The sequence below is a fragment of the Cyprinodon tularosa genome, unplaced genomic scaffold (assembly GCF_016077235.1).
Source record: "Cyprinodon tularosa strain WSP-4 unplaced genomic scaffold, ASM1607723v1 ctg434, whole genome shotgun sequence".
Lineage (NCBI taxonomy): Eukaryota > Metazoa > Chordata > Actinopteri > Cyprinodontiformes > Cyprinodontidae > Cyprinodon > Cyprinodon tularosa.
The window spans coordinates 167793-311971 of record NW_024039157.1 but is presented as its reverse complement, the minus strand read 5'-3'; the positions used below and the strand labels follow the sequence as shown (position 1 = coordinate 311971).

At 38.2% G+C, this 144179-nt stretch overlaps 4 protein-coding genes and 1 pseudogene across 7 annotated transcripts; all 5 read left to right on the top strand.

The window, feature by feature from the left end:
* Positions 1-30446: 30446 nt before the first annotated feature.
* Positions 30447-63253, top strand: slc38a4 (solute carrier family 38 member 4). Of its 4 annotated transcripts, none has more exons than XM_038299751.1 (16): positions 30447-30609; positions 45273-45531; positions 46039-46129; positions 46305-46420; positions 47081-47154; positions 47234-47326; positions 47736-47817; positions 47917-47999; positions 48536-48594; positions 49991-50251; positions 51554-51633; positions 51783-51883; positions 52367-52491; positions 58088-58232; positions 58783-58880; positions 59007-63253. In XM_038299751.1, the coding sequence occupies exons 2-16, from the start codon at positions 45410-45412 to the stop codon at positions 59109-59111; spliced, it is 1635 nt and encodes a 544-aa protein (XP_038155679.1). In that variant the 5' UTR covers positions 30447-30609; positions 45273-45409; the 3' UTR covers positions 59112-63253. The 4 variants fall into 4 exon arrangements, with proteins under 4 accessions (XP_038155679.1, XP_038155675.1, XP_038155677.1 ...); XM_038299747.1 differs by having other exon boundaries at positions 46036-46129; XM_038299749.1 differs by lacking the exon at positions 30447-30609 and adding an exon at positions 37165-37312 and having other exon boundaries at positions 46036-46129.
* Positions 63254-92700: 29447 nt separating this feature from the next.
* LOC119792905 (sodium-coupled neutral amino acid transporter 2-like) lies at positions 92701-103713 on the top strand. The gene is made up of 16 exons (XM_038299752.1): positions 92701-93024; positions 94410-94538; positions 94633-94714; positions 94795-94910; positions 96341-96414; positions 96505-96597; positions 96726-96801; positions 99299-99381; positions 99466-99524; positions 99666-99812; positions 99895-99974; positions 100080-100180; positions 101332-101456; positions 101540-101684; positions 101779-101876; positions 102019-103713. The coding sequence occupies exons 2-16, from the start codon at positions 94417-94419 to the stop codon at positions 102121-102123; spliced, it is 1506 nt and encodes a 501-aa protein (XP_038155680.1). The 5' UTR covers positions 92701-93024; positions 94410-94416; the 3' UTR covers positions 102124-103713.
* A 2467-nt stretch (positions 103714-106180) lies between these two features.
* Positions 106181-113552, top strand: LOC119792917 (sodium-coupled neutral amino acid transporter 2-like). Its single transcript, XM_038299764.1, has 6 exons — positions 106181-106317; positions 112314-112442; positions 112538-112619; positions 112704-112819; positions 113370-113443; positions 113521-113552. The coding sequence occupies exons 1-6, from the start codon at positions 106181-106183 to the stop codon at positions 113550-113552; spliced, it is 570 nt and encodes a 189-aa protein (XP_038155692.1).
* A 46-nt stretch (positions 113553-113598) lies between these two features.
* Positions 113599-117393, top strand: LOC119792908 (sodium-coupled neutral amino acid transporter 2-like). The gene is made up of 11 exons (XM_038299754.1): positions 113599-113629; positions 113926-114001; positions 114880-114962; positions 115064-115122; positions 115264-115410; positions 115493-115572; positions 115678-115778; positions 116536-116660; positions 116747-116891; positions 116986-117083; positions 117184-117393. Exons 1-11 carry the CDS (start codon positions 113614-113616, stop codon positions 117286-117288), a joined length of 1035 nt encoding a protein of 344 aa, XP_038155682.1. The 5' UTR covers positions 113599-113613; the 3' UTR covers positions 117289-117393.
* A 6208-nt stretch (positions 117394-123601) lies between these two features.
* LOC119792907 lies at positions 123602-139216 on the top strand (annotated as a pseudogene).
* The last annotated feature ends 4963 nt before the right edge of the window (positions 139217-144179 follow it).

Below are 144179 nucleotides of genomic sequence, written 5' to 3'. Positions count from 1 at the left end.
TCCAGTGTGTATCACCTTACTGCCAAACCAAATTCCTCATATGTAAAAAAAGAAAAAAGCACTTAGTAAAAAAGCAGATTTCTATGCTTAGTTGGTGCTATGCTAACCCATTCGTACTGTTCTTAAACAGTAACAATAAAAGGGAGCGCCCATTCCTAATTGACAAGAGGAAAGAAAGCGATTTTAGAAAAACCTATTTGGATGCAACTGCCTTAACTTTCTAAGCATTTGTGGCGCCCTCTACATTAATCCCATCCTAGTTAGTGAGTCATATTACAATGAACAGACCATGCCATTTATTGTTTTTCAATTCATTCTGGAATTTCTTTCTGATTTTAATGCTGACAGAGGTAGTTTTGATGCTCACCAAGCAAAATGTGAATTCTGTTTTATCATTTTCACTTTTCTCTACACACACTGGAATATAAGGATGAATTTATGCCACAGACACCATGAGTTGACTTAAACCCTAATGACCTCAGCCGAGTAACACCTTGTTCTACCTCAGTAATCAGCCTTTGGTAGAGTTAATATGCACTGGTATTAGGATAAAGGCTGGATCCTCATTTTAAGAATATTCAGCAACACACCCATCGAAATAAAGGATTTCTAACAAAAATCTTCTTCGTGATGGGGAAATTCAGGTGTTAGGCTTGAGATAAAAAAAATAAAAAAAACTCAGAGTAATAACTGATCTTTGTTGAGGTTTAGATTATTTTCATTCAAAACTAGATACATCAATGTCACATAATTGGTTGATCATAGAAACCATCCACGTTCGAGTAGAATTGGGTCGTATCTAGTTGACTATGATAAGAACCATAATGTAATTTAAAAAGTTTTTTTCTTTTCTTTACATACTTCAGTTATATTCTGGTGAACTTTCAAGTTCGGGTTTGAGAAGTTTTAATCTTCAAGTCACTTTAACTGTTTGGAGTTTGCATAAGCATAATGTAAAGTGTAAATATTGTAACTTGGTGTTCTTTACCCTGCTCTAGCATTAGCTATTGTAAAGCCTGGTTTAATAAAGCTTATGCTGAAAAAATATGATTTGGAATTGTTTCTTCTGTTTGAATTTATTATTTTGCAACAATGTCATTCATTTGTCTACTTAAGGCTTAAAACTTTATGTTTTAATAAAGCTTATTGTTAAAAGCAGAGCGATGTGTGCTTAGTTTCTGGGTAAGTAGAGAAGTAGGAGTACCGGCAGGTAGAGGGAAAAGCCCTATCTGGTGTTGGAGAATTCTGTCCAGACAGATGTCCGGTCATCCAAAGTAGTTAGTTAGTTAGTTAGCTGGTTAGGTTATCCTGGGTATTTTCTATATGTGCGCTGCTATAAATGTAAGCTGCTGGAGGACATAAGGACCACTTTTCCTCATTCTGTCTCAATTAAATTTTCCCATTCTGTAGAATTAGCTATTTCCACCAATATCTTTATGTTCTCTCTGCTTTTTCTTGCCATAGTAGCTTCATCTGTTTTATTGACTCCTAAATATCAGCTGTGAAGCCATTAAAATCTTTTTTTTATATAAATTTTGGAGTTGGGCCTATTTTTTTCAGTGAATTTTTTTTTTTTTTTTTTACTGTGACTAACTGTATGTGCTGTCTTTTACCCTTTGACATTTGAACTTGTCAGGCTTGTCTGCATGACTGTTCCTGTCCTGGACCCATGGAGCTAGGTAATAGTTAACTTTTGTATATTTGCTTCTTTTTGTATGTCTGCTTCTGTCTCCTTGAACCCCAGTGGGCACTCACACTGAGCTCACACTGAGCCTGGTTTCCTCCTCTTAAAAGTTAGTTTTTCCTCTCCACTGTCACTACGTGCATGCTTGGTGAGAGGGATTTGCTGTTGGGGAACTGAGTTGATGAAATCAGCTGGTTTCTCTTAGTTAGAAAACTGTTAATCATCTGAAAGTATTCTCTCTGTAAAGTTCCTTGAGATGACGTGTTGTGAATTGACATGAAATAAATAAACTGAATTGAAATGAAATTGAATTTGTCTTTTATTATATATTTTTTCATAATTCTGTCTATTGCACAAGATTTAAATGTCAAATCGAATATTACAATCCGACAACCCCCAGTTACTTGACTAGCCTTTTTTTTTTTTTTTTTTACCAAATACATTTTTATTCTTATTATAGTAAATGTATGCATAGCTACTTTTTACCTTTCTTTTAGCAAAGGAAAGTTGAAGTAGCACTCCTCTTTAAGTGGGATCTCTGGGTGCATTGGTCACAGCTGCTTACAAGTGCAGCTGGACTTTCTGAAGGTACTCAGACCTTTTAATTGGTGGAACTTGTGTAGGATAGATTTCAGTGAGGACCAGAACAGTTCCAGCTTGGTCTTATTAAATTCACCAGCATGATTCCACTTTCATTTCAATGCTCTCAGCTGCTATCCCTGCAGACTATCACAGCTATGCATGAGCTCACACACCAAACACTCTTGTGTTCAACTGGAAACACTGGTGCTGACCAAACACCCCACCCCTACGGCTCAGCATCAACCACTGTTCCTTCATGATTATATTTAGTATGTCAGGTGATGTTCTGGCTTTAAATAATTCATGAAGAGCCTTTCTGGATCCCTCTGACTGACATGCTTCACAATATTACGTTAAAAAAAAAAAAAAAAAATTCCTGGAATTTTATTCATGCTCCTTGAACTTTTTCTGATGAAGCTCACTTAGACTAGGAAACCTGAAAGTGTTTTATGTGACAGAACAACACAAAGTGCACAACTGTGAGAAAGAACACACCTTTCCTTTATGAACAGAAATGTGAAACATCCAGTATGCAGAGCCCCACAAGCAAAAAAGAAGTAACTTTCACTAACATAGGTTGGTATTTCTGCAGATGATATACTGATATTGTTGAAAGAAATACACACACATATGTTTTGAGCCATATGTAAGTAATATGGCATTATCCTAAGGTACAAATCACAGGCCATTACCTTCAGCACTAACACTCCTTTGAAGTGTGAAATGATTATGGTCTGAAAATAATTACATATTTGGAAGATAAATGATTCGTAGTTCCCCTGTTGCAAATATTGAGTCATATCTATTTCAGTGGATCTCATTTCTCAACCAATGGCTTACCTTTAAAATGGCATCTGTTGAAAATGACAATTCCATACACTCTTATAATTCTGCTCATGAATGAATGCATGAATAGGAATTTATTTCAGACATTTTGACAAACAAGAATAAATAAATCAACCAAATACACACAAAAGAGACTAGGTAACATCAACCAAACCAAACAACACTTTTCAAACTAACTAAATTCACCAGAACATAAATAGAAACAAAACCCTTCACCAAATAAACCTGTTGGTATAAACAGCCAGAGAAATGACATTGATTAATGTAAACTGTCTAAAGAATGGTATAAAGAAGCAAAACTTTTTTTTCCATACCCCCTCTCCCTCTAATTGCACTTAAATTAACTGCTGTTAAACTTCTGTTTGTTATTCAATATTCACACATACCCCAAAAAATATACAAAAAATATATACATATATACACAATTATATACACACATACACACACACACATATATTAATATATACAGATAGACAGATAGATTTCTGGTACTGTTAAAACTGAAAAAAAGAAAAAAAAAACTCGATTTTAGAAGAAAACACAGTAATTCAGGGAAGGGAAACCAGGTGAGCCCCGCATGCCTTAGAGATTGGTACAATAAACTTTATATGCTGGATTTATCAATAGTAATTTATGCATCATCAGTCCAAAATTACATTGAATAAAATGTTCATTTGCAACTTGAGGCATTTAATGAGACTTAGTTTTTTTCTTTAATTTTGTTAGTTATTTTACTTAAATGATAATCAGTAAACCCATAAACACATAAAATGCTTAATAATAGTTTTGCTCAGCAGTTCAAAATTAGATTTTATGAAACTTAAGCAGATGTAGCTTAACTGTGGTTTTAATTTTTAAAATAATGTGATCTGAAAAATCATATTGATAAATTCCTCCTTCGTCTTCTACAAAAGGGGGGGAGTAATATCACAAAGGCATTCCTGTATATTGCTTAATAATAATTATAATAATTTGCTGTTCAATTTAAAATCAAACAACCATAAAGATGAGGTAAAAATGATGGACTTTTGTTTTGTTTGTGAACTTCTGAGGCAAACCAAAATAATGATTTCACCACTAGGTTACAACTCTTCACAGATTTCATAGTTTCTTTTTGGTCTTTTCTAATTCAAACCAGCACTTTTTGTTTGGCTGCAAAAATCCAGCATAAATAGTTGATTTAAACCTGCTAGAAAAAAAAAAACGAAATAGTAGAGTTTATAAACTTTTACCACTAAAATAACTATTCATGTTAGGCTCAAGTTTTAAAAAAAAATAATTTGTAAATCATTCACAGCACAGATTCCAAAGCTGCAAGCTTCTTTCTAGATATTATTTAGGAAATAGTGCCCTCGTGTGGACGAATTTAGGATATTTGGGTTTTATTATGTCACCAAAAAGAGCCACAATGTACAACTGTAAGGATATATACCCCACTAAGATATTAATACTTCATACAGGCCTTTTAATTAAATATGACAATAATGAGTCACTGCAAGTTCCTCATCTGGACCTCTGACCTTATAGGATGACATATCTGATACTTCAAAAATATTTCATCATGTCAGGACAAATGAGAGATTATTGTTTTACAATAACAAATCCGGAGCATAACATCAAACCACATTAGGAAAAGGTTTGTAAAGTGATTTCCATGAAGTTTAGAAATATCGTCTTCCTCTTAAGTCTCCATACAGGAGGGTTTATACAACAGTGCTGTGAGGGTGTGTAACCATGTGATACAACTTTAAACTTTTAACTGATCTTTATGAGGTGACTAACTGAACAGATCACAGCTAGCCATCTTGTCCTTTTCTAACTTATGGGGAAAAATGTGACATGGTGGTTGAGAAGGAAGAATTTCCTGAGCCCCACCCACTGGCGTATGAGCCAGAAGGACTGAGATCCCTTGTTCTGTTATTGCACGGGAATGTGTTGTTTCTTGACAACTCTACAGCGCCTTGCAAAAGCATTTGTGCTATTCGACAGCTTAATCCTTTTTTGTCATTTTATGAAGACAAACTTGCATCTGAGTGCAGAAATCCAGAAAAACGAGACTCGCCTACATGCATAGTGTAGAAGGGGTAGTGCTGTGGGGGCTGTTCTTTAAACATTCTGCTTTATTCAGCAGCATATACCAAAACGTTTGGGACAATTCAATATCCACCATGTTTGTAAATTAAGTTTGGGACCTAATCATGTTTTTTTTTTTTTTTTACAGAAAGACATGATTGAGCTTATTGGTCTAGAAACCTCTAGAAAATGTCTTGACATGTTCAACATCAATGTCTGACCTCACAAATGCGCAACTCAGAAATTCTCACCTTTAAATCTTCCCAAATAAGTTAAAGCTGTCATATCTGAAAAGATTTGTACAGCATCAGATTGAACTTTATGGATTATTCAGTTCCACTTAAGTTCATTTATGTATAAAGCCGCCAAATTAGCAATTTCCAAGTCTCATATAGCCAGAGTCCCACAGCAAAATAAGACAAATGATTTTAGCTTCAAAACAGATCATTTAACTCAATATTCTAAAATGTTTCCACAAATAATGAAATAAATGTGAAAAGCAGCACAATCTTTATTAACCAATCATAATTGTTTACACAGTTAACTCACATTGGTTTGTTTATGCTCTTATGAAATCCAGCAACTCTTCCTCTATAGGCGGTGTCAAAATGAAAGCAAATGCACACGTCATAGACTGCACTCTCATTATTGTGTGTACAGGCAACCCTACTTAATGTACAAACGCTCTACAGACTGCAGCAACTGGGTGAAAGGGCATGACGTTCACATATATAGAGGTCACATTAGAATAAGGAGGAGTCCCTGAATGCTTTAGTTCTTATGCAGCATCCACATCACTTAAAAAGATGCAAGAGTTTATCATTTTGACTTTCATTTAAAGTGACGGCATTAGAAGATCATCCTGGCTTTGGTTCTCCTGGAAAGGTGCATCAGTCATTCCCCCTGGAATGACAGGACAAAGATCCAAGGAGACTGGTGTGTTTGTGTGTGGGCGGCGTTGGCACTGATGGCCAGAGATAAGCCCCGACAGTTGAGAAAATTCCAGAAGCTCCTGCCATTTATTCAGCTGCCTGGTGGAAAAGTACAGGACTTTGGGGCTGCCACCTCACAGTTGGCCTGTATGACAGCACAGTATCTAATTCTCATGAGCCGCAGCCTCTGTTTGTACAATTAGTGCAACTCAATTTGTGACAACAAGTGGCGCATGACGTTCCGTGAGACAAATCTTTGTTTATGCAAACACTCTTCACGAGGGAGAGCTTCTTCCCCTGACACAGCAGAAACAAGACGCCGAACGGGAGGATAAAATGCTGTAGGACGCCGGGTCTCCTGAGCAGCCTTAGAACATCAATGGCTCTTTGTTTGTGACCTAAATAGTACCTTCCTGATAAGAATGGCACATCACAGCTATTCATAGCTAATTTAATTTAATGAGTCATGTTGTGTCCTAATGAAAAATGAAGCGGCTAGATTGGAGGTTCTGGTCGGACATTAACAGCTACGTCTGCTTTACTTCAACATCAAATGAAGGACAGGATTTAGTGGCTAAATCGCCTGTTGATCCCTCAGATATCCACCTTTAAAGCTTTCCTCTTAAAAGACGTCACCATTTAAAAGACCTGAGAGACCTCTGGTTTAATATGATATCCTAAAGGCTTGTCATTCCTCACTGCGTCCATGAACACTAGCCACTTGGAAATAGCGCACCAGCACGCACAACTATTCATCCTATTTTTAGCTCAGCTGAACAACTGTGTGCTGTACAGCTCTTGTTCACATGTCAATGGGGCAATCATGCCCTAGTTATACTATTAAATATCCTTTTTGTGAAATTGTCTTCAGTCAGAGGCTTCTTTAGTTCCGCTGTTGCACAGACCACTACACAGAGCAGTGGTAAATGAGACCAGATATAAGACCATATTTGGAGAATCTTAGTCTTGTTTTGACTTTGGCCTGGTCCCATTTGAAGCAATCATATCAACAAAAAGGAGATGTTTGTTAATATTAGCCATCATCTTCTACAGAGATTAAAACAAATATTAGAGTTAATAGAGTATTAAATTTCCTTTTCACAAAAACTGAATTTAACTGTTTTTATATGGTGTATACTCGGTACTTGAGTTGAAGATTTCTTTAAAAAATCGTAAAGATCATCCACCTTCTTAAATGACCATCCCCCATACCCTGCCCTGTGACATTTTATTACTGAATGTATAAAATTTCTGCTATTTATTAACAGTAATGGCAATGATATTGCCCTTTTAACATTTGGTGGGCTGTGGGCTTATGAGTAGCCTGAGCAAAATAAATAAAATCAAAGAAGTGGCCTTCCATGACTATGAAGCTGATCCCAATGGAAATTTGTCCTCTGTATTTGTCCCTAACTATGTAGGGGCAGTGATAGCCATGCCAATCTAGGGACTGACTGCAGTTCTACTGTAAGGTTCCTTGGTTAAAGTCAATGACCGGCGTATCTGACATGTAACAACCATACCATGTATATTGCTTTAGGTTAATAGACTATATTAATTAGGCTATGTATGCTTTCAAAAATAATTCCACCATCTCTCTTTTTATAAATATACTGCTGTGCATACTTATAGGTATAGATTTCTATGTGGATCATCTAAATAAGTGGTCCTCCTAATTGTCAATCATTCTCGTAATATTTTTATTTAAGGCCATCCTAGGTGCTTGTTCCGTTAGCCATCTTTTCTGCGCATGCACACTTACAGCCGCATATGTGTAGTGAGCTACGGTTTCAGACAGTCATTGAAGCTCACCTCTCTAACTGCTGTTCTTTCAAAATTGCAGAGTTTCGTAAGAGAAAAAGTGTCCACGAAGTGTATGAGAAGAAAGGGCAGATATATCGCGGAAGTCTTTGCGTGGAGAGCTCTCCTCGCAAAGCATTATGGGATTTGCTGTCACAGAAAGTCCCGTATCTTTATAGGCTGTCGCTACCTGACAGTGGTGGCAAATAACAAAGATGGCGAAAGCAGTGTGCAGAGAAGGAGGAGTTACGTCATGATCGTCTGTCTGAGCAGTCAGTTAACTGAGTTTGCTATAAAGTCCACTATACACTCACCGGCCACTTTATTAGGTACACCTGTCCAACTGCTCGTTAACACTTAATTTCTAAGCAGCCAATCACATGGCGGCAACTCAGTGCATTTAGGCATGTAGACATGGTCAAGACAATCTCCTGCAGTTCAAACCGAGCATCAGTATGGGGAAGAAAGGTAATTTGAGTGACTTTGAACGTGGCATGATTGTTGGTGCCAGAAGGGCTGGTCTGAGTATTTCAGAAACTGCTGATCTACTGGGATTTTCACGCACAACCATCTCTAGGGTTTACAGAGAATGGTCCGAAAAAGAAAAAACATCCAGTGAGCGGCAGTTCTGTGAGCGGAAATGCCTTGTTGATGCCAGAGGTCAGAGGAGAATGGCCAGACTAGTTCGAGCTGATAGAAGGGCAACAGTGACTCAAATAACCACCTGTTACAACCAAGGTGGGCAGAAGAGCATCTCTGAACGCACAGTACGTGGAACTTTGAGGCAGATGGGCTACAGCAGCAGAAGACCACACCGGGTGCCACTCCTTTCAGCTAAGAACAGGAAACTGAGGCTACAATTTGAAAAAGCTCATCGAAATTGGACAATAGAAGATTGGAAAAACATTGCCTGGTCTGATGAGTCTAGATTTCTGCAGTGACATTCGGATGGTAGGGTCAGAATTTGGCGTCTACAACATGAAAGCATGGATCCATCCTGCCTTGTATCAACGGTTCAGGCTGGTGGTGGTGGTGTCATGGTGTGGGGAATATTTTCTTGGCACTCTTTTGGCCCCTTGGTACCAATTGAGCATCGTTGCCTACCTGAGTATTGTTGCTGACCATGTCCATCCCTTTATGACCACAATGTACCCAACTTCTGATGGCTACTTTCAGCAGGATAATGCGCCATGTCATAAAGCTGGAATCATCTCAGACTGGTTTCTTGAACATGACAATGAGTTCACTGTACTCAAATGGCCTCCACAGTCACCAGATCTCAATCCAATAGAGCATCTTTGGGATGTGGTGGAACGGGAGATTCGCATCATGGACGTGCAGCCGACAAATCTGCGGCAACTGTGTGATGCCATCATGTCAATATGGACCAAACTCCCTGAGGAATGCTTCCAGCACCTTGTTGAATCTATGCCACGAAGAATTGAGGCAGTTCTGAAGGCAAAAGGGGGTCCAACCCGTTACTAGCATGGGGTACCTAATAAAGTGGCCGGTGAGTGTATAGTCCCCACTGTATGTGGACACAGTAAATGTCCACATACAGCTTGTATGAGTTATGAGAACAGCACATTTTAAACAGGGCGGGCACGAGGAGTAATGGGCTGGTGCGTGCTCTTGAACGCGTATTTCCTTTTTAAAATTATTTTTTACCAAAAAATTTATGTAGCTGCTGCATCCTTATCAGCCCTGAGAGATAAAGTCTCCACTCTTGAGAAGGGCAAACTTTGCATCCCTTAAACAAGCCTCAGTGTTGTTGTTTTTATATTTTTTTACTTTCTGCTAGACATGATCCAACTTCCATTTATCTATGGTGTGGTTCCCACCATACTGTTTTGCATAATCATTTTCCTAACAACTAATGAAGTCAAATAAGCTGAGCTGTTCTTCCACAGAGAACCCTAGTGGGTAGGAAAAATTACTCAATTTATCTAATTCTCTCCACTGAGAGGTGTCAGTTATTACTAAATCCTTTAAAAAGAAAAGAAAAAAAAAGTTAATTTTTTCTTGATTTTAGCAGATACGTAGATATGATTTATTTTTAAATTGGAAAAAAAACACATTACAACTTCCTTATATTAAATTTTTCAAAGCTGATTAATGTATTTTAAGCAGATCATCTTATTTACCTTCTCAAATAAAGAGCAAATACAATTTTTTAACAAAACCTTTGCTTACTTTTAGATCATTAGCTTCCATCGCTCCAAGGATTTATTACTTTTTCCAACAAGGGGCCTATATCCCTCTACTACATAGAAAACTATACAGCTTAAAATAAATAAATTTAAAAAAAGATTAAAAAAAATTAAATAAACTAAGAATATGACCAACTTTTATTGTTATCCTAGTTTGCAAAGCAAGGTTTATGTTAAGGGGCATCTATTGCTGTATTTGTTATTTTTTAACAAGAGGGCTTCACAATGTTAATGCCAAAAGGAAACATCTCTGCATATATTAAGGCCAGTGGGTCATATGACATCAGTGAGCAATCAGAGCTCTTTAATAATAAAATTTGAAATATAAGAAAATAAAATATCAGAATTCCAAAGTAAGAGCATGGAAACTTTATATTAAGATTCAAACCATTATTGTCTGTATTTTCAGAACCTTTAGGACGATTTTACCCTATATATTGTATGTATTTTTTGAGGTTCCCAGTCAGTAAGAGACATATTTGTCTTTTTCTCCTAGAAAGAGAGAAATGTGGTTCCCCAGCTGTTTTCAGCCAGCTGACCAGCAGTGTGCTTCCTCAAAGTTGTCTGTTATTTGCTGAAACTAGTCAGATCAGCTCTTTCACATCTAAAAATTGTTTTTCTGATTGTGAAAAAAACTTAAGCATGTATAATAATTCATAGGTGCATTCATGAACACATGGATCTTTATTTGCATGAAATATTGACCCAATTTAGCGTTTTACTAGCAGCTCCAGGGGGTAAGGGAAACTGCAGGGCCAGTTAGCTCATGTGATAAGTGACGGTAACAAGAGTTTGTCTTTGTCAGTCACATGGTGACGAATATAGCTGATATCTATTCCTGGGTTTAAGAGAAGCCTGTTAGCTTTTGAGTCAGAGGCTTATGCTGCAACATGCAAGTTCTGCCATTTAGCTGTTATATTTATATAGGATTAGTGAAATTTATATGTCAGATTAAGCATACATGAATACATAAACCCTAAACACCACGGGCTATAGCTGTAGGTTTAATGTTGCCAAGAATTTCCAAAGGAAGGGTGTTTAAGATTGAAATTATACGTCAATATTAAAATCAGAAATAGAAAGTATTGAATTACAGGTGTGGTAAGAGGACTGCGACCTCACAACTGTTGCTAGGTTTGCTTGTTAGCTAAATAAACAAGTTAATTCTCTGAGGTTTTAAATGCATGACTGATCACTATGAAGGTAACACGCACCTCTTAAGGAGATGGGGGGAATTAAAGCACCACATCATTCATTTCCATCTGAGAAAGGAGGGTGGAGGTTATTTCTGAGGATTAAATTCACCAGAAATCCAAACATAAATAGATATTAACTGGGTGAGGTAATTTAATTGAGATTTTATCACGATATGCCACCATAAAGCAATGGTTGATGGGTATTTCGAAAGGTTTAAAAGGGAATTTTAGGGAAGGTTCAAACGTAGTTAATGTAAAGCTCCTAATACTTGTTATGTTAATGTTATTGGTTGAGAGATGAAAGTCCAGTTGGCTTCTGCTAAAGAATTTAGGATTAAAAAAGAAAACTCAGAGGGAGGCCAAAATCAGATGAAGTGTTTTCATTTAGGTCTCTACACCCAAACCCCAGCCAAGTCAAATATAGGAGCAATATTTAGAGTTACTCCTCAGCTTCTTAGTTTTCTTAAGGCCTTAGCGATTGAGTTGCATCGCCACCAAGAAGCCTGGGGTAGTTCATGAAAACATTTCAGGTCAGTTTTTTTTAACTACAGTATGACATTGCAAAAATGTTTGCCATTCAACATTTTGAGCTACATCTTATCTAAAACATCCTGAAGCAATAACTGGCAGCAGCTAAACGGCCCACAGCTTTCGAAACCCACTTTGTATATAATAGTGAAATCCCGTCACTGATTTCCAAACATGGATTAACCAATTAGAAAACAGACTAAAGATATATCCCACCAGATGGACTTCAAGTCCTCCATCTGCTCCAAAACACCAAAATATTTCTGCATTGATGATGGCCCATGCAGAGCGGTCACTGACTAACTGCACGTGTTCCCTTGTTTTCCCCAAACCTTTTGGGACACGTGTGCGTCAGACCGTTGGTCCTCCCTGACCCATCTGGGTTGATTCAACGGGGCCAGACTCAGAAAGAAACGAAGGAGCGGGAGGGAGCATGAGAATGTCAACAGCAGCCTTAACCACTGAAAAAGCTGCACCCGGAACCATTAGGGGAGCAGGGGACCTGAAACAACACAGTAAAATTCTGTTGCATAATTAATCGTTATTATGTAACAAGGCTTAGAAATTAATTGCAGAAGCGGAGAAGCCGAAGAATTGAGAAATTATGTGGGGCCTTGCTGCATTGTGTTTCTGAGTTGGTATGAGGGGCACGTGGGAGGGTAGAGATGGAGCACTTGCTGGTGGAGAAAACCAAACAAGAAAACATTTAATGTTAAAAAGAATACAGTCATAAAATTAGAAAAACTCCTTCCTGTCCATTCAGTGCAGTGAAAACATTGAAGTCCTTGTGGTAAGGAAAAAGAAAGGATATTAAAATAAGTTTGATGCCTATTTCTACCAGAAAAAAGAAATCTGTCACGGTCATCAGCTTGGCCAAAAGCAGATAAACATTTTTCCATCTATACATTTTCTAACACGCTTATTCCCAAGCAGGGTCAGGAGGGGTGCTGGTGCCTATTGCCAGCTGTCTACAGGCGAGAGGCGGGGTACACCCTGAACAGGTCACCAGTCCATCTCAGGGCAACACAGAGACAAACAGGACAAACAACCATTCAAGCACACACTCACACCTAAGGAGAATTTAGAGAAGCCAATTAACCTAACAGTCATGTTTTTGGATGGTGGGAGGAAGCTGGAGTACCCAGAGAGATCCCACGCATGCTCAGGGAGAACATGCAAACTCCATGCAGAAAGGCCCCGCCCAGGAGTCGAACCCGAGACCTTCTTGCATTAACCCACTGCGCCGCTGAGATACACATTTTTAACGAGCATTTTTAAGGAGGTTTGCTGTGTTTAAAACTCATTTAGGCATGTAGAGATTAAGCACAATGGTGAGATCTAAGATTGGAAGCGTCAAAAGGGAAGACTGCAGCAGGTTATGAGTTGAGGAGATTTTTAAAGAGGTTAAATAAAGAATTATTGTAGGTGGCAAGATGCTAGGAAAAGTCTCCCCAAACCCTCAATATGTTATTAAGGGACGCCCAGCAGGTTGTTGCTAATGGTAATATGAAAGTGTTTACAGCTTCAGTCATCAAAAGTTGAAACTTCCATAGGTGGTATGCAAGTTATTTTCTATTTTTGCTTTTGTTCCAGTCATAACTCCAAGGGTCAACTGGTTGATTGTATACCAGATGGTCTTTATTGCTAACAGCACCAGAGATTCTTAATGTTTCTATTTCTAGGCCCTGTAAACACCTGGTACTACCATACGTTGTAGGTAGAGGAGTGAAGATGGTTTGAGGAAGATTTTCCTCTGAACACTTCCAGAGATGGACTAAGACATCTGACAGTCTGAAACACAGTGTCTGGGTACAATAATCTGGGGACTGGGACTTACCTGGATGGCTTGTCATACAAAACAATCTATTTGTTTATTTGTCACACAGAAATCTTGAATTTTGTAAAGTCAGGATTTTTGTAAATATTAAAGCCTGAAGTTGTTGAAGATTCTCAGTCATCCAGGTCATAGTCATTCTAAAACAAATTGTTAAAAACAATCCACTTGACTTTTTTTTCCAAGTTGGAAGATGTTTCACTGCATTTCAGTGCAGTGAGGAATGCTCTAATCTTTATTTTGGAGAAACCAAACAACCTCTCCACAGACAAGTGGCCCAACATAGAAGAGCGGCATCCTCTGGACAAGACTCTATGGTACATCTACACCTTATGGACAGAGGACATTCTTTTGAGGACCAGAATGTTCACATTTTGGACACCAAAAAAACAGGTGGTTTGAGAGGGACGTGACGGAAGACATCTATGTTAAGAAAGAAAAAACAACCTTAAACAGAGGGGGCGGACTCAGATTTCAGCTTTCAAAAACCTACAATGCAGCAGTTGATTTAATCCCTTCCCGCCATCATCGCAGCCCCAGCCGCTTTACAGGAGAGTGGAGGACCTTGTCTATTCAGCCAGGCCAACAATCCCCTTTATTTACCCCTCTTTAACACTTAGATGGGTATTGGGCATTCAAGGTTGACGAAAGAAGCCAAACGACCCCTATTTCAAATGGGTGGACCCATTCGTCCACGAGCTACTGTATAAAACCTTGAACTTAGCACTATTCCTGACATTTTGAATTAAAAAAGCTTCCTGGATGGGAAGGGAAACATCTTCCAACTTGGAAACAGTTCAGTATATTGTTTTTACATTTTTCTTTTGGAATTAAAGCCTGAATATTCAGATTCCTCTTTAGAAATAACAAATAAAACACATTACCAGCCATCTTGTCTCTGCTGGCCTTTTTTGTTTGTTCGTGTAGTTCAAGTCCATTTTCGTTCATATTCTTGATCCATTAAAATCATTCCAGTAGGCAAAGAGTCTTCAACCAAAATACTGTCACAACAATTTTACAGAAAGGATTCAAGTATCAAGTGACTGGATTTATAAGACATGGTAGAGAAAAATTTAACCAACTTCATTCAGAGCCTTATGCACGGTAGTGACTAGGGTTGGGTAAAAAAATCGATTTAATCGATTTTAAATCAGTTCCTTTACATTTTTGCAAAATCGATTTCTATGGAATGAGGTTGATTAGTTTTATAGTGACGCGCGTGACATTCACGTTCTAATGAGCAGGAAAGATGCATTCAAGATGACTGAAGACATTTACAAATGGGGGCTGACCAGCAAATACCCTGCAGTTGTTACAGACAACGCTGCCAATATGGTTTGTGCATTGAAGATAATGCTGCTCATGCATGTCTGCTGTGTCCCCGCTGTGTCACATCTGCTTGCCCATGTGAGGCTTTTTTCCTTTTCACAAACAAGTTGGCACTTTTGAGACAGTTTTGTTCAAATGTCAAGTTTAAACTGTCTGATTTACAAGTTTGCACTTTGCTTTTAATGTGACAAGAAAAGATAAAATACATGAGTATTTTTCATTTCTGTCATTATTGTAAAAACAGATCGAATCGAAATTTATCGATTTAGAACTGAATGAATCAAAATCTACACAATTCAGGAATATGAGAAAAATACCCAGCTCTAGTAGTGACCCAGAGGGCCAACTGGATTCTAAGAGGTCATTTGGCCATTTGGCTTGACAACTGGTCAGCATTTGTGGTTCCGGTCTTATTGCTTCTGTAGCCAGAGGGGACAACATTGAGCAAAGGAACAGAAGTATTTTTTGTTGTTTTAAATAGAGCACACCTTTAATAATCTAACTGACTTGTGAAGACATGCTGGAAAGATCTCAGAACATGCTCCTCTCCTCTCCTCTCTCATCTCCTCTTGTTTCAATTAGTTTTTATGTTGGAATATTCAGTTGACACTGAATTTGTGTCAGTCAAAATTAGTTATTAAAAATCTTCATGCTCAATAAAGTAATTTCATTTTACACCTATGCAGCCATAAATGTAAAGGGGAGGTTTGTTGACCATGAATTCAATCATCTTGTTATTGGCTCTATTTGATCCTTTAACTAAAAAAAATGTATTGCTTTAATTGAATTTTTAACCCAATTGCAGCTGAATTTGCTCCGTCGATGGTATGCGCTGTGAAACAGAAGGATATTTTCCCTCTTGTTCAAAATAACACCCATCTGAATAAACATGCATTAGGTGAGGGGTCTCCGTCTGGGTCTGTGTTCTCTCCCTCGGACACGAGAACACATTTTCTGGGCTAAATTCAGCGGACAGATGTTGGAATTAACAAAAACACAAACTACCCTCCTGTGCTGTTTTTCAGGTCCAGATTGAAGCCCAGAAAAACACAGATGTGGCCAAAGCAGGAAAATTACACAATGTACAGCAAATGTCCTCTGAGCTGCTGGGATTAAGGGTGTAGTTCGTGCGCTGAATTTACAGCTCAGTCCTTCTGTGCAAAGAAGTGAACTTTTTCCACTCATCATTCAAAGACAGAGAGAAGAAAGTCTCTTTGTGTGTTTATTTCATCACTGCACCAGTTACATAACCAGAGCTTTTCTTTTTCTTTCTCAATTGTTTGCATATTGGGAGTTATCCCCCAGAAACAGGTACGATCCAGTTGAAGTTTATTTAAGGTAACATTTGTACGCTTAAGGCTCAGATTTCCACTCATTGCGTTGGTGAAAGATCGATTGATGACTGCCACTGGCTTATTTGCATGTTCTCATGTGAGTCTAGCTCTAAGGAATCATTCTTTTAAAAACCCGCAATTAATAAGGATTGCAAAAAATAATATATTATTTTTATCTGGATCATAATTGAACTTTTATTCATTTGATGCATTTTGAAAAAGCAAAATGAATCTCAGGGGATTCAAGGCAAAATAAAGCTCTTGGTATAAAAAAAATAAAAATAAAAAGATTAATACAGTGTAAATCTTATGTTTATTTTCAAACAGAAAATGTATAATCCCTCGCAATTTTAGTCCTCCATTTTGCAGCAATCAAGGCAATGAGTTCAAATGTGGGCTGCAGGGTCTGCAAGGTTCACCTCTACCACACAGGGATTTATTACCTACTGTAAATTAAGTTAAAAAAAGTGATTAAGTTAAGTAAAAAACTTAATAAGCAAAGTTCAAAAGCTGATCTAAGAAGTGAATTAGCTAAGTTGAAAGTAAAAACTTACGTTTCTCTATCAGCATTAATGTTCTCGGGGTTATTTTCTAACAAATATGTGTTTATTTTTTCCTGTCTGTTTCATTACTCTTTTTTTTTTTTATCAAATTGTAATTTTGTGGGGGAATGTTCTTTAACAAATGTAATTAGTAAATGTACATTTTGATTCTTCACACGATAATGCTTCTTTTAAAATGTTACAAATTTACAGAGTCGTGTGATCCATAAAGATGAGACCCAAATGTGAAGGCGTATCTTCCTGAACCCGTCATTCATGCAGTGAAACTTGGCTATGGCAGCATCATGCTGTGGGGAGAATTTCCTCAATAAAAAGAGGCATCTAGTCAGTATTGATGTGAATATAGACTAAGAAGTTCATTTTGTAGTAGGATAACAATCCTACACATAGTATCAGAATTATAACAGAATGGTTTAGCAAACAGTGACAATGTGTCAGAAAGGTCTAATCAAAGACCTGAATTCAATACAAAACTAAAGGTAAGATTTTAAAAATGCTGCAAAAACGTAACTACAAAGATTTCACTCTATATGTGAAGAGCTGGTCAGGAAGTAACACAGTCATATACAACTTCCACTTTAAAACCAACATTAACTTCTCTGTTATGCTTTATCATGTTTAGTGATCATCGTATCTGGATGCCTAAAACTAATGCACTGAACATTGCAGCTGATTGACAGAGATTTGCAGTTAATCATCTTTACTATAAGGAAAATATATAGATACATGTAAATAATTAAACAGGAAACACCATAGTGCCCTGTCTTACAACTACAGTCTATTTTATTGCTTCTGTAATCATATGGGTAAATGTGATTGAAGTGAGGAGCTAATCTGAGTTTAAGTATTCAGTTATCTTTATTGAGGTTGATAGAGCCAAGGTTCAGCTACTGACTTAAGGTTAGGATCCTTTAGTCTTCTGAGTTATGCACTCAGGCTGCTTTGACTCTGAACTCATGCAACTTCATTATTCCTGTTGTAGCTTTGCACAACATGGATTACCCCTCTATAACTGAGCATTAGTGGATAACAGTATCTAACTACCATGGGCGGATCCACAGGGGGACCTAGGGAGGCAACTACCCCCTGCTGTAGAGCTTTGCCCCCAAGCTATCCCCCTACTTTTGTGCAATTGCGATCACTAATCCCTTGAAAGTCACTTATAGCTTTCAAACGACAGATTATTTCCCATAAACATATCACATAAATGTTTATATTATATAGATATATAATATACAATAATAAGCTCAGAGCCATCAAGATTTTTAAACCAAACTGCTTGTGTGGGCTGAATTTTCCAGTTCTTGATGTTTGTACATTATAGATCTTAATGAGGATGTTTCTATCTACTTTGGGGAAAAAAAGAGGGATGAGAAGTAATAAAATACTGTGAGATAGAAGAAGGAAGAAAGATAGAGACCAGGAGGGTCAGAGGTAAAGGGAGCCACTGAAAGTGCAACAGCTGAAGAAATGATTGAGGATTAGGTAAAGAATGTTAGCAAAAGTGATAAAGTTTAGCAGGATTCAAAGTCAGAGAGATAGCAGAAGAGAATACAGAGGAAAACTGATGAAGGAGAAAAAGAAGCCAGAGAGTCAGGGAATCTAGTCTATCTGACTGGAGCACCAGAAAAGAAATGTTACATTTAATTCTCTTTGTGAGACATTTTACTGCCCAACAGAAAAATGGTTACCATTAAGATGGCTGAAGTCAGTTTGCTCTAAGTCAAGCTTTTTTCCTGAATTAGCATTTTATGTGTAATTATTTCTTAATTTATTTAGTGGTGCATTTTTTTTCCTCAGTTAGCCCATACCTTAAAGTTGTCTTTGTTTTTCTTCATTTATCCCAAGGAAATAATTAGTTTAGATCAAATATTGCACATGGGGCTATTTGTCTTTTGAACAAATGAGCATGTTGCAAGCTGATAACAATCTGCTATATGAACACACAACACATCACTTTTTAAATCTGCCAAAGACAGACGTCTCTATTTTGCTCTACCTTGGCCCTACTGTGGCTCTATCTCATCCAAAATTATCCTGACCCATTTTCTATAATTATGCTGCTATGTGTTTTGACTTCTGCATTACATACCAGACCACTTTTTCCTCATTCTGCTTCATTCTATTTCTGTTCTCCCATTCAACAGTATTTGTTAAGTTCCGCTTATAACTTTAGGTTCTCTCTGCTTTTTCTCTGGTCTGTTTCTTGTTGACTGTGACACCATCCTGGATTGAAATATCAGCTGTGCTGCTGCCATCAACATCTCTGTTTATAGATGTTGGAGCTTGGCCTGTTTTTCAGTGTAGTCCTGTTCCCTTTACTGTGATTAACTGTAAGTGCTCTTATTCATCCAATGACATGAGAATTGTCTTGGATCTCATCTTCCTGGCTGCACCTTTCCAGGACGGGGCCACCTTTGGAGCTAGTTAGCTGTCTCATTGAACCATTTCCTCAAGTTAAAAATTGAGTTTTCCTCTTCGCTGTTGCCATATGCATGCTCAGTGCAAGAGATTGCTGAAGAGACAGCCACAAAAGGCAAGTGAAAATCGTCGCCGTAGGCTCATCCAGGAGGAGCATGTTTTTGCAAGTCACTGACTGTATTTAATCAACTTACAGAAACTTTTCACCAATCTGATTTTATTGTCTCCATAAAGTGCCTTGAAATTACATGTGTTATAGATATATACTCTACCGTTCAAAAGTTTGGGGTCACATTGAAATGTCCTTATTTTTGAAGGGAAAGCACTGTACTTTTCAATGAAGATAACTTTAAACTAGTCTTAACTTTAAAGAAATACACTCTATACATTGCTAATGTGGTAAATGACTATTAGAAATGATTAGAAAATCCTTGTGTAATCATGTTCACGCATCTGAAAACAGTTTAGCTCGTTACAGAAGCTACAAAACTGACCTTCCTTTGAGCAGATTGAGTTTCTGGAGCATCATATTTGTGGGGTCAATTAAACGTTAAAAATGGCCAGAAAAAGATAACTTTAATCTGAAACTCGACAGTCTATTCTTGTTCTTAGAAAAGAAGGATATTCCATGCGAGAAATTGCTAAGAAATTGAAGATTTCCTAAAACGGTGTGTACTACTCCCTACAGAGGACAGCACAAACAGGCTCTAACCAGAGTAGAAAAAGAAGTGGGAGGCCGCGTTGCACAACTGAACAAGAAGATAAGTACATTAGAGTCTCTAGTTTGAGAAACAGACGCCTCACAGGTCCCCAATTGCCATCTTCATTAAATAGTACCCGCAAAACACCAGTGTCAACATCTACAGTGAAGAGGCTGCTGCGGGATTCTGGGCTTCAGGGCAGAGTGGCAAAGAAAAGCCATATCTGAGACTGGTCAATAAAAGAAAAAGATTCAGATGGGCAAAAGAACACAGACATTGGACAGAGGAAGACTGGAAAAAAGTGCTGTGTGTTTGAGGTGTTTGGATCACAAAGAAGTTTGTGAGACGCAGAACAAATGAAAAGATGCTGGAAGAATGCCTGATCTGTTAAAGGGATAGTTCGGTATTTTTGACATGAATCTGTATGGCATCCCCATCACCAGTGTCATGCAATCACACTGACTTACCCCTGGCAGCGTCCTGTGAGTAGAGTTCTCGTCCAGTTTTGGTCAAGCCGAAAGTAGTCCGGCAGGTTTGCTAGAGTCAGCGAAATAAAGCGTTTCTCTTCCCAAAACATTATGTGTTCAAAAGAGTGATATTTTTGCATCCCAAAAACGTTGTAGTGGAAAAAGTCACACGTCGTTATCACTTGGTCCTATTTTCTCTCTGTTCGTATCAGTGCGCGCCGTCATTCAGACAGCTAGGGCCTACTAACCTGACAACAGCCAGATGCATGTCTCCCTCCGCCCAGCTAGGAGCTAGGCGGAGGGAGACATGCATCTGGCTGTTGTTGAGCTCGCTGTCTGAATGACGGCGCGCACTGATACGAACAGAGAGAAAATAGGACCAAGTGATAACGACGTGTGACTTTTTCCACTACAACGGTTTTGGGATGCAAAAATATCACTCTTTTGAACACATAATGTTTTGGGAAGAGAAACATTATGTGTTCAAACCTGCCGGTTTGCTAGAGCAAACCTGCCGGACTACTTTCGGCTTGACCAAAACTGGACGAGAACTCTGCTCACAGGACGCTGCCAGGGGTAAGTCAGTGTGATTGCATGACACTGGTGATGGGGATGCCATACAGATTCATGTCAAAAATACCGAACTATCCCTTTAAGCATGGTGGAGGTAATGTGATGGTCTGGGGTTGCTTTGGTGCTGGTAAGGTGGGAGATTTGTACAGGGTAAAAGGGATTCTGAATAAGGAAGGCTATCACTCCATTTTGCAACGCCATGCCATACCCAATGGACAGCGCTTGATTGGAGCCAGTTTCATCCTACAACAGGACAATGACCATAAACACACCTCCAAATTGTGCAAGAACTATTTAGAGCAGAAGCAGGCAGCTGGTATTCAGTCACCAGATCTGAACCCCATTGAGCTGTTGTGGGAGCAGCTTGACCGTATGGTACACAAGAAGTGCCCATCCAACCAATGCAACTTGTGGGAGCTGCTTCTAAAAGCGTGGGGTGCAATTTCTCCGGATTACCTCAAAAAATTAACAGCTAGAATGCCAAAGGTCTGCAATGCTGTAATTGCTGCAAATGGAGGATTCTTTGACGAGAGCAAAGTTTGATGTAGAAAAAAAATCTTATTTCAAATACAAATCATTATTTCTAACCTTGTAAATGTCTTGACTCTTTTTTCTATTCATTTCACAAACGTATGGTGGTGAATAAGTGTGACTTTGCAGGAAAACACAAAGTTCAGTCTTTTGAACGGTAGTGTATATATACATTTTGTTGTGAATATATATAAACTGAATAGAACTGAATTGAAAGGATGAAAGGAAAGAAGTGCTTCCTTTGAGCAAAGTACGCACCTATTGCCTAGTTTGCATATTTACCAAATTCCATCCAAATCCAGTGGCTCCATTTTGAGTTTATTTAGTGGGTGAAAAACCTTTGGACTTTAATACAGGAGCCTGAAACAAACAAATAGATAGAATAGTTTTACTTAAAAAATGAAGAACTAAATGGACTCCAAGTAGTAGAAGTCCAGAAACATGGACTTACAGCATCAGAGTTTAAGGATATAAATGCAGATTGGATGTGAACCTGCATGTGAATAAGATAAAGGAGGACTAAATGTAACATGTGGGATGTAGAAAACCAAGAGAAATCCCACACCAACGTATTGAGACAAAGAAAAGCCAGAGGAAATGTCCAAAAAAAGGTTTCTACAAATCAGAGAAACAGGAATCCTCAACTATTTAGAAGAATACTGGAGATAAAATGGCCACTTCATTAAATCTTTTTGCACATTTATTTAATATCCAAATAACACAGTCTTATATGGTATTAAATTGAAACTATTCAGTTTTACTCAAACCCATTGTCTGATCGTTATATCTGTGTGATTTGCATCATTATGAGCTGCCTTCATGGAATCTCTTTCCTCAGAACCACGTTAAAATGCAGCATTGGCCTCAAAGAGTAACTTTCAGTCAAGGTCAGTCTTATCAGAAGCTGTTGAACAACAGGTCTCTGCAATGTCAGCCATATTCTGGTGTGAATAAAAATCAAACAGTGTCTTTTCCTATTCTTTGCTAAGACATTACTGTAAGAGCTAAATAGCTGCTAATGGGGCTTGTTAACTATAAAAAAAAGACTTTACTGCCAAATTTAGAAACCTTGGTCAACAAAAAGAAGATGAATGGATTATAGGGCAATTGTTTGAATTTCGTTTTAATTAAAACGCGATAAAAAAAGACCAAATCTTGCTAAAAAAAAATCATATTATATTGCGCAATTCCCTCTAAAGATCAGCAAAAATGTCTTGCAACAGGTGTTTTTTTTTCCTTTATTAAAATTGGACTCCCTTTAAAGGGAGTAGTTGAAATACAATATCAGAGATGTGTCTTACTTATTATAAGTGCAAAAATCCAATATAGTCGTTTCACTTACTTAGATGAAAAAAAGTGCTACAACTAACAATTATTTTGCAAATTCATAAATCTGTTGATTCTTTTTTTGGATTAATTGATTAATAATCAGATAGCCAAAGGTTCCTCAAAGAAAATGTTTAATAAAATTAAACCAGGTGAGACTAAAATGTTCCACTTGAGAAGATCACCATTAATGAAATTGTTTCATCCCTGAAATACACTTACTTAAGAAAATTATATTTTTATTGATTGAGCCAGTGCTATAAAAAAGCATTAGTATGTAGGTGCCGGTAGATATTACCAATAGCAGATCACACTCAGCAACTCCTTTATCACTAATATATGGCTGGATACCTTTACTTCATAACTGAACTTACTCTTTTCAGCATTAATAAAAAAAAAAATGTTTATTCACTTTTCTCAGAGATCTTGGTCCATATTGTTAAAGTAAGACACTTCTGAGCCTTCTCGCAATGCTCATACCTCAAATTGTTTAACATGTCCAACAAACCTGTGCCGACCTGAATCGGCAGGTTTAGCAGCATGTTATTTGTTTAAAACTGTGTGTCCTTTCAATTGACTTGGACGGGAGGTGTGCGAAAACATAATAAAGCTAGAAATTTGTTGGTTTGGGTTTTAAACATTGGATGCAAAATCTACCCAACCCTTAAATAAGTTAATTATTATCCATTTCAATATTGAAACCTTGCAGTTGGGACCATTTCACCTCCTGGACCCCAATAAAACCTGCTGATTGAAACACTGCCAGAGAGTTTCTGTTGGTACCTTATTATCATCCTGTATTTTTATTAGGTAATGGAATCATCATGTAATGTTTAAATTGATAAAATGGTTTGTTGTCCTGTAATCAAAAAAGCTGAATTTACAATTAAAGTCTCTAAAGGATTTTTTTTATTATTTTCTTACAGTGTATGAGTCAGAATCCTGAGTATCAGTTTAGCTCAGGCTGTATTTAGTTACTGTAGCTTGAACTCCCTGAAGATCCTGACATGTAAAATCAGTAGCTACCTGCTTCATATGAGGCGTAAAAAAAAACACTTAACAAGGAATGTGGATCTTCTAGATGGTTTCGTTTTCCTGGAAAGGTAACAGTTTAGCAGGTGTCTGTGTTGTTCTTCTCTATTCCTCATAGTGTTCCTCATTCCTTTGAGAAAGATTATAGAAATACAACAAACTAATTTTGGGGAGTGATACATTTTTTTAATTATTTTGCTCACATGTTTACCTATTACTCATTTTCTTAATTTATTCAATTTAGAAATCTCCAAAGCGTTCAGCCCAGGCTGATCTTATAAAAATATGGTTTGTTCTTAGCTCAGAATCGTATTGAGACTTCATTCATTTCATTTTTAACTTATAAATCCTCAAGCTATTTAACTTTGAAAGGTGAGGCACACCTTTAGAGTGTCTCCTTGATTGACCATAATCAACCATAATAACCAGGAGGAAAGTTCGTCAATTAATATTCTCTTCCCACTAATTTCTTGCAAATGTTGCAGATGCTGTTTAGCTCCAGGGGCTGATGAGCATAACCATGGTCCCCGGGTCAGAAAACACCGATCCAAAACACAACATGCACACCTTTTATCCGATCTGGCATAGGGTTTCCAACAAATAATCCATCAATTTTCCATTACGCTTATCCCAAGCGGGGTTGCGTGGGGTGCTGGTGCTTATTTCTAGCTGTCTATGGGACAAAGGCAGGGTATACCCTGGACAGCTCGCCAGTCCAGGGCGATGCAAAGACAAACAACCATTCACACCTAAGGAGAATTTAGAGAAGCCAATAAACCTAACAGTCATGTTTTTGGACTGTGGGAGGAAGCTGAAGTACCCGGAGAGAACCCACGCATGCACAAGGAGAACATGCAAACTCCATGCAGAAAGACCCCAGCCGGGGAATTAAACCTGGAACCTTCTTGCTGCAAGGCAGCAGTGCTACCCATTGTGCCACTGAGCAGCCACGACTAAAAACCCTACAATTTAAATTAAACAAAACCTTTGTATAAAATTCCCCACTGGATGCAATCTGCAACTGTTTTCATCTTTCTCTTCGAAATATTTCCTCATTTATTTAGTTTGAAAGGTCAGATTTGAAGTAACATTACCAATAATTGTGCAGAAAAGGTCACAGCCTGCAAACTGTCATATATATCCAAGCTTGCAAACAGAAAAAAAAATTTGAAAAAGGGCATTGCAACATGAGAAGAGGTCAAATGCATTTGTCTGTTAACCCTTTGTCTTCTGTCTTTGCCTTACTGCAGCTTGCTACATGCAAGGTTACTTCCTGAAGCTAAACAGCCAAATTATCCAAAAAAGAAAAGATGCAACTCCAATGTTCCCCATCACCACACCTTTTATTTAATCGGAGGTTGAGCAGCAAACAAATTAGAATAACAAGCTGAACTTGACTGCACTGGTTGATAACTAAGATAAACTGGAATGTGTGTAAATAACGTGGAATAAGTCTGTATGATTTGAGTTGATTTTGCATTGTGTTTTGAGATGATATGGATTGTTAATCAATAAACTGAACAGAATTTTATGCTGCTGAAACTGCATTGAACAAACTCATTTTCTCTCCGCTAGCTAACTTTCTCTGACAACATTCCAGGTTGATTGGCAGGACCTGGGAAGCAACAGGAAGTCCCAGACATCACATCCTGTGACCGGAAGTTAATGGCCGTCATATTGGACAAAGTCAAGAATAGATGAGAAAGAAAGACCTTGCAGAAACCTAATATTTCTAGGCTTTGAACAGCATTATACAGGAGAGGAAAATAACAGAAAAATGAATGTCTACCAAAGTTAATCCAAGAGCAAATAGTTAACTCATCCAGGAGGTCACAGAAAAACGTAGGATATCTAAAACATACGGCTCTCATCTCTCTCAGTTAAAATAAGCGTTTATGATCCAAGAGTAGAAAAGCTGCTGAGAATGCATCAATGAGAGAGCTTCAAGGTGTAAAAATTAAAAAAAGTTTGGTTTCATATTTGCCAAGAAACGTATGGATCATTGGCAAGAGTTTTATTAAAATATTCCAAAAGCTAATGAGGAAAGAGCGTAGTGTATTGGAAGATGAGTGTCCAGTTACATCTGGTGTAAAAAAAAGAAATACCCAAAATGAATAGAGGACACAGGATGATGGTTAATGTTACTGTGCTGCTTCATGACCTGGACAACTTGGTGAAGTGAGAACGGAACAGCAATCATTCTTTGTTGGTAAAAAATACTAATGAGAAATGTCTTGACCATCTGTTTGTGACCTCAAGCTGTAGTTCACTATAGTTACAGCATGGGAAAATGATGGAAAGCACAAAAGAAACACATAATGAAGGTGTTGTGGTGGCGTAGTCAAAGTCTAGAATTCAGTCCAATTAGGTGCTGATGTCAATATCCACCTATAGAGATGTCTAATACTACTAATGGTGTTGTTGGTAATGGGAGAACGGCCTGATCAAATAGATTTACAGTCTCTATTGGGCAAGGTTAGTTTAGATATGCTTTTTTTTTCTTTCTTTTTTTCTAAATGAAATCCTCAGTTGAAAACCCTTTGATTTTTTTATCTTGAAATACATAAAATTCAATTGTAAAGTTTATGTATCACTTCCAAAGAAGATCTACCATCTTTAATTAGCTTTATAGCTCAATCACAATTAGAACATATTCTAAACAAGTTATCACCGTGAAATATTTCACAACAAGCTGCTCGTTTAATATTGTTATTTTAATTCGATTACATTGAGGTTTGATTGACAAATGTATTATGTACCAAGATAACCACAATTAATCCTGGGTAGTTATATGTAATCTCTCAACATTAGATTTTCTTAATTAAGTAAAATTTGTGCTTACAGAAGAAGCAGGTTGTGTTTTATTATTATGGACCACTTTTTATCACTGCACCAATTGCAGTGTAAAAGTTGTTAAAATTATTTCTATCTAATGCACAAAAAGAAATGCTCAAACCGTTTTGATGTATTACTTATCTAAAAATCTGTGCCTTGCTTGGCAACTGGAATGAAACTGATTGAGCATCAGCAACCTCCATGTTTTTTTGAAGTTTGGATGGTTTCCTTTCCATTATCTTATGCTAAGTTAATAGGGATTCACGTCAGGATTCCCTAATACTTCCTGTCATGAGAAACAAGTTGATGATGTTCACGAGATCCTTACCTCTAAATGTACCTAATAGTAGCCTATAAATAATTTTACTAGCTGGTTACTACCAGGCTTTAGGCTTGACAACACAAAAGTATTTGATTGCTTTCTGGGCTTGTAGGAAGGTGTTCTGTTCAAAAGTAAAACTACATTAACAAATTATGTTTGCCCATCACTCTTTAGATTGATTTTCGTACAGCAGTAGCACCTCTAACTGAGTTAGAGGTGCTACTACTGTACGAGCATGTGGCTCTGGGTGGAAAGTTTAACTCATGCTGAACCATTGGAAATGTTACTTTTCGAAAACAAACTGAACCTTGTCTCTGGTGATACAGAAGAAAAAATTGCATGGGTGGTACAGAACTTTGGATCAAAATGAGTATTGACAGTATCCAAGGGTACAGTTCAAGTAGTTATGTTTCTACCAATGTTTAACCAGTATTCTCCTATTTGGGCTCTAAAAAAAATAATAATGTATCCAAATGTAACAACTGATAAATAATTATATGTAACTTTGTGTAAATACTTCATAAAAATGTGGCCAAAATACATTTTTCAACTTTGTTGAAAAGATATTGCCTATTCTGACAGATAAACTAAAGTGGAAAATATCGTTTAAAAAAATCAACCACATTTATTAGAGGAATAAAAGCAGTTTATCTACCATATTACAATTGATCTCGAATGCATCATGATCTTGGCATGATGGCTGGCTTAAATGCTCCTTTCATTCACCTGTCCTATTCTGCCCGGTTTTGTCATCACCGCTCATCTGATCCACCTGTGCCAGCTTCTATTTAAACTACTTGCTTCCAGGCATCAGTGCCAGATTATTCTCGAGCCCTTGTTGAGAGTTTTTTTTAGCGTATCTGATAGTGTTCTGATTGCCTGACCCTGACCCGTTTCTATATTCGGACCTTTGAACCTGCCTGCCTCTGTTATGATCTGTTTGCCTGACCTGTCTTTGGATTCTGTTGGATTCCATTGTGGACTGAACCTAGATCTGCCACTTGACATCACCCTCTGGATTATTCTGCCTTCCTTTGTATGTTCAGATCTGATCTCCTGACAGTTCTGTATGTGCTCAAAAACTAGCCTATGTAATTTGAGAAGGTAAGATCTGTCTTTGAATGGGTCATGTGGCCAAGAGAGCAGCTTTACATTAGTCTTAGCTTCCTTAAACATTAAAGACAAATAAGCTCAAAGTTGTGTATTCTGGGCAGGGCAGGGCGAATGTGGCCTTATCTTTACAAGCAACTCCATGAATTCTTAATCTCCTGTTCCAAAATGCTCTGGTAGATTCTGAAACATGGATGGAGACTGTTTAATTTGACTCTGTCTAGTGGCGGGAAGGTAGCACTCAGATTGAGTTGATGACAGAGTCTGAAGGATGTTTTAGTTGATGTTCATATCTCTTTTCTCGCCCAATATGTGCAAATAATGAGGTAAATGTGTTTAAAAACACAATTTCAGCAGCCAATAAAAGTCACTGTGTTGTCCTGATTCCAGTGTAATTAAAAAAAAAAAAACTGTAAGAAAGAAAAAACGGTGGGCCAATCAGGAACTTGTGGGCGGTCTAAACTCAGGGAAGCAGGTTTCAGCTTAAACTGCGCTTTTCCGCTTGGTCCTAGTGTTCCACGATTGTCTGTGTACTGTAGTGTAACATTGTTATGCAAGGGAACAAAACAGATGTTTGAAAAAGTGCAGGGGAGCCCCCCCCCGTCCATGAGTGTGGAAAATGTCAGCATATGCAGTACATACGTTTCTTTAATCATCAAATAGCATACAAAAAAGGCCAATACTGTTAAAGTCATAGGGAAACGGCTGTTCCAACAGTTGCATTTCTGAATTCTCCCGAGGGGGTGGTATTGTTGTGGCGGAATGTTCGCAAGCAAGTTTGGTTGTGGCAGGTTTGTCGGAAGCATCTTGCTTAGTGCTAGTAGGTTCCAACAGGGAAATTACATTAAATTGGTGACTTAGAAACAACACTGTCAAGGAACGCTATGGACAGAGGAAACATGCAAGAGGAGGAGAGTGTTGTGTCGGAGGTCGTGGATGAGTCTCTTCCGTCATACATTTTTTTATCAAGAGGAGGAAAGTGTGGACGAAGATGTTGTGGAAGAGGATGCCAGGGCGGCAGAAGCTTGGTTTGGCGTAGAAGGCTTACAGCCAGTTCTGTTAGCTCTACGCCTGCCGAAGAGACAGACGTCCATCCCCGTGAACACTTGGACGTAACTCAATGGGAAAGTAAATTATTCTTATTTCAACCGTTGTGTAGAGTAGCTGCGACATATGAATCAAGATGACTGAAAAATTTGATTGACAGATGACTGTTGATATATGATTGGCCGAATTTAGGTGTACAATCTGACATATAACTAACTGGCCTGCTTAAAAAAAAAAGCGGAAAAATTATCTCGCAATTGCGAGATCTTATTTCGTAATTATGAGATCGTATCTATATATTTGGTTATGCTTACTTAAGCCCGTAATGTAGAATCTCTCATAAAACTGATCTTCATGATTACTTATTAAGAATATCTTAATATTTTTTTTCTTTGGTGAATGCAATATGCTTCCGTACATTTATATACATGTTTAAGGCAGAATGGTTTTACCTTTAAATATGACTTCCCTACGACTTCAAGAAAACAAACTTCTGTACATCAAACTTTTAATCGGCTGAATTTATCCCAGAAAATACAAACTCGTTCCCATGTTTAAACCTGATGCATACATTCTGTCTCTGCATTGTAACATTCAAAGGACCAGGGCCACTGAAAAAAAAAAAAAGTTAACCGATTTTTAAATTTCATTTCAGTTTAATATGGGAAAAAAAGTTTTTTCTCAGAATTCTGACTTTACAGAATTCAGATTTTTTTTTCCAGAATTTTGGCTTTAGTCTTTTTTATCAGAATTCTGGCTTTAATCTCAGAATTCTGACTTTAATCTTTTCAAACTTTTTCTCATATTGTACTGAAATAATATTTAAAAGTCGGTTAAGTTTTTACTTTTTTTTTCCAGTGGCCCTAATCCTCTTCAGTATAAAGAGGGTGATAATAAAACAAAACAAAAAATTTTCCCTGTTGATGGCTTTTAGTCCCACCCCTATTGGTGACAAGACAAATAATCATTGAAGAGCGCTTTATTCTGAAGAATCAAGCAATCCATGTAAAATAAACAAACTTGAAATATCCAAAAGATGATTTAGGCTTGATGAAGATTTTTTTAACCCCCCAACAGTGACTTCCTAGAAATTTGAAGTGTTTTCTGCTTAAAGGAACATGAAGGGGGGGTACAGAGACCCAGTCCCCCCGCCCTAAACAGTACACGCTGCTGTAACTTGACGCTTCTTCTTGAGCTACCACCCTCACCCTCACTCACATGGCCCATGGAAATTTCCATCCTGTTTAATGCTCAGGGCCTCTGAATTTTGTTTTCAGACGTCCGCCTCTCCCTCAGCGCGCCACAGCTGCAGCCCCGCATCTCTTCATATAAGGTAAGCCCCGGGCATTATCATCCACCTCTTTGCTTTGGTTCGGGGTAATTATCTGGTTAATTCCGGACACCATATTTGACAGTGTGGAAGCGGGCCGTTTAATTCGTCATTGTTCCTTTGCGCAGAAGTGGCGGCACTGAGGCTGCAGCCTTCATCATAAAACATTAGGAGCCACACCTGGAAAACAGTGCGCTTTGGTTTGGATTGGTAAAAAATGATTTGTTTTTCCTCTCCTATTATTATGAGGAGGAGGGGCGTTTTTTTTTTTTTTTTTTTTTTTTTTTTTTTTTTGTTTGTTTCTTTTTGTGTGTGTGTTTCCTTTGTGGGCGCCACGCATTTATTTATTAGAAAGAATATGATTCCTCATGTTGATCCTGTGAAACAATTGTTTTTTAATGCTACCAGTTGATTTTGTGAACCACAACTTATGTTTTGCTTGGTTTTCTCTTAAGTTTTGCTTTCTTCCTCTGAACAAGAGCGACTCAAAAGTTTCTAGAAGCTTCCTCTTGTCTGCTGCAGCAAAGTCATATGGATGCATCTGACTAAGATGATATTTGGCTTTAACAGAAAAAACGAATCAGGAATTAAGGTTTATGTAACAAGAGACACTAACTAGTGACTAATAAATCTGCTGTGACTTCAGTCACAGGCTCCAACTGATGTCATGCTTTGATGGAGGGTATTATGCAACCCGTTTGCATTGGCTTACCTTTAATTTAATTTTCCATAACAGGAGCTTAAAGTTCATTAAACGTTCCCAGTTTGCTCTGATCTGCACAAAACACGTGAAGATGGGTTTAGACTCAAGGCTGTCCTTGTTTCTGCACGTAGAGCCCAACTCACAGGGGGAAACATGAACGGGTTGTTTGGATGCTTTGCATACTTTTCCCCCTAACTTTATTAATACCTATATATAATATTATAACTATATTTTTAATTAAGAGCCTAGTTTATGGTCTTTTAAATGGGTTATTACATGCATGACCAAAGCAAGTTCCTTATTTGCTGCAAGAGCCGGGAACAAAGGCATCAATCTAACACGTTGGCTTTAAGAATATTTATGTGGTGAGTTCAGGATCTGCTAGGAGCCTTCTGTATGCTAAATCTATAACTTGTTGCCACACAGTAAATGCACCCTCTAAAACCGATGTGCTTTCCTTTTCTCATCTCTTACGTAATTGCATTTTAGTTCTCCTAAATGAGGCTCCGCCCACAATATTGTTTAGATTGTTCTAGTTAGATGTGTAAAAGGAAACCAGGGATTTGTGGAAAATGTTATAATGACATAGCTCTTTGTGGAGCTTAGTCGAAGGCCTGAGAATGCTGGTTGCTCTTGGATATGTATTGCTTATAAAATGTGTTATATGGGGGGGGGGACTGACACTCTGTGTTCCTGAGCAAGACCCAGGGCAGAATATACTTCTGCAACCGCACACATCAAATATCGCTTGCATCTGCTCGCAAACCTGTTTTGCTGGTATGCTTTTGTAACGTCGTTCTGGAATTAATAGGGACGCAGAGCAGTTTCCAGCCAAAGCACTAGGGGGAGCCGAAAACTCGAACTTCTTCTGCGGCGCCTGAGGGACTGTTTATTTTACAAAACAACATGTCTGAGGCATCGTACAAGTGGTTGTTGTTATCCATTGTTGTTATTACTCTATGGCTTTTAAAAATGGCGCCGAATCGAATAGAGAAGGATGACCGCACAGACAGCCGGTAAGGCATACCAAGGACCAATCACAGCTGCTTCTTGTCTGTGCACTTCCGCTTGAGGTCTGCGCATGTTTGTGACAGTCCGACGTGTAGTCAGGATATTTTTTAGGTGCGCGACAATGGTTGCAGAGCCTGTTCTCATGGGGTGCGGTCGAGTCAGATTTGACAGTTGCAGAGGCTATGCGTTAACCCCACACTGCTCCCGGGGCACCCCATGATGGCAGCACACTGCTCCCCAAAGGGAGGGGTTAAATGCAGAGGTAAATTTCTCCAATGAGAGTACAATAAAGTTCAATTATATAAATAAACCCAATTAGCTATAATGATCACCTGGAGTTTAAATGTGCTAAATAACTGGAAGGCAAATTACCTAGGAACCGAATAAACTTTGTCCAAAGAAACATTTTCTCAAATCTCATCCACAAAATATCTAAAGTCCAATCTTTCAGGTTTCCATTCAGAAACACAAGAAAAACATTCCAATTTTCAATGGAAGTTGGAGCTTTGCTAGCAGCAGCAAATATAATATTCAATATGACCACAGAACATAAAATGCAACGAAAGATGGCATTTATTTCATTACACCAGTGGTACGTACACCTTGTGCTGTAAATCAAATAGTGTATTCATGTTATTTTTTATTTTTTTGTTTCAGTACCTAAAATGGTAAAAATCAATTTATTCACATCCGATAGCATCCACTCGTTTTGGTCTTTCAGTTAAAACATGCTTAACTGGGGTGTGGCGTCCATCCCAGGTCCAAGGTTCGACCACTGAGATTAACTCAACACAGCATTTCATATCTGAGCTCAGTCTCTTGTTTTCTAAAAGGACAGAGACTTCGTGGGGTGGGGGGGACGTAGCCTTGACAGATGTGTTGAGCTGTCCAGTGGGTTTCATGCAGAAACAGTTCATAGTTTTCAAGGTGCACTGAGTTGGAAGTTGCATTGAGAATTGAGGATGTAAGAGGTCATTGGACTCAAGTCAAGGGTATTTCCCTTAGTAGGAGGGGACTCTTCAGATAAGGCTTCATATGTATTAGCCCCTTAGAAAAAAGGGAAAAAATACTTCTAATGATGGCTTTTATAAAAACTTAGAACATTGTGAATGTCTGACTTTCAAATGGATATTTTCTGTTGACTGATAACCCTGAGCTACTATTAGTGGCCCTTCATTTTTGACGATTAGAGTGTAATGCTGTTGAACGGACTGAAAGCACTTCTGGAACATAAAGTTCTTGCTACTTGTTGCGGGGAAATGGGAACTGGGGGCCTCACTGAATGACTGCATACCTTCAAGGGTATGTAGGGTAAACATTTCCTCTGCAAGACCTTTGCTCTGATTGCCTCTTCGCCACAAATAGGAACGGTGATGAGATGTGAAAACCTCCTGTAGGTTGGTATACAATTAGAGTCCCTCCGATTAAATATCAGTCAACAGGCTTAAGTATGTTCTTGACAAAATGATGAAGTCCAGTCCATTGCTGGCTGATATTTGAAAAGCCTTTCATTTTCAGACAAGTTTCTGCGGCGATTCATTGAGTTGTGTAAATCAAATTGAATGTAGACCCTAAGGCAAGAGGAAACACTGAAGCAAGGCAATATGGTGTCTTTTCAGGGTACCTCACTCTGTCCCAGTGCCTTACTTATACTCACGTCTATTATTTGAAAAATGTGCCTTGAGTAGGTTATGTCTGGCAGACCAGGAAACATTCAGGGGATGTGGGATGGGCAAGGTAAATAAATGCTAACTAGCAAAGAAATTGCTAACCTAAAAAAAGAAAATAGTAGAAAGATCGCAAAGCTCAATATTCTTTCTCCAATTTGCTACTGAGGTGCATAGAAGAGGCTGTTTTTATGCCCAACAGCTGCTGATCTACTCATATCAGTTTTTTTCACAATATCTCTGAAGCCAAAAACACTGAATCAAAGTCAGATGTGTTGCGTTTGGTATGATAAGGGTGATGGGGGGATAATAAGAGTACCAAAAAGATTTTTCCAGCTTTTTTTATTGCCACTACACTGTCACAAGTACAGAGCAATGAAATTAACTCTCTGCATTTAACCCATCCCCTTGGCGTAGTACTACATAGTTTTTAAGGGAACTACCCCATATTTACTTATCTTTTTTCTCCAAAAACATTTTTCATTCTATAGACATCACATTGGTTTTATTACAGACCAGACTGGATGACCAATACAGACTTGAATACCAGTACAGTTTGGAACACCTGTTCAACTGAAGCTGGAGGCCAGCCACGGTTCTTTGGCAGAGATGAGTTTTGAAATGTAGGTTAGGGCAGCTGCTGTTCCCTGAAGCTCTGCTGGTGCTGACTGAACCTGGGCTGTGAACGACCCACAGAGCTGCGAGCCAGGCGTCGAGTAAGTTTCAAGGGAGTCGATATCAATAGCCAAAGTGTAGCGGCTTTTGGCTGTTTTCCCGAAAGCTGTCATCAGATTCTGCAAAATCTGACTCACTGCACTATGGAAAAAATACCTGCCTATAACCAGAGCCTTGCATAAAAGGGAGAGGTAAAAGGTGGATATAGCAGCTAGATTTAATCTAAGGACGATCGTTTGCATAGTTTTTTTTAATCATAAATTATCTGGATTCATTCTTAAAAAAAATCTTACTCTTCTCAGTGCAGTAATGGTAGTATGATGTATTGCTAAAAATTAAGTTTTTCTACTAATTATTTAATTTAGATCCTGGTTGCATGCTTTGTTGTAAGATTATTATATTAGCAACTGATCAAGATCTGTGAGAGATTACCACTGAATTGTATTCTCTACTTGGAGATTAAGGAGCCCTGAGTTTGATTTCCAAGATGGCTGCCATGGATGAAGGATAGATGCTATCTTTGCAGTTTGTATCTAATTTTTTCAGCCCCATGCAAAGTTTTTTTCGACCTCTTTTTGCAACCACCTTTCTTTAGAATTCAGTGCATAAAATAAAGAAAACTAGTTGCTAAATTGCTTCATAGATGATAAGTTTAACATGTGCTGTAGCTTGTAGAGTCCATCTTGAATGAGAAAGTTGGGTGTGATCCTGTTGCCACAACCTGAAATTCCAACTTTTGGAGGTGTTTAAGCAGAAATATTTACATGATGACAAACAAAATGCGCCAATAGCTGCACGATAACCCAGCAAACCACACTGGTTTTCCAACTTCTAACAATAGAGCACTAAGTTAAAGAAAAATCATCAACTCCTGGAAGCCATAATTAGCTAATTAATAGGTGCATTTAAAGAATGTTAAAAAGCTAAAGCTAAGAACTGCGTTTGTCTACTCTGCTTACATCTTACGTTTAAATTCAGTTTTTAATTTCTATTTTTTCCTCGATTGGTATGTTTTTGTCCAAAATTCAGTGACAAAACATTGGTCATATCCAAAGAAAAACAAAAAAAAAGACAAACATCGGACTTAGGTAGATCTGGGTCATAACAATATTGGGAACCATACCATGAAATATAATATGCACAATATTTTCTAAATATTATACTAATATTAATGCTAACAATAACAAGTAAAGGACTGTAAAATCAGTAATAGTTAATTTTTGTTTACATTTAGACAAAAATATTGGCATTTGAAAAATGTATACCCTTTTCCCCCATCAATTTCATTACATAATACTGACCCCTCTGGTCATTTCTAAATAGAATTGTACATATTTAGATTTTTTTTTGCCTGTTTTTCTGTCCTACGTAACGATTTCCAAGCCTTTTAAGGTTGAACTCTCTTTTCTTTAGTCTGCTAGGATTACAGGAGCAGGTTTGAGGGAAAAATATAACATGGGTTGAGATTCCTAGGGTGCTCCGAATATAGTTAAAAGCAGAAAATGCATAATGCCTGGAACACCTCTTGCATATCTCAGCCATACCATGAAAAAGTCGTTTTTTATTTCTAACTGAAGAAGTAGTTGATAACATATGCCCAAAAAAAAAGTCAACTTTTAGTATTATCTGCAAAACTGGTTAAGTTTAGCAAATTTTTAGTGCTACTGCTAACAACATTTCTACATAAGGCTGTTAGAGATGTCAAATACAACATGTTGACATTCACTGTCACGTATTTATTTGTTTATTAACCATACATTTTCAATTATCTTAAAAATACCCAAACAAAGTAAAAAAAATAGGTCATTATTTATTAAATATGAACTGTTGTTACTTACAAAAGAGACAATTTTGAAAAAATTCAGTTTTGTCACCTTTGTAACTTTGTAACAGCCAAAATGACATATGGTTACAAAACAAGATGCTGGCGTAATTTCTGGAAAAACATGAGGAGACGGATCGATGGCGCTGATAAGATGAGCTGTGGTGGTCCGTCAGGTAGGCTAGGGCAAACTGGGGTCATGTACAAAAGGGCAAGATAATGTTTACTTAAAACCCACGTAGTCTTTGAAGAGATGTCACTGATCAGAGCGATTATTAAAACTGTTCATTTTTTACATTTTCTTTTTACCGAATTCAAAAATCTCTTAACCATTTCTAGTATTTTGTTTTTGAAACATCCATTACAAGAATATCCTCTGAAATCCCTCCTTGGATAACAGTTAACTTATCTTTATCTCTTTCAAGTAGCATCATCTAATGTGTGTTAATGGCCAGAACTGATGCGGGTCAAATGTTGCACCACTGTGTTTTTTTGCCTTAAATCACATGGTGCTGGTTGTACAGATCAGCTGTTATTACTGCACCCATCCTTTACATCCAACAGACGCTTACAAAACCTTCAGTGCTGTCATCACTTATCTTGGGGACAGTACTTTGGTTCCTCCTCAGTTGCTTTCTACCTTTCGGTGATCAGTAACGTATACAAAACAGTTGTTCCATCTTCAGGCCTTCACCCTAATTCCAGAAGTCAAATACTACCAGCAAGAGAAAGGATTGTTTTTACTTTTTGCCAGAACTGGATCATAACAGCTGCTGATCTTCTGCGTCAGAATGTGTCGACCTTTGTTATGAATGGCCACATTTAAAGGTATGTAACAGAGGCAACCCCCATGTACTCTACGGTAAAAAAAGAGAGTTGAAAGCCAGAAAAACTGGCTTTTTTTCTTCCAGTCACCTACACACAGCACCAGCTTCTGTTTGAAGTATATAGATGACTGCTAGGTTTGTTAGGTTGAGGATGTGACTAAAAAGCATGGACATAGAGCTTTTTTAGAGGTGTAGGGTGATCTGAGGTGCATTGCATCAGAAACACCTTTGAAGATGTTTAAATAATGTCTGAACTGAAGTGGGGAGAAATGCGTCAGGTGTTCATTTTAGTTTAGATTAAATCACATTCCACTTGGATGATGACAGAATTTCAAGCCAACAGACCTTTCCTGAGAGACCAAAGAATATACAGTAGGAGTCTTGTTTTCAGTGTGCGATTCGAATTTTCCCCCTTTAGTTTTGGTGTCATATATTACTGATTTCTTTCTTTAATGCACCTTTAATGCAATGTTTTAGTTGTTTTAGCTTTTGGTATCATAATTCCTACAAGCCAAGACATGCTTAAATTAGAAACTTAATGAAACTCTGCTCTGACTTTACTTTGAAAAGAAATATTCTGCTTGAATGATAAAGGAAATGCTGTGTCACACGATTTACAAATACTAACTGATTGGGAATATATGCAGCTAATGAAACGAAACAATGCGTGATGTTGAGATCATGTGTCTTCGGAGCAAACTTTAAATCCCTCATTTTCCGTTTTTTTTTCCTCCACTCTGCATAGTGATAAACATAAGTATATTTAATATCCGTTGCTGTCAGGCCATAAGATCTCATCACACTGTTACTTGTGATTTAATGTCATTTGACTCGTGTTGCATCATGTAGAGTTCTCCCACTGGTAAAGAAGCAATGCAAATTCGGGTTGCGACAGGTTGAAATATAAGATGCATGACCATGGTTTTATATTTGTTATAGTTCTTTTATGTCACCGTTCAGTAATATTCAGGCATTATAAACAAAAGAAACAAACAAGCCGGTTTCTCCTTACCCAGGGATGTTTGTTTTTGTCCAAACATATAATGACATTTGGCTGATTCATCACCCCTATCGTTTTGTGTATTCTTGCACTATGGCACATTAAATCAGATACATAGAAACACCAGTAGTGTCACTGCAGAGGTTTATTAAGCTATTTTGCTATGTTTCAATCAAGATCATAAGTTATATTCTGGACAAAAAATTCTGTTTGTAAGTTTCTGTTTCTACAGTTGTACCAAAAGATGTGATGTAAACCCATTAAGAATAATTTAATTTCTTTTTTTTTTTACTTGTATATGAGAATATGTCTTTGGAAAATTTGTCTACCAATAAGATAAGAACTTTTTTTCCGAAAGCCAATCCAATCAGGTAATTGGGGTAATATTTGTTTATTAGAGGTGGCTCCAGAGCAGAAAACTGGGGCAATTATTATTCACAGAAAAGACTGAAAAGTTACAGAGTTGGATCAAGAACATCCTGTTCCTGGCTCTACAGACGTGTGCAGGATGCGAATTCAGCAGCCGTGGCAAGATAATCCACCTAATCAAAGATTAATCAAACTTGAACCCAAATGGGACACCAGTAAGTGTGTTTTCCATGAATTAATCATAGTTTAGACATAGTTTTGTTTGTGCTTGAATCCATGATCTTGGTCTCAAGAGGACATTGAACACTAAGGGCCGGATTTATCAAGATCCAATTTTGCGTGCAGTAATTTGCGCTCGCAAACTGGAATTTTGCGCGAGGGGCTGAACCATGGTTTGCGGGTGATTTAACAAGAGTGATTGCGTAACTGGTGGAAGGTGCAAAACTGTTGGAGACGCCCTATTTAAATGATGGTTTTGCGCGTTTTGTGGTTTGCGGCAAAGTAGTTTGTAGTCTGTACAAACTAGTGCATTAAGAAATTTAAATCTTACAGTGACCCCCAACAAAAAAAAAAAAAATAAGTAAATATATATATATATATATATATATATATATATATATATATATATATATATATATATATATATATTTATAAATTGGCAACCATACCTGGTGGTATGTGCTGCAGTAAAAAAAAAAAAAAACAGGTGTTTTGTATTGGCCTGTGACTGTGGATGAGATCCCCGCAGCATTTGGCACGTTGCTCCACAGGCGCAGGGGGAGAACCCCGACCCCGTCGGACAGCACTTCTGAAAAAACGAGATTAGGAGATCCCAGCTCTCGCTGCAACCGTACGCTGGAATGACCCAGATGCAAAAAAGTGCAATGTTGCAAGGAGTTTCGTGATATCTGGTATTGCGTGGGTCCTCCTTGTGGCTGGCTCCAAATCCATTCGGAGTTCCCCCAACAGCTCCAAAATGGCAATGCTGGATAAACTATATGTTTTGATGATCGTTTCCTCGTTCATTGCAAAAATATTCACACGGAGTGAAAAAATGCGTTCTCTGCGTCTCCTTGCTTTATTTCCATGTCTCCTTCTTGCGACAATAACCGCTGCCATGTGTGCGCAATTACGCATGCAGACCATTTGCACCTTCTTTTGAAACGTGTTAAATATAGAGTCAGATACCGTTAGCAAAATTGCGTTCAAGTTTGATAAATCACTTTGCGAGTGCTAAATTAATATATTTACATGTTCTCCTCCCACAAGACGCACTTTAGCGTGTAAACGCCCCATATTGCATATTCATTGCAGAAAAAGTACTAAATGGATCAGAGGCGCTATTTAGCACGTTTTAAAGACCAAATGCTTTTAGCACGCTGTTGATAGATCAGTTTGTAAATTTTTTAGCGTGCGCAGTGAAATAGCTCACGTTTTAATACACGCAAACCTTTGATAGATCCGGCCCTAAGAGTGCAAAATATACTATATCAGACCTCAAATATTGCCTTTCGATGGCTGACAACTACTAACACGTGGAAGGAAACCCCTCCAGACCTAACTGTGAGATGACATTTGCCCATTGACAGCTTTCTGGTCAGAGGTGATTGGCTTAGTGCTCAAGTTGAAGACCTCACACACTTAAAGGACCTCAAAGCCATCTATGGAATGCCCCTGCAGCTGCACAGCGAGACACGTTTAGGAGTTCACTATTTATGGGAATTTGTCTTTAGCTTCTTATTTAAAGAAAGCTGTGGCTCTCTTTTAGGTCTGATTTCCAAAGATAGAGCAAAAGCCTAGGTGTGTATTTTAGTGTATATTTGTTTTAAGTTTCACAAAAATATCAAAAAATTTGAGACTGAATAAAATCTGATGACTGTTGATTTAAATACAGGCGACAGAAGGCCAAAACATGTTATCCAAAAATGCTTTGTTGGAAGAAAACATTTTTTTTTTTTTTTCAAAATTAAGTTATCTAGCCTTGATATGATAATACATTTTCCAAATAACTTCTATCATTGAATTTAATGGGCAGATGAGGGTTTTTATCCAAATCTCTGACAGCTGAACCGATTAGGTAATTTTAAAGTTGGATTTTCCAAATATGCAGTAGGAAATATAAGAAAGATTCCAGAAATCATAAAAGTAGTGTATCTGCAGATTGCATATAAACAGGTCTACCAGCACATATTGCTAAAAACCTATGGACTAATATGTTTTCAAAAAGATCCAGGTAAAACAAAAAGTATTTGTCTGTAATGACCAATGGTTTAACGTTTTACTTTTATTTGAAAATGTGCCATTAACAGGAGCCAGAACAAACCAAACCCTTTAACAATTAAAAAACTTGGAGTTAAAATGTTGTGCGTTCACTTTATTACTAAGCCATTAAAATAAAATAAAATACTGGCTATGACGTTATAGGTCAGTGGTAACATAGTAATTTACTCTGTCAGTCTTTCAACATCTTGTCCAAAGAAAATAACTCAAAACCTTCCTCGAAATCAAAAACCTCAGGATTTTACATTTTAAGAGGTTTATTTGATCAGCTTTAGAAAGTAAAACCTCTTCCCACTATAAGAGAGGAAAACTCAAAAAAAATAAATCTATGCATAGGGGTCTTAATTTGTAGATGTAAGTCAATAAACGTGAATACATGTTGCATTTATTTCGTGTGGTCAAATCATACATAAATTTGACATCAGATGTTTTATCTGTGACTATATAAGTTTAGAAGTTAGAAAAATAAGTTGCCTGTGTAAATTCCCGGTCAGTCCAGGGCATGACCTCCACTAAACAGGCATAAACCAAAGTAGGGCTGAAACAATTAATCGGATAAATTGCGATTAATTACTGACATAATTGTCATCTAATTTAGTAATGGTTAACTGGAGTATAGAGATTGTGAAACATGCCTTTAGGTGACAGAGCAAACTACTTAGAGCTGTAATTATACCATATACGTTCTTCAACATCAGCTGTTATATGAGGATGATTTTTAGAAGTTTTGAAATTGCTTCAGCAGACATGTCCTGTTTGATTCCTTTGCTTACGTACGGTCCGGCATTAGAGATAAAAAACTCATATTGACACGAACATAACCTTGAGAGAGTGACATCCCTTCAGCTATTCAATCTGATTGGTCGGGCACCGGCACGGCCTACCCTTCCCTACCAAACCTCTGACACTCATCATCAGCACGCATGGGCATCTGTTCCCAAGTGTGTGCAGATGACTTCTGCCATGTGCGTGTGTTTGTAATGAGTCTGCCTATGATCAGGTTTGTTTGTAGTTCGTAGTTCGTCCAACACGACAAATAAAGGAGGCAAGTGGCATGTCATGTGAGCATATGTTGATGATCTGTCTATCTAGAACTATCTATTAATCTATCTAGGGGTCACGACCATTGTCTTTTTTTTTTTTCACGTTCTATGAAGGAGGGGCCCGCACAAAGTGGGACTGCCGTCATAGGCCGAACAAGGACCTCCCTCCTCCCTTTTAAACAGCTTACCTGAGTTTACAAAAAGAGCCGCGCCTCCTCGTTCATTCACTCATCCGTCTTCTGTCGTTCAACTACAAACCCATTGATTCTTAAAAAAAAAAAAACTGGATTGGACGCTCTTTATGAACCTTCTCAGTAAGTGAGCGTAATTGTTACCTGGAATATGAACAAGATGTTTTTGTTTTGTTGGTGTGTTTTTTGTTGTTGTTGTTTGTTTGTTTTTTGTTTTTTTTTCAAATAACAGAGGTCAGTGTTTAGTTTTCAAGTTTTGTCAGCAGACTGTCGTTTTCAGTGGTGCACATGTAATTTCTTTTGGACCAATGCTTAGCTTCTGAGCCGCGTCCTGCCTGAAGGAACTTGGCAGGCGGCTGATGTAAGATTTGGTTTTGGGTGGAGAAAATATGGGCTTGCTGTTAAAAGGGACTTTTTTTTTTAGCTTTATTTAAATACCTGTTATAGATCTGCAGGTATTATATTAGCATTTACTGTAAATCCAAAAAGTGAAATGAAATACGAGTAGCAAGTTTCATTTTTATTTCCTCCTTTTTTGCATGCATTTGTTTGCATGTTTTGCAGAGTAAACTGTGACGCCATATTACACCTATGGGCTTTTAATCATATCTGCTTTGATCAAAGAAGCTAAATCCAGCTGTCAGTATTGTGTCATAGTTTGTATTAAAACAGAGGCAATTAAAACAGATTAAGTAATGACAGCTCGGGGTCATGATTCTCAGCCAAGGCCTCTTTAAGAAATGACTTTATGGTCTGTTTCATACAGTAGTTCTATTTTCTTATCCCTGCTGTGACTTTGTGAATTATCTTCCAATTTATTGTTGAGCGTTCCTTTTGTCGCAGCCAAAAGGTCGTGTGAAATGAACCCAGTCAGACAGGTTAATCCTCTTGGCAGCAACAGGCACAAAACTTTCACTCGGTCCATTTTGCCCCGCCGCCGAGGCGGACACAGTGAGATTAGGCGTACCCTAGTGTTCGATCTGGTGTTTGTGGTAATGGAGCCTCTAAATCTCCTTTGGCTCAGTGATTCAAGGTTTTTATTATGACAAGGTTATGATCACAGGAAGAGCGAGAGTCAATCAGAGATGCCAACATCATGTGATGGCTAGTGTCATGCTGTGGGCCAACATAGTGGAGGTTGAGCCATGATGGAAAGGGCAGACATACATGGCTTCTTTAGCCTGCATCTCTTGTTCCTGTTGCCAAATTAAAAGGTTTGTTAATGTCTGACTGATTCTTCTGGTCTGTCCCACTATGATGCAAATACTTTGTTGCTCAAAACACTTCCTTCTTTAAAGTGTTGTTGACTCAAACACCTAATGGTGTTTTCAAAGCTGATACTGGTGGAAAATAACTGGTGCTGCAGAAAGTAGCCTTTAGCAAAACTTAAACTAAAGTTTCAACACTAATCTTTATCAAATTTTGATTTTTTTTTTTTTGTTAAGTAATTCATCTTGCATGTCCAAATGTGAAAAGCATGAAGACATCTGCAAATTTACTTTAAACAGGTCCAACTTTGCACCCCTAACTCTGCTTATAGGATGGTAAAAAGTTCAGTTAAGGTTGGAGAACCAGTTAAAACCAGTTAGCTTCAGTGTGTCGGATTTGTCTGCTTGGTCCCTACTGACATTTCGATCGCAATCATTTCATCTGAATGAATGTGCTTTAACAAATTAGAAATACTAATTACTGCAGTGGTTTCTGCTTTCAGATATGTGGAGGCCATATTGGATTCTCAGCTTTGCCTTTTATTTCCTGGTCTAAATTTGAGCTGTTGTATTTTTATCCTTTTTTACCACAATTCCCAATGAATTTTGAGTGTGTATCACACATAGGGCAGGATGCAGGTTTAATAACATTGATAGTGACTTTTCCAAAAGGCCAATCCTTTATCTGCCAAGCTCAACCGATCAAAGTGAAATGAATAAAAAATGCTTTTGCCAGGAAGGGCTTTTTAGAGACAGACGAAGGCAATGAATGTTCTGAAGCTGAGAAATGCTGTAAGCGTCTCCTTTGCTTGCTTATTGAAACCAACCCAGTCCTGCCAGTCTCTAAATATGGGTTCTGAGTAGCCAGTTTTATCCACACATATAGGTGCAACACAATCAAAAACCTGAACAAGCTCTTTGTAAGAAAGACAGCTTAATATATATTTTTAAACTTGCTGAATTTATCCCTATAGCTGAGGTTTGCCTGGTTGGTTTTTCGGTCAGCGTGTCCCGCTGTGGATCTTCTCCTGGGACCGAGTCAAAGAGTTCTTTGTGCGAACAACAAACAACACTGTAAATCATTTTAGCAGAAGTTGCATTAGAGTCATGCCTGCTTGATTCCCTGCCTTTTGACCTCTCTGTTATATAACTTATTGATTAGTTGCACTGGCGGAAAATAGAAAGTAGAAAGTTTAGCGCCTCTGCTTTTTTTCCCCTTTTGCATCATCTCTGGATTTTACTGAGTCAAAAAACAAGAAACAAATCAACATATATGTTGAGCTCTAAATTGTGTTTCTTAATTGTCTTTGAGATTACGTTGTTTTTTTTTACGCAGAAGGTGATTAAATTCATCACAACATGTTTACCTCAGGTTTCCTCAGGGGGTGTTTGTGTTAATTATAACCACTTTCTATGATCCACCCAACGACCGGAGATAATATGCCCTTTAAGGCTGTGGTGGACTGCAATTTATGATACACCCAACGTTTAGACTAGGCATTTTTAGACTGGTCTTTAGGGCTAAATTTGAAAAAGGCCGTAATACTGTCTGCTCACCTAGTATGAATACATGTGTTCGCAAAACCATAGTCAACCAGACTATCCCATTGTAGCAGGAAATGCTTGGAAATGTAGGCAGTTTTTTTTCTCTTGAAGTGTTCTTCATCAAGGCGAAAAGACTCTGGGGGAGGCTGATAAGGCCCACCAACAAGTGACCATTCAGGTCTGCAATCAGCTGCATATTGCCACTCCTTTAGTCAACTTTTGCTGTCACCCCTTTGGGGAAGACAGTTTTGGTTAAGAAGTCTGCAGCTCTGCACAGAAATCTAAATAGTTGGGACTCAACCCTTTTTTTCTGTTTTCTTTTTAGGCTTTTCTTTTATTTAGTATCAACATCCAGTCACGGTTGAAGTAGAACCTCCTGGTGTCACGTCTTTGTAACGAATAAACGCCGAACAATCGAAGAAACGAAGCATCCTCACCTATCATCTCTCTGCCTCCGCCATAATGCCAGGAGTTAGGGAACTCATGGAGCTGAGGAGGGTCCCCACAGAGGCAGATGATGATAGCACCGCCAGCTTGGACGATTTCAGAGGTCCTATGGATGTGGAAAAGTCCACCATAGCCAGGTCAGCGAACAAAGATTCTAATGTTTTATTTCTTGCAACCCTATGTATTGGAGGACCAGTCATAAAGTCTTATTTCAGTTGTGACTAAAATTTCTCTAAGCAAGTCTTCGACATTTCTTTAGATTTTATTTATCAAGTAAAAAAAAAAAAAAATGCAAGAAGTAATTTTTTCCTAAAATTAGCACTGCCAATAAGTTTTGACTGGATCCTAATAGAATTTAAAGCTCACTCTTTAAGCAGCATGCTCTTAATTTTCTTCTATTTATACATGTATATATTAAAAGGTGGAGTTTCTTTTAGGCTTTGATAATTGTCTGACACTTTAAATATGATTGAGCTCACAAACTAATAATCTAATTTTCTTCTAGAGAGCAAAATTATTAGTTATAATATTGTGATCAACGCCCAACAAGGTTCATCATTTAAACGTAGGAGAGGCCGAACACTCTCCCAGCACTGGAGACTTCCAGTTTATCCTAAACACTTGTTTTCTTGGTCTTCCAGCAGTCAGTATATGGACGATAACGAGGACGGAGAAGAAGACAGGTTTCTGTCCAATGGGCTGATGAAGAAAAGGAAATATGAGGAAGAGGAATATGTAAGGCAATTTATGTCACTCTTCATATACTGTAAACTTTAACACACTTCTGAAACTGTTCTTAATGTCAGAATTTGTGTTGACTTCAGCTAGAAATAAGTTTTCCAATAAGAGCTTTTTACTGAAAGCCATGACAACAATATATGTAATGTTTTCCATCTTATGCCTTTGACAGCATCCTGGCCACGCTTCATTCGGCATGTCTGTTTTCAACCTAAGCAACGCCATCATGGGCAGCGGCATCCTGGGTCTCTCCTACGCCATGGCCAACACTGGCATAGTTCTCTTTACGTAAGTCCTTAGCACCAGAGACTCCTTCAGGTTGCATAAGGTTGGATGTTATGACATCTATGTGCTCATGACACAGATTAGGAAGGGGCCGTGCCCTCATGAATATCGCTGATATGTTTATATAAATAGCATTTGATCACGTGGTCGTTTTGACGTGTATCAGGTGGCATCTTCAGGCATGTACCTCTCTGTCCTTAAACTTTATCAACTCCCGTAAAGGATTTCCATCAAATCTCGTAGTATTACTGCCTCCCATTGTCTGTGCACTTGCTAGTTTTGCAAACTGGTGGACTGCCAACATAGGATAACCTATGAGACAAAATTCTACGTTCAAGTTCCAACGAGTTGGGGCAAAGTTACAGCTGGAGGCTGTTCAGCTCTAAATGTTCTTCTCCAGTATTTCCAGTATGACCCTGCTGTACAGGAGGGTATTTTAAGGAACAGACGTCTGGATGAGTTGGCATTGCTCTGGCACAACTCTGCACAGGTCATTTTAGAACCATGCTAAAGTTGACAAGACACAGTGTCCCATAAGGCTGGCAACCAAACGACACGTCAGGGCAGCAACAGATGAACTTTTACATGAAATCACATAAAGTGTGCTACAACTTGAGCTTTATATCCCTGCTTCATCTTCATAATAAGCCCCTTTCTTTGCAGAATCCTCCTCATTGCTGTGGCAATCCTCTCCTTATACTCTGTGCATCTCCTCCTCATGACCGCTAAAGAAGGAGGTTGGTGTTATATTTATTATATTTATTATGTGGACTTATTAAATCACTATATAATTTTTCAACTTGTGTGCTTGGGTAGGGTCTCTGGTCTATGAAACACTTGGACAGAAAGCCTTCGGTTGGCCTGGGAAAATGGCTGCCTTCGGATCAATAATCATGCAGAACATTGGAGGTAAATCAGAATCTTCTGTAACTGTGCGTAACAGCAGTGTGCGGGCGTATATCTGTCATGTATCTTGTGTCACCCAATCAAAACTGGCCCCTTTGTTATAGTTGCAGTCACTGGCCTTTGAAAGTCTTAATGCAATTTAATCTACAACCACATTGAAGTTTTAAATGTATATTTAAAGACCAAATCAATTCACAGAATGATGGAGGCCTCCTGAAGGCAGATGGCAGTTTTTCATTTTGGGGTATCAGAGATAAAGAGTCAAAATGAAAATGGACTTTTAAAATTTTAATCTGTAGAGAGAAAAAAAAGCACTTTCTGATTTGACTTTTTATGTCTAAGATGTTTTATTGACGGCATATACAAAAAAAGATACATATAGATACAAACCTTTGTCTTTGTTGTCCTGCAGCCATGTCCAGCTACCTCTTTATTGTGAAGTACGAGCTGCCGGAAGTGATCCGAGCCTTCTTACGGTTAGAGGAAAACTCAGGGTGGGTGTCTGATCTCAGGATTATAGTCTAATATTTTTATTTTTTGTTTGATTTCTATAGTTAAGATCTTTCGGTTTTAAATTTCTGTTGTATTTACAGGGAATGGTACCTAAACGGCAACTACCTGGTGGTGTTCGTGTCCATTGGGATTATTCTGCCCTTGTCCCTCCTCAAAAATCTTGGTAAGGACAAACTCTGGTTCACTCAGCTCCTGTAGAAGTTCTTCTGTTGGAAGCCAAATATGTTCTTAAAACTGCCTAGAGACACCTTTGCCAAACCGGCTGTAACACAACTCCACTGAGGTCCTTAGTCAGCCTGGTGGGTTGGAGTTTTAGTAAAATGACACTAGTATTAAACCCATAGTCAGTTCACAGCTCAGACAACATTTATTAGTTTAGTGTTCAGGCCGACATTTTACTGCTCAGCTTCAAAAGATACACATACCAAGTCCTGCAAGCCAGATATAAAGCAAAGAAAAAAGCCAGAAAGTTTAAATGATTACCTAACGACTTAAGTTTGCACCCACTGACCTCAGTGTTTGTATTATATACTTTGAATATGGTTTAACTGGAGGCATTAAAGCCTGTTTGCATCTGCTTTTAGTTGTTCTTTTTTTTTTTTTTTTTTTTCTTTTTTTTTTCTTTTTTTTAGAAATGGCCTAAACCCCCCATACAAAAAAAAAATTGATTATTTGTTTTCTGTTTGTTTTTTTGTCTAGGTTATCTTGGCTACACCAGTGGTTTTTCTCTTTCTTGTATGGTCTTCTTTCTTGCTGTGGTAAGTTATCCTGGGACTGGCTTGCTTTTAAAAGATTTATATAGTTTATATATATATATAGATAGACAGACAGATAGACAGACAGACTAGGTATATATATATATATATATATATATAGAAAGAGAGAGAGAAATATTTTATACAATAAAAAAAACAAAAATTATAAGTGTGGCATGGGTCTGTTACCGGTTCTTAAGGTATGCCAAAGATGTTAAAGGTTTCAAAACCATTTAAATATTTATTCAGTTCCAATTATGCAAAATCATTTAAATAATATATTCTCTTTCGCCTTTCGTCCACTTTTTGAAAGAAGGTATTTCGCTTGCTTACATAGGAAAAATCTGATGCTCTGAAATAGAAAAAAGTATATATATATATATATTGATATTCATGAGAGGAAGGAGATATGTCAATATCGATCCTTTTAGGTAATGTCAGTATTAATGGTTGATTTAAATAACTTAACCATGTGTTACTATATAAATAGAAGAGTGTGTCTATTATAGAAAAGCACTTAAAAGTTAACATTAAATTAGATTGGGTGCTATTTTTTAACTAATCTTATACGGTAAATCTCATCCCAGTTCATGCCACTGATTTCTAGATTCTACAGATTTCCTAATATATAACCTGCCAAAATGCAAATTCGCTTTTTTTTTTTTTTTTTGTTTCAACTGTTTTGAATATGCTATCATTATTGGAAGCCTCTGGAATCTGAAATGAGAACCAAAAAGCAAATATATGAGTATAGATTAAAGCTTAAACTAAATATTTGACCAGAGTTCATTTTGACTGTGAAGAAATGTGCCTGTTTCTTTCCAAAAAATGAAGGAAAAAATGTAGACGGCAGATTAAATCCATTGAGGTCCAAGTTTAGTCAAGCAATGTGGGAGGCGTTTGAGCAAAAGAATGATGGAGCAAAAATAGTCTTAAGTCCTAGAACCACAAAAAGGTTTATATTTAGTTTAATTAATCCTAAAGCAAAATGGCAGGAAAAATAGGGTCACCAGAAATGAGCAAAGATATATTTTAGTCAAATTTAATTCTGTTTTTAAAGTTAGGGGTTCAGCTAACATAAAGTGCCATTTTTTAATGATATAAGTGGCAGTGACTGTATAGACCCACAATGACAAACACTATTAAAAAGTTTGCCCATTTAAAATAGGCTTCTTCAGAACACCTATAAAATAAAGAAGTGGGGGTTTTTCTCAATAAACAGCTCAAAATTTCTAAATTTATACATTTTTAGAAGCTCTTAAACCCCAATTTATCCATTTGAAAGTGAAATTAAAGATATTTTCATAGTAACAATGCAATAAATGTTCAGGTAGGGTTACTAATGATTGAAGAAAACTTGGATGGTAATGTTAAGGCTTTTTATTTTTATTTCTCCCAGCTTATCTACAAGAAGACCCAGCTACCGTGCCCTCTTCCTTTCTTTTACGCACATTCATCCAACCTCAGTATGAACACCTCGGACATGTCGGGTCTATATGCGATACGGCACAACACATCGCTGATGGACTTCTCTCGGGCCGACATAACTCCGGCGGTCAGCAGCAGCCAGGACGCTCATCACACCACGGGGGTCCACTTCGAGCCTCACCCAGATGACGAGGAGATGTGCACGCCCAAATACTTTGTCTTCAACTCACAGGTAGGAAGCAGAGGATGCTGGTCGAGCACATTTTCTGTAGCTCAAGTTTTTTTTTTTTATTCAGAAAAAAGGCTCGGAGTGCTGACTCACAAGTAGAATAGACCCAAATTCCTCGAGGCACGAACAAAAGTTTAAGAATGAATAGAGTGGAAACAGGATTATCTGATATCACTTGAATCCCAAGTATTTGCAGGGACACGTTTGGAAAAGGTTGGGTTATCTGAGGGGTGGTTTGGACCATTGTGTGTTCAGTCTATTCATGTTAGGGCTTCTATAATCATAAATCATGATACCAGTTTGACATCTGGTATTAAGTTCCCATGTGAATTAAAGGTTACCTGCTTATGATTCACAAATTACAGTTTCCAATACCTTTAAAGATTCAAGACATTTCTAGACTTCTCAAGAGGAGTAGCCAACTCACCTTTGACCTGGACTGACATCCAAGCAGTCCATCCAAAAAAAGAAAAAGTTTTCACTATTTCAGCAGGGAACCAAATACTAAATGGTTTTTATCTCTGTTGTAGTAAAACAAAGTTGTCTTGTCCCTAATTTATCTCATTAAAATACATTTCTTTGTATTTTGATGCATTATTTCACTTTAAATTGAAATTACAATTTATAAGTCTTCTACAGAATAACATTTAGCTGCAGGTCTTCTTTTTTTCCTATCTAAACCCTGACTATTTTGCTCAGACCTGTAACAGCTTATGTGATGAAATAAATTCACATTTGGATGTATTTCTTTACATATACTACACTGCAAAAAAATTAATCTAAATAAGTAATTTTTTTTCCTTTAAATAAGTGCATTTTTTCTTGAATTAAGGATTTAAGTGAGACACTTTGCCAATGGAACAAACCAATTTACACTTACAATAAGAAAAAAACAATTGTATTGTCTTATTTCAAGTGCATAGTATCTAGATATCTTATTTTAAGAGTAAAAATACTAATTCCATTGGCAAATCATCTTATTTACCTGCTCAAATTAGGGGTAAATACCTTTAATTTAAGACATTTTTACTCATTTTGAGATCGTTTTTGCAGTGTAGGACATGGCTCTGAAACCTGTTGAACCACTTGTTAATGTCAATGAAACTCTGCTTTGTGGCTGTAAAGGGAAACCAAGCATAATTAAAAAAGGAATCTGCATAAAATAAATGACTCATTGTATATTAAATGCTGTTTTGTTCTTAGATCAAAAAACATAAACCTATAATTCATATGCTTGGTTTTACTGTATTTTTCTCAATTCCTGAGGGTTTAACTCTTTAAAAAACTTTTTTTTCCACCCCACAGACTGCATATACTGTACCCATCCTGGCCTTTGCATTTGTCTGTCATCCTGAAGTGCTGCCGATCTACAGTGAGCTGAAAGAGTGAGTTTATTTCCTCTCATGTCAGGCAATATAATTTCCTTCAAACCTGAAAAACCAACGATATTATCGACTAACTTAATCCCCTCATAGGAAATGTTTAGACATAGTGTGACCTTCATTAATTGTACATTTCATTGCTGTGTTTGCAGCCGCAGCCGGAGAAAAATGCAGAACGTCTCCAACCTGTCCATCCTCGCCATGCTCATCATGTACATGCTGTCGGCTCTGTTTGGCTACCTCACCTTTTATGGTATGAGCAATAATTCTCATAAAAACTGAGCGATATTAAATGATTTTCATTTATCTAAAACAGTAGACATACATTTTATATAAAATAGGCCTATTTATACCACATACCAAAATCACAGGTCGTGTTTTTGTCATTCTATTTGTGGAGCTATGATAACCACTCAGACTTTTGTTATGATCTGCCACTATTTGTTTAAGCAGCATCACTCTGTGCTTGGCATCACATACAAGCACATTACAACCTTACCAGGAGAAAAAACCAAGTAGTTCCCATCAAACTTGTCGATTTAGGCAATTTTTTTGATTACATGCATTATTTAAAATGACTCTAGGATCAAAAGTATTGAAATTTGAATGTGAAATCCGATTCTGGTACCTGAGATGTCTATATTTTAGCATTGATCCACACATCACTAATATGTGCATGGATTTGTTTAAGTGAGCTGGCTTTAAAAGCTGTGATATTCCTGCATGTCTATTGCAGGTAATGTGGAGGATGAGCTACTGCACACCTTTACCAAAGTCTACAAGTTTGACACCATGCTGCTGTTGGTGCGCCTGGCCGTCCTCACCGCCGTCACGCTGACAGTCCCCATCGTGCTTTTCCCTGTAAGTACATGTCGATTCAAGCAAAGCTTGGAAGCGTCTTCCCGGCTGGCTGGGCTTCACTTCTTCACCTTCATCAGAACTTTTTAAACATAATAGTTCCCCTTAATCAATGTAACATAGCCTGAGTTTCACTCTTTTCCACTTTCGTTTCTCAGCCTCATAACAGGCAGTTTGTTTATAAGGTTGCCCTGTTTGATTTACGTCAGAGCACTTAAAACACACGTAAAGACACACCTCCACTTTAAATGTTAAGCATTTGCTGCCTGTGAGTCCATGTGGTTCTCCTTACAGGGTGCAACAGAGCCCTTCTGTTTTTATTTGTCAGTTTCTAGACTGAGCAGTTTTTTTCCGCTGCCACCTTGGGAAAAATAAACAGAACTCACTGTTTGGTTGCAGGTCCTTTTGTCGTCACTCAGGAACCCAAGCACAAACCCTGTGGTTGTAAAACCCCACGCCTCTTTATTGCACCGCTATTATTTTAACGTCACTAAACCCTTTTTCTTTTTCTCAATATCTGTTCTTATTGGGTCACATGGCAACAAGTCACCAAAACGTATCGACTCTTATTCATTCACCATGTGCCCCTTATTCATTCACCATGTGCCCTTCTTCCCTCCATTTCCATATATGGTCATGGGATAATTTTAGCCTGTGCCATCTGACACCAGGAGAACAAAAAAGGCCCACTGGTCAGTGGAAGTTTCCTGCCTCCTTTAGGCTCACCAACGCTCACACCCATGTCAGTTAATGTTATAAGCTGCCTCTGACATTGTTGTAATTACACCAGCCTACCAAAAAGGGGCAGCATTTTTCCTTTTTTTCAATACTGAAGCTGTGGCTGTAAAGCAGGCATCCCCAAAGTCGCTGTCCTGCAAGTTTTAGAGGTTTCCTTCCTCCAGCACAGCTGATTTTAATTGAAGGCTCATTAACAGGCTTTTTTCAACTGCAATCATCATAATCAGCAGTGCTAAAGCAGGAAAACCTCTAAAACATGAAGGACAGCGGCCCTGGGGATGCCTGCTGTAAAGCTTTAGTGACTGGAGGCTATTGCAGCTTGATGCAACAAGTTTTGCATTACTTCGAAATCAGTTTGTGAGTTTTGGCTTTTTTTTTTTCTCCAACAGAGAAATTTTTGTTTGCACCTTTTAGCTTTTTTTTTTTCCTTTTTTCGTAAAGCAAGGTGTGGGAAACTCAATGTTTCCCTTCCTAAGAAATCTGCTGCAGATGTTTTAGAGGCTGAGTCTCAGCAGTGGAAAAACCCTGACCCTCAGTGAGATAGCAGAGGCAGGGAAGCACGGAGCAGGCAGGGGGAGTACATTCCTCGACATATCTTGTCGTATAATCCTCCGCCCAGTGGGCCGGACTTTAACACCCCAGCTTCACACATTCCTCGAAAAGTGTTGGCAAGGTTCAGAAATCAGCTTGTGAACGGCTCTGTTTTTAAAATACAGTCAGTGATAATTCTAATGTTGCTTATCATGACATAACAAAAAACTATCTGTTTCTTACCAGATAATGAACCTATAAGCTTAAATGTGCAAAAATAAACAACAGATTCCAAAACTGCCTTTATCTATTATTATAAAACAAAGCAGTGGGAAAAAGTGAGGAGATTTTCTTGCTGTTTCCACTGGACCAAATGTGGGGAAGTAGCAGGCAGAGGACGCTAAACAAATGCAGTGACCATCAACTGGTGCATGTTGGTAAAAGCAATAAATTATATACAAAAAAAATATGAAATGAAAGCAGGATGCCAATTTTAGCTGAACTAAGCCCCCTTTTTTACGACTTTTTGTTGCTGAAGTTAAGGTTAATAGGTCCATGTTGCTTGTAGGAAGCTGCCTCTTGCAAATAAAAGCACTTCACCTCTCCATCTTGAAAGTTTTCAGATGGTAAAAAAAATAAGGATTACTTTCAGGTTAAAAGCGTTATCTACACATTAAGGTTTAACTAAAAACTATGTTGAGGTTCCTGTAGGAGGAAGCCTTAATTAAAATATAGCAGCACAAACAGCTTTAAACCTATGCATCAAAGTCCTTTTGTTAGAAAGCTTTTCAGAACTGGTTTTATCTGTGTGCACCTGTGGCTGCAAAAAGCTGAATCACTTCCCTTTCTCATAAATGATTTCTAATGAACAACCTGTCTCTGTCAGCATGTAAATAAATTAGGTGGTATGGCGAGTCCTGCTGAGAGAGCGCATTATTGGAGCCGTGCCTGGCATCCCTGTTAGAGATGCAGGTGTGCAGCATTAGGAATGTTTCATTAGCTCCCCATAACTATTCATACTGTAAATAAATCAGCTTCTGCTGCACATTTGGAAGACCGCGAAAGAAAAATGTGAGACATTGGACACAAAGAGCTGCTTTGTCTCACCGTTGTTCTGCCAAGTTTCCATCTGGCCTCCTGAATCCTCCTGGCATAATTGAAAGAAAACCTCAGCCGACCTTCAGCGAGAGATTAACATTAGCTTTGTCTGCAACCGTCCTTGGCTTCTGTGGCAACGCAGCAAATGTGAGCAGAGACCATACACGTATGTATGTGTGTGTGTAACCTGAAAGTAAATGTGTGTGTAGAGGATGGGGGGGTGGCGGTCACATGAAGACATAAAGGGGGGACGCTAACCGGAGCCGGATCACACGGGGCTTTTCCGAGGATCTGGTGCATAATGAAAGGGCTTTATGTGGAGTCAGACGTGTCCCAGTTCTCAGGCCAATGAGGCCATGAGGTGTGATCTTACCTTTATAAACATTAAATCATTTCAACTTTTAAAGCAGCTACAATACTTCTACATAATCCTGTTAATGAAACACATCTGAGATGAAACAACATGAAATATTTTAACATTATAAAACAATATTAGGTACTTTAACCACAAATCAAACATGAAATAGAAATTCTAATTTCATTTAGTTTATGGTAAAATCTAAAATATAGATTTAAAAAAATGTAATCACAAAAAAATTTTTTAAAGAAAAAGTCTATTTACAAATGTTAACGTGACTCAATGGTTGGTAATAAGTAGCTTAGTGGATTTTAGGGGAAACTAAAGTCTTTGTAATGTAGAAATGTAGAATTATGTTTAACCCAAAAACAAATGAATACAGACATTTAAAATCAATCAAATCTAACAGCATTCAGAGGAAATGTAGGCACTACATTCTGGAAGATGTGAAGAATAAATTTTCAAGTAAAACTTTTTTTTTCCTTTTTTTTAAGAGAACAAAATTTATTTAGGAATTCAAAAGCATATAAACAAAATTACCTCTCAGAGAAAATGGAAAAAAAAAAAACAATATAAGCCTGAATTCCCTTTAAAACACTTGAAAAAGCAAATATGCAAGGTTAAACTAGAGAAAAATATACAATCAAATGAACTTTCTTAAAGTTTAAAAAACAGATTATGTAAGATCACCACTAGAGGGCTCACGTTCTTTTCATTGGTGCCCTTTGTTAAGGTTACAGGGGGAACTACCCCTATCAAAAAAAAATATGAATTTCAGTTTCTATTTTCCGTTGATGCTTGAGTGCTTCCTTAGCCATGCAAAAAACTTTGAGGTTCACTTCCTCTCGATATTTTCACTTGTAAGGGCCTTTTCACTGTCACTGCTGTTATTTTCCACACTGTCAGTGTAAAGTGAAGCAGAAATAGTGTCCACATCTTGCCTCAGTCTCTCTGTATACAGTTTGTCTTTCACTTTACTAGAGTGTGTAGAGAAAATATGACCCCTGTGCATGCAGCAGACACTCCATGCTTGCTTTGTTTCTAACCGGCCAAAGCCAGATGCTTCCAGCTCAATTCGGCTCCACGAGTAATCTCTAAGGAGCAGAGGATATATAAATATCACATGGTGAACACCAAAGACTGTGCGCCAGGTAACAGGCTGGTGCTGAATGGTTTAGTACCTTGGAGAGAAATGCTGCATCCAGTCTCTAGTTTTCCAGGCCGTCCACGGGGATAGAGGGAGACTGGTGGAGATGGTCTTCAGTTTAGAACAATTGGGGAAAACTTAGATATGCGCCAAGATCTGATTTTTAAAGCATAATGAGGAAAACTTTTTGACAGTGCAAGCATCTACTTGGTGATTTATGGTAGAGGAAGCACAAAAAATCAAGTCAAATAAAAGTTTTGCTGCACCTAGAAGTGCAGCAAAAATGAATGTCTTCTTTTTATTCAGACTTGACCTTTACTGGAGAAGATTTGATAACATCGAGTCTCTGAGATATGCAAGTCATGCTAGTTGGGCAGGTTAAGCCTCAGTTGTTTTAACATACGACACTTGAGTGGAAAGGTAAAGCACAAAAAAAAGAGTAAGAATGTAAACTCCCAACAGTGACTCCCTCCCTCCCTCTGCGCGTTTGGGCCCGCCCTTCTCTCACTAGCGGCTGATGCAACTTCATAGTCCCATATCACTGCAGGAGATAATCCCAGGCACCAAAGCCGACGGTGCCTTGGGTTTCTCCTGATCCCTACAACCTTTCACCCAGTAAAGGGGGGGGGGGGGGGGGGGGGTTAACAGGCAGCCTGTAGCTCGGGGGGAGAAAGGTGTCTTAGCTGGAATCTGCTAGTTTACCTCCCTCCTTTCTTAAACAAACACACACAGCTCAGGAACAGACCAGCAGGCACAGGTCTGAGAAGAAATTGAATAAAACAGTTATATTAATGTCTTGCAGCAAATTGGGGACTTGCTTTGCTTTGCAAATTATGTAGCTTTACAAATAAAGACTTCTAGGTCTTTTGGTAATTCTGCAAAAGAATTGACAATTCTGTGTTGCAGTGAGCTTGACACAGACATTTTTGATTTATGCCCAATATTGAAGTGTGGTCTGCTCTATGTTATCCACGCCACGACACAAGAGGGACAATCAGGAACTAGCTGTGGGTCTAGATACGGCCGAGGCGGTGAGGAAGTGGGGGCAAGTTTGTGTGACAATGGAGCGACATGAGGGCAAAAAAGAGCGGGGATCCAGGTGGAAAAAGGGTCCCAGCGTTCTCCCGCACCTCGCTCTTCCAGCTAGCCGAGTTGTTTTCCACAATGGCGGTCACACAAACAAAACAAGCCGGTAAGGTACCAAACAGGAAATACACATAGTGTAGAGCGGATGTAGATTTGACCAATCAGAGGCCTCCTGTCTGCGGCACTGTCTGCTGACACCTACAATTTTTGAGAGGTGAACCAGAGTTTCTGCAGAAGGTGCGGGGACCAATCTGCGTTGAGATTCAGATGATCTGGTTTCTGATCATAAACCAGCCTTAACTCTGGAAAAGGGTACCCCAGTGGTGCCTATATTACTAGAGCGGGAACAAGAGAGAAAAGGTCCAATTTGTTGCGTTCCATAAGCACATAGACGAGACAGAAAGCATGTTGGCGAAGTTGCTTGTTTCCTTTAGCAGGACAGGGAATATCAATAAAGATGAATGAAGCTAAATGTAGGGTAATCCTATAAGGAAACCAGTTAGAGCAGCAGACTTGGTACTTGGCCAGGGGTTTACTGCCAGCAGGGCAATGACCATAAGCATGCTCGCATGCAACGCAAACTATTCCAGATGTTGTAATCGAGCGTAACACCTAAATGAGTGTGCTTTGTGTTCTCTCAGATCCGCTCCTCCATCACCACGTTGCTCTTCCGCGGCCGGGAATTCAGCTGGATCCGGCACCTCTTGATCGCCATGTTCATCCTCGTCTTCAACAACATGTTGGTCATCTTCGTACCCACCATCAGAGACATCTTTGGCTTCATCGGTAAGTCCTGACACACACTTTCTTTTTTTAAACTCACGTGAGCAAAGGCCTGTTTCCCCTGCCCTTTGAGCAGCAGATGTTAGAAGCCTCTTTGATACTTGCAGAAAGACACCTCAATGCTTAAAATAGCCGAGTTTGATCCTCCCTCGCTCATACAGAACTTTAGAAGTACTCTACTTTTTTGCTTAGTGCAGATTGAACCGCAGCCTAAATCGTCTAGGGTCTCGTTCTGTAACTCATGGCTGTCCTCCGTGCATTTTTAGCTTGGCAGGAGCAGCATTTTGTCAGCTTTTTTACTCGCTCACTCAATATCTTAACAGAGCACAGTCTATAGAAGGAGAGGCACATGGGAGAGTAAGGGATATCTGCTGAAGCAGTGAGAAAATTATAGCTGTGCAGATGCAATCTAACCACCAATTAAAGAGTAAAGTACTATTTTCAGCTGCAATATGATGATAATTTTAGTATTCACTCACTATAGATTGTACCAATTGAGAGAAGGCAACCTGACGCTCCATGCTTTAATGAACCCTTGGTCCTTTTATTGCAGGTGCTTCTGCAGCTACTATGCTCATCTTCATCCTTCCTGCCGCCTTCTATCTCCGCCTGGTTAAATCATTACCATTTACGTCCTGGCAGAAGATTGGGGTAAGCGTGCCTTGCCTTTCATCAACTTTCTGTCTTTCTTGAAAATACATCATTAGGTGAAAGTTCAGCCATCCCCATTGATCCGTTTTCTAACCTCATATCCAATTTTTCTCTCTTTGTCTCTAGGCGTTAGTGTTCCTGCTTGTGGGAATCGTCTTCATGATCGGCAGCTTGTCGCTCATCGTTCTCGACTGGATCAATCACCCACCCGGCTCTAAAGTTGGCCATTAAAGCCGCCTCCTGTCCCAATTCTGGATTCCTATTTAAAATGGCGGCAGCCCTTCTTTTCCCACCACACCACAAGTCATCTGTGTTACTTCGCTTGCTTGAATCATTTAAAACTGTCCAGTGTATGAACTGGACATGCTGTTTCTTGAGAACATTTTTATGTCCTGTATTTTGGAATGCAACTACTTCAGACTTTGATGTAAAACACCACAGACAGTCTGGAATTGTCATCATGATGAAGATATCTATTTCCAGCCTTGAAGACACTGATCAAATACAGTAGACAGCAGCTTTCACTTGAAGATCAGCATTGTGATTGGACCGCAGAGCTGGAAAGATGATGGCGTTTCCTGCTTTTCTCTAACTTTAAGTAACATTTATGGCTTTTGCCGCTACCCATGGAAAACCAAGCACTTCTTCAAGTATTTAATCACTTTAAGTGGAGATGCAGCAGACACCCCCACGCATGTAAAAATATGCACAGATATCGAACCATTTTTAAGCTACTATCCACAAAATCAAAGGAAACGGTTAAGCATTACAGTGTGTTTTATTTCTTTATCAAATTGGCTTATCATCAGATTAACAATCGGATACCTCGCCAAAGTCTGCATCATGGATGATCAATTTTTCCAGCTGTGTTAAAGAAGCGAGACGGTGCTTTCAGTATTACTGTCATACAGAGCTCTGTACATGGAGGGGATGAATGTACATAATTACGTATCATTGTACATAATATCTGCGCAGACCTATTGAGGGCTCTATTTCTTCAGGTTATTTGAATATTAATTGTCATTTCAAGATATATACATGCTGGAATAACTGATCAGGCACTTAATGTTGGTTAGTCAGCTGGATGTAGAATCATTTGACATTAATTTCACTCTAGGTTATGTAGATTAGCTAAAGGTAACTAGAGTTTTAACAAATGAAAGCAGAAATACTTGAGTTTAAGATTGTTTTAGCTAAATATCTTTATCATCTGATCTCTTCGCTCATAAATGCAAAGGCCATGTTTTAACATCGTTCTTAGTCTTAATTCCGACTTTATCCACATGAAAGTTTCATGTAAAGCTAACTTAGCAGCTAGCTGTTAATGCTAGGGTGCATACCGATTGGCTTCCTACGCCCCATCTGCACTACCCCTCTGAAACCGATCGGTATCGAGTTCGGATTGAGCTTGGATCAGTTAACCGTGCCGAGATTTATTCTTACGATCATTTGCACATCACGCTAGGGCGGTTCCTCGCCTCCTGTTGGCAGTTCAGGATACTACAACTCTCAAAAATGGCTGATTTCGATGAAAGCCTTGGTCTCTGCATCATCCCAGCTCGATTTGATACCATTTATTGTTATTAGGCTGAGAAAAGTTTATTTGTCCTGCACAGGTGATGAGATCTGTGAATTGCAAAGCTGGACAAGCCTGAAAACTCGCGAAATGACTCAGCTGTAAATAGGAGACGATTCGGCCTGCTCCTGCGCTCTTTGTCATCAGAAAACCGAGCCACAGATGAACCGCGTCGAGCCCTACTGTTGAACTAGTACTACATTTAGAGCGGATTGGTTGTGTTTGACACAGCCCAGTTCAGTTGCGTTCAGTCCCATTTCAACTCAATAGTTATCTCGGTTACCTGCTTGGTCCGCTCTTGGCATGGTCTAAAAAAGGGTAGCGTAAATGGGGCTATGGCTACAAGTCTGTTCTACTATCTGCTCCACTGAAAAAGCCTGCAGCATCTAAATGTAGTCATCTCTATATGCCCACTATGTTCGTCTTTCAATCAAGATCTTTTTTGAAAAGCTAACTTGACACGCGACCAATGACAACGATACTCCCATTCTAAAGGTGGCGCCAAAAAAAAAAAAATCGTGAAGAAAATTTCTATTTATAGAAATTATACTAAAAAAATAAGATTTTTTTATTTCTCATTTTGATAATGTTACCTTTGTGAAACCAGAAAAGGATATTTACCAATGATAATACTTATTATTTCTCCCTCCTCTATGTGGAGAACATAGAAGTCAGCACATTATCGTTTCCGATGAGATTGTAGTGAACTCAAAATAGCTGTGATTCAAAGTGTGGTTCAACAAACCCCACAATAGTTTAAATAGCTCTGTCTAATTATTGTTGGTGAGGTTTAAGGGGATCGGGTTTATGTATGTAGAGGGGTAGCTTTAACAACTTTAACGCTGCATTTGGTTCGGAAGTCGAAGCTCAGACGTGGAAATGATGTCACTTTAGATCCAGGTTTTATGTGTCCAGTGGCCATATTAGTTTTGAGTTTGAAGCTGGCAATATATGCTATTCCAGTTTCAGGATTAGGTTCAATTGTTAGTACTTTTGGTTTTCGAAATTTAGATTAACTCCACATTTTTTATTTATACTTAGATTTGAAATAGTATCTGTACCTTTTAACTGAATTCTGTGTTGTTTAAGCCAATAACTGTAGATGAAAGATAGCTTCCCTTTGTGTTCATGGAGTTTTTATTAACATTTAAAAGGGTATTTTACTGCTTTTACTTTGAAAACCTTTTAATTTCTTTAAAATTCACTCCTCAAATCAGATTTTAATAAAAAAAAATGTATCAACATTTTTTATAGATGGCTTACACAGGTTTCTATTATATTCAATTTCTACCAAAATGGTCTTGTAAGGCAATAAGTTAATCGATGTACATGCTAAATCTCACTATTATAGCCTGTTCTATATGGTTTTAAAGGAGATTGATTATTTTATTTCTAGTTACTGGTAGTTAAATTTATGTTTGAAAAGGATAATTTAAAGGTGTTCCCTAAATCATTAACCCTAAACGTCACATTTATCAAAACCTGGCCTGACACTTTTCCAGTTTCAGCTTTGCTCGCTTACCGAACCATCTCCAGCTGCTAGCCATATATTTAGCACATAGATTAAAGAAATGTCTGTCTTCCGGCCTTAATTTGTGCTGAACTGAACAATATCTTTTTTATCCATTTCAAAAACACATAAGAGCCATTTTTTTAAACTGTGATAGAAATGAAATGTCTAAAAGTACTTAGGTCAATGCTAAACTAAAGTCGACTGCAATATTGTAATTCACTCTATTTCATATATAAATGCCTTTTATATACACTTCAAAATGAATGCCCTGTAAATCCGGATTTCAAATTCAAATAGTGCCTTTTGCATACTTTTCATTTCTCTTTATTCAGGCCTCCAAAACAGGTGCCTTTATTAAAGCATCTCAGATTTGTCTGATTCCACGTGCAATCGTTATGCCCTTAAGTCACATGAACACACCCAGCCAAAGTAGACATTTATAGATCCTTTGTGGATCTTCGTACGTGAAGCAGATAGATATTTCAAATGAAATAGTGTATTATGTGCAGGTTTTTGGATTACAAACATGGTCTTTTTTTGGACAATTGTATATGCTGTGTAAATAATCTTTATTTTATGGTACACTGACATTCATCACCTTTGAGTGGGTTGTGGGGGGATCGTACTTGAGAAGCCTTTTACAATCAAGTGTTTTATTTTTATTATACATGTTATATATAAATGTGGACGAGTGTTAGACTTTTATTTCTCTTGCTGTATGACAGTAGTTTTCTTTTTTTTCTTTGTAGAATGTTTTCCTTATATACATATTTTCATGTTTTAGTGTGACCTATGGATCAGAATGCATTATACCAGGAGTCAACTTCTGAACATTTGTTTCCCTCATCTCTTTGAATCAAGGCATTACATTTCAGTTAATCACCAGGTTCAGAAGCAAAACTCTAGGAAAGCTGAATTTCAGAAGCAATACCAGAAATCTTCACCTCAGGATATTAAAATGCCAATACCATGACAATCGTAAATTTCTAAAGGTTACTGAAGCTTGCAAGTGTATCAATGCTGTCGTAGAAATATCTTTGGTGAAGTTTAACTTTGTATAACTTTACTTGAATCAAAGCATTTGATAGCCTGATAGTGCCAGCAGGCTTTTATGCTGAAAGGGTGTTTTCTTTAACCTTGTTGAAATTTTACCAAGAAGTATACCTGTCCACACTACACATTGGCCCTCTTGAGTATCTCAGGTCCTTGGTCTGGATTCATTTGTCCCTACATTTATGATTACAGTGCCTAAGAACTTTACCTCAGCCCATGCTGTAAAAAAAATATATATACATTTTGTGCTTGCATAGAAAAAGAAACCTTCCTGTGCTCCAAGAGAAAACACCAGCAAAATTTGAGGGAAAGGTGAACAAAACCATCTCTTGCCTTATTTTTCTACGGACCCTCAGGCATGGAGAAGCATTGGCTCAACGTTTTTGCTGTTCCCAATGTCTTTACTCCCTGTGGATCAGGCTAAACATTCAGATTTGTAATTTACCTAGAGAGTGTCGTTTTTGTTTTGTATCAGTGATGTTTCATTACGGTGAACAATAAAAATGTGAAAGGAAAAATAAATGTGGCTTTTTGAATTTATTTCTTACATTTTTAAAGGTTCTACATACGAATAAAAACACAATTAAGCAGACATTTCATTTTGGGAGATTTCAACACATCAATAGTTCATAAAAAAGAAGTACAAGGACAAAAATAAATAATTTTCAACAAATTTCACAAACAAAAAGGAGAAAACCTGGGTGCCTTGTTAATTGACCTCCCTTTGGTACCTCTAAAAAAATTCTAGTCCACCTTTACGTATATAGAAATATATAAAAGTCTAAGAATAAATATAAGTGGCAGCTATTCTTTAAAAATCCTTAAGTTTGTTGAGTCCTCAGTCACTTGAAGAGCAACAGAGCTTAAAATTTTTTATTTGGTACATCAAAATTACTAAGAATGCAAAAAAAAAGAGTGCTGTTGAAAGTTTTCCACAATCACTCTGATAACAGCTTCATGTATGTTTGGATGCTTTTATCCAGCATAGACAAAATTGATCAAGGCATTGTATATTGAATGGAGCTACATGCACAAAAATCCTAGAAGAAAAACTTTGAGAGGTTGGAAAACCTGTAACCTTCCAGGGAAGCGATTCACGCTGCAACAGGATGATCTAAAGATGTAAGCTGCAGCAAAACGGGGGAAGTTCATGCATATTTATGTCTTGAAAAAGCCAGGCTAAATGTAAGCTTTACATCCAATTGGGAATCACTGGCAAGACTTGAAAATGTATAAATAAGAGGAATTTTACAAAGAATGACCCAACAATTCATCCTAAAGACATGCAAATTAGGCAGATAGATTTCCCCCTAAAGACTTGCAAATGTAGTTAAAGGTAACATTCCGATTGGGGAATACGCATGTGCATCAAAGTTTCATTTTGGAGAAACCTCTGTTTTAATTCAATTCAGTTTATTTATATAGCGCCAATTCACAACACATGTCATCTCAAGGCACTTTACAGTTCAACCAGATCATACAGTCAAATTGATTCAAAGTTTTCTATCTAAGGAAAAACAGTTGAATGCATCGACTTATTGAGTTGAATGCAGTCTCTCACACTAAGCATGCTTGTAGCTACAGTGGAGAGGAAAAACTCCCTTTTAACAGGAAGAAACCTCCAGCAGAACCAGGCTCAGTGTGACCGGCCATCTGCTGAGGCCGACTAGGGTTCAAGAAGACAGAAGCAGAGATACAAAAAGCAGCTATAAACACAGGAATTGTGTTTTTGTCAGAACAAACATTTAAGGCACTTTGCAAGAAACTGCATATATACGGTAGGTGAAATTGAGGTGGAATACAAGAAGACAAAATATGCAGTTTATATATGGTTATATAATCTATTAAATAATTCCTGAGATGAATAAAGGAAATTATACAAACATGCTTGATATAGGATTTAAATAATTAAAGATAACACCAAGGATTTTTCAGTTATTATCTGAGACCAATTTAATGGCATTCAAATCAAGCGAATTACTTTTTATGAAAACCAACCAAGGGGATGGGTTAAGTGCAGTGGTAAATTTCTCCATTGAGAGATCAACAAAGATCAATTTATTATTATTATAATCAGATTCTTTTTTAAAGATTCTGGTCCATAGACAAAATATTCTGTGTTGTCTGTATTCAAACGAGGAAACTGTAAAGTCATCCAGGTTTTTAAGTCTTTAAGACATGCCTATAGTCTATGTAATGGATTAGTTTCATTTGAATCTATAGAAATATAGCTGAGTATCATCAGCATAACAGTGAAAATGAATCCCATGGTGTCCAATGATTCTACCAATTGGGAAGAAAAGTGACCCTGACACTGATCCCTGCTGTACTCCACAGGTTAACCCTATTATTATCATGAACAACTGGAAAGATAAATAAGATTTAAACCAATGCCTAGTGATGGAATGGTTGATTAAAAATCTAATTTCATCACCCAGCAACAATACTAAAACATAAACAATTTGCAATAATTATTCACAGCAAATAATTTTTCTGCTCATCTCTGCAAAACAGAGATTTATGCTGATTCTTATACAGTATTGATATTATGTTATTTTCTAAATTACCACTACAGATTACTACAATAGGATACAATAAAAATTAGCAGATGCTTTATGGTAAAACACTGGTTCAGGTTCTTCATGAGGACTCTTCCTTTTATGAATGATGCCCCAAATCGGTAACAGCTTAAAGACTCTCCCCGTCTCCACAGATGATTCATTTCTATTTCAGTTAGTGGGTCACCAGGCTCTGTCTGGAGCCAAGTTTTCTGAAACGTGAACTCGACTGAAAATCTCAGTCAGAGAAATGTTTCAGTTTCAAATGTAGGCGCTATATCAGCAGCTGTTCTACAGTGATAGGATACTGTACTGTAGCTTTTTCTCTGCAGAAACTGGAGGTTTCATACTCTTTTTATTTGCCTATTTGGGTTGCCTAGATACTTTTCTAGTTGCAATGATGCAAAAAAAATGGTTTTCTCCCAAACATATATCGTCTGTTTTTATTTTTTTGTCACAGTTATATATTACTACATTATATTACCGGTATATTATATTATACATATAGTATTTGTAACATTGCAAATGCAATACCTGGCTATTATGTTTAGACGACATTGTTTATTCACATAGAGCCAATAAAGTACATCTTGTTCTAGCTTATACGTATATTCCTTCTCTAATATTAAATATTTTTTTATCTGAAACTTTTTAATGCATCAAGAAATCAAGAAAAAGTGTTAAAATACCTGTTGAAATAATTTAAACCTATTTCCTCATAGTTAGCAAAATAAATCGGAATCATTATCAGCCTCTGTACTTTAATTGATAGGATGCATCAGTGCAGGATCCAAGCTAAAAATAAAAAGCATGCTGTGTTGCTATGCAAAGTCTGGGAATAATGAGTTTCTGCATTTACATTGGTATCTTTCCTTCTTTATTTCCCTTTTTATTTGCCATCACAAACTTTTGCTTTATTCGTTTTGTTTTTGCCTTGCAAAAATTAAAGAAATCCGTTGAGCAGTTTCATTATTTGTCCTGTTAGAAGCACAGACCTTCAAGTATTTTATTGGATTTCATTTAAAAGCCTGACACAATATACCTCTAAACTGGATACCTCTAAACTAAAAAAAGGAGTATCTAAAATGTTAAATAGTGGGTCTATGCATGTGTTTCTTAGTTGAAACTATTCGCTTTCCATAAAGCAGATCATCTTAACTGTTTGGAGCATAGTTCTTGTATGTTTTGTTATGCCTAAAAACTGAGTGAAAAAATTAACCTGGAAATAATGGGTGCCGCTCTGGGTTTGCAGGAGAACATGCCGGTCTGCAAGTAGGTTTAATAACCCAAAAGAATATAAAGATCCAGGTTTACAAAAGACACGCAAGATGAAAGTGTTCCCACACAAAGACTGTCTGACGTACTGGATACACACTGTTCTTGGTCATATTAACTGATAATGAGTCATCCTGATGGTGTGAACATAACTTTCCCTTCACCTTCAACACCTGCGTTAAAAAGTACTGCCAAAACCGCAATAAATATGCAGATAAGGAACATTTTGGTCGTTATAAATATTTGGCACAACAAGCACCACGATTTTTCTGTTGCAGTACTCCTTTTTTTCTGTTCTACTTCCCTCTACCTACAGTATCAAAAGTTTTAACTTGCAAGAAACTAATATACCTGCACTAAATTAAAACGCTTTTTTCAGTTAATATCTGAAGAGTATTTTCTAGAATCCTCTGAGCTTCTGAAAAGTGTTTTTGTCTGCCATATTGTTTGTATTGGATGTAGTTCTGGATTGATGCATTCTCTCGCAGGAAGACTTTTCATACATGGGGTTAAGCATGAAGGCTAGACAGTTCCGCTTTGATATCGTTTAACAAGAGTATTTGCAGTGTCTCCCACATGGTTTGCAGCAAACCTTTACTTTCTTATACCTCATCCAAAATAGGCAGCTATCTGGAGCTATTTTCTATATGCTGCTATATTTTTAGGCTTCTAGATGACATAGAGACCACTTTTCATCATTCTACTTTATTCTATCTCTATTCTCCCACTCTGCAGAATTTGTCAGTTCAATCTCTAACATTATGCTCTCTCTGCTTTTTCTCATCATGGCAGCTTCATCTGGTTTGTTCCTGTTTGGCTGTAACACCATCCTGGAGAGAAACATCAGCTCTTCTGCTGCCATAAACACATTTGTTTATAGATGTTAGAACTTGGCCTGTTTTTCAATGTAGTCCTGTTTCTCTGACTATGATTGGCTGGATTTGCTCTCTTTATCCTTTAACATGGGAGCTGGCTCAGAGATCCCCTGCCTGGCTGTGTGTTTCCTGGATAGGGCCACCTGTGGAGCTGGTTGACAGTTGCCTTTTGTGTTTTCGAACCTCAGTCGCCTCAGCAGATGGCTGCTCACACTGCCTCTGGTTCTGCTGGAGGTTTCTTTCTGTTAAAAGGGAGTTTTACTACTGTCGCTACAAGCATGCTTAGTGTGAGGGATTGTATTTGAGTCAATGACTCAATACAATCAAGTTGTTTTCCTTAGATAGAAAACTTTGAGTCAATTTGACTGTATGATCCGGTGGAATTGTCTCTGTAAGGTATCTTGAGATGACATGTGTTGTGAATTGGCGCTATATAAATAAACTGAATTGAATGAGAAATTTACTGAGGCATCATCAAGTTTGGATAAGATATGCCTTTATGGCGGTCTAGCGGTTTGGGCATAGAGCTTGAAATCCAGAGGTTCAGGCCCACTCCCACAGACTGCCACTCAGGCTCCCTAAGCAAAGACCCTTAACGCCACACTGCTCCCCATGCGCCCCACGGTGGCAGCCCACTGCTCCCCAAGGGGATGGGTTAAATGCAAAAGTAAATTTTTTCAATGTGAGATCAGTAAAGTTCACTTATTATAATTATTAGAAACTTAAGTTCCGTTTGAGTTTCATCTGGTTAGATTGTGCTCTTTCTATATTTTAATTTTATTATTTGTTGCTTTTTTGGTGTCTTTATAACTTATTTTGTTTGTTACTAGATTTTTGTGAAGCACTTTGTTCCTTTTTTTCTTGTTAAACATGTTACTTAAATGAAATAGTTCCACAGTTAGTTTCTTCTTGCCTATCCTTCATAAAGTCAACAGTTGTAATATATTTTCTGGCAACATCTGTGCATCTCTGTAACTCCTTCAGCGTTTCCTTCATGATACCTCATGAACTTTTACTCTACTTGTGTCGTGGCTTATCAAGGAAATTAGTTTGATTGGATTCTATTTAGTGGAAACTCATTAATTGAGCTCAGCACATTAAAAAAAAAATCAGATCCATTAGGCCTTAAATTCTGTTAGCTTATCATATGATATTAGATATATTATAGTTTGTTAGAAAATTGAAAATTTGAAAAAAGTTCAAGATCTTTGTCCATTCTTATTACTGCTATTTGCTGAATTAATACTTGACATTTAGGTATTTAAGTATTGCAACAAACATTTCCATCACTCAACTAAAGACTTGTCTGGTCCTGTACCACACCGTTTTCTACTGTAGGCGAAGTCACAGCTATCTCTATTTCTCTTCTGGGCTGTTTTACTCTGACCTACAAACACACACACACACACACACACACACACACACACGCATAGAGCTATCCCCTAACCCCCCACACCCCCCACCCCCACCCCGCCCCACCCCCCGACCCCCAACTATTTTTTTATCAGGATTAACTGTACTGTTCTGTCCAGGGGGTGAATTCCCGACCCGCAGTAACCGTTAATAGACTACTGTCTGTGTGGGAAAAAATGTACCTGCATCCTAATAACATAATAATGTTACTAATAATGCAAGAGTTGCGTTACAGTCTAGGATGCAGGGCAGAACATTCAAATTTTTTCATAATTTTTTCATAAACTAGTTGAAGGACAAACTCTCAGTCTCCCTCTAATCCTATAAATGATTCTGAATTGTTAGTGCAGAGATTATTATATATTATTTTACCAAATGTGATAATTCCATATAGTTTTAGTTTTGTCATCCCTTCGGATTTCCGTAAGCGTTCATTCTTTGCCTTTAGTCTGTAAACTGTAAACTTCAGGTTGTTCTTTGTAGTTTTTACAAGTTTTACAGTTGTCTCGCATTGAGCTTGATTTATGCCCAATTTTGAAGCGTGGTCTGCGCTATGTTATGATCAGCTTTTCTGTCTGTTCCTCTTTTGACTGCAGACTATAATATTTTTCTGTTAAGCTATCACTTTGTTTTCCCAAAATGTAAAGCTATTTTTGCAGCTATTAAAAAAACCCCACAAATAATAAGAAATTTTAACAGTTTTCTGTCAACTCTGAATCCATACGGGTTAAATAAAACCATAAATCGGCTAATTTTAGCATAGTGATATAGACATATATATATATAAATATTGCCATGATCTCAGAGGATAGTTGTACGTGGTGGTACACCACGTTTATTTTGGGCTTACCGCCCCCTCCTCTCACCCCAAGGTGTCAGAAATCCGACTTGGCTCTTTGATTTCTTTTAACTGTAAGGTGCTGGCTGCTACTCTACTCACACAGTGACAGAGATGTCGACATAGTGAGAGAAAACTCAACCACGTGTAACAGTACAACCATTCAGCCAGACACGTACGCAAAAAGGTCTCAGGTCTTGCTTAGGCTTTAAGGGGCAATTCAGTTCTGCTTGGTTCCAACAGGATGCGTGTTTAACATAATTTCTGTTTAGCATCAAGGCCTACATGATAAATATGTGTCTTTTAGTTTCTCTTCAGATCTGGAGTAATCTGAAACTGGTGGTAATGATTAATATTTAATGTTAGAGTGTTGAAAACTACTCAGAAGAAAGTGTTCCAGCTCCACCTTGGTGGTTTGGGTCAGTTGCCATCTGAACAAGTTACACCCTTAAGCAATATTTCTGAATGTTTGCTACGTGTGGAGACGCATAGCAAGCGTTCTTTCACATGTTCTTGTAAGGCCTAAAAGATCATATCGACAGTTTTTTTTGGCCGCATTTAGCCCTGAGGCTAAATGGTGGCGTAGAAGAACGGGGAATAACAGTGTTTATGGGTTTGCGTTAAAACGTGATCTCAAAGGGATGGTTATGGGTATTTTTTTGTTTTTAGTAAGGTTATTTAGAAAAGTTACACTTGTTAGACCTCCAGTTAAAGTCTTTTTGATTGTTTGCTTTTTTGTACATAGCTAGCTTAGCTAACATCAACCAACTTTAAATTTCTTTTAAGATCCATTATCTAAAAACATCTACAACTGTCCATGCAAATGGTTCATGTTTACAAGCTGTTAATATGCTATCACGTTAACAAATTGGTCTGAAAGTCACGATCAATAATTTCTCATGACCTCCTGTAAAAAACATAAAGACCATGTTCAAAACCACCAAAAACCTTTGTATATAGATGATCGAGCTCTGCCTGTTTTTCAGTGTAGTCCTGTTTCTGTGACTGGTTGGATGTGCTCTCTTTGTCCTCTGAGGTGGGGGATGGCTCAGAGCTTGACTGCCTGGTTGTATGTTTTTTCTGGACAAGGGCCACCTGTGGAGCTGGTTAACAGTCGCCTTTTGCATCTCTGGTTCCTTCCGTATGTCTGCTTCTGTGTCTTGACCCCCAGTCGGCCTCGGTCGATGGCCGCTCACACTGAGCCTGGTTCTGCTGGAGGTTTCCTTCTGTTAGAAGGAAGTTTTCCTCTCCACTGTGGCTACAAGCATTCTTCGTGTGAGGAATTGCCTTTGAGTCAATGATTCGATGCAATCAACTGGATTTCCTTAGATAGAAAACTTTGAATCAATTTGACTGTATGATCTGGTGAACTGTAAAGTGCCTTGAGATGACGTGTGTTGTTAATTGGTGCTATATAAATAAACTGCATTGAATTGAACATGTTAGTAAGGTTAGTGCTGGAAACAAGAGGTGGATCTTTTGACTGAGCAAAGCTTCAACATACATCAAAACATTTCCCAGCCAATGTTTGTCCCTATGCTAATGTTCTGGATTCTTTATAGTACTGATCCATATTTGAAGGGCTCACACTTCACAGGCTCTCTGGGTTAGTTATTCAAAGGCTAAGTTCTTTTGTGGATGGTAGGATGTAGGAGGAGCATCATCCTGGCCATATGTCAGTTGTGCTCTCTTGCAGGAAGTGTCTACAGAATCGGAGGACAGCTTAGGACTGTTTAATTAATGTCTGTTTGTAATCAAAGGGAGGGATGTGTAAGGAAACTCATCATACAGTGAACAGTTTTTTTTTACAATGGTTGTTGGAATTTAAGAAAAAGGGAGGGTGTTTAAGCAATATACATCTAAGGGTGAAGCAGATGGAACAAGACTCAGGATGGCTGTAAAGTGGAAAAGGTCACTTGTTTCCTCCGAATCAGAGGATAGTCTGTGCTGTAGTAAAGGAGTCATAGTTTCTAAATGTCTTATACAGAAATAATAATGGTGAAATTAAAAAGGTTACATAGATGGAAATGCAAGGATTTTTTTCTTCTCTCGTCATCCAGATATCTTATCCACATGCCTTCTAAGAGCCAACGTTTGAAGGATTTTCTGTCACATCCTGGGCAGAGAACCAGCTGATGAGGCAAAATACAATTTAGGAAACAGCTCACATTCCCTCAAAATGAGCTAGAGTATCATCCTGGAGAGGAATGTCTGGGTTGTTATGCTAAAACCTTTGGCGATAGGTTGAACAACAGACGGATGGAGGCAGTCACACCACACATACAGCCAAAACAAGCTGCATGGTGACGTGTCTGATTCCAGCTGGACGCATGAGTAGCCTGGCAGCTAACATCCTTCCACCCAGACAACAAAGCAGCGGACCTGCTTAGTGCTGTGCAGCTTTTACTAGCCAGTGCTGCAGATGGTTGCCATGGACACTAAATGTAGACAGGCAAGAAACATGCTGCTTGTTTTTTAGAGGTAGAGGAGAGATGCTGCTCCTGAGCCTCAGGTCATTCGTCATGAAGTCTTTATGTTCCCACAGATCATACGCTACTTTTCTCAGGGTACTCCAGCTTCCTCCTCCATTCCATTAAAGTTACCGTTTTGTAAATTTGTGTTTGTGTGTTTTCATGGTTCATCCAAATCATAGATTTCTGCACAAACTTCACATAATATAGTGGCTTTAAACGAAAAGCCCAACAGAATCCTATTATTCCTCCTGCTAAAAAATATAACCTTCATACCATGTTTGCTTTTGATTCTAAATTTACTAACCTGCTGAACATTACATACAGGGAGATTAAAATCAATACAATTTGATATTATAGATAAGATCTCCTACTATCTTCATGAAATGTATCAACATTCTAATTTCAGCTTTTTTTCCATTTCAGACTGACTTAAAACAGACTTAAATTGGAAGGTGTCCTTGTGTACAGCTTTAAAATTTGAACCTGCGAACACCTTTGAAGACCGAAATGTTCAGTTGGTCATAAAAGACATATAGTATGAAAGAAGAGTGAGGAAAGCCATCTTACAAAATAGAAAATTCCAAAAATGTAAAAAAAAATGTTTATTTTCATATAGCTCATGCATGTCAAAAGGCTCAAACAATCCAGAGGAAAAGGGCTTGGCTATCTGATTTACATCTGACTTGGAATGTGCTTAGGAGAAGGAACCTCCACACTGCTGAAATACATCAGAGCTCCATCTAACAGACTGATCTGGTGCTGACAGGATTCACAACGACTCCTGGATAAATGATAAAACGTCTTCAAAAAACTCACCGAAAGTCCAGAAGCCTTCCATTTTAAGCCTGCTTTGTTGTTGCCATGATCTGGATTACAGATAATTTACACAGGCATACCTTTCTGATGTTTTTGGCTAATGTGAAACTGACCAAGTTAATCTTCTTTATTGTTTGAGTTGTTTCATGTTTATTGTCAGTAATCGACAATATTTCCTGTAAGCACAATAAAGAGCCCAAAGGAGTCAAAACCTTGATGACTCATTTATGATACGAAGGATTCACATTCTAATCTGACATCAAAACAATGATTGAGACATTTTTCCAGGAAGTGACTCATGTTTAAACACATAGTTCTGGTCAAAGGTCACTGTTGGATTTTTTTTTCTTCTCTTTTTTCATAACTTCATATGACAACAAAATTCCTAGTTTTTCTTTAGAACAATCACTTTGTTTCCTTCACAGTTATGCAATGCTTTTTTTCTATGCATGTGTATTTGAATCTATTCACTGTAAGTCAGGATTTGGGGTCACATAATGTACCGAGGATTTAAAACAAAACTTGTTGTCCCTCTAAAGGCTGTTTCAAACAGATGTAAGTTGGTGATCTGGCTGTAGAATTAGGGTCATTGCCCTTCTTTGTATTTAGCTACATCCACCCTCCCTTTCCTCCAATCAGGCTCCAATCAGGTTTTTGACTATAGAGAAGGTATTGAGGCAAATTTGCAGTTTCTTTTTTTTTTCATTTCCATATATAACATTTTGCAGGTTTCCTCCCATCTGTGCCTTTATTTTTATCTTTTTCCTCCTTATTGCCAACTAGATCTCTAATAACTTTCCTGCCACCAAAGTTTTCTTCTTTCCTATTTTTGTAATACTTTATTTTGAAGGGCTAAGGACTTAACACATATTTATGAGTGTCGCTTGGTAAATTATGACACTTAATGCAAAGTTGACAATGTGTTAAATGTATTTGTTAGAACAACTTGACATTACAGAACCAAATATTTTATTTTAGTATATTTTATTGTAAATTGTATTGTATCATAACCCATCGTAAATATGTCATAACAGGTCTAACCATAACATTTTGATGTATGTGTTAACGTTACATTACACTGTCATGTGTGATTGGTCCTAACTTTGGCCAATTTTAAATATGCTATTAATGTTTTGGACAAGTATGAATAGTCATAAAGATGTCATTAGGAGTTAATATACTGTAAAATGCTGGAATAACTGAGTCATTGTGATATTTTAATGTTTTATGTCGTAATAACAAAATATTTTTTGTTCCAAAAAATATTTCATTATTTTTGTTTTAAATAATCATAACAAAGATTTTATAGAATCAGCTATGATCGGTACCCAAATCGGTAATGATAACATGACCCCGTTAAATAAAATGTTACCCGAAACTTTTATGAACGTTGCTAAACAAGAGTAAAATATATGTTGAACTTATGAGATTTATATATGCAAAATATCCTGAAAAACATTTTAATATCATGTAGTTTTATGAGAGGACGCTTTAAATGTGCTGACTTTAGCAAACACCCATTGGCTTTTATTTTATTATCGGCTTTTACTTTTCAGGCACATTTTTGAAAAAAATATAGCTGCCAAACTGTGATGAAGCGATCACAAGACTGAAACTTACTCTTTCCTCTGCTGTGTTACCTACACTGCAACCCCTCCAACAGGTTATACTTGTTGATGCATTGTGTATACTGTATATATCCCAGGCACCATTTAATTCCTTGGCACATTCTCCTTCTTTGACTATTTGAGCTGATGTAACAAGTAGATTTCTCCACTGTGAGATAAGTAAAGTCAATCAATCCATCAATCAATCAACTTACATTACCTTAAATTGTACATGTAGTTCATCATACAGAGTTACTTTACCGGCTTTCATCTACTGACTTATGTCCCAGCAAGGGTTAGGTATAAGAAGGAAGAACATTCTAATATCTTCTTTGGTAAAACAAGTTATTTGGAAGAGGTTAAATGTGCTGTTTTCATTATGAAAACACAAACAGCCAGGAGGAAATATAGACCGTGTGGGTTCAGAGGCTTCAGACAGAGCCATAGAGGAATTTACAATGTAGATCCACAGAGTGATTGAGTTATCTTTATTAAAGCAAACAAAGAAGACAGGAAGGATACTGCAATTATAACAGATCCAACTACACTGAAAATATGAATCAAATCTATTTAAAAAAATAATAAATTCCAGAGCACAGCTTTTCCAGATTATAATGTCTTTAATTCAGATTGAGGATTATGGTTAGATAAATTAAAAGTCACATACTTTCGTATTCATCAGTCTGGCATAGATGACCTGAGAGGTCAGAACCAATATGGCGGAGAAAATGTAATTAAACCAAATGCCCTAAACATTAAAGTTTCTCTTTCCTCTCCAGGTTGAAATTAACCAAATGCTTTAGAGGAAAAATCATTAAACTCTAGAAAAATCACTCAGCCATTGTTCCCTGTGCGTAGTTCATAATTCAATCTAAAGCTGCTGTTTGTGTGTTCCTGTTCAGAGGCAGAACATGTCTTTGCCTGCGGGTAATCCAACCCTTGTATAAGCTGGCATGAGTCAGTAAGGAGGTCAAGAGGAAGGGTAACAGAGCCTGAAACAACAGATAGCAATGAATCAAGCCTTTTCTCAGTGATTCCTCATTATCGTTTTATCAATTTGCAACAAATCAGGGCCGACTGTTCTTTAGCAACATGTTAACAAGAAAGACGAAGCTTTTTGGGGGTGATAAAACATGTGGCCAAGCTTTTGTTGTGAAACCTAAGCGCTGGAGGTGTCACATGATGGTCTATTCCATGACGCTTGTTTAGCCTGACATTGGTCACAGGTAAACATTTACTCTGAGAGAACAAGCACCTGATTCAAGCATGGAAATTTAACACCAAGTGTTCGTTTTTTCAAAATGAGAGGGCAGAGTTATTTTGCCGACAGTATCATGATCTGAGCTTCACAGGCTATACAATCCCAGATTCTGTGCATCACATAAGTAAGTAAGGAGAGCATCACTGTGTGAAGCAGCCATGGGGTCACTTTAGAGGAGTTGCACAGAACCAAAGCTCAGGAGTTAGATCCATCAGCAGTCAAACAATTCAAAGCTTCACTGATGAACAAAGCAAACATTCATATAAGAATGATCCAGTTTTGGTAGAAACAAACACAGCCCTTTAGTCTCTTCCATAGAACAACAGGGACCTTCTGCATGAAAATAAAATGCACATGGCTAGAAACAAGTCGTCTAATTTAGATAGAACAAACTGCTAATCTTAAAAACATCCTGTTCACCGGAAGGTGACAGATTAATCGGATGTTAATCTTTCATAGAAATGCCGTTCCATTTAAAAAAAAAACGACTGTTCTGCAGCAGGGTTGCTGTTGCATTTTTTTTTACCTTTAAGTTCCTTTTAGTTTGGTTTAATGGGGATCAAAGTAAAATAAAAAAAACTTCGCAGAAATCTCCAGCAATGATGGAGCATCAGTGTTTAACAAAAACAACAAAGGGGAGTTCCAAAAAAGTAAAAAAAAAAAATCAACTGGACTTTGTTTTCAAGTTTGAAGACAACAAAGTGAAGTTTATTCTATAAACATTCACCTTTGCCATTCGTTTGTATTGATCCCTCTTTGTTGTGATACTCAGGGGTGGCAATGGTCCATTACATCAGTGAAAGATTTAGGGACAGTAGGCAAGGCAAGTTGACGCAATTCAAGGCAAGTTTATTTTTATGGCACAATTGCTTTACGTGATTCATCAATGTGGCAGTCTGAAAGATTGGCCTCAACAGGAAAGAAGGAAATCAGGATTTACAACCCAAAACATGCAAACCCAGCTAAGGTGGAGGAGCTACGTTACAGCTCTTCTTGCACATTGATTTTTTTCTAGGTTGCATAAAACGCAAATAAAAACACAGATTTTTTGGTCCTTTTGGGCAACATTTGCATGCCACTATAAAAGGTTCAGAATGTAGACCAAGTCAGGAGTAAAACAGATAAGCTTGTGTTACTTTACATAACTTTATTGATCCTCTGTACCTGTTGATGCAGGTTTAAACTCACCAAATTCAGTGTTTTCCGCTCTTCGAACCTGCAGTCTTCTACTAGCCAAACAAATAAATGCATCGTGGTGCGGTCCAGCTCTTTATGTAACAATGGTGCAATCTAGGTTTTTTCGTTTAGCGTGAAACAGAGAGTACCCAAACAGACTGCATGCAAGTTCTGCAGCAGGTTCTGCTGTGAATCTTACAGTTACAGTGTTGCACTCGGCGGGACAGGGACCAAGGTTTTAGAAAACATTAGATATGAATGAGAACAGGTTGGATGTGATCCCAATGCAAAGCTACACTGGAAAAATATCTAATTCTAAATGAGTGATTTTTTCTTAAAATAAGTGCATTTGTTCTTGGATTGAGGAGGTAAAGCAGACATTTTATCAATGGAACAAGACAATTTACACTTAAAATAAGAAAACACAATTGCATTGTCTTATACCAACAGCATATTATCTAATTATCTTATTTTAAGAGTAAAAATACAAATTCCATTGGCAAACTATCTCTTTTGCCTTCTCAAATTAAGGGAAAATACAATTAATTTAAGACATTTTTACTTATTTCTAGATCATTGTTCCGTACTCATCATTTTATTTCATTACTAAAATCATTTAAAATAAGATAAAAATTCTGAATTGTTATTTTCTGAAAAATGTGTGTTTCCATACTATCTGAGTTTGTGTAGGAGGTGTAAGTTACGCCACATGGGTCAGTTTGTTTGCATCTGGGCAAAATAAGGTCACAGAAATTGTGACCTTTTCTGCCACTGCAGTCCTCGAACTCTGCCATAGTAACCACCACCTCTTATGCAAACTCTGATAGTGTTTCCTCTTTTAGCTGTATTTGTGTTTCCCTTTCTTTGATTTTTTTTTCTCAAACTTCTCTGTGTTTGTGTGGTAAAAACTTGGCATTACATAAGTATATTCCAGAGCCTGGTTAAACTTTACACGTGTGTGCTCGGTCAACAAAACCCAGCCTGGAGTTTAAAGACTGCTCCAGGTTGGTGTGCAAACGACAAATCCATTCATCATGCATGCTCTGTCGCACGGCTCTGCCAAATACCTGCACTCATAGTGGCATTTATTCACCACTAAAACCTGAAAGGACCTGGAAAGAACAACGCTTCCAAGAATCGGTTTGTTGCACCAAAGTTAGGACATTCAGTTCTGCTAAGACCGAGTTTAGTCTGCTGCTCCATTTGTAGACATCCACAAAAAAGGCATTGCTCAAAACAAAGCAATTTCTTACAAAATAAACATACTTTTTATAGTTTTATCAGAACAGGAGTAATCTATGAGGCTAAGGTCTGGATTTTGTAATTATTTGTAAGGACTTTAAGTTAAATCCTATTCATAGTCATGTGATTAATTCCACTCTTAAATACCTTACAGAACCTATTTAGCATTACTAATAAGTAATACAATGTTCTCCTGAAAAGAAAAAAATCCTATTAAAAACATAACATTCAGACATTTGAAACAGCTTGTTTTGACATATTATAACAATTACACTAATTTACAGGCAGCTCACACCTCTTCCATGCATCAGGAAGCTGTTTGCTTCCTTTTAAGCTAAGTTCGGAATCCGGAACTAGAAGTGATGAAGGCATTTTGAGAGCACGTCCTGTGCAGGGCAGACCTTGACATATGAAGACAGACAGGAAGTTAAAGTGTGAGGCTAAAATCAGACCTTAATTGCTGTTTTTAGCGAAAACTGAACCCTGCTCGTTTTAAATTTAGATTTGTAAGAAGTTGTTTTACTGTTTAGCAATGTTTGATGATATGTACACTTATATACACTCACCGGCCACTTTATTAGGTACCCCATGCTAGTAACGGGTTGGACCCCCTTTTGCCTTCAGAACTGCCTCAATTCTTGGTGGCATAGATTCAACAAGGTGCTGGAAGCATTCCTCAGGGAGTTTGGTCCATATTGACATGATGGCATCACACAGTTGCCGCAGATTTGTCGGCTGCACATCCATGATGCGAATCTCCCGTTCCACCACATCCCAAAGATGCTCTATTGGATTGAGATCTGGTGACTGTGGAGGCCATTTGAGTACAGTGAACTCATTGTCATGTTCAAGAAACCAGTCTGAGATGATTCCAGCTTTATGACATGGCGCATTATCCTGCTGAAAGTAGCCATCAGAAGTTGGGTACATTGTGGTCATAAAGGGATGGACATGGTCAGCAACAATACTGAGGTAGGTTGTGGCGTTGCAACGATGCTCAATTGGTACCAAGGGGCCCAAAGAGTGCCAAGAACACACCATGACACCACCACCACCAGCCTGAACCATTGATACAAGGCAGGATGGATCCATGCTTTCATGTTGTAGACGCCAAATTCTGACCCTACTATCCGAATGTCGCAGCAGAAATCGAGACTCATCAGACCAGGCAACGTTTTTCCAATCTTCTATTGTCCAATTTCAATGAGCTTGTGCAAATTGTAGCCTCAGTTTCCTGTTCTTAGCTGAAAGGAGTGGCACCCGGTGTGGTCTTCTGCTGCTGTAGCCCATCTGCCTCAAAGTTCGACGTACTGTGCATTCAGAGATGCTCTTCTGCCCACCTTGGTTGTAACGGGTGGTTATTTGAGTCACTGTTGCCCTTCTATCAGTTCGAACCAGTCTGGCCATTCTCCTCTGACCTCTGGCATCAACAAGGCAATTCCGCCCACAGAACTGCCGCTCACTGGATGTTTTTTCTTTTTCGGACCATTCTCTGTAAACCCTAGAGATGGTTGTGCGTGAAAATCCCAGTAGATCAGCAGTTTCTGAAATACTCAGACCAGCCCTTCTGGCACCAACAATCATGCCACGTTCAAAGTCACTCAAATCACCTTTCTTCGCCATACTGATGCTCGGTTTGAACTGCAGGAGATTGTCTTGACCATTTCTACATGCCTAAATGCACTGAGTTGCCACCATGTGACTGGCTGCTTAGAAATTAAGTGTTAACGAGCAGTTGGACAGGTGTACCTAATAAAGTGGCCGGTGAGTGTATATAAAAATGTAAGATTTTTGCTTCCATAATTTCTATGTGTGAACTGAGGATGTGGAAGAATTTAAAAGACTTTAACAATGTAAGGAAGAGGCTGGGCCTGACAGTAGATGGAGAGCTACAGGAAACTGGGAATTACTCCTGACTTCCAAAAAAACGATAAAAAACAATCCAGTGGACTTTGTTTCCAATGTCTTCAAACACAGAAGCAAAGTCCATTGGATCGTTTTTAACTTTTTTTTTTGGAATAGATGTAGCGTATATCTCATTACTATTGTAACACTGTAATAAACACATTATTGCAACTTGATATATACTCCCTCACTCCATTATCAGATACACACTGCTGATTTTAGGTTTAAAGGTGTCTACTTTTTAAAAAAATACACTTGCACAACTTGTACCCGCTCCAGAGGGAACCCCTATTAAATGCATGCGAATTCATGCAATTTCTCCTCATACATGCTATGTTTAAAAGTTGCTTTTCTCATAGCTCATACAAGCTTTCTGTGTCCGATAGTCTGCCCTAACCCCTAAATCCCTTTAATCGCTAAATAAGCGAGAACTATATAGTGGACTTATAGCGAACTCAGTTAACTGACCGTTCAGGCAGATTATCACTGCTTTTTACTCCCCGTTAGTCACGTAACTCCTCCTTCACTGCGTGGTGCCTGCGACATCTATGTTATTAGCAAGTGTCTATGGCGACAACAGTGACAAATCCCATAATGCTTTGCAAGGAGGTCTGCAAAGAACTCTCCGCGCAAAGCATTCCGGGATATATCTGCCTCTTCTGAGGCCTTTCTTTTCTTCTCCTGAACTTCATAGACACTTTTTTTCTTATGCCATGAGAAAAAGCGGTGAGAAAAGTAGGCTTCAATGACTGTCTGAAACTGTTGCTCACCAAAAATAGATGCCTGAAATATATATATATATATATATATATATATATATATATATATATATATATATATATATATATATATATATATATACATATTTGTATACGTAAACATATCACCAGAATAATTGATATTTAGGAGGACCACTTATTTAGATGATCCACCCGGTAATATCTAATCTAAACACCATTTCCACTTCAGCACTGTTTTAAATTTTCAGCAATTCAACATGGTAATTAAAATCTTGCTTAGAGATTTTGGACCATATTGAAATGGCAGCATTCCTCCTTTGTAGCTTTGTAAGCTTTACATTCTTAATGTCAGTTTTTCCTTGCACCAAATCCTACCAAGGCTCCATTGGTAAGTAAGGATGAAACTTAACTTACTGACATGTTCAAGGTGCTAGTTTGAAAAGATTTAGCCTTTGTGGCTAAGAAGTAGTTTCTGAAGGTAGCCTTCCACCGCAGAGATGGTGATGCGCTAAAATCCCAGCAGATCATCAGTTTCTGAAATAATCAGACTAGCCAATCTGGCACCAACATTCATGTTACTTTTAAGGCCACTTCGGTTACCTTTCCTCACCATCCTGATGGTTGGCCTAATGTCAGCAAGTTACCTTTACCAGGCAAAGATGACTAAAGGTTTGCAATACAGCCTTGTGATTGGCTGATTAATTATGTGTCTTCACATAAAAATTACACCGGCAAACTTAACGAATTGGTGCGTGCAAAAGCTTCAGTGGCTTAAATGCAAACACAAAAATTTGGCTAATAATCAAAACATATGCAAAGGGAAAATGCAGAAGGTGAAAAAAGCAGCAAAATTGTTCTGCATAACTTGGGAGCTCCAGACCACTAGGAGAGTTGACCACAAACTCATAGGGGACCAGTATTAATGTCTATAGACCAGGGGTCTTCAACGTTTTCCAGGTCAAGGACCCCCAAACTGATGGCAAGATGGAGCGGGGACCCCCTAATTATATATATTTATATCTATATATTGTATGTAATTGTGTTATATTAAACTGATCGACTCCCCCTAGTGTTCTGGAGCACTTTCTTTAAGCTTTTCTAAACTCACCGCTTTTTTCACACTTTGCTTCTCTTAGTTTTATGTAAGTCTGTATTCTTTTTTGTTTTGTTTTTTGGGAGTGCGTTCCTTTCACATCACTTTTTATGTTTACAGTGTTGCTTTCTGAATAAAAGTCAAGAAAGTGACTCTGCTATCATCATGAGAAGTGCAGTAGCGCTAATCAGTTGTGCACCACAGATTATATCTGGAATCTTACTGCCCTGTACTGACTCCTTTCCCCACACATTGCCCTGCCCTTATAGAGCGGTGTGAACCTTGTCACCTTTTTATTATTATTTCTTGGGTTTTCTTTTTCCCATCCAACTGTTGAAAGTGAAATGTTGAGACTAGCGTAATGTTTTAAGAACTGCATGATCGTGGACAGAACACAAGCACACACATATAGCGTCACAGCTGCAGGAACCGTGTGAGCAGTGAATCTGCCATTAGTGATTTCACACTTTGTCCATCTTTCCAACACGAAACCACGTCAGTGTATCCTATTATGTTACATGTGAGAAACACACATCTTTTAGCTGAACTGGATTTTCTAATTTTATGGAGACTTACTGACAGTTAGTGTTTTTTAGTTGCTTTTAAAGTAACAATTATCTACATCTGATTGTAATTTTCAGCTCCTCAAACCCATGTGACTAAGAACAACTCAGCTTTTCTGACCAATTTGTACTTTCTAAACTGTAAATTTAAATAATTGATAAGATTTTAACATTTACTTTGCTGTTTCTGTTCCCATTGGAAGGGGTAAACTGAGAAAGAACAGGTTTTATGCTTGTGGGTTGACCTCTGATCCATCTGTGATTTGTCCATGTGCTCCACGTACTTTCCCTCTATGTGATGGAGGTGATCAGAAAGTCAGCAGGTTCACATGGCTGACGGGAGAACCATTGTGGGTGGAAAGTTTTGGAGAGCGAGACGAGCAGCCTCCCCTCTGGGGCCCCTAAGACTAACGTGATCCCCCCATTTGTGTGGCTGTCATAAAGACTGGGCACGCAAAACCACTTTCCCACCACTAAGAGGATTACGAAGGTAATGCTCCCAAATCAGCGGATGCTCCGGTACATCTAGGCTTCATAAAGATGGAGTTAATAACTTATTCATTAAGTTGTACTGACATTTTGTGCAGTGGATCATACCGAGATGTTCAACCTGGTTGTTGTGTAAGAAAATGTAGCCAAATTTTATCCAAAAAACTGATTAGAAGTGGTTTGGGAAACTAAAACTATAAATAATAATTGACAAAGGAAAGAACAACCATTTCAGTTTGATGAGGTTTGAACTCTCTAGGATTTCCCACTGTGTTAGCAGGTCATGTTTTTCTAACACTGTTTACGTAGTGACCCTGATCCTCTCGGGGTCCTCGTGTCCGATCAGGATCAACATTGCTATTGTGTGATCAATTGTGTATGCGTTTAAATGATATGACAGGGTTCCCAAAGGATAACTCATTTCCTCTTCAGTCAATTGTGTTCTTTACAGTCTGATGGCCACAACCTTCCTTTGTGTTGCCAGCGTCAAACAGGTCTTGTTTTGACGCACCCATTGAAAGAGGAATGTACATACAGTATATCTGCAAAGGCACGTTCAGAAACATCTACATCAAAGATGTGAACAAGTGTTTAAGGGAAATCTTATTTATCAAAAATTAAGGTTCTTCATTTCTCAAAAAAAATTTAAAAATGTATTTGACAGTATCCAAAGATCTACTTATACCCCTTCTCTACTCGTGGAAATAACCAAGTTACCACCCATACAATGAACTCAGCCAAATCTTCACATTTACGTTTGGCTCTCAGCAACAAAAGGGAACAAAAACCCATTCACCTCTATTTTCCAAATAAGGCTTAGCTCGTCATGATATCTCTTTCTTGGAAACAAAAAAAGAAGATGTATGTTCATTGTAATAAAGATCCTCCTCACTGGTTGACTGTTCCAAGAACACTCAGTGGGGATCAGGTGAGGAGCGAGGAAACCTCCAAACTAAAGCGAGTTAATATGAAAAGTTAATAAATAAACCCCTGAGAGGGCAAGAACTTTATTTGGGATCCAACCTGGATCCAGGAGGGGGGCTTGGTGGGAGGCTGGCAGGGTTAAATGTAATGTGCTGGGAGAATTTATTTGGTCAGTGGGTGATGAACTTACATAAGAAGATGGAGCGCTGCCGAGGAGCCGATTAGTGCCGGGGTAATCGGGTACATTCTGTGGCTGAATTAGGCTCTGTATCACATGTGTTTTAAACAGCATTAAAAGGGCAATTTACCTTCACTCAAATATGTTGTTTCATTTCACCAGACTGTTGATTATGACAGATGCTATAAAAGAGAGTAAAATTAGTTTATGATCATAAATGATGTCTTCACTTCAACATTCTTCAAACCTCAAGGCCACACCTAGCAGCAATAACAGGGTAAGATAGACTGAATACGAAGGAGACACAACCATTACAAAAGAGGATTATGATGTTTATTATGATTATAATGTTTTCTGCATGGGAACAGGCACGTTTTCTTAGCATCTGATGAATCAAAGAACTTTATCCTCACAAAGTTTCCAGGCTTCTTCATGTAGGTCAGAGTTTGGTGTAGGACGCAGGTGAAGGCCTCATCTCCCCTGATGCCAGCCGGAAAGGTCCAATGATTTCAATTCAGTTTATTTATATAGTAAATGTCATCTCAAGGCACTTTAGAGTTTACCAGATCATACAGTCAAATTGATTCAAAGTTTTCTGTCTAAGGAAAACCAGTTGATTGCATCTACTCAAAGGCAATCCCTCACACTAAGCTTGCTTGTAGCGACAGTGGAGAGAAAAAAAACTCAATTTTAACAGGAAGAAACCTCCAGCAGAACCAGGCTCAGTGTGAGCGGCCATCTGCTGAGGCCCCGTCCACACGAAGTCAAAATGAACACGAAACGCTAATATTTTCCAGAACGTTTGTCGTAAAGACAGAGACGTAAAATAAATGTGATCGTCCACACGAATGCATGAAAACGCTGCAAAATGTATGCAAGGCCTGTAAGTGGCGCTGTCGTGCCAAAGCAAAAATAAGCGACGAAATGTTGGGCATGCGCACTAATATTTATACATGGTTGCCCTGCGGGTCCATTTTCGTGGTTCAGTCAAATTCAGGTGCTGAACTATGTCGTCGATATTGCTCTGTTCTTCCTGGAGATATTCCAGAAGAAGAAGATTCTGTTCTAAGCCCGACAGCAGGGTGAGTAGCATGAGCAGCAACCATTCAACACAGTACGGCGCCATTGTTGTTGTGATACTGTGTCGCGCATGCGTGTTTAGAGGCGCCGCTATGACGCATGCGTGTAAAAAAAAAATGCGGTCAGAGCTTAAAGATGGAAACGCGAAAACGGCGTTTCAAAATCTTCCCACTCTGAAGGCTGAATAAAATAAAGATCGTTTACAGACCCCCGAAACGCCGGCTTCGTGTGGATGAGAGGCTGGTTTGGTGAAAAATTTGTGCGTTAAGGCCAGGGTTCGGCTTCGTGTGGACAGGGCCTGAGGCTGACTGGGGTTCAAGAAGACAGAAGCAGAGATACAAAAAGCAACTGTAAAAGGTGGCCTTTCCAGGAAACACACAGCCAAGCAGACAAGCTCCCATGTCAAAGGATGAAGAGAGCACATCCAGTCCAATGAAGACCTCTCAAAACGGTCCTTGAACCCCTATCTTTAAATAAGAGCTAAACACCACCAGCCGATAGCCGCTGAGGTCCTTTGGATGTACAAACGTTGGCGCACAAGAAGTGTCCCACATGTGGCACCCTAAGCAGCTTCACTCATTTTAATAATGTATCTTTATTAAAAGATGCCTCCAGGTTGTCAAACTATGATCTTTGGTAAATTGATCGTCACCTGGGGTGTTAGGAAGGACATTATGGAGGGTAGGGTTGTGTGTTTGGAGCTGTAAACAAACGAGAGGTGTTTTGAAGTAGAGGGAGGGGGTTGAGTGGTGTGAATTTGGGGGATAGGGGGTGGGGTAGGGGTAAAAGTCAGGAGGATTTCCCTATGGATGACTGGCCTGTGGATGGGTGGGTGTTTATTCAAACCTGTTTGAACTGGTTCCGCCTTAGTGTTTGGTTTCTGACATGAAATAGTTTTAAGATCCAAAATACAATGATGGTTTTCTAATGTATCCCTCTAATCCTTCTAATCTAATTATCCTTAATATTTCCATCCTTGATCTTCCCTCGCAAGTCTTTCTTCAAAGATTTCAGGGTTAGGGCTTTTAAATGCACCCATGTTGTTGAGCAGAGATTTCCCATTTTTAAAGAGTGCCATTTCAGATTACCTATGCCTTTGTCCCTTTTCCATTGGGAAAATCAGGTCCCTTATTGGGAGGCAGAACAACAGGCACAAGCAATTGCTACCCAATGTAAACAACAGACACACAACGCCTACTGTATCTCTGGAAAAGAGTAACATAGAATAAACATTAAAAACAAAAGTATCCCACAAACTTTCAGCTCTAAAGCTGGTCCCATCCCATGTCAATCTATCAAATAACAAACCTATAAAGTTTATTGATGCTTGTGGTTGTTACGTATCAATGTTCAAGTCCATGTAAAGAAAACTATTATATATCTATAATTGCTTTTTATTTGCATATACGTAGCATATAACAATAACCCAGAGGAAATGTTCTTGTTCTAAGTCTAAAGCAGGCCTGCTACATTCCTTAAAAGGGAGGGCAGGCTTACATTCATTCTCTCAGTTAACTGAATCGTGGAAACTGGGCCATGTCTTAGAAACATCATCTTTGTTTCCCAACTGCAACATGGAAACAGTCCCAGTTCTGGAAAGAAAGCTGATTTTGACACGTTTGTAGGTTTCCTTGCAAATTTTTTTCTCAAATATGTGTTACATATTTTTTTTTTTGTAACTCGTGCACAGGACATATCAATCAAACATATAGCTGTCCTTAAAACAAGATGGGGGGTGAGATCTACTGCTGAATGAGGCCCAGCCAAAAGTCTTGAATGAGAAGGGTGTAAGAAAAAAAGAAAATAACCGTTGAGCAGTGTTGGGCACGTTACTTTGAAAAAGTAATTAGTTATAGTTACTAGTTACTTCTCCCAAAAAGTAACTGAGTTACTAACTGAGTTACTCCACAATAAAAGTAACTAGTTACTAGTAAAAGTAACTATTGCGTTACTTTTGCGTTTCTCGCCCCCGTAAACCTCACCACCCGGCCCCCACCTTCTCGCCTGTGTTTCCAAAGCCAGCTGAATAGAGCGGACGACAAAGACAAGAACCTGCAGACAGTTTAGCATTTATTGCAACTCAACGTAAATGACATCAGGGGGAACGCGATGTGAAGTTTTATAACAGGACATTCAGGTCCGGTGAGTATATGAAATTAATAACTGGGGATGTCTAATTCTGAAATCCTGTGTGTTTGGGTTGTTATAGATACTGCAACATCTATCATCTATCTATCTATCTAGATGTATACTCTGTGTGTGACATAAAATATGGATCTCCATCCCTGCCACAAAGGCCATCAAATAATGTTTAAAATAAAAAATACAGTAGGTTGAGAAGGCAGAGTATCCATCCATCCATCCATCCATCCATCCATCCATCCATCCATCCATCCATCCATCCATCCATCCATCCATCCATCCATCCAGATTTCTCCCTTTCTCCATACAGGCTATCATTTCTGGCTGTTGTCAGGTTCATTTGATCGTTCACGCTCTCTATAGTTCTCCTGTGGCGCGAGCACAGAGCGACTGTTGCGCGCCTTTAGCGAGCATGCGCGTTTCCTGTCGCTTGCGCGGTGACTCTTGCCGCCTGCGCTGTGTGGAGATGCAGAGGTAACCGTTATGTGATGGGGAAACGCAGCTCGACGTAACACCGGTATTTCCATGTGGAAAACGCTGTTTTGCTGCTGGAGTCATCCTCACTCTCCATCTCTCTGTGTGTGCTGTACGTTAACACCCACCAGCAGAAACACCCACCTATTCAACTGACAGACGGAATCTCATCCTCCCCTCTCTCATGACAAGGCGCGCACCTCTGGATGACCTAAAAAAATAATCTTTAATATCTCTTAAACAAAAGTAGAACAAACAATATTTTTTTCCGCACAAATCTGCACTAACGTTGCACTAACCATTCAGTCTATTTGCAGAGTTTTTTGATGTGGGTGGGGTGTCAGCTTCACGCAGCTGCGCACGAGTCCTATAATGAAAAAAGGTTCATTGTGCGACCTGAGTAACGCGCAGTAACGGGGTGTCTGCAATGGTAACTGCGTTATAGTTACAGTCAAAGTAATTAGTTAGATTACTCGTTACTAAAACAAGGTAACGGCGTTAGTAACGCCGTTAGTTTCAACGCCGTTAGTCCCATCACTGCCGTTGAGATATGATCAAGTGAGAAAAAGGCCCCACCAACAGCCAGTACAAAGGACCCATAATCTCTTCCTACACTCCTGTCCCTTCATAACTGAGTCTTCCATGTAGGTGAGTCAAGATTCCTTGAAGATTCCTCTTAAGGCTGCACACACCCATGTAGGCTTTAATAAATAGCCGTGTTTGCAGAGGCAAGTCTTCACGTCTTGTTCACTCCCAGTAATTCAGATCCAGAAAACCATAACAGTGGAAGCCTTGTTTCCCTAAACAACTCAGAACTGGCTCTTGTTGGTACTTATAAGTCAACCATGACAAAGTAAGCATTATTCGCAGCGACTGCAGCTGTTAGATATGTAGCGGTCCAATGAAGTACTGAAATAGTTTTAGCTGCTGTGACAAACGTAGGAGTTGGTCTAAATAACTGGCTCCACCTTTTGTAAATACCTGTCCAGCTGGTCAAACCAAAGAAACTTGGTTCACTCAAATCTCCTGGCGTAAGCTTTCAAGTCACCATTGATCATATCAAACATAACATTTGCCTTATTTTTTCAACATGTAATAAAGTACTAAATAATTAAATCTGTGAATACGTCATATGTACATATGTGTGTGTATTTATCAGCCCTTAAATCACAATGTCTATTATAGGCCACACCACAAAGGAAAGCTATGGCATGTGGGTAACATTTATATCTACTAACATGACTAACAAAGACAAAATGAAAGTAAAATTGCTAACATTTCGAAGAACAGCATAGCAACTATGTTTTGTAGCATGTTGACAACAACAGATTTATTAACTGTCGGTAGCCACAAATGATACCTTGTCTTTGCTGTCTCATGCATTGTGTGCAATCCTTCTCTGTGCTTACATGCATGACGAAATCTGCTTCCTGTATGACTAAGGTTTGCTGATCATTAACTTGTATTAAACATTAATCCAGTCTTACTACTGTAGTTGCATGTGCAGAAATAAACTGTTATCAGTAGTAGCAAAAGCACAATTAGAAGCTTTATCTCTATGACGTTATAAAGCCTGTAATGCATGGATACGTATTAATTGTATTATCAAGTTTTAATAGATGGAAAAATACAATCAATTACATTGTTATTAAAAGGTTATATTTGTGCAACCGTAAAAATGCTGTTAATAGTCTAAGATGTGTCCGTGGAGAGGCTCCAAACAGTTCATGAAGTCCTTGCCAGAAAGTGTGCATTACTTTTTGTACCATGTCATTAAAAATACATCAGGAAACCAGATACCTCAAGATTTGCTTCCTTCACATACATACGCAGATAAAACCTGACTGTCAGAGAAGCCAGCAGCGTGAACGAGGATTAGTATGACCGCTGCTCACATGAGGGTATTTATAGGTAATCTCATTCAGACAGGGAGTTCTGCTTTGAAGCCTCTCTCACACCCTGATTCAGACTGACACTCCTCCACGGTGTCCACTTTTATGTCCATAAATTTCAAATGGCTCTGTGTTCTATTTGTCAGTTCAGGGAGTGGTTTTCTGATCCTATGTACTCATCAGAGAAGAATGCTCCAGGGTCTATTATGATGACACATTTATAGGGTACGTTAAAAATAGAGACAAAAGCTGCACACTTGCTAGTTAACTTCCCTACTGAAATCTAAGAAATATTTTCTAAATACTTTCTAATTAAAGGTGGACTAATTAGTATTTAAATTAAATGGCTGGTGAACTGAACCCACTATTAATAATAAATCCAAAGACATAAATGATCATGTAAGGGCTAATAAAGGAACTAAAGACAAAATTTTAAAGATAAATACTAAAAGAAATAACAAGCTAACTAGTATCTAAAAATATTAGCTGGTTTGCTAATTTATTTTTAATGAATAAATGCATTATTTTACATATGTTTTAGTAGGAAAATATTTAAATCAGATAAAATACATAAAACATAAGTTTAGTATATAACAGTATGTCGATGACATAATCGTTTTTTTATCTGCCCTATGGTTTTATTGCATCAGATGTATTTTGAAAGTTTTCAGATTACGAATATTTTGATTCCATAATTAAAGTCTCCATGTTCCATTTATATTAAGGTTAAAACAAGAACAATAAAAAAAATATATATATTCACTATAAGCATATTACTTGCAGGTTATAGTTTTAAGTTGTTTGCATTAAGATTTCCTGCCACACAATCCTAAAGACAAAGTTAGGCCTCATCGATGTATGACAGATTAGCCAGTGTAGAAGTTATGCTTTGTTGGTGTATAAATATGTTTAATTTTTATTTCTCTAACAAAGTAATTCCAAATCAATCATGATTTTTAATGCTTTTGAGCATTATAAGGTTTATTTGCAAACATTTGTTTATTAACTGTGCAGTTTTCCTGCATAAACTTTTATGTATAAACCAAACAAAGAGGTTCAGTGGCAAAATGGTTGATTTACACACATTTTTCAATAAAGTGGTATGTTTATGGTGAAGCATTTGGATCTGGAAGCTAGAGTAAAACAAAAAGAGGTGCTGTACCATGAACACTGTTCTGGAGCTACACTTACAAGCAGATACTATCTGGGAGCTGCAACAGAGCCTCTACAGGCTGTTGTTAAAAGGAAAATACCCCAGACATGTTAATGGATGAGCCTGACCATCCGCTTCTAAAGAATTTAATAAAATAACCATGCAGGTTCAAGCTTTGTTTTTTTTTTTTTTTTTTTTTTTTTTTTTATCCATTACAATAATAAATGTTACAGAAGATCCTCCTGCCCTTAGTCATCATCACTCAGTTATGAAAACATTTAATTTTCCTTTAGGACCAACAAGACATAAGAACAAGACAGCATTCAGGTACTGCACAAAGATATATTTTATCATTTGCATTTACTTTACCATAGTATTATAGTGACTCTTAAGGGAGACTTGAGGGCAATTAAATCTGCCTTTAAATTATTCTAAAATACTGACAGTGTTATTATAAATTAAAAGTGACTCTTCTTTTCAGTCACATCTAAAACATCATGTAAGCCTTTCTTTTAATAAGTCAAGCATCCAAAACTATTTTCTTAAGTCTACAATGAAAATTATTATAATTTTTTTATTGAAATGTGTTTTGTCTATGTTAAGCCGATAAAAAACAAATCACAATAAAGCTATTTGTCGCGGGGTTTTTTTTTCCATGTGGCAGAAAGTTTGACCACCATTGCACTAATTGAAACCCTGCAGTGGAATAAGCCTTTGTGGGGGAGTTGAAAAGACAATCCAGTTTCTTGTGTAGATTATAGAAGATTACAGACAGTTGCTCCTAAAACCAATAGCAAAACTTCAGATGATTTCAAATTATTTAGCAGCGGTTTTCACTTTCTCAGCCTGTGTATGTGTAAGCATGGGCAGTCGTGGGTGAGCGGTTAGGGTGTCAGACTTGGATCCCAAAGGTTACCGGTTCGACTCCTGACCCGCCAGGTTGGTGGGGGGAGTAATTAACCAGCGCTCTCCCCCATTCTCCTCCATGACTGAGGTACCCTGAGCATGGTACCGTCCCGCCACACTGCTCCCTTGGGGCGCCATTGAGGGCTGCCCCCTTGCACGGGTGAGGCATAAATGCAATTTCATGGTGTGCAGTGTTCACTTGTGTGTGCTGTGTCACAATGACAATGGGAGTTGGAGGAGTTTCCCAAAGGGCTTTCACTCACAATAGTGGGCACCATCAGAACCACAACCCAGCAGGAAGCCAGACAGGTTGCTATGTTGTTGGTAGGCAGTGTCCCTGCAAATAAAAAAATGTATTTGTTCTGCAGAAATTTAACATAGTTAGGATTTTCTGTCATTCAAAGGGAAGTGATTTTCCTTGAGAGGGTTACTGTTGGTGAATGCCTGTGGTTTCTTAGGACAACTCCTCTGGGTCAGGCAGATCTGTTTGTATTCAATAGCACGTCACAGTGTGCGTAAAACTGTCTAGTCTCCACCCCTGGCTCCTCCTCTGGGCTCCTGAGCATCTGAGCTGATGCAATAAAGCCTGAGTCCCAACCCCTCCTCCATCAGAACAGGCTCTTCTTTCACAGCACATCACATCTTCAAGGACTCTCTGCTTTATTTCTTTATAAATCAAATTTATCTCTCTTATACGATCAGGTCTTAACATTTCAAAGTTCATCACTTTGATTACTTGAACTGGTCTAGCTTCTTTAAAAGAAAAAAAAAAGAGACCCTCTTTTTAATTTGTCAGTTTCATTCATTTTTTCGATTTATTTCCAAATAATCTAAATAAAGGATAAAGGATCAGCTGGTTTTTGTGAAGAAATCATCTTGAAATCTCGTTTTTTAGGATTTTTGAAGCTTCTTTCTTCATTCTCACAAGGTAAGAATGCCGGCATCTTAAATGAAGGACTGGAAAATTACCAGAGAGAGGAAGTGGAAATATTCAAACAGCAGAAAGCTTAGAAATTACAATTATTATTTAGGATATCCTCTATGCTCCATAATTATGTACTATTTACTATATATTATATGTTGGTGTTAACATCTATTGGAGAATTTAGATAAAAAATGTGAATATTTAAATTAAGTATTTTTTCAAAATAAAAAAAAAGCGCGACGCGTCAACAGTTAATTGGTCAATCTTTAATAGAATTTAAATAAACGATGGATTTGTGTCAGTGAGGTTAAATGAATGCATTTTTAAGGCAAAATGCTGTAAATATAATTGATCTCATTTTTGTTTGGGTTAAAGATGTGTTGATTTCGATTTGTTTGGGAAATTTGAAATTTGACTATTGAGCGTGAGTCAGAGCTCAGCTCGCTGCGGATGCGCGGCGGCCATGCCCATATAAAGGCGCGCACGTGTCTTTTGTTTCTACTGAAGCCGGCTGTGGAAATAATGCAATTAAATAGATCTGGGCATTAGTCATGAGGGGGAAAATATTACTTACTTCATGCATATCCATATAGGGTGGATGACTTTACAAAATCATGATAATTGTAGCACTTTTTCTCCATATGATGCTATTTATATGTCATTTTAGTTTTTTTGTATTTAAAGTGATGTCTCTAAACAAGTTTGTAAGATTTTCTTAAATTGGTACTGCATTTGAAATCACTCTTTATGGGCGTTGTAAAGATCAGCCACTGCGGTTCTTTTTGTCCTTCAGCATCCCTTCCTCATCTTCGTGATGCTGAAGCCTCGCGCTCTGTATTTTTCCATTGGCTGCGTCATCACCCCCGCCCCTCCCTCACCGAAAAAGATCTCACGCGCTCTAAATATTGATCATCATCAATTCATTTTCCTCTCTGTCCTTCAATGGTAACCCCCCTCAACATCTGATACCCCCCTAAAAAATGCTCAAAATAAAAAAAAAATAGATTTGTTCATTTCATATTTTTGGATTGCACTGAGCAATCATAATTGCAGATGTCAAAAAGTCTACGCCCTGTGCTTTAGAGCAAAGTCTAAATATATACTCCACTTAAGAAATACATAGCTAGCACATTTTGACGCACATACTTAAAGAATTCAAACATTGCCTAAAGCAAACCTCTACATTAGGACATTGTAATGATCCACCCTAATGTGGAGTTAAAGTACCTTGTGGAATCCCTGCTTGGCATGCATTATCTTTTATTATTATTGCTGCTAATTGCAGTGTAAACATATGCCTTTTAAAGGGGTGTGGTGGATTTGAAGCAGGAAGAAAAGTAAATACAGTAATCTAACTATTTCTTTTGTTTTTATTTGTGTGCGTTTAGTTCTAAAATGTCCGATAAGGCTTGGTCTAGAACTGAGATGAAATGCCTGAACACTCCAGGAGATGACGACAGCTGCAGCTCCAACAGCAATGACTACCCCGACTATGGAAAGAAGGTTCCTCTGGATGGGTGAGGCTCATTTTGACGTGTTCCTACAGGCAGACTTAGGAAATAAAACTTTGGTTTAACATATTTAAAACAAATTCTCTTCCTTCTATTAAAGGCCATGCTCCGATTTAGACGCAGAGAGTGAAAACTTCCTTACTGACCCCAACACAAGCAAGAAGAAATATGAAACTGAATATGTAAGTTTCCCTATATTCAATATTGTTGCACAAGGTTTACTTTATTATTATCTACAAATTCTGTGTTTTCTTCTCTTTAGCACCAGGGCAATGCCTCCTTCGGCATGTCCGTCTTTAACCTGGGCAACGCCATCATGGGCAGTGGCATCCTGGCTCTGTCCTTTGCCATGGCCAACACCGGCATCGCCCTGTTTGTGTAAGCACTCTTCTTTTGCAGAATCTAAAACCTTTAGCCAAACGTTTATCTCCAATGATTTGCAAACCCAGATTGAGCAGAAAGGAGTTTAAGCAGGTGTTGCTTCAAGGTCTCAAGTGCTGATGTTTCCATATTATGCAAGATAGGGTTTGTTGCTCTTTTTTTCTCCACCACCAACAGCTGTGTGACCTTGATAGTGTGGATAAGTGCCAGGTTAGATGGCTGCTCTTGTTCTGAATGTTAAAAGAGAAGATATCTTAAATCAATAGATATTTATTTGAGAATTTTGCTAATGGCCCCCCCTGTTGGATATTTGTAAGAACAACTTAAAGACGTCTTGTGACATCTGCGTCCTTGATTTCATCAGACTTTACCATGTTTCTTTAAACGGACAGCGGAGGGGTATCTTACTGTGGCTTGGTTTCTTCTACCCCATAAATAGCATAAAAAGGACGAGATCTAGACAAGCACTGATATTTATCTAAGCAATGAAAAAGTAGAAGTGCTTCTTTTACTTAAAGCAGAATCAGGATGTTTTCTCTCGTAGTTAGCCTCCTAGTTCTCAGACAGAAGCTTAAGGCCACTTTCAGAGTGTCCAGAGAAGCGGCTTATAGATAATCTTGCTGGCCAAGCATTACGTAAAGGGTAGATGCCATTCACATGCAGGGGATCATGAGTGGTGCAGGGAGGAAACTGGTCTGACGGTGCTTGACTAATCTGAGCTGAGATCTGCAGGAAGTGGAAGACTGTAATTAAAAAACAAAAATGTTCCTTCCTTTTATCGTTTTGTAACTGAGCTTATGATACAAAGCGACATTGTCTGCATGAAACATGATCTAAGTAGATCAAAATAGCTTTCAATTGGGGGACATCTAGAAGCTTATTTAAAGCTTAATTAGTCAGAAATGTTCAGTTAGAGCGAGTCGAACCAAGAGCAGGGGCAGTACAGGAGAAAGGAACCACTTCACTTTTGCATGGCAAGTCTCCAATGGTGAGGGGCTTAATTTTCACCTGGTCTATTAATATACTGGGACACACTGTACTAGCATACAGTATCCTGACGGTATGAGGATGATCCCGTGTCGGGAAACCTCTCATCATTCCCTGCTCTGCTGTTGCAGTCATTACAAGGTCCTCCAGTTTGTTCCAGATTTGGTTGTAGGTTGTCCCCCAATCTGCCACCTTGAGGAAATCAATGAATGTAGGACATGTGGTCACAACACAAACAGATTTGACCTTCACTTTAGCTTAATGGTGGTGTGTTTGTTTACCATCTGAAAAGTGCTCTTGTCTTTCAGTTGGCCTTTATAGTCTCACGTTCAGAATTGTAATTGATCAAAGCATGTTCTTCACTGCAGACGTTTTTTTTTTACATTTAATTACATTTTAGTCACAAGTCTCCCTCTAAAGACCTTCTCTTCTGTTTACAGGATTCTCCTTGCTTCTGTTGCCATTTTCTCCTTGTATTCTGTCCACTTACTGCTAAAGACAGCCATAGAAGGAGGTGAGCACCAGCCCAACTTCCAAGCAGCTTTTTATGTTTGATTCCTTCAGATGGTAGATGTAAAAATCGTTTTTTTTTTCTTTTTCCAAGGGGCCAGTGTTTATGAGGCGCTGGGATACAAAGCATTTGGGATGCCAGGAAAACTTGCAGCTTCCTGCTCCATCACCATGCAGAACATTGGAGGTGAGGGGCTGATCTTGGTTAATAGAGACCTCAGGACTTTGCTTTCTGTGTGAATATCTTTGTCAAGACTATAGTTTTTTTTATTAAATATTCTGACTGTTTGTTTCTGTTTTTTTTTTTTTTTACAGCCATGTCGAGCTACCTCTTCATCATCAAATATGAGCTCCCCATCGTCATTCAGTCTTTTACTGGAGCAAATAATGGGTGAGTGGCTATATCTTAACTTTAAATTCAATTATACGTGGATTTCATAGCTATACATGTTTGTCTAATAGACTGGTTAATAAGCGTTTAATTACATCACTACAATTCAGGTTTTTTCTTAGATATTTAAGACGGTTGGAGTTAATTTGTGATTATTTTGATTTTGATCACCGTTTAGAATAGTTAATGAATATGACTCCCTGAGGAAACTAAAATAAACTAGCAGATATCTTCTCTTTGAGCAACACAGCCATATTTCCTGCAGTAAAGCATTAATCAGACACAGGGAATAATTTAAAACCATTGGTCAAGGTATAAAAGATGATTAAAAACATGTAATAATTTACTCCTGGTCAGGATGGCTGTATTTATTTGTAAAGCAATGTACAAACTGTGACACAAGTACAAAATGGCGTAATGACTAGCACAGGTTGAACAGTACACTAGTTTTGTTAACAAATCAGCTGCTGTTTCTGCAATAGAAAAAAGAAGCTCTATAGCACACCCTGGTGGTCAGAAATAACTAAAATGTGTTTGATAACTAATATATTACAACATTTAAGCTTGGATCATTTCTTTAAATTGAGTTTTTTCATCATCTCTATGGCTTTGATATATTTTTTAAGGATTTTAGATCATTTTTAAAACTAAAATAGATTAAATCTGAAAGAGATTTGCTTTAACATTAGTAAGAATTAGTTGGGGGATTATGTTAATAAAATGTTAAAATGACCTTTCTGTCAAAAGGTCTTGAAAAAGGGTTAAATGGATCAAAGTGGCTGCCAGTTTTTTATCTTATGTTAACTCACAGAGAAGCTGAAACAGTCTTTGTCTTTCTACACCGGCTGGGGCAGGGAAGGGGGCTGTGTCTGTGTAGGAGGGACATCTGGGCATCCTGATAGGACGCCAGCAATCTTTTACTAAGAAGGGGCCCTTTAAAGGGCGCCTTTTAGAAGATGCAGCTGCTGCCGCATTGGGATACTCTGCAGGATGAGCTCACAGCGATTTTGCTCCAAGTTTAAAAAATTGATGTAGCTCCGCTCCTTTGAGCTGCTTTGTTTTATCTACACTATATTGCCAAAAGTATTTGCTCACCCATCCAAATTATTGGAATCAGGTGTTCCAATCACTTCCATGGCCACAGGTGTATAAATTCAAGCACCTAGGCATGCAGACTGTTTTTACAAACATTTGTGAAAGAATGGGTCGCTCTCAGGAGCTCAGTGAATTCCAGCGTGGAACTGTGATAGGATGCCACCTGTGCAACAAATCCAGTCGTGAAATTTCCTCGCTCCTAAATATTCCACAGTCAACTGTCAGCTGTATTATAAGAAAATGGAAGTGTTTGGGAACGACAGCAACTCAGCCACGAAGTGGTAGGCCACGTAAACTGACGGAGCGGGGTCAGCGGATGCTGACGCGCATAGTGCGAAGAGGTCGCCAACTTTCTGCAGAGTCAATCACTACAGACCTCCAAACTTCATGTGGCCTTCAGATTAGCTCAAGAACAGTGCGCAGAGGGCTTCATGGAATGGGTTTCCATGGTCGAGCAGCTGCATCCAAGCCATACATCACCAAGTGCAATGCAAAGCGTCGGATGCGGTGGTGTAAAGCACGCCGCCACTGGACTCTAGAGCAGTGGAGACGCGTTCTCTGGAGTGACGAATCGCGCTTCTCCATCTGGCAATCTGATGGACGGGTCTGGGTTTGGCGGTTGCCAGGAGAACGGTACTTGTCTGACTGCATTGTGCCAAGTGTAAAGTTTGGTGGAGGGGGGATTATGGTGTGGGGTTGTTTTTCAGGAGCTGGGCTTGGCCCCTTAGTTCCAGTGAAAGGAACTCTGAATGCTTCAGCATACCAAGACATTTTGGACAATTCCATGCTCCCAACTTTGTGGGAACAGTTTGGAGCTGGCCCCTTCCTCTTCCAACATGACTGTGCACCAGTGCACAAAGCAAGGTCCATAAAGACATGGATGACAGAGTCTGGTGTGGATGAACTTGACTGGCCTGCACAGAGTCCTGACCTCAACCCGATAGAACACCTTTGGGATGAATTAGAGCGGAGACTGAGAGCCAGGCCTTCTCGTCCAACATCAGTGTGCGACCTCACAAATGCGCTTCTGGAAGAATGGTCAAAAATTCCCATAAACACACTCCTAAACCTTGTGGACAGCCTTCCCAGAAGAGTTGAAGCTGTTCTAGCTGCAAAGGGTGGACCGACGTCATATTGAACCCTATGGATTAGGAACGGGATGTCACTTAAGCTCATATGTGAGTCAAGGCAGGTGAGCAAATACTTTTGGCAATATAGTGTATTTATGGGAGCGGTGCAGTCATCCTGCACAGGCTGGCGGTGTTTGTGAAGCTTCTGGTTGTTGTCACTGCAGCAGTATGAGTGCAAACATGTTTTACTCCTTAAGCCAGTTAATTCTCATTTAAAAATGCGATATCTATCTTTTATGAACTTACTGATGTTATTTCTTTGTGTATTTCAGTGAATGGTACATTAATGGAGATTACCTTGTTCTGCTGGTTTCGGTTATTCTTATCCTGCCCCTCTCTCTGCTGAGGAACTTGGGTAAGGAGGGTTTGAGTTATAAAATTTACTTTACTAGTATTTCAAATGGCAGGTTTAATCAGAATTTTTTTTGTTCTCCATTAGGTTATCTTGGTTACACCAGTGGTCTGTCTCTTCTCTGCATGGTGTTCTTCCTGATTGTGGTGAGTATGGCTCCACCTTGTTTTGTTATTCCATCTGTAGCCCATAGATTTAATGAATCATTCCACTAAAAACCTCCAAAAGGATCTATATAAATAGTAAAAGTGCAGCATAGAAACCTGTTTTCCCATGCATTTCTGCAGGTGATTATTAAAAAGTTTGAGATACCTTGCCCTCTGCCTCTGACTGATCATGTGAATGAAACCTTGCTGAACATCACCCACCACAGCGACAACACCACCACCGATGATGACACCTGCAGACCTAAATATTTTGTCTTTAACTCACAGGTAAATACATCTATTGCTGCGAATCTTCTCAGTTATATTTGTTGAACTATTTGTAACCTTTGGATTCTTTTCATTTTCCCAGACTGTCTATTCTATTCCCATTGTTACCTTTGCCTTTGTGTGCCACCCTACCATCCTACCCATGTATGAGGAGCTCAAAGAGTAAGTCCTGCTTCCTTGGTGTAATATCAAACTTTCTATAATATTTAAACCCATGTTATATTTCTTCATAATGATGTCTAAATTATACCTATTTTCCGTAAACAGCCGCTCACGCAGAAAGATGCAGAATGTTGCCAACGTGTCCTTCCTGGCCATGTTCATCATGTACCTGCTGGCCGCCCTCTTCGGATACCTCACCTTCAACAGTAAGTCTTGACAAGATTTTTTCTAATTTAAACATAAAAACTTAATATGGCTAGACATACTGGCATAGTATATAAAAAGTATATATAAAGTATAGTATATAAAGCACTCTTGTCAATCTAGGCTTTAAGTAAAATTTATCAAACCTCTTAAATGTGGTTTCACAGGTAATTTCCCCCCCATTTTTTTTTAAATGTTTAAGAGATTCAGGTTTTACAATGAGGTTTCAATTAAAAACATTTGTGTGACGATGCAAGGCCAGTTATGCAACAGTGTGAAAACACAAACCTGATGCAGCTGGTGCCATCATGTTCCTGTTTGTCTTCAAATGTTCCCTGGAACATCCCAGCAGTTACATAAGAGATTTAAACCGTTTATTTAACAACATAAAACAGCCACAGTCCCACACGCATTTAGCTGTTAAATTACCAATAATTAATCAGAGATCGGTTACTATATTTATCTACAGTTGTTTAAGTAAACACGTGTTGTAAGTAAAATGTATAAAGGGGTGATTTATAGCAAACAAAGGTAAATTAAAGTAGAAGTCAGCTGTTTGCAGGATAATACCTTTGTAGCTAAATACAAGCACCTAATCTCCCAGAAGCACAAAACTTAATTAGCAGTTAGTATTTATGCTTGTCAGACATGTAATTAGCCTTTATTAGTTGAACTGGTTAATTGGAAATTAAAAAAAAAAGTGTTTATTAGCTAAAATTTTAAATGGTTATTTTAGATCATTTAAAAAAATGGGTTTAAAGGAATTAAATGTAGCTTTTTGAAGATTCTTGGTACTTAAGGGTAAGAAGTAAGAGGAACATCTTTTTGACATTGTAGCTAAATGTTACGGCTCAGCTATAAACTGTTAAAAAAAAAAGTTTATTTATTGCGTTAACCTGTAGAAAAAGCCTAAACACATCAATAAAGAATCAACAATGCATTTTAACAAGCTTACAATTGGCTTGTTTGGACCATTGCTTTGTGAATCAAATTTAGCTTCATTTATAGGCTTTATTTTTTTTAAAAGGTGTCTTAGTGAAATGAGTTAGCATGCAAACACTTCATAATTAGATGACAGCAAGTGATGTTGGATTTTAATTAATCAAACTTATAAGCGTTTGCAAAATAACTCAAATAACTTGTTTCTCTGCAGTCCATGTGGAACCTGAACTGCTCCACACCTACTTCAAGTACTTCAAGCATGATGTCCTCCTGTTGGTGGTTCGTCTGGCTGTACTGGCTGCTGTCACACTCACAGTCCCTGTGGTGCTCTTCCCTGTAAGTGTCTAAGCTTTACTATCAGTTATAGTCAACCAAGACCATGAAGTCCAGTGAACTAATTTTGGTTTGTTTCTGAACAGATTCGTACCTCCATCAGCCACCTGCTGTTCTCAACCAAGGACTTCAGCTGGATCCGACACATTATTATCACTGTAATCCTGCTTGCAGGAACCAACACTCTGGTCATCTTTGTCCCCAGCATCAGAGATATCTTTGGCTTCATCGGTTAGTACCTGCATATATCTATAAGATTTAGTGTCTTGATAGCGAAGCATTATTGACCTCATGTGTTTAACTTTACCATTTGTCTTGTTTTCAGGTGCCTCTGCTGCTGCAATGCTCATCTTCATCCTGCCCTCAGCTTTCTATATCAAACTTGTCAAGAAGGAGTCAATGATGTCAATGCAAAAGATTGGGGTAAGTGTTAATAAGACCAACATAATGCAACAACTTTGAACCTATATTTTCTATGCCCGCATCAAAGCTTACTTTTTTTTTAAAACTACATAGATATAGTGGTTTCACTTCGTATTAATAGTTTATTTATTTCCTCCTGCAGGCCGTATTGTTCCTGATATTAGGATTCTTTGTCATGTTTGGCTGCATCACTCTGATCCTAATGGACTGGATCTCCAACAGTGAGGTCGCCGATCAGGGTCACTGATGCTCCAGCTCTTCTGCTGGCAGAGGGGAAGCTCTCAGAGCTAGACTGCTAAAAAAAAATTACACACAACAAAGAAAAACAAAGTTTGATGAACAAAACAAACCACAAAGACTCACTTAATGCTCGTCTTGGACCTACCGAGCATTGGATCACACCATTCCATGAGAATGTATCTGAACTCTGTACATTATGCTGTTCTAGACCACAAAGATGGCATTTCTCTCTTTTTCTTGTAATATTTTAAATAGTCTTTTACTTTTTACTTTTTTTTATTTTTATTACTATTATTATCGTTGTGGTACAGCTGTAAACAAAACGCCGCAGGCCAGAGACTGGAAGAGAGTTTAAAACACGGCTTACGCTCAGGTACAGTGTTATTTGTGGGAGAGCGTAGCTGTGAACTCTTTAACTTAGCGAGAACATCCCGCTGAAATATGTACATGAATCTCCCAAAGACTAACACGGGGCCACATGACTTGAAACTTCATGGACAATTTGCTTTGGTTTAACCTTTGTGTTTTCTTTTTGTCTAACTTTACCAAAAAAAATAATGTGTCTGAAAAACATCTTTGTGTATCGAAGAGCACTTATAGCTGAGCTCATTTGTCAAGATTTCACTCAAACGGCACCTATCCAGTATTTTTTTTTACCAAGGTCCTGTGATTTTAATCAAAGTGTCAGCTAGCGAATCTGTGAACAAAACCAGACACTGGGAGATCTGTATTAGATCTCATGTGAAGGGCATGTGCAGCAACAACACTACTGCTTTCAAGGAGGCCGGCAAGCCTTCCGGTTCCATCTTCCCTGCAGAGCAGATTCACGGAGGGGAACCCAGAATGTTTTTTTCTTTATGGGAGAATACTCTGAATGTGACCACATGCAGTGGTTGTCATATATATATACCTGTTACACTTGCAAAACCGCAACAGCTTCAACTGTATGAAGTCAGGTGCACTCCGAAACACCAACAAGTAACCAAGAAAAGACCCTGAATTCTTCAGTGTTTCATTTCATCGCACAACAGTGTTTCACAATGAAGAACACGGCAGCCCGGCATGTATCCAATTCCCACCGTGTCATAGACCGGGCATCAGAGGGTGCACTGTGCTTCCAACACTAACACATCACCAAACTGTGTGTCATCTATTTATGGAAGACCATTAAAGAAGTGTAATTTAAACTATTTTAGTATATATTTATACAATATTGTATGTACATATGTATGTATATGTATATATATCTTCTTTTTTTAAAGAATTTTTTGTTTAAAACCTTTATAGAACAATTTCTTGGAGTCAAAAACCAAATGTAATGATAGTGTAAAGAGTTTGCTCTAGAACATCTGAGCTTTATCCGTTCATCTCTGTAAAACCTCACTAAATGAATTCGAACTTGTAAGCATTCAGTGTAGAAATGGCACAAATTGAGCCACTTTTTAAAAAAATTTTAAGCCCCTAAAGACAAAACAAATACGTTCTTTTTGGTCAAACACAGAACGGACACTGGCTATCAGTTTTACACAATTGTTTCAATGAAACACTATGTACATACTGTAAATAATGACCCAATAAAATGATTATGAACTAGAAACATGACTCTTTGTGTCAATTGTACTTTCTCTTACCCTTGTTTAAAAACATGATAAATAGTCTGGTACTGGTATAGATCCTTTACGTGTTCAGCCTTGCATAGATTATATTTCAGAAGACTTTTCCTACTTTGATGATTACTTTTATGCACAGCTTTACACCCCTTTTGGACTTTATCACCTGGTACCGAGTAAATATTTAAGTTTCTTTCAACATTGTATTTCCAGCGTGAGATTACCTCTGGCCTTGATAATCTTCCCTTCTTCTTTAAATTCGCCTTTTTTTCCAGGAGCCAATCAGAAACTGTCAGACATTAGTACATAAACTGTACTAATCAGAAAACCTTCCTGAGTGTCACAGTGATAGAGAGAATGATCTCGGAAAAATGTTGCACCATTTTTATGAACATTATCTGTTATGTGGAGTAATTTTGGTGATTCTCTCCTAGAATCATGTTAAATATGTTCACCAACTCTAACCAACTTCTGAATTATTCCAAAATATATGTAATCAACTGTTGCTTAATGGTTCATTACAGTCTCCAAACAAATCTTAGTTCTTATACTGGATGTATATTTTACCAGAGGGACCCAAATACCATACCCTGTGGTACTCCATAAATAGCTGTTCTGTTTAATGAAGCGTATTGTTTAACACCAGCTTTTGAATAGCTGCTTTTTAAGAAAAAAAAGATAAGATTGTTGTATATTGATCTATAAAAGGCTAGATTGGCTGAATGTGCCCTAATGGGCTTGGTGATTGTCTTGGAATTAGAAAGTTGTATGTTCTAACACATTTGTACACAAAGATACATTCATGCCATCTAAATTGTGGTATTAACTAAAGTAAAAGTTTACTTTTTATACTATTTATGTTATTTATGGTTTATGCTGCTTTTGTTTTGTTTTTGTTTTTTTTAAAGGAACCTATTAAGTCATTCTATTTTATATGCACAATGTTGTCTAAGTCATTTTAATCTGAATATTTTAACTCATGCATTACTTGTTTCTTTCCTGATACAAATCTTTCATTTTTTTAATGAACATTTCCACTTTATGAAATGAAAATGTTCCTTTTCACTGCTAAGCTGCTGCTCATTCACTGTCTAGAGCTGTATAAATGAAATTTATTTTTGACAGTAACATTTAATTTTGACTATGTGAGGGATCAGACTCTTTATAGATCAAGAGGAGATGAAGGTTAAACAATGTCAGCCTTCCACTGTGGCTTTAAAAGCACAGAAGGATGGACCAATATGATATAGAAGCATATTTTCAGTGCTCCATAGACATCTACTCGCTTACTGATGGGGACCTCTAGTGGCTAAAGGTGGTTACAACTCAATAAAAATAGATGATATGTGTTTCTTAAAATTTTTTTATTTTATTTAATATTCCAGCACTACCCTTCTTCTTTTGATCAGTCTTTTGTTTCTCCTGGGTCACAGAAGCAGTGGCAGAGAAGCACTTGGGGAAAAATCTTGCACTAGGGGTGTGTTTAAATTCAGGGGCTACATCTTTCTAAGGACACAGCCCATGTATGCCAGATCCTTCAAAGAACTTGAAAGGTGAAGGCTGAAAGTGATATGCTGTGAATTGGGACAGTCCAGCCTTCAGCAGGATTCCCACATCATTGTTATAGCTAACCGAACAGAAAATATTAAGTGCACAAAATGCCATATGACAAAAGTTAAGGTAACACCTGTATAAATGAATAATAATAAAATAAAGGATAAGTAGTTTGATATTGATAGTTTTTATATTTTTCAAAGAGCTGGAGAAAATAGATCGAAAATGAATTGATCCCGACTGTTTGCTCCAGTTTTTGGTTTACTGTATTTCATCCTTACAGAGCTTAAGCAGTTGTACCATGGATGCAGACGTGAAGATGAGCTGCAGTGAATAAAGCTATCTTATTCACAGGCTTAACTTTAATTTCAGCAAAGATTCACATAATAACAAATAAAAGCCTTAAATAAGCAAATATGAGTATTTCAATATTATCTGAATGGGTTGAATGCTCACAGCATGGAATAATGCTCCCATTCAACAAGGAACTGCTGGCCACAACCCTCATGTCGATGATACGAAGGAATGTAAAGGAAGGATGATCATCAACAAAGCATGCAGGTTGAGGGAGCTCAGAAGGAGGGAAAAAGTGCATTGAAAAGGACGGGTTTAATCTGGGAAAGATGAACTACTAGGAGGACAAGGAGGTAAGAGTGGAGATGGAGAGTAGATGACAGATTCAATGGTGTATAGACTGAGAAATCTGGGGTAGAAATTGTTACTCTAGGCTTTGAGGGGAAAGCTTTTAGAAGAAAACCAAACCTTCGCTCCTACCAGGTAAGTGGAAGAAGGATTGTGTTTGCAGTCTGCAGATTCTGTTTTGAGTTGAGGTATGCTGGAGAGCCGCCTGGTTCTGGTTCCTCACTTCAAACAGGTTTGGATACGAGGACTGAGGGAATAATGGATTCTGGAAAGGAGCAGGGAAGAGAGGGGGTTGGTACCCTAAGGAAGCTCCAAAGGAAGAGAGACAGGTGGTGGAAGAGAAAGATGAGCACTCCAGGTGGTAGTCTTGCAGACACAGAGAAGATGCAGACACAGTGAAGAGTATTTCCATTAGTTTGTGGATAATAACCGGAGAATAAACATGGTTTGGCTCCAAGAGAGGACCCGATGTGCTGCTGAGACAAAGTCTAGAATGGAGAACACAATAAAGGTTAGTAAGCATCTGCAGGTGCAAACCTAAAATACATACAAAGTATGTGTGCGTATAATAGTATTATAGAGCATTTGTCAAAAAGTTTGAAAAGAGAGAAAAATCAGGTATATTCAATATCGAAAGTTGAGCTACATCAGTTTATTTTTTAAGTTTATTTTTTATACATCATGTGTATTGTTACTTTATCAGTTTCTTATACGGACAGCTAAGCATCCACTTGATGCAACACATAGACCCATGAGGTAAAAGAAGCAGGAGATGACGTTGTTCGGGGCTCAACTTTGCCGGACACTCGCGGACGTGATTTTTGAGCCCACAGCTGTGCAAATTCCAAGTATTTTCTCTGTCCTGTAACGACATGATCTGGAATAAACCCTGTTACTTTTTTACTCCTGTTTTTATAGTCCTTTTTTATATGGTTTTACCCAATTTGAGTTAAGAGTAGTAAATAACTTGCTCCCAGGAAAAGAACCGGAAGGGAAGTCCCGAGGCGCAACTGCCTTCAAGGGGACATAACTTCCTCCTTTAACATTAATATATATTCATTTCAGCTAAAATGTTTTCATAGAACAAAAGAATATGACCACTTACGTACCTAATTAAAGAAAACAAGAAAAAACTGCAATGGCCATAGTGATGCAAAAAAAAAAAACAATATATATAAAACATGGCTGACGGGGTGTGGGAAGAAGCAAACCCCACCCCCATTTCCAATATGAATTGCTAAAATTGTGCTTCCTTCAAAATTCAATATGCCCTTCCTTAGCTTCTTAAAAAATACATACATAAAGTTAGTACATAGGGCTTTGTTGAAATAAGATTGTAAAACTGATAGACAGTGTCCTTTCTGTGTTTGTCCATAAAAGAATGTCTTGTATATTTATGTTTGTTTAGGGGCTCAATTCTTTTTTCAAAGTGGCTTAATTTTTGACATTTCTACTCTGAATGCTTATTCACAGATATTTGTACAGAGAAAAATATATAAAGCTGACATGTTCTAGTGCAGTTCAGAATTGTTGTAACACTTTGCTTTGCTCTTCCAACACATTTTAATCTTTCAAGACATTTCTCTTTCCTATGGAAACAAGCTTGTAAGCATAGAGTAGAATAGAATAGACACTCCCTTTATTGTCCCGCAATGGGGAAATTCTGGTGTTTACAGTAGCAAAAAGATTGTAAAAGAATATGGTCACACAAATATGGAGCTTAGAAAAATATATAAGAATAAAATAATGGTGAGTTAAAAGATAAACAGTAAAATCCCAAGAACTTAGTGAGCAAGGGATGGCTGATTACAGATAAAAATTAAGAATAAAAGTTAAATATTAAGTTTGAAAAGTGAATATTTAATTTGCGAAATTGATGTTTATCCTGACTGAAATATTTAGATCGGAACTAAATATTTATTTGAAAGCTTAATATTTAGTTTGTTAAATAGATATTTAGTTAGGTGCTAAAAATTCTGCTTGCTAAAGAAGTATTTATTTAACAAGTTTAATATTTCATTTTTAATTATATATATAACTTTCTAAGTAATTTTTCTAGTTGAAAATGTGATTTTTATCAAAATAAATGATGATGGGGATTTTTTTCCCCTCATGTTTGAAGCTAAATAATCCCAAGCATTACTTCGAACATTTAACAAGATAACTTTACAAAAGGGTACCCAAAAATACAGCATCAGAAAACCAAGTAGAGTTTTGACTTTTTGTGTATGCCCTGATTTGCAATATACATTAGCTCTGGGAATCAATATACCAAAGCCAGATGATAGCCCAACAGACTTGCTTTCACAAGCAGACCATTTTGACTGTTGCCATAAGGTTCTGCTTGGTACTTGTATATGAAATTTTATCGAAAATTATTTTACGAGTAAAATCAAATGCAACGCACATGGTGACAGACAGGGTAGGTGAGAATGAAAAAGGGTATAAGATCAAAGGGAGAAGAGAGATTTCGGAAAGAAAGCGTGGGGAGCGTGCAGGACTAAGAAAGAAAGCATGAAAAAAGATAAAATAAAACAAAACAACAAAAGTAGAAACAGAAAGATATACAATAACTCTTAGGAATCTGCTTCCACACCTGTATAAGACGAGAGGGAAAGAAAATGGAACATAATAACAGCAAAAAGAAGACAACAGACATCCAAAGTAAACGTCAAGAAAAAACTTTAAGAGCAGATGTCATCACTTTGATATTAATGTGTGTCGAAGTCAAAACCTATGGTGATTACAAAGTATTAATCAGGGTGGTATATATATATATATATATATATATATATATATATATATATATATATATATATATATATATATATATATATATATATATATATATATATATATATATATATATATATATATATATGTAGTTGCAGCTTAGTATTTAGTGTATCCGTGGACACCTGGAACCAAATTCCTATGGTATCTATGCATGGGGATGCTCATGCATACATTTACAAAGCTTCTTCAGTAGGAAATATTCCAAAAAGCAGGTGTGAGTGCCCCCAGGCAAGCCCTACAGGGCCCAGGACCAATACCTGAAGGGCCAAACCCCAAAGGGACCCAGATACAAAATACATTAAAAGATGTACATGTGCCTGATGCTGATGTTCTTCCTTTAGTAGAAGGCCTCAAAAATTATTTATTTCGAAAAAACAAGGGATCTCCAGTAGTTTCTTCACATTAATCAGATAAACTTTTATTACTGTTATGCCATAAAGTCTGCCAAACGTTGATCTACAAATGAGGGAGCAACGAGAAGCAGAAGAACTTTCACCCAGTAAATGTGTATGTGGTGTTGAGAGTTTTTTTTTCTCAGTGGTTTATGAATGAAAGTGAAACTTGTAAGGCAACTACAAAACAGGTTTTAATTAATTTTTAACGTCTTAATTTTTTAAGACGTTTCGACACCTATCCAGGAATCTTTGTCAATTATGTCAGCTCGCACCAGATCAATCTGATGGAGGTCCATCCTGCTAAGCACATTTCTAGTCAGATGCAAATCAAATTGCCACCTCTTTTTCTTCTGTATGTTGTGGTAGAGTTTGGGAACTATACCCTCATGTTGGTGTGAGAGTATGAAGGTATTTCCAGAAAGCTTGCAGTGTACAGGAACCTCCTCTGTTATGTGATATGAATCTGACTTGGAATGTGCTTAGGCGAAGGGCAACTTGTGTAAATGCAAAACACATTTTGTTTTCAGTTTAAACAAGTTGCCTTTTTATATTATTCTTTCCTTTGTTCTATTCTTGTAGCATTAATATAAGAAAATATCAAATAGGGTAATATCAGATATACTAAAAGATCACATACCTCTCTCATGGGAGAAATCAGTCCTGGAAGAGAAACAATGCAGCAACATTACAGACACAAACCACTCTCAGAGTCAGAGGCAAAAAATATATAGTAAAACACCAGTATAAAAAATAAATAGAACATCTATCAGTTTACATAAACTATATCATCTTCATCATTCGAGCCTCTTGTTTCTCTGCTTAGGTTCAACTAGGTGTCCATTGATAAGGTTGATTGAGAATACATATTCTCATATATTGTATATGTGAGTATTCTGGGCCAGCCTACTTGTAGTAAAGGTAAGTAAAAATAAATACATTATCAATGCTACATATGTATATATATAAATACATATAATAAAGAAATGTAAATGTGCATAATTGAAGCCCTGATAATTCCACACAAGGCTATGAAATCTCTGTAAATGAATATGCTGGTGTTCATTCGTAGAAATGGCTTTGAAGACAAAGAAGAAAACTCTTAAATGTTCGTGGATCAAGGTTCTGCTGACTGAGATCTGAGCAGCAGAATTAATCCATCCCTTTTCCATCACGCTTATCCCAAGTGGGGTCCAAGGGGTGCTGGTGCCTATCTCCAGCTGTCTGCTGAAACAATCCGGGCTGGAAATCGAACTCCGAACCTTCTTGCTGCAAGACAGCATTGCTACTCAGTGCGCCACTGAGCAAAAATAAAAATAAAATAAAAAAAAAACAATTAAAAAAGAAAAGGCATTTGATCTGAAAACATGCAGCAAAAATGCCAATGTTAATTTAACATACACTGTGTTAATTTTAATACCAATGTCAATCTAGCTAATGTGTCCACATTTAATAATTTTATGAAACAATAAATTTATGAAACAAATACAAGTGAAGTCAGACTGGATGAAATATATACATGCAGTTATATATTCCGCAAATAATTAATATGATAAACACAAAGTTTTATATTAAATTGTTATCATATTATATAATACAAATATGATATACATATTTAAATCGTATATTATTCCTATTCAGGATTTTTTAAGGATTGTACTGTGATAATGAGTATTATGATCTATAAAAGAAAATTTGCTATAATGTGATTCACTAAAGAGAGAACATATATTATGTAGTATTTTGATTAATTTTAGTTTCATTGTTATCGTCAAGAATGTTTGTCAGATCAGTGTAAACAGTGAATTGTTATTGTTTCAAACTAAACGGTCTTTGTCCTGATAAGTTTCAGTTCTTATAAATCTTAAGTGTTTCAATATTTTTTACCTAAATGTGAACATTCGTTCTTTAATTTCTGTTAATGTGTATTATATAAATTATATAAATGTGTGTTACATAAGACATGTTTGAAAACCAAAAATAAAAAAGGATGAACCCAGTGTGTCTGATTTAGACCGGGGGAACAAATTATAACAGGAACAGACAGTCTGATAAAATCTACAGCAAACAGTATGGTTGATGTAGTTCAAGCCTAGTGTTTAATCATAATCTTAAAAATGTGTATATTCCTATGCTGGATGTGTAGAGTAGATAGGAATACCAGTTCTGGAAGTATGGAATTAAATAAAAAGCCTGATGTTGGAAAAAAGAAACTTTGTTAATTAAGGATCAGTGAAAATAGAGAAATTATAAGTGAATATAAAACACATATATAGATTTAATTACTAAATTTGACCTAGGAAAAAGTTATATTCTCAATGGGAGTAGCCTATAATAAGCACATGTAATAAGTACACATACACAAAATAGTACACTCCATTTACTATTTCATTTTTATAACAAGAATATGGTTGACAACAGTTTTCAGTGAGATGAGAACATTTAAAAGACGAGAGATTTTTTAAAGTAACGTGTTGAAACGAGTAGCTGTTTATGAAGATGATTTTGTTTCAAACTGCTTGTGCATTGTAAGTGTGAATTTGAAGTTGTTGAAAGAGTTATGTTCTAAGTTTTGTATTTGTTGAATAAAAATAAAAAAATTCACACCCATTGAAAGAAATTCTGTTCTACAAGTTGCACACCCTGGACTGGTCACCAGTCCATCGCTGGGCGACACAGAGATAAACAGAACAACCATTCACGCACACCCTCACACCTCTTTTACCCAGATGCACCACAGAGCTCCACAGGAAATCATTTCTGCCTGGGGTCATCAATCGCTACAACGGGAATCGAGCCCGAAACCTTCTTGCTGCCGTCACTATGTAGCCCAGCAGAGTCCTCTCTTGATGTAAATAGAGAGGGATAGCCCTCTGAAAAACACACCTTTACAGACAAGAAATGAAAATGAAAAGAAACAGGGTTGGATTTGATGCAGGAAGAATGTAGAAACTCTCTGCATTTAACCCATCCCCTTGGGAAGCAGTGGGCTGCCCCTGTGCGGCATCTGGGGATCACTGTAGGGTTAAGGGTCTTGCTCATAGAGCCAGCGTGCAGGCTGTGGGGATCGAACCGGGTACTTGCAACCTTCTCAGATCAGAAGCACACCTCTCTAATCACTAGGCCAACACTCCCCCAGGAGTAAAGGAAAAGGAAGAAGAGGATACACAGTAATCTAACCATTTTGTTTTTTGTGTGTTTAGCCCCAAAATGTCCGATAAGGCTTGGTCAAGAACTGAGATGAAATGCCTGAACACTCCTGGACACGACGACAGCTGCAGCTCCAACAGCAATGACTACCCCGACTATGGAAAGAAGGTTCCTCTGGATGGGTGAGGCTCATTTTGACATGTTCCAACATGCAGACTAAAGAAATAAAATTTTGGTTGAACACATTTTAAAACAAATCCTCTTCCTTCTATTAAAGGCCATGCTCCGATTTAGACGCAGCGAGTGAAAACTTCCTTATTGAACCCAACACAAGCAAGAAGAAATTTGAAACTGAATATGTAAGTTAAGGTGGATTCACTTTAAAACATCAAGTAAAGCTTTTTCAATTTATTTCTTTAACTTAACTTTTTTTGTCTCCTCAGCACCAGGGCAATGTCTCCTTTGGGATGTCAGTCTTCAACCTGGCCAGCGTCATGATGGGCAGCGGTATTTTGGGTGTGTCCTTCGCCATGGCCAACACCGGCATTGCCCTCTTTGTGTAAGCACACATATTTTCAAGTATTTAAAACCCTAATTGTGATCACAACTCTACATTCTACCAATGGGGAGTCCAAACACATGTCTTTTGCTTACCCACAAGTCCTGATGTGCCCAAGATCTTCAAGGTATACATAACACTGTTCAGTTAATATAGAGTTCAAAACAGACGACATGCTCAAAATCCACAGAAGAAAAAAACATTACTCATTGGAAAACAATATACTTTTCATGTTTATGAACAAAAAGTGCACAATAATGAAGAAAAAATAAAACAGAAGGATTCATGTTGGGTTTTTTTAACCTATTGATGGATCACTAATGAAAAGGCAGTTGTTCTGTATTATATTTACGCCAGAAATATTTAGGTCTTTTCAGTGAGGATGTGTTAAATGAGGAAGTTTCCCCTTTGGCTGGTCATTGTATCACTTGGTATCAATAAAAAAAAAAGCCTTGATTTGTTGTTTTTGATAAATTGGAATGCAAATTAGTAAACTACTTTGGCAATTTTTTTCTGTTTCATATATTTTTTTTTCCTCTTGTGTTTACAGGATTCTCCTGGCGTCTGTTGCCATTTTCTCCTTGTATTCTGTCCACCTATTGTTAAAAACAGCCAGTGAAGGAGGTGAGCAGCAGTTCAACTTTAAAAGTAGGTTTTTATGTTTGATCACATTAAGTTGTCAGATGTAAAACTTTTGGTAGTTTTCTCTTTTCCAAGGTACCTGTGTTTATGAGTCGCTGGGATACAAAGCCTTTGGGATGCTAGGAAAACTTGCAGCTTCCTGCTCAATCACCATGCAGAACATTGGAGGTAAGGGACTGATGTTTAAGTGGAAATATCTTTTTTATTAGAATTATACTCTGGAGCAGAGATGTAACTGCTCTGTACATTCATCATTAATGAGGTGTTTTTTAAGCTAAAATGCACAGCTGAATGAAAGCAGAGACCAGAATATCTCAGTAGATCATAGAGATGCTTCCAACAGACTGCCTCTTCTTTTAGCATTGGAATGTCTTTCCCTGACTTGCAGCTGGATACCCTGAAAAGAGCATTGCTTTCTTTTTAATAATATGTACTAATTGCTTTTATTTTGTTTTGTTTTACAGTCATGTCAACCTACCTCTTTATTATCAAATATGAGCTGCCCGTTGTTATTCAGACTTTTACTGGAGCAAATAATGGGTGAGTGGCTAAACTTTTGAAGCGATTTATAGCAACATTTAATACCAGCATTTTTAAGCTGCAAATAAATAATTTCAAACCTATTTAGTTGAATTGGTTATGAGTTTTTTTTTTTTATTATTATTAATAAAATAAAAAATCTAAAGAGAAGCATCATCTCCTGATCAGACCCTGTAATTCAGTGAAAGGTTGGAGTCAGGTTAAAAAAACTGCAGTGGCTGGAAGTTGGAGTTCATTTTCATGAGAGTTGCAGGGGAGAAGGCTGCCGTTCGGATGGTGTTTGACTGGAATGGGCCATTTTGAATGTTTGCTACTGTACAGGGAATTAATATAACTCATGTGTTGTAGAAGTGATTATAAAACATCCCCAGGAGTGGTACGGATTTAGATATGATCAATACAATATGTCTCCTAGCAGATGTCTTTATTTCATACTGAAAAAAAGTTTTACAGTAAACTGTACAAAATAGAAGCTGTCACTAAAAGTAAGCTACTTCAATGCTGGTACAGCATCGAGATAGTGAAGCACATTAATGTGGCTCAGCTCCTTTGAGCAGCTTTATTGTAGATGCTGCTCTATATCTGAGAGCGGTGCAGCTAACATTGTGCAGGACAATTTATGGCAGTGTTTGTTAGGTTTGTTGTTGCTGTCACTGCACCAGGTAAATTGTAAAATTGTAAGCATTGATGAGGCCTTTTAGAGGTGACCAGGTCACTCTAAGCATGACACACAGCAATAATATTTTATAAGAACAGACATGAATAATCAGGGGGTCCTTTAAATTGTTAAAAGGGGAAGATGGAGTAAAAAAACAGCATAATTGTCCTGTGACAATAACTATCTGCGATTACTAATGTTATTTCTTTGTGTATTTCAGTGAATGGTACATTAATGGAGATTACCTTGTTCTGCTGGTTTCGGTTATTATAATCCTGCCCCTCTCTCTGCTTAAGAATTTGGGTAAGGAGGGTGTGAGTTATACAATGTATTTCCTAGGTAATGATAATAATGGTTAAAGTGGCATGTCTAAACAGAGACTTATTCTTTTCTTTCTCTCTTAGGTCATCTTGGTTACACCAGTGGTCTGTCTCTTCTCTGCATGGTGTTCTTCCTGATTGTGGTGAGTATGGCTCCACCTTGTTTTGTTATTCCACCTGTAGCCCTTAGATTTAATGAATCATTCCACTAAAAAACTCCAAAAGGATCTATATAAATAGTAAAAGTGCAGCATAGAAACATGTTTTCCTATGCATTTCTGCAGGTGATTATTAAGAAATTCGAGATACCGTGCCCTTTGCCTCTGACTGATCATGTGAATGAAACCTTGCTGAACATCACCCACCACAGCGACAACACCACCACCGATGATGACACCTGCAGACCTAAATATTTTGTCTTTAACTCACAGGTAAATACGTCTATTTCTGCGAATCTTCTCAGTTATATTTGTTGAACTATTTGTAACCTTTGGATTCTTTTCATTTTTCCAGACTGTCTATTCTATTCCCATTGTTACCTTTGCCTTTGTGTGCCACCCTACCATCCTACCCATGTACGAGGAGCTCAAAGAGTAAGTCCTGTTTCTTGGGTGTAATATCAAAGTTTCTATAATATTTAAACCCATGTTATATTTCTACAAAATGGTGTCTAAGTAATACCTATTTTCCGTAAACAGCCGCTCACGCAGAAAGATGCAGAATGTTGCCAACGTGTCCTTCCTGGCCATGTTCATCATGTACCTGCTGGCCGCCCTTTTCGGATACCTCACCTTCAACAGTAAGTCTCTACAGAATTAAACCCTGACTCTCCTGTCTTGTAATTAAATGTGCCTAATTTTTGTCATAGAAGCAACAATGTATCAGAAACAAAGGAGATCCATGTCAACATGATAATGACAGACAGGTTTCTTCTTGACTTCAAAATCCTAATGCTGTTCCACTTACTTCTTCAGTGAGCTCTATTGCATTTAGATAGGAGATTCATGGAGGCTGTTGAACATGTTAAACCAGTTTACCAATAGCTATGTAACAATGAATATCATCCCGCTGAAATAAATGGCAGAAAATTGGTTTGGTATACTGTGGTCATAACCATTGGTTTATGACCAAGGCAAATATTTCTTCATATATATATATATATATATATATATATATATATATATATATATATATATATATATATATATATATATATATATATATATATATATATATATATATATATATATATATATATATATATATATATATATATATATATATATATACATACACGATGTTGTTCTCATCACATATAGATTTTCCATTAACTGCTCAGTCCTACTGATGAGGTAACTTTATCATGCAGATCAAAAAGAGACAGCTTGTAGAGTCAGGCTTGGTTACCTATTGTCACGGTCGAAGCAGAACATCACACAATAGAATTCATACATCTAAATTCTTCAATCCCATCTAATTATTCTCTTTGATAACATATCAAGTGAATCATGCTTCAGTATGTCTGATAAAGCATTTGCGGTATTAAATCTGTACAGTCCATGTGAAACCTGAACTGTTCCACACCTACTTCAAGTACTTCAAGCATGATGTCCTCCTGTTGGTGGTTCGTCTGGCTGTACTGGCTGCTGTCACACTCACAGTCCCTGTGGTGCTCTTCCCTGTAAGTGTCTGAGCTCTACTATCTATTATAGTCAACCAACAAAACAATGAAGTCCAGTGAACTAATTTTGGTTTGATTCTGAACAGATTCGTACCTCCATCAGCCACCTGCTGTTCTCAACCAAGGACTTCAGCTGGATCCGACACATTATTATCACTGTAATCCTGCTTGCAGGAACCAACACTCTGGTCATCTTTGTCCCCAGCATCAGAGATATCTTTGGCTTCATCGGTTAGTACCTGCATATATCTATAAGAATTAGTGTCTTGATAGCGAAGCATTATTGACCTCATGTGTTTAATTTTACCATTTGTCTTGTTTTCAGGTGCCTCTGCTGCTGCAATGCTCATCTTCATCCTGCCCTCAGCTTTTTATATCAAACTTGTCAAGAAGGAGTCAATGATGTCAATGCAAAAGATTGGGGTAATTTATAAATTAGCAGACATTTTCTTTACCCATTCTTAATATCTATTTTCAGAAATAAGCTATACATAATTCACAGTGACATTACTTCCTTTTCCAGGCCATATTGTTCCTGATATTAGGATTCTTTGTCATGTTTGGCTGCATGACTCTGATCATTATGGACTGGATCTCCAACAGTGAGGTCGCCGATCAGGGCCACTGATGCTCCAGCTCTTCTGCTTGCGAGACACTGAAACACAGATTTTCTTTCAAGCTTGTTTTCTATACTGCCAAAATAGTGGTTTCCTAGAGATCATACAGTTTGTCATTTTTGAAAAAAACTGGTCATAAGACCTTCCTACCGGCCGGCGGTGAGAGCATTGACCACTCTCACTGCATGGATTCTACAGCTTCATAGCTCTTTCCTTTCATGTAAATTATTTTCTTCAAAAGGACTGTAAAATATACTGGTATTTATATATATATATTTGTTTCGATTAATATAATAAAAAGGAGCATTTTAATGACTTTTGACACTAAATAAATGACCTTAATGCCTTAATTTGATATTCTTTTCTACTTTGCGTGCTTTCTCTAAGAATTGATTAAATGAGGTATAATTCACAGAGCTGATTCTCTTTGCTTATTACATTTAATGCTGTTATCTTTTCTTAAAATATTTAGATAACTTTTCTGCTTTAGTGAATTGAAGATGAGTGAGACTTGCCTTAATACAAAGTTATGTCCACAATTCTAATCTTTTAGCTGGTGCTCAAAATAATTCAAATTAAGGGTTTCTTAAAGATCAGGTGAGAAACTTAGCAGATCAGGATATTGTTTTAGCTGATATACATTATATGAAACAAAATTGATCCACATTTATTTCAATAAACCACATAGTCAGATTTAATCAAGTCTCATAATGTGACCTAAGCTGGCATATAAGAGAAATCAATGTTTAAAGCAGGGGGTCTCCCTTTCTTCTAAAAACACAACTGCCCAGTGGATCAAGTTTGAAATTTTAATTCATTCTGTTTCTTTTCTTTATTAAAGCACACTTACATTTATAGAGATTTCAAAATGACAATATCTAAAATATTTTCACTGATGCCTCCAGTTCATAGGTCAGCATCGATAGCCCTTCCTATGACTGGCCATGGTTACTGAGGTCAGACACACCTGGATAATCAGTTCATCAAGTAATAAAAGACAGGAAACAAAAGACCTGTCCTAAGTTCAGGAAGTAGTGGATTTGTGCATAGAGCCCATAGAAAATATTTAATGCTAATGTTTAGTATAATTAATGTTTAGTTATCACCACCGGCAATAACCCCCCACAGTGGAATGTTTTTGTAAGTTTTTTAATAGGAGAATATTTTCAACACACCCACAAAAAAACAGTTTGTAATCTATCAGTTAAACTGGTCCTAAACTCATATGTGTATGTAGTTAATTGCAAAGTTAAATAGGCAATATTAACTCCAGTTATTACAGTTAATACTGTGGTTTAAGCCGCCACTACATCTAGGGAAGTAAGAATATCTTTATTGATCTCACTTCTCTTCTCAGCTGTTTCCCCAAAATGAAGCACAAGAGAAAGAAATTTCCACTTTTCATTTTTACTGCAACAATCTTAATCATAATCGGCCCAATCGTCAATCTTCTTATGGTTTATCTTCTAATAGTATATCTTCAACTCTTAACTCATGGGCCAAACTTATTTGGCACATCAGCTTAGTAAACTTTTTTTTTATGAGGTAATATTTGGTTTAAAACTGATTAAGAGCAATATCTGGTATGTTTTTAAAACTTTTCACAAGGTAATACAGAAGTGATAAGAAGAATAAGTGATAAGAAAAATGTTGCCCTCTGTTAATTAATCTTGATTATAAAATCTCTTGTTTTGGATAACAATGGTTATTTAAACTCCAATGTTTGCAGCAGGTTGTTTAGCTGGAAGCCCATATTGTAGTTTTCTTGTAACTGTCAACTGGACTGTTGGGGAGGCAAACAAAAACACAGAGGAGGAGGAGTAGAAGTTTAGCCGAATCAGAGAAGGAAAGAGACGTATGCCAGCAGGTGGAGTTCCAACGTCACCAATACTGTTTGCACCAGCAGATCTAACAGAATTAATACTCTTATTCTTCTCACAAGGAAACATTAAACCCTTACAGCAGCATTTATATGGGATAGGAATTAGGTAGCCTACAGGAGTGCTAAAATATAAATATGTTTTCATAAATCTTGCTATAAGAAGATAGCATGTGTTGTCATTACAATATAAAAAAAGTAAAAATAAAAATAAAAACATTTGTTTTATATAGCATTAATTTAATCTTCGTGGATTCTGATGCCCAAGAATGTTAGGACCATATTTCCGCTCACTTATGCTCAAGCCCTGTCAATGATATCATAATTGTGACAGTCCTCCTTGCTGGGAACAAGGCTCTCTGTGCATAGTTTAGGTCTTGATCTCCATCATAGTTGGGTATAACAACCACATGGTTTTTTGTTTAGAGTTGCAACACAGCTTCTTCAGAGTCATGTGTCTTTTTCTCAATGATAAACCAAAACAAAAACCAGCTTGTTTTCAGTTGAAACACAAACCGGTAGAGGAACACAGGCCAAACACACAATGTGTTATCCGCGAATAGGTGTGATAAAATTCCAACATTAAATAAGCTGCAGCAACCTATGACAACATATTAAATATAGATGAGTATGCCATGATTGTGTCAGCCTATATCAACAAATTCATTGAGGACGTCAGCATCTCAAAGAACATCACCATCCGTGCAAACTAAAGATCCTGCATGAATGGGGAGGTTCAGAGATCAGTAAAAGCCTGGAACTCAGCTTTCAAATCTGGTGATAAATAGGCACTGAGGACATTACATGCAATATTGAATAGATCAGTGAAGCAGAACCACAGCCAGAAAATCCAGGATATTTTAAATGACGCCAGCAACACCCAGGAGGATGTGGAAAGGCATATGGGCAATTACAGACTACAACTACAGCAGGAAAACTGGAACAGATTGGGTTCAAAACAGCCCTCTGCAACTGACTGTTAGACATCCTCAAAAACAGTCCTCAGTCACTCCGGGGTGACAGAACACCTCTGATGTCATCAGTCTAAGTACATGCTCCCCTCAGGCCTGTGTCCTGAGCCCACTGCTGTTCACCCTGATGACACATGGCTGCGTCCCCAGATTCACCACCAATCACATCGGGACATTCGCAGATGAAACCACAGAAGTAGGACTCATCAGAGACGACAACAGCCAGGACTACAGAGAGGAGGTGGAGAAGCTGGTGGACTGATGCAGAGACAACAACCCGATCCTAAATGTGGTGAAAATGAAGGAGATCATCTTGGACTTTAGGAAGAACCGGCCAAACCACACTCCACTGGTCATCAACAGCTCAGCTGTAGAGGTGGTGAACAGCAGCAAATTCCTGGGGGTGCACATCACAGACACCCTCACCTGGAATGTAAGCACCACCTCACTGGTCAAAAGGGCACAGAAGTGCATGTACTTCCTGCGGAGGATGAGGAGAGCCTACCTGTCCCCACCCATCCTCACCACCTTCTACAGAAGCACCATAGAGAGAGTTCTGACCAGCTGTCTCACTGTGTGGTGTGGAGGCTGCAGCGCCTCAGACTAGAAGAAGGTGAGGAGAGTTGTGAGATCAGCAGAGAGGATCATCGGGGCTCCTCTTCCCTCCATTAAAGACATTTCATCCCAGCGCTGCATTTCCCGAGGCCCATAACATCATCAATGTCCCCTCACACCCCCACCATGGACTGTTCTCCCTGCTGCCCTCTGGGAAGAGGCTTTGCAGCATTCAATGCAGGACCAGGAGATTTCAAAACAGCTTCTTTCACACCACCACTAGACAGCTGAACTGTTAAAAAAAACTAAAACCAAAAAGCTAAATGTTGAAAAAAAACATATCAATGCGGTTTTTTTTTTGCACCATGTTTTTTCTCCCAATTTTTACATTTGATCACTGCAGCACTTCAAGTCATGAGATCTTTGCAAACCACTCTGTATATACAATGTGACAATAAAGTTTGTCTAAGTCTTATATGGTGTCTGACAATAATGCCTACTGTCCTGTTATCAGTATCAATACTTTTTTTTTTAACCAGACAATATTCCTTTCAATTCAGTATGGTGGTGGTAGCATCATGCTATGGGGACGCATTTCCTCAGCAGAAACTTCCAGACTAGTCAGGAAAGAGGGAAAGAGGAATGAAGAGACATTTTGGCTGGAGACCTGCTCAATACTAACTTTTCTAAGGATTTCTTTATAACTTTGTACTCAATAATTTTTCTGTCTATCAGGGAATCTTATTCTCTCCTGTTTACTCCCATAGAATCAGAAGTGTGGCCTAGTGGTTAGGGCATAGTGCTTGGAATCCTGAGGTTCTGAGATCAAGCCCCACACTGGCTCTATGAGCAGAACCCTTTACCCCACACTGCTCCCTGGGCGCCACACAATGGCAGCCCACTGCTCCCCAAGGGGATGGGTTAAATGCAGAGAGTTCATTTGTTGATCTGTGACAAAAAAGCTGGGGGAAAAAACAACATAAAAATGATAAAACTTTGGAGGAGCAGCATGGAGGCAGAAGAAGGAGGAAGAGACTGTGACCAGGAGCTGAGAGCTTGGATCTGTAAAGCAGGTAAGAGGTAGATCTTCCAGGGGACCAAAGAACATCAACTGCAATAGAAAACAACAGAAAGCTAGGATGACAAAGGGACGTGAGATGTATAAATGGGAGACTGAGCAAAGACCAGGCTAATCAGCAGATTGGGAGCAGGTGGGGGCAGAGGAGTCTAGAAGGGAGCCTAGGGAAAAAGAGATTGACACAATAGGGCAGCAGAGGGCAAACAATACCTAAGAACCCAAATACAATCGAAAATAACAAACACAAAATGGAAATGAAACCAACAAACTAGAAAACAAAGAAAGACATCAATTAAAGTATAACTGGAAACTCAAAAAAGAAAACAAACCAAACCAAAATTTGCAAAGTCATTAAACAAACAACAAGGCAAATTAATCAAATAATAATGGACATTCCTTATACCTCTATCCAAATTGTTTAAAGAAGATAGCTGCAGGTTTAACTAATTCTAGCCAGTTGGCTGCATGTTCGCTCTTGCCTGCTGGTTACCAGGTTTTGCTAATGCTAACCTTTTGTCAGACCTGACCTACTAAAGTTTAACATGCCTACATCTAAAAGATTAGATGTAAGCATTAAGAGCTGATAACTGTGGAGTTTGTCTGGATTTATTTATTTGTTTCACATTAAATTTGTTCAAAAAACTTCTGGCCTTACACAGGTTATATCTTTGCTGTCACGTTAGGACAAAGCATTAACACAAAGAAGATAAGTCTGAGAGAGGAGAGTGATTAGATGGTTGGTGAATTATGAAGAAATATCCCTTCTTAAAATTTGCTTGAGTAAAGACCTCAGATTGACATTTTTCTGCAAGCACTTATTTAGATACATATGGGAACTTTTTCATGTCACTATTAGGTGTACAGTATGGAAATATTTTCAGTGCCAAGATAACCTTTTCAGATAGATTTTCTTCTTTGGTAATCACCTCATTAAGTGAATTGTGTAATTACTTAAATTATATGTTGAATATACTCATTGGAAGCTACAGTAGGTTAAGGTTAGAGATAGCTTTGAACCTTAACTGTATTTCTTACACCCTATCTTCCTTTGCTGCCATGCCCTTTTGGTGCCTGTTGTGTTGCACCTATACATATATATCCCTTTTCTCTTAAAAGTTGAATTCTGCATCATGGACAATATACTGTAACTTTGATTATCTGTCAAATAAAAAACAGGCAATGACGTAGATAGCATTTTTCTACTAAGCTCACTCTTGCTCTTTTGCAGAGGCATCAGCAATGTGTTTTTCCCCTGAATATTTGTCATTTTCTGATATCAACCATAGTAATTTCATGGGTGTATAAATGCAGACTTCAAAGCCTCTGTCCTGTCATTAACATGGTGAATTTGGTTATCTTTGTTCCATCGATGTGCACTTGTGCCCCTGCTTAACTCAGACTTGATTAGATGCGTTTACTGACCCGAGTGATATCACGGAAAGTTTTAGTAAGGAAGAGTTGGGTAAAACTACTCAGAGTATCTGCTTTCTACTTAGGGTAGGATAGCTATTCTTTCTGAAACAAGGGCCTTGATATCAACATCTTTATTTACACCTTAACTGGCTGTTAAGAAGTTGTCATTGATCTCCACCCAGCTCCACGTGTACATATCAAGGTCTCGTCAATTTTGTGGTCACAGACTGAAAAATGTTGAAGGCCACTTGTGGTTAGATGGGGGGTTTTGTTTTGTTTTTAATTCTAGGAAAATGTATCTGGATCAAGTTTCTCTGTTTACAATAGCACATCAGATATATAGGTCTACGTCATAACTAACTCCCCTTTCAACCTCATTCTCATGTTCACTGTTTATGCAACAGACAGTTCTTTACTAGACATAAAGATGAACTCTTAGTAGCAAAACCAAAAGTATCTGACTTTGAGAAATTAATTATTCAATGTACAAATATTTTACTATAGTGTATTTAAACTGTTGTTGTTCCCTTACTTTATCTTTTTTGATTTTATATCTGTCCTGATGTTTTTGTGAAGAAATCTGTTGGACTTTCATCAGAAGGAGGTACTTCAGAGATACTTTTCAGAGGTAAGAAAACTGGTTTGTCTCCACAGATTCTTTATTTATTTTTTTGTGAAAAAAATTGTTTGATATCACTATTGTACACTGCAAAAAAAATGAAATCTAAATAAGTAATTTCTTCTTAAAATAAGTGCATTTTTTCTTGAATTAAGGATTTAAGTGAGACACTTTGCCAATGGAACAAGACAATTTGCACTTAAAATAAGAAAGAACAATTTCATTGTCTTATTTCAAGTGCGTTTTATCAAGATACCCTATTTTAAGAGTAAAAATACTAGTTCCATTGGCAAATCATCTTATTTACCTGCTCAAATTAAGGGTAAATACCCTTAATTTAAGACATTTTAACTCATTTTGAGATCATTTTTGCAGTGTAAAGTACACTTAGTCGGAGGACAAACACTGTAACCAAATAAAAATTAATGGATGGATGGGTAATCTTTAATCAAGTTCTTCTGCTTTTACAAATTAAATCACAGATCTGCATGTTATATGGCTACAGGGCACAGCTGCTGCACAATTTTTTCATGTAGCTTTATACATAATAGGTGACATACCAAATCCTTCGGAGGCAACTCTACATTGTGTTATCAGGAATGGTGTTGCACTGTTTTAATGTTTTTCTTCTTTCACACACCCAAAACACTAATAACAAAAGAATTTTTTTAAAAATTGCGAGTATTATTAAAAGCAATAATAAAGCAGTACCTCATTTGAAGACTTTAAGTACTTATTATCTATTACCAAATAAAGGAGGTTATGTTACTAGGACATCTTAGCAAGTAGTTCTAACTAGACTTAATTAATACAAATTAAGTTAAAGGGAGGAGAACAAGCATTTGATAAACTATTGATTTTGCAGAACTTTAAACTTCTTTTCTAGGAGTTTTGGATATTGATCATAGGTAGTCGCTGAGGAAAGAATGTAGTGTAGAATTTATAATACTTAGTTTTGATCATATGCAATTAAGTATGAGATCTCTCCTCCAACGCAAAGTGGACAAGCCACCTTTCTTTGGCTGATGGTGTCTTGTTGCACCAACCTGGACTTCCCTGTTGCACTGTTTAATAATAAAACACCACTCGACTTTAGAAGTGGGGATTTGCTCCTCCCGATTACAAAATAAAAGAAAAAAAGGGAGAAAAATTCTGCTCTTTTGACGGGAGAAGTTCTTAGGGTTCATAATCATAACATCAGATCAAACACTCAATTTTATTTTTCTGACTTTAATTACAAACAGTCTCCATATTGTCTTCATATTTTTGTGCAATTATTTACAACCTAACAAAAGGTACTACGATCATATTTTATGAATCTCATTTAATTTCTTTGACTTTAATTATAAAAATATTACATTAATAACATAATAATTTCACCACAGTTGTCATAAAAAATGACATCATCAAGTACTACTTCTTGTCTTATCATGTCACTTAAACAGACTTTTAGAAAACATTGAACGTCTATGTCATGAAGAAGTTCATAAGCCTGCCCAGGCATGGTTTAAAGCAAAGAAAAGAAAAATAAGGGTTTTGCTTCCATCCAGGGTGGCTGTGGGATCGTTGGCTGTAGGTTGTGTAGTTTTAGCAGGTCTGGTTAGGAAGCAAGGGGGAATGGGAGAATCACAGCTCTTAAGTTTTCAGTGGTGGTAGCAACTTGAAAGACAGAGGGGAAGGCTAATATGATTCGCTTCAGAAAGCAGGTGATGTACTCCTCAGCTGCAGCTGATTTTGGCTTTGGCTTTGTGGCAGCTATACAAAGAGAGACAGTAGGTCTGCTGCTCTTCTGAACTTATCTGTGGCCTCCAGAAACCAAAAAAAAAATATATGGCATTCAGAGCTGGTGAGCAAGCCATGGTGGGTTATCACATTTGCAGCTTCTGGGGAACGAACGCAAGGTACAGTTTCTTCACTTGGCCAAAGCAATATGGTACACTGCAGTTCAATCGACTTCAGAAAGGAAGAGTTCTCTTTCTTTACTTATCCTGTGTCTTCAGTATTTTGGACAAAACAGAGGCAGATACTGTCCATGGTGACTTTTTTTTCCCAATTTTTTTATTTGAAATATGTATAATCAGGTGAAATATTCATACACCACTAAAGACAATGACAAGGACAAAAGTAGCCCCAGCTCCAACAGCAAGTGAGGACCCAGCCACAAAGAAACAATCTGAACAGGTAAGTTGCAGTTTTAATTGCCCCTATAACGTTTTTCATTTTTGGTTCTCGTTGACAATGCTGTGGTTTCTCCACAGTACCAGGACAACCTCTCAAGAGGTAGGTTTTGTTTCCTAGGCAATGGCCTGAAACACCATCACCCATTTTTATGTTGGCACCAATCTGTTTGCTTACCTAAAAACAAAGTACTACTATAGGTCCTTCTCAAAATATTAGCATATTGTGATAAAGTTCATTTTTTCCATAATGTAATTATAAACCTTGAAACATTCCTATATTTTAGATTCATTGCACACTAACTGAAATATTTCAGGTATTTTATTGTCTTAATAATTATAATGATGATTTTGGCATACAGCTCATGAAAACCCAAAATTCCTATCTCACAAAATTAGAATATTTCATCCAACCAATAAAAGAAAAGTGTTCTTAATACAAAAAGGTCAACCTTCAAATAATTATGTACAGTTATGCACTCAATCCTTTTGCAGAAATGACTGCTTCAATGCGGCGTGGCATGGAGGCAATCAGCCTGTGGCACTGCTGAGGTGTTATGGAGGCCCAGGATGTTTCCATAGCGGCCTTTAGCTCATCCAGAGTGTTGGGTCTTGCGTCTCTCAACTTTCTCTTTACAGTATCCCACAGATTCTCTATGGGGTTCAGGTCAGGAGAGTTGGCAGGCCAATTGAGCACAGTGATACCATGGCCAGTAAACCATTTAGCAGTGGTTTTGGCTCTGGAATCAGGTGCCAGGTCGTGCTGAAAAATTAAATCTTCATCTCAATAAAGCTTTTCAGCAGATGGAAGCATGAAGTGCTCCAAAATCTCCTGATAGCTAGCTGCATTGACCCTGTCCTTGATAACACACAGTGGACCAACACCAGCAGCTGACATGGCACCCCAGACCATCACTGACTGTGGGTACTAAACACTGGACTTCTGGGATTTTGGCATTTCCTTCTCCCCAGTCGTCCTCCAGACTCTGGCACCTTGATTTCCAAATGACATGCAAAACAGAGCAACAGCCCAGTGCTGCTTCTCTGTAACACAGGTCAGGTGCCTCTGCCGCTGTTTCCAGTTCAAAAGTGGCTTCACCTGGAGAATGCGGCACCAGTAGCCCATTTCCTGCACACGCCTGTGCACGGTGGATCTGGATGTTTCTACTCCAGACTCAGCCCACTGCTTCCACTGGTCCCCCAAGTTCTGGAATCGGCCCTTCTCCACAATCTTCCTCAGGGTCCGGTCAGCTCTTGTCATTGTGCAGCTTTTTCTGCCACATTTTTACCTTCCAACAGACTTTCCACTGAAGTGCTTTGATGCAGCACTCTGGGAACAGCCTATTCATTCAGAAATATCTTTCTTAGTCATACCCTCTCGCTTGAGGGTGTCAATGATGGCCTTCTGGACAGCAGTCAGGTCGGCAGTCTTACCCAGGATTGGGTTTTGAGGGATAGACCAGGCTGGGAGTTTTAAAGGCCTCAGGAATCTTTTGCAGGTGTTTAGAGTTAATTTCATGATTCAGATGATTAGGTGCATAGCTTGTTTAGAGACTTTTTTCATTATATGCTCATTTTGGGAGATAGGAATTTTGGGTTTTTATGAGATGTATGCCAAAATCATCCGTATTAAGACAATAAAGACCTGAAATATTTCAGTTAGAGTGCAATGAATCTAAAATATATGAATGTCAAATTTGTATCATTACACTATGAAAAATAAAGAACTTTATCACAAAATGCTAATATTTTGAGAATGACCTGTATATGATGTTATATTGTTTTTGGATTCCAGTGTCCAGTGATGAGCACCCTGATGATGAAAGTGCTCAAGACATGGACAAAGACAACAACAGTAGCCACAGCTCTGAAGACAGCAAAGAGCTTCCTTATAATTTTAAAAATGAGAACCTTGCAGATAGGTGAGGCTCATTTGAACGTCTTCAGACAAAAAAGAAAATCACCACCTGTCAAGACATTTAATTTTCCCCTCTTCTATTGAAGCCAAGACTCTATCTTAGATGCACTGAGTTAAGATTTCCTCCATAACCAAAACATCAACAAAGAGAAACAAACTGAAGAGGTAAGTTGCAGTGTGCATTTAATCTGTGACTGTTTTTATTATCATTCTGCCTGAGAGTGTTGTGTCTTCTTCACAGAGCCAGCACTCTTCTTTAAGTGGTAAGTTTTTGTGTTGTAAGGCAGGATTCTGCAGCAGCATCAGCCAATATGTGTTGACAAATACATGTTTGCACTCCTAAAAATAAGTTCTATAAATATTTACAATTGTCTGCCCCAGTGTCCAGTGAAGAGTCGTCTGAAGAGAAGATTAGCCTCTGTTCTTCTGACAGCAAAAATCTTCCACTTAATTTTTGTGAGAACCCTATGGATAGGTAAGGTTCTTTCTAACCTGTGCCAACAAAGAAATCCTTAAAATTACTTACAACTTCACTTCAACTCTCATTATATAATTATTTTAAAGCCAATGCCTCCAACAAAAAACAAAATACAGGACATGCGGAAATCCCCCTGTGAGTTTTGGTTTATTTTTCAATACTGGAAAAGACATCAAATCAGTTTTTTGCAGGATTGCCTGAACATTCTCTGTACTCTCTTCAGCACCCTGACAGGTCTTCCTTAGGTAAGTTCAACATTAGCAGCAAAACACAGGACAGCAGCATATTTGGTCAGTATTTCATCATTGCCAACACTGGAATAATTCAGGCTTAAAACAAAGTTATATTCGATCAATTGCAACACAAACTACCAATACTAATTTATCATTCTCAGCATCACAGCCTGGTAAGAAGAAGGTTGATGGTAAAAGGGAGATTAAAGGCCTGAAAAACCCCAAAGAAGACAGCAGCAGCTCCAAAAATGATTATCTTGTTTATGAGTATTCTCTGGAATGGTAACTCGTTCGAACATGTCCTCACAAAAAACAAAGAACAACCTTTATAGTTTTTCCAACATATTTAACTGAAAAAGTAACTGTCTTTTTTAAAGGCAAAACTCAGCTTTAGCCCCAGAGAGACAAAAGTTCCTTCATGACGACAATCCAAGGAAGAGAAAATACAAAACAGAACCTGTAAGTTGAGGTAGATTTATTCTTTGTTGCTCCAGGTGAAGCTTTTTGCTATGATTTGTTTAACTTATATAGTGTTATTTTACCCCACAGCAAACGTGCCATTTCTCATTCGGCATGTCAGCTTTCAACCTGGCCAACGCCATCATGGGCACCGGTATGCTGGGTTTGTCATTTGCCATGGCAAACACCGGTATCATTCTGTTTACGTGAGCATACACACACCTGTCACTTGAAGATCTCAGCCCCTGATGTAATCTTCAGTATTTTCACTATTACTATTACTCCATTCTTTGACTCTCCAAACTCATTACGATGATAGTTGTTTACCATATTGTTGAACCATGAATATAGCAGGAAATAAGGTTATTATTCTGACTAAACAATCGACCAAAACATTGTTCTAGAGATGCAAGATGACGCTATGGAGGGGGCATCACGAACATAGCAGTAGACAGAATTAATCTACTCCCAAATGCCTTCTCTTATGTTAACAGAATTCTCCTGGTTTCCTTCACCATCTTCTCTCTGTATTCTGTCCACTTGCTGTTAAAGACGGCTGATGAAGGGGGTGAGCACCAACTCAAGTCCCATTTGGGAAGTTTGCTTTTATTGTTTGATTACATTCAGATGTAAAACCCTTTGGGATTTTTTTTGTTTACCAAGATGCACTTATCTATGGGGAGATCGCTGACAAAGCCTTTGGGATGGCAGGCAAACTGGCCGCTTCCTGCTCCATCACCATGCATAACATTGGAGGTGAGGAAATGAAATTCAAGTAGCAAAATTGCTTTTTATGAATATTATGTAAAAAAAAATTTAACTGCTCCTTACGTTCATCAATCATGTGTTGTTGTTTTTTTATTGTATAAAACAAGTAGATATTTGCACATGGAGACTAGAATGTTTTGTAGATAATAGAGATGCCTCAAAAAATGTTGTCCCCTCTTTTTCTTTTTTTTGAGGAATGTCTAGTTCCCCCCACATTCTTTAAATCAAACAAAAACAATGTAACATTTTTCGGTAAAAATCTTAATTTGTGCTCTTTTCATTTTAAAGTTATCAAGTAAAGCTCAAACATGAAATGCAATCAACCTTTGTCAATTAAAGGAATAGTACACCCAAAACATGATTAGCCTTCATTTTCTACTCACCCCCGTGCTGAACAACACTCTGGAGTACTTTTTTGATATCTCAAATGCATCTGGAGTTCTGGGAGGCTTCTTGCTGTCTGCTGACATTCAAATAATGGAGGTCTATGGCGCCCGAGGCAGAAAGGTCCATAAAAGTCCACAAAAAACGTGTCAATATTCCTCCATACTGCTCGTCCAATGTATTCCAAGTGTCCTGAGTGGGTAGCGTCCATAATTTACTCGAAACAAAGTAATTTAGAATGTTTTTAGAGCATAAACAGTAGTGTATAGGATTTCCTAAAAGCGCATTCAGGAGTCTACGGAAACCGCGGCAGACCAAACCAGATGAAAGTGCGCATTCAGCGTCTGCTCTGCCGATTGGACGAGCAGTATGGAGGAATACTGACACGTTTTTTGTGGACTTTTATGGACCTTTCTGTCTCGGTCACCATAGACCTCCATTATTTGAATGTCAGCAGACAGCAAGAAGCCTCCCAGATCTCCAGATGCATTTGAGATATCAAAAAAGTTCTCCAGAGTGTTGTTCAGCATGGGGGTGAGTAGAAAATGAAGGCTAATCATGTTTTGGGTGTACTATTCCTTTAAGGCTAAGAGATGGGAAGATCTACTTAGTTGTAAATGATGTCATAATATGTATTTTCAAGCTTTATTTCACACAAATCACGATAAACAAATGACTCCCAGTTCGAGCAGGAGCAAAGAGTTTAGTTTAGAATGTCTATTTAGTGAACTACAAAAATTAATCGATTAATGGAAAATTGGCAGGGCTGAATTTAGGACTAGTTTTAGCTTGAAATGTAATGATATGTAACTGCTTAACCAACACAGTGGCAAGTTCTGTCTGTGATATTCAGGCTTTTTAATTATCAAACTAAAACTTAAATTACCATTTGAATATTACTACAGGGCAAGAACATTTATATCCAATATAGTTTTTTAATTGTAGTTTTCACTTAGTTAAAATAGACCTTTCAGGGTTTTGGTTGTTTTTTGTTTTTTTTTCGCAATAGCTTTAAAAAAGAAGTAGCACAAATTATTGTTTTTTCTGGTTAAATTTTGGTGACCTCTAGCAGTGTTCATTAGCATATTCAAAATTATAGCGGCAGAAGTGGTTGTAAGATTAGTAATCTATATTTCTTCTTTTTTTACAGCCATGTCGACCTACCTTTTTATTATCAAATATGAGCTCCCTATTGTTATTCAATCACTTACCGGAGCAAGAAATGGGTAAGTGGCTTTTATCAAAAGTTATGTGTCATATCCATACAGTATGTTTCCTTTTTGACTATTTCTTCTTTCATTTTGCATTTCACACCACATTGCCTATATCTTTGCATATTGGGTTTGCTGTTCTTAAAGAAACATTGTGTAACTTTTGACACAAGTATTAGTATTTTAATTAATAAACAACACACCAGTGTAACTTGAAAGAGATGGATTCATTGTTGAAACGTTCATGCGGCTTATGACAGAGGTTACCAAACTTTTCAGCCTCTGGCCCCCAAACTGTGGTCATATCTGCCTGGCTAGCTGCCCTTCCCCTCTTCTGTGTCTCATACCCAACACGGGGCACCAGGGAGTGTCTTAAGCTTGGTTTATGCTTGACGCATCTCCATGTCTGCACCAAATTACATCATTTGGGCTTCCACGCCCCTCCAGATTCCACGCCACTCCAACACAACCTGACAAGGACACAAAAAAAAGTAGGAATGGTGTTCCAGACTGCTGTGCCGAATCCAGAGAGCCTGGAGCCTTGGCCTGTGTCACACAAAGAACAGTGCAGAAATAGTTTAACTCCAAAGGGTAGGCTGTGCCAATACATCTTGTCAGCACCAGTTATGAATATTGGAAGGATCTTATGCTAAATGAAGAAACGGGAAGCTCCTTGCTTCCTTTTTCTAGCTCCTTTCTTACTGTCAACATTATTGGGACAGTACTTGTTATGGTGATCGCTGATGCATTTCCACTATAGCCTGTCGGTAAAAATTTCAAAGATTCAGATGGAACCTATTTATATAATACTTTTCAGGAAGTGAAACTGTTGGAATAAAGATGAGAATTTTAGAAGAAAAAAATAAGTGTTTTAGCCAGCTTAGTGTTAACGGAAAAAAACATTTGCAAACAAATGGGTTCGGTATTAAACTCATTTTATTGCTCTGATAGTCTTTAGGCTAAATATTTTTTCTTGTGAGGAATGTTCATTGTTCAAAGCTGTCTAACCTATATGTTTCAGTGAATGGTACATTCATGGAGATTATCTTATTCTGCTGGTTTCGGTTATTCTCATCTTGCCCCTCTCTCTGCCCAAGAAATTAGGTAAGAAATGTGTGAGTCATATATTGTGTTTCCTATTTAATAACAACAATTAAAGTTTATTCAGAAATTACTTTTTCTTCCTTCCTTAGGATATCTTGGTTACACCAGCAGTCTGTCTCTGCTCTGCATGGTGTTCTTCCTGATTGTGGTGAGTATGGCCCCACCATGCTTCCTTATTCTACCTGCAACAGTTAGATTCAATGAGTCATTCCTAAAAAACCTTACAAAACATAAGGTTTTTTGTAAATTGCAAATGTACAGCTCAGAAACATGTTTACCAATGCATTTCTGCAGGTGATTATCAAGAAGTTCCAGATACCGTGTCCTCTGCCTTTGACTAATCATGTGAATGAAACCATGCAGAACAGCAGCCACCACAGCGAAAACACCACCAGCAATGATGACCTTTGCAGGCCTAAATACTTTATCTACAACTCACAGGTAAATAAATCTATTGCAGTGAAACTTTTCAAAAATTCTTTATCAACTTGTAACTACTACTTGTAACCTTTATTCTTTTCCAATTATCCAGACTGTCTATGCTATTCCCATCCTTACCTTTGCCTTTGTGTGCCACCCTAGTTTACTACCCATATATGGGGAGCTTAAAGAGTAAGTGCTGCTATTTGGGTGCAATTTTAAAGTTTCTATACGTTTTAAACAATTTTTATATTTTTCAAAATTATTTCTAACTAATACATTTTTCCCATAAACAGCAGATCACGCTCAACGATGCAGAATGTGGCCAACGTGTCCTTCTTGGCTACTTCCCTCATGTACCTGCTGGCTGCTCTCTTTGGATACTTCACCTTCAACAGTAAGTCTGACTTATATCATTGAAAGCTTTCTGTTAAAGGTCCATATTATGCTATATTTGAAACGAAATAATTAAAATTCAGGCACACTTTTGGCGCTTGTGCAGGAAAATTCCTCTTACATTATTCAGCCCTCCTCTGGATGTGCTGTTTTGGCTTTCTACACCTTCCAAAAGTCGGGCCGGGTTACAAAATGTTTATACTGTGAATATTGCATAATATGGGACCTTAAAACTCCGTCAAAGTGGCATGGGTGTCCTTTCTCCTTCACAATGTTCAGAATTTCAATAAAAGCAATTAAGTACAAGGGAAGTAAAGGTCCAAATCAACAAGATAACATCAAATGGTTTCAGTAGATTTCATCTGAACCCCGAAATACAAATGAGCTCTATAGTATAAGGATTTTGTGATTCTGGATTATTGTAATCTTGTTTATTGATATATAAAACTGAAGTAAACGTTGTTGAAGCAGCAGTGGTGCCATCAGCAGGTTTAGCAGAGACAGACGATGCTGGAGAAGGTGTGGGAGCCGGCTGGGGATGTTTTAGCATTTGGCAGGGAAGAATCTAGAGTGCTTTCCTCATTTTCCCCCCAAGACCCTGTCAGAATGATGGCGCAGCAGTTGCATATCTCCTTTCTTGAAGACTGTTCCAGATGGAGATTATCCATTTTGTTTAACATTTGTTTTTTTCTGTACATACCATATTTGTTACCTGTATGTACATACTTTGGTCTATTCAAGGTGCATTCAGCAGCTATTCCTTCGGATCAAGTGAAGGACATGCATTGCCGCTTCTTCTATTAACTATCAACTGTTAACATTTTGTTTTTGTGGATAATCGTGTTGTTTTTTTTAAGTTTCATTTTTGTCATGGAGGAAGAAATATCTGTTATAAAGGTTGGCCCAAAATATCAGAACATTTTGGGGATTGATTAGACTGATGTCAAAATTATTGGTCTCAAACAACTTGTAATAGTTGAACTCTAAGTGACAGTATGTAACAAGGCACCTCTAAAAATCAAGTTGTATATATTTTTAATAAATTATCTATTTGATTGTAGCTGATATTTTCATCAACTTACTTTTCATTTGCCCTTCAAATAGGCTATGCTTTTGTTTTAATCTAGTTTTGAAAAATGTATTGCACAATGTATTATGCATTGAAATACATAATTTGCAGAAGCCACGAGTCAGCTGTTATTATCAATCTACCGAAGCCCAAAATGCTACAAGCCAAGTGATGAAATTACCTGTTTCTGTGCAGTCAATGTGGAACCTGCACTGCTCCACACCTATTCCAAGTACTTCAAGCATGATGTCCTCCTGTTGGTGGTTCGTCTGGCTGTACTGGCTGCTGTCACATTCACAGTCCCTGTGGTGCTCTTCCCTGTAAGTGTCTGAGCTCTACTATCAGTGATGCAGTCAAAAAAGACAATGAAGTCCCTGAACTAATCTTTATTTGGTTCTGAACAGATTCATACCTCGATCAGCCACCTACTGTTCTCAACAACGGAGGTCAGCTGGATCCAACACATTATTATTACCGTAGCCCTGCTTGCAGGAACCAACACTGTAGTCATCTTTGTCCCCAGCATCAGAGATATCTTTGGCTTCATCGGTTAGTACCTGCACATGTTGATATGGTTCTCTGTCTTGATAGCAAAATGTTATGGCATGTAACAAATGTTGCTTATTACAATTCAAGTATTGTTTTAAAATGCCATTTTCTTCAACAGTCTAATAACATCATATTGAGAAAAAGAGCATTTTCCTGGCTTAGATTTGGTAGTTTATAAATACACTGCTCAAAAAAAAAAAGAAAAATTAAAGTAACACTTTGAAAAACATATCACAACTCAATGGGGGGGGAACAATCATGCTATTTATTTGAACTGATATGGACTGGGTGATGTTAGGAACAAAATGATGCCACATAATTTGATGGTAATGAAAGTGATCAACCTACAGATGGCTGAATTTAAGACACCCCAAAAATTACAGTAGAAAAAAATATGCTGCAGGCTAGTCCATTTTGCTGAAATTTTATTGCAGCAACTTTAAATGATATTCAGTCATTTATATGGCCCCCACGTGCGTGTATGTATGCCTGACAACGTTGGGGCATGCTCCTAATCAGACGACGGATGGCGTCCTGGGGTATCTCCTCCCAGATCTGGACCAGGGCATCACTGAGCTCCTGGACAGCCTGAGGTGCAAACTGGCGGCGTCGAATGGATCAAAATATAATGTCCCAGAGGTGTTCTATTGGCTTTAGGTCAGGCGAGAATGGGGGCCAATCAATGGTATCAATTCCTTCATCCTCCAGGAACTGCCTGCATACTCTCGCCACATGAGGCCGGGCATTGTCGTGCACCAGGAGGAACACAGGACCCACTGCACCAGCAAAGGGTCTGACAATGGGTGCAAGGATTTCATCCCAATACCTAATGGCAGTCAGGGTGACGTTGTCTAGCCTGTATAGGTCTGTGCGTCCCTCCATGGATATGCCTCCCCAGACCATCACTGACCCACTACCAAAGCGGTCATGCTGAATGATGTTACAGGCAGCATAACGTTCTCCATGGCTTCTCCAGACCCTTTCACATCTGTCACATGTGCTCAGGGTGAACCTGCTCTCATCTGTGAAAAGCACAGGGCGCCAGTGGCGGACTTGCCAGTGTTCTGTGGCAAATGCCAATCGAGCTCCACTGCGCCAGGCAGTGAGCACAGGGCCCACTAAAGGACGTTGGGTCCTCTGGCCACCCTCGTGAAGTCTGTTTCTGATTGTTTGGTCAGAGACATTCACACCAGTAGCCTTTTGTAAAGCTCTGGCAGTGCTCCTCCTGCTCCTCCTTGCATAAAGGAGCAGATACCGGTCCTGCTGATGGGTTGTAGACCTTCTACGGCCCTGTCCAGCTCTCCTGGAGTAACTGCCTGTCTCCTGGAATCTACTCCATGCTCTTGAGATTGTGCTGGGAGACGCAGCAAACCTTCTGGCAATGGCACGTATTGATGTGAGGCGTTGGACTGCCTATGCAACCTCTGTAGGGTCCATGTAGCGCCTCATGCTAACAGTAGTGACAGTGACTCTAGCCAAATGCAAAACCGGTGAAAAAGAGTCAAAAAAGATGAGGGGGAAAAGAATGTCAGTGGCCTCCTCCTGTAAAACCATTCCTGTTTTGATGGTCGTCTCGTTGTTGCCCCTTTAGTGCACCTGTTAATTTCATTAAGACCAAAGCAGCTGAAACTGATTAACAAACCCCTCTGCTACTTACCTGACCAAATCAATATCCCAGAAGTTTAATTAACTTGATGCGATACTCTGATTACAAAGTGTTCCTTTATTTTTTTTGAGCAGTGTACATTAGGGGGTGACTCACCCAATGAGAGAAGCCATGCTGGGTTGCCATTTTTGAACGGAGTTCCTGAAAGGGAAAACTTGTCAGCCTTAGGTGATTTACATTTAGCTGAATATTACAGGTGGTGGCGTTTAATTAAAAAAAAAAAAAAAAAAAAATCTAAATCAATTTTCTGTTGCAATGGAGGACCATTTGTGCTCTGTCCAGTGAAAGGTGAGAGAAAAAAACCAAAAAAGAAAAGTCAGTAATAACAGGGGAAAAAACAGGAGTAAACATAGCTTTAATCAGGTGGAAGGAATTTGTGAGGGAATGGAGCTTTAAAAGGAATGTGGATGTTTCAGGCTATCTGCTGAACAGGTAAGGTCATTTAATAAAACAGTGAAGTTTATTTTGCTGTCATGTTGGGAAAAGGGCAGGGCAGTGCAGTGCAGTACAGTAACTAGTCTGTCCTCCAGGTAGAAATGGCTAGTTTGTTTGTTTGCAGGTGGATGAGATCCTTTACAGCGGTTATCAGATGCTATTTTTCTTCACAAAAGTAATATCAGCAGGCAACCATAAGCTTCCTTCAGCTCTGTGTCCAGAGAGATTTTCCATGCATTTATGTTTATCTTGGCTTATCTGTCAATGGTGATTAAACCAGCTCTCTCCTCCCAGCAGACATGTCTAGTATGTCTGTTAGCTTACACTGGATGACCCCTGATGCAACAGTTATTTGTTGCTATTTTTTTTAAAGACATACAAGCAAATGAGCATAATGACTTCAGTCCTGTTTTCATTTAATTTTTCATTTATTATAGATGATTTGAAAAGATTGATGGAGGTTTATGTTTCTCTAGGGCTTGATGGGAAAACTTAAGTCTGTTGTTTGCAATTCATTTAGTGCACCACTAGATGGGGATAAATCTTACACATTGTCCCTTTAACTTTACAATTTGTTCTCTTTTCCAGGTGCCTCTGCTTCTGTTATGCTCATCTTCATCCTGCCCTCAGCTTTCTATATCAAACTTGTCAAGAAGGAGTCAATGATGTCAATGCAAAAGATTGGGGTAATTTATAAATGATCGAACATGTACTTATTACTCCTTACATCTGACAGGACTACAGTCCAAAACATTTAAGCCTTTGTGAGGGGAAACTTTTACCCAAAGGTTGATATGGACTTTTTCTAGTCATTTTTCACAAACTGAACTCTACAGCATTAACTGTGTGATTATTTCCTCCTCCAGGCTACAATGTTCCTGATATTAGGATTCTTTGTCATGTTTGGCTGCATGACTCTGATCTTCATGGACTGGATCTCCAACCAGTGAATTCACTGATCAGGGTCACTGATGCTCTTCTGGAGCATTCTGCTGTTTAATGGTCGTTTCAAAGCCACTAAAACATGTTTTAGTTACCTCATATTTACTCATTTCTAATACATGTTATATTCTTGTACTGAAATATCTATTTCTATGTAATGAGTCTAGAGTGTCTTTTGTACTTTCTGTGTTGAGTGTGTTTCCAGAACCCAGGGTTACAAAGGTGTAACTATTGTCTCTCCGTAGACAAGTGGGATGTGTTTTGATATGCATAGAGAAGTGTGAACCAAAACCACAAGTCGCCTTTGGAAGTAGAAGAAGATTTTCCTGGGACCAAGATCAACCTTTTAAAACTGCTTATGCTTGTTTTATGTAGATAACATTGCTGCTACCTCCCCCATCCGTTAGAGCAAAATGATCATGTAACTAGGGATTTACCAATATGAAATTAAAACAGAAGACTCAGCGGAGTGTACTTCAGAGCGTTAGGTGATTGTAACTGAGCATATCTCGGTTATAATTAAGGCCACACTGACCGCCTGTTTCTATCCGTGGGGTCAACTTGGACACTGTGGAGGATTATAAATACATAGGTGTGCACTTGGCCAATAAATTGGACTGGACTAAAAACACAAATGCTACAGGAAAGGCCAGAGCCATCTCTTTCTTCTGAAGCTGCCAAGGTCCTTCAGCATCTGCCGGACAATCCTGCAGATGTTTGTGGTGGCCAGTGCCATTCTTTATGCTATTGCATGCTTAGGCAGCAGACAAAAGGTGGAGGACGCCAACAGACTTAACAAACTCATCCTCTCTGATAAGTGTCAGAGAGGAGCATGTTGGCCAGGATCAAATCCATGCTGGACAATTCTGCACACCATCTTCATGATGTGCTGGTCACCCACAAAAGCACCTTCAGTCAGGGACTCATTTCATCACGCTGCACCACAGAGTGCCTCAGGAAGTTATTCCTGCCTGTGGCTATCAAACTGTATAATTCATCTCTCTCTGACAATCATTTAATTTCATTACTTATTAATATTTATTTATTGTATTACTTCACAATGTGCAACAACACAGGCATGTGCAATAATTGTGATTTGCTGCGTGTAGGCCCTCATCAATACATCATTACATTTATATCTTATTTTATTCTTACCTTATTTTATTCTTATATCTGATTTTACAAAGTTTATATGGGAAGGATGTATTTTTACTTATTTTATGATGTTAATAAAGGAAAACATTTCCCACCAGTGATTAATAAAGCAATCCTGATTCTGATGTCCTGGAGAGCATATAGTTTGTCATTTTAACTTAAAATTGCCAGGAAGGTAAAGACACTTTCTTTCTTTTCTCCTAAAAATGTGTGAAACCGCATTTACAACTGATGGATTAAAGGCTGCATGCAGCAACTGTATTTTAGCTTCAGGGAACACTTCAGAAGCTGAACCATACATAACTCAATTCTTCTCCAAATATTTGTATTTTCCATTTATTTCAGGAGGCAGGATAATTTGCCAATGAAGTCAAGTTATTTATATTTGAAATAAGAAAAACAAGTCCATTACCTAATTTCAATGGCATGATTTGGAGGCTAGTCATAGGACCAAATACTATAAATGCAGTTTTTGGTCGATAATCGAGTTGTCCAACTGTACCTGCCTTCATTTAAAGACAAACATACACAATATGATAAATTATACTAATTTCTTTTTTATCAATTTTTGCAGTTCTACCAACCACTTCACAAAACAACATAAGTGGGAGCGGTTAGAGCAGTGCGCTTGTTCTCTGAGAAGGTTGAAAGTACGCGGTTTGATGCCCACAGCCTTCACTCTGGGTTCCTGAGCAAATGGCTCTTAACCACACACTGCTCCCTGGGCGCTGCACAGTAACAGCCCACTGCTCCCCAAGGGGATGGGTTAAATGCAGAGTTCATTTCGTTGCTCTGTACTTGTGACAGTGTAATGACAATGAACAAAAACAAAAAAAAGAACATAAACATATCACCAGAATGATTAACAATTAGGAGGACCACTTATTTTGATGATCCACTGGAAAAAAAGAAAACCCTCCACCATACCTTTAAACATGGACTCTAGAAACTTTCTTGCTGGTTAAGAACTAGATGGAACAGGAAACAATTTGTTCTGGTTTATTTTTTCAGGTCTTCTGCATCTGACAACCCAATGCAGCACTGCAAGGTAAAGCTAAAGAGCTAAGGGAGTGGTTCAAATTATAGTTGTGTGCAAAACCAAAATGATGGATCTTTAGAGGAAAAAAACAAAACACAAACAGAAAAAGGAGTCTGGCTACAAGGGAAATTGCTTTAACTGAGTCAGATTTCAACTATGTGCTTCAGTTGCCTGAGAACTGGCATTTGATCCAAACGTTTGCAGGGATTCAATGACAGCATGAAGTTCACTGAAAAAAGAGCAAGAATCACTGGAAATAAAAATAAAAACAGTAAACATATCCAAGGAGCATAGATCTGTGAAGTTCTGGAAAAGCTCTAAAACTCCTATTATAGTGCCTATTTAAGTATATGCAAAACAATTAGATGAAGTTCTCCTCTACTCTCTGATGGATCATTCATTTTATTTTTCTAAAGAAAATATTAGTTTATATACTCCCACCAAACAGATCAATCAATAATAAAACCAATAGGCAAAATCAATCATAAAAGCAGCTCTGCTTTCCTCTAGTGTTGACAATTTCCCTTTAAATCAATCCACATCACATCCATGCATGATTGGTTGGCTATATGATCCATCGGCTCTAATGTCTACAATTATACATGGGAATGAAACCCAGCTCTTCACACAGTAAATCCCACCAGGTGGACTTACGGTCCATCAGATCTACACTATATTGCCAAAAGTATTTGCTCACCTGCCTTGACTCACATATGAGCTTAAGTGACATCCCGTTCCTAATCCATAGGGTTCAATATGACGTCGGTCCACCCTTTGCAGCTAGAACAGCTTCAACTCTTCTGGGAAGGCTGTCCACAAGGTTTAGGAGTGTGTTTATGGGAATTTTTGACCATTCTTCCAGAAGCGCATTTGTGAGGTCGCACACTGATGTTGGACGAGAAGGCCTGGCTCTCAGTCTCCGCTCTAATTCATCCCAAAGGTGTTCTATCGGGTTGAGGTCAGGACTCTGTGCAGGCCAGTCAAGTTCATCCACACCAGACTCTGTCATCCATGTCTTTATGGACCTTGCTTTGTGCACTGGTGCACAGTCATGTTGGAAGAGGAAGGGGCCAGCTCCAAACTGTTCCCACAAAGTTGGGAGCATGGAATTGTCCAAAATGTCTTGGTATGCTGAAGCATTCAGAGTTCCTTTCACTGGAACTAAGGGGCCAAGCCCAGCTCCTGAAAAACAACCTCACACCATAATCCCCCCTCCACCAAACTTTACACTTGGCACAATGCAGTCAGACAAGTACCGTTCTCCTGGCAACCGCCAAACCCAGACCCGTCCATCAGATTGCCAGATGGAGAAGCGCGATTCGTCACTCCAGAGAACGCGTCTCCACTGCTCTAGAGTCCAGTGGCGGCATGCTTTACACCACCGCATCCGACGCTTTGCATTGCACTTGGTGATGTATGGCTTGGATGCAGCTGCTCGCCCATGGAAACCCATTCCATGAAGCTCTCTGCGCACTGTTCTTGAGCTACATGAAGTTTGGAGGTCTGTAGTGATTGACTCTGCAGAAAGTTGGCGACCTCTTCGCACTATGCGCGTCAGCATCCGCTGACCCCGCTCCGTCAGTTTACGTGGCCTACCACTTCGTGGCTGAGTTGCTGTCGTTCCCAAACACTTCCATTTTCTTATAATACAGCTGACAGTTGACTGTGGAATATTTAGGAGCGAGGAAATTTCACGACTGGATTTGTTGCACAGGTGGCATCCTATCACAGTTCCACGCTGGAATTCACTGAGCTCCTGAGAGCGACCCATTCTTTCACAAATGTTTGTAAAAACAGTCTGCATGCCTAGGTGCTTGAATTTATACACCTGTGGCCATGGAAGTGATTGGAACACCTGATTCCAATAATTTGGATGGGTGAGCAAATACTTTTGGCAATATAGTGTATGTAGTTGAGACTGCACATAATAGTGAAGGCTGATGTTTGGAAGAGAACCAACTGTTTTAAGGTGAAGACTGCTATGCTTTTAGGATCAGAAAAGATGATGAGGTGCTAGTCAAAATTTTATCACGGAAATTATTTCAATCTGACAAAAGTACGGTAATGATAGCTTTTCCACCATGCTCCAACAGATTGAGCTGAAAAAATAAAATACAATCACAAAACAGGCATGGACAAAAATGATGCTACATTTTGTTGCACAATCTTTTTAGTCAATCACTGCATCAAACAATTCAATAAACTGTCGGTGAGACTTCAGCTCCTCTTCACCAAACTAATCCAGTTGTCTCAGTTTGAAGGAGGCCTTTCTTGGACAGTATTGTTCAGCTCCTTCCAAAGAGGCTCCAAGTATTAAGGTCAGGGCTCATAGAACGCCACTTCATCATTAGTCCAACTCTTTCCTCGTAGCCATTCTGGGCTGTTTCTAACTGTGTTTTAGTCATTATCCTGTTGCTGACTCTTGAACTGCGACTGAGTCCAAGATATTCTGCAGCACACTTCTTTTTAGAATCCGTTGATACTCTTGCTATTTCATTGAACCCTGTTGAGATTAAAGATGCCATGTGACAGATGAAGCAGAACAGCCCCAGAGCATTACTGAGCCTCCTCCATGTTTCACAGTAGGGACAGTGTTCTTTTCTAGATTTGCTTAAAGCTGCAGTATGTAACATTGAGAAGAGAGCAGACTTCGACTGAAAATTTGAAGAAAAACAGGTTTCACGCCACTCCCCCACCCTATCTGCTTCACTCATGCCCCACCTCCAAGCTCCACCCCTCTCACAGCACCTGCGCTACCGCATGCGACCAGAAGCGTCCAAGCAGCGTACGAGGCATGGAGTGTGAACCGGTAAGAGCGATAACACTCACCTCCAAGCAGCTAGATATAAGATGCTGGTTATACCGAAGTTTGCCGTGTAAGCAGTTGTCAGCAGGGGCAGTAAGGGCAGTTTCTCTTTCGCTGGTGGCTGTCGCTCCGGCATGACTTCCACGCGCGTCCTCCTGACTGCGGCAGCCGGGCGCTGCGGCAGGTTAAGCGGTGAAGGGGGGGAGCTGTGATTGACACTCCATCAGACGCTCCTCTGGCTGTGATTGGTTGTTTTGTCTCGTCCCGAATTATTCTTTCCAGATTGAAATACAGGCAGTAGGCGGGACCAATTGAAGCAGTTTTTTTCACAGGTTACATATCACATGTACTGCTGTCTGGGCATAGGGACAGTTTTAGCCAATATGACAAAAAAGTGATTTTTAAAAACTTACAGACTTCAGCTTTAATTATTCCATCTGTGAAAATGTAGCTTGGACATTCTTACATTTCTCAGGTGCAACTCTATTCAAAGGAACATCAAGCTGCTTGAAAATGGTCTCTTAAACTTTACCTTCAAAATTCTTGTTCATAGTTTTCTTTCTTATCTCATGAGACAATTATTTCCTTCACTTCCTTTGGTCTATGTTGAGTGTGGTACCTCACCAAACATCACAGTGACTACATGAAGACTGATCATAAGCTTGTCGACACCTGTGATGCTGACTAATGGACATACCTTGATTTAACATGTCCACCTGGTCACATTATTTTCAGTCTTTACTAAAGGTACCATCATTTTTTACCAGGCCTGTTTCATGCTATTTAAGTCATCTTTGGAAGGAGCTGAAAACATTATTGTGTACAAGAGGCAAGATTGGATTAGACAGAATATTGATGAAAAAGTAAAGAAGTGGTTCTTCTCCAACAAGTTCCAAGCATCAAGGTTGTCTGGTATTCCTCAGCAGGTTTCAAGAACCTCTTTGTTAATTCCGCAAGAGCTCAGACACAGACAGGTGGAAGTACTGGAGGTTTAAATATTGTGATATTTTTTAGCTTTAGGTGAACCCTGGAGACTAAGTTCATCATTTTCTAAGGGAGGGTTAGATTACAAGTCAGTGAGGATGACAACCCATCTGTAAGATGTCTAAGATTTCAATTAAACATAAAACTATTACATTAATAATACATTGCAAACCATCAATCCTTACCTTACTTTT

Excerpts from the sequence above, each read along its gene's own strand:
- slc38a4 (XM_038299747.1), top strand. The coding sequence starts at position 45,410 with ATGCCAGGAGTTAGGGAACTCATGGAGCTGAGGAGGGTCCCCACAGAG. Across the intron at positions 47,155-47,233 it reads CATGACCGCTAAAGAAGGAG|GGTCTCTGGTCTATGAAACA; the intron begins GTTGGTGTTATA and ends GTGCTTGGGTAG. Across the intron at positions 47,818-47,916 it reads CGGTTAGAGGAAAACTCAGG|GGAATGGTACCTAAACGGCA; the intron begins GTGGGTGTCTGA and ends TTGTATTTACAG.
- LOC119792905 (XM_038299752.1), top strand. The coding sequence starts at position 94,417 with ATGTCCGATAAGGCTTGGTCTAGAACTGAGATGAAATGCCTGAACACT. Across the intron at positions 96,802-99,298 it reads TTTACTGGAGCAAATAATGG|TGAATGGTACATTAATGGAG; the intron begins GTGAGTGGCTAT and ends TGTGTATTTCAG. Across the intron at positions 99,975-100,079 it reads ATGTATGAGGAGCTCAAAGA|CCGCTCACGCAGAAAGATGC; the intron begins GTAAGTCCTGCT and ends TTCCGTAAACAG.
- LOC119792917 (XM_038299764.1), top strand. The coding sequence starts at position 106,181 with ATGGATTCTGGAAAGGAGCAGGGAAGAGAGGGGGTTGGTACCCTAAGG. Across the intron at positions 112,820-113,369 it reads ACCGGCATTGCCCTCTTTGT|GATTCTCCTGGCGTCTGTTG; the intron begins GTAAGCACACAT and ends TTGTGTTTACAG. Across the intron at positions 113,444-113,520 it reads AAAAACAGCCAGTGAAGGAG|TTTTCTCTTTTCCAAGGTAC; the intron begins GTGAGCAGCAGT and ends AACTTTTGGTAG.
- LOC119792908 (XM_038299754.1), top strand. Across the intron at positions 114,963-115,063 it reads CTCTCTGCTTAAGAATTTGG|GTCATCTTGGTTACACCAGT; the intron begins GTAAGGAGGGTG and ends TTTCTCTCTTAG. Across the intron at positions 116,892-116,985 it reads AGATATCTTTGGCTTCATCG|GTGCCTCTGCTGCTGCAATG; the intron begins GTTAGTACCTGC and ends TCTTGTTTTCAG.